Raw genomic sequence first — 144,179 nt, forward strand, 5'->3', positions numbered from 1 at the left:
GAGTGGAAAAAGAGACTCCTTGTTTACAATGTCCTTATTGTCCAAGTTTGGTGGCTGACTGGACTGTCCCCCTCGCCAGTAATCTATAAATCCAAAGGAAAGTGGAGAAAACATAAAATTTATTTTTCCACAATTTGAGGCATGAGCTTCCTTCGCATTTCAGAGCCCTACATTTCTGTGATGGGCTTTGATTCAATCCAGCCTGAATGAAAGACATTTCATCACCCCAGAATGCATTTCTTTATTTGCCTTGGATCTATGATTCTGTCAGTATTGAGAGAAAAGAAAAATCAATGCTGCACTATAAACCTCGGGCCGCCTCTGGCCAACGTGGTCAGCATGGTGTGAGCAAAGGAAATGGCAGGGGAAAAAATTGACCGCTCAGCAAGAGTGTGGCCAGTGACGGACACAGCTCAGGGCTAATAACAGCTTGCAATTACACATGGAAAGCCATAGCGTGTAGGGCATTCAGTGAGAGGGGGATGTAATACAATTTATTGAACCACTGGCTAGAGTTCTGCAGCTTCTTAATAAAAGAAGGAACGCTGGGCCTGTACTCCTTAAAACACAGACTTGTATGGTGCCGACAGGTGAAGGAGACTTGGAAAACTGGAAAGAGTAGTCCTAGCTGGAGAGCAATCAGAAGACTGTGGCCTATTTACACGTAAAATTGTCAATCTGACTTGGTGCACACATAGAGTTTTGGCATCTATTGATTCTGTCATTTCTTTATCTACCTGCATGAAAGTTCAGTTTAGAGATCTGGTCTCTAGTTATATCCAAAACCAAGTCAGTGATAATACGTTGAGCAAATACAGAAATGCTGAATGAATGTGTTTTGTGGTAAAACGTCCAGGGAACTCTCTATCCTCCATACCTAACTAGCAGCTTTGCTAATACAGTCTGCCCTGGTCATCCATTTTCCTCCTGCTCCAGTGAAGGGCCCCTTTCCTGCTGGTCTTTTACAAATAGTGATGCAGAGGAACAGAACTGAAAGTGATCAGCATGTTCTGACTAGCCTTTAGAGTCCTCTGAGCAAGTCAGAGGAAAATGCCTTTGAACACTGCGCCTGCCAATTCCTAGCTTGCTGAGCTTAGGTGGGTCTCATCTGTGTTGGGTATTGAATTTTCTAGCTGGAGTAGGAGTTCTCTGGGTGTGAAAAGATTCTCAGGGCTGGCTGCTGCTTGTTGGTTTTCCTACCTTTGCTGTACTGCAAACAACCCTGCCAATGTCCCCGACAATCTCTGTGTTAGTGTTCTTTTTTCTGGGGCTAATGCCGCAGATTTGCTTCCCCCCCAAAGCAGCTCTGCAGCTGCTGAAATGCCTGCAAGCACAGGGCTCTCCTGGTTCTCAGACTTCTCCACTTTTCTGTGAGTAGAAGTTGTTATGAACCAGCTAGAGCAAAGCCATACTAGCTAACCTAGATTTTTATGTAAATGACACTTGTGCATGCATGTTTCCAGGAGAGATTTTAGGCAAAAATTCTGAACAGATCTCAGGCCTTCTGCTGTAAGGCTGCATTTGTAAAAGGGGCCCTTGTCCAGGTAGCTCACACTTGTGATCCCAGGACTCTGGGAGGCTGAGGTGGGTGGATTGTTTGAGACTAGCCTGAGCCAGAGTGAGACAACTCCCCTATCCCCTACTAAAAAGAACAAAACTAGCCAGACATTGTGTCAGGCACCTATACTCCCAGCTCTTCTGGAGGCTGAGGCAGGAGGATTGCTTGAACCCAAGAGTTTGAGGTTGCTGTTAACTATAATACCATGGCACTCTATCCAGGGCGTAAGAGTGAGACTCTGTCTCAAAAAAAAAAAAAAAAAAAGGAGGCCCTTGTAGCCATGGAAGAAAGCATCTTTTAAACATTTTTGCTCTTGAGATGTAGAATTTCAATTGATGTCCAGTTCGGGAGGGACAGAATAGTGCTCCAGTAATTATGTGGGGAGGGCTTGGGTCCTTTAAGCTTGGCGGATGCGTCACTTGGTTGGCACCTTTACCCGAGGCAGGGTATTGGCTTGGGCACACAGCACAATGTCAGCTCTAGGGTGGAGGGCGAGCACCAGTGAGTTGGCAGAGAGCCATCTTTGAACTCCACATTTGCTCCGGGTGATTAAAGGCTGTATGAAATTAATGGAACCAAACTAGGTGACCTGTGAGCTCTCTGTCCCCCTCTCAGCAAAGTCGACTGTGGATGGGGAGAGGGAAGAAAGGAGGGAAATGGAGCTCTCCGTCCTGCTCCCATACAGTGGCAGGGCCAGATTCCTATCGTCCACTGACACACACAGCCCCTTCCAAGAGAAGCCAGACCCTTTCCTTGATTCTGTCCAGTGTCATCAGTCTCACCCACCCACACACTCTTCTTCTAATTTCTCTCTTCTCCGAGGCACAAGCTCGTGGGGGTGCACACACACGTGCACACACCCTCACACACAGCTGCTGACCTGGAGGTGTTAGCCACTCTGCAGCTGCTGTTGCTCTCACATTAATCTATAGGAATCAATGGACATTTCATTAGAGTAATCAAGTGTGGATGCATCCTGCATTTATATTCTGTCCCCCCACCCTACTGCTTTCACAGACTAATTGGTCCTACAGCCAAGAGTACATGGATATTTTTCCCTATAGATGAATGTCAAGAACGGTTTTTTACTGCTGGTTGAAATGCCTATCAATGCGGCGTCTGTATAAAAGCCTTCGCCCGTCAAAGCTGCAGAGCTGTTGATAATACATTACACCTCTTGGTTCTAATGCATCTCCCTTCCTCTTTTACACCTTTACTGCTCAACATGCGCCATTTACATTTGTCTCATTCGAAGAATTAACCAGCTCTGGGCTTCCTTTGTTTTAATGTTTGGCCCCAGAAATAATCCCCCCGCCCCCCTTTTTCTATCTGGTCAACTATTATAGGGCAGTTTATAGTAAGGAGCCAGAGACGGGAGTGGCATGGTGTTTGTTTGGGGAGCTCCGTCTTTCAGCTCTGTTTCTTCCCGCCCCACTAGTAAATACACTTTTTTCTTGCCAGAGTCATGAGCCAAGTGAAGGGCCCAGAGAACATCTTTGTTCTGAGTAGACTTTTTTGTGACTGTAGTTTGATAAAGTAAACAGACAAAAGAGGCTCTTGTTTCTCTCCTCTGTGAATGTGTGGCCAGGCATGGTAATGGCCAGAAGCTGATGGGAAAAGAAATGTCAACAGATGAAAGACCCTTGGCTTTAAAATATGAGCATGACTGGAGGCAGGGACTGAGTGGCTGTGGACTGGAAAGCCGGCTGCAGTCTCTGCTGCTCTCGGATGCCGATCCCATCCGAGTCTGCCTGTGGGATGGCAGGGAAAATCCCAGAGAAAGTTATAAGGGGCGTGTCCTCTGGGAGAAATCTGCAGGCTTTGCTGATGTCCAGAAAGTGGGGAGAGGCTGAATTAGCAAGTGCCACTTTTTCTGAAGCGTTAGCATGCCAGGGAATTGAAGAAAGGAATGTGGATGCTCAGATGACGAGCTGGGTTGTCCCTGGCAGTAAAGAAGAGGTCAGCGTCAGCTGCCGTCTTTACTGCTATGTAGGAAATCAGGAGTAGAAGAAAATATCAGAGGCTCAGGTTCTAGCCTTTGTTGCATTTCATCATTGTTCTTATTTAAGTCTGTTTTGTCTGCAAGGCAAATTTAGGGAACTTGGGAGGATGGTGACCTCCCCACTCTTGCTTTGATGCTTGGTGGTCACATGGCAGTTTCCAGTCATTTGAGTGTAAACCAAGGAGTTGGTGACTGACTCCCCTGCAGGGTGGAGTCAGGAGTCTCTGGGCCCAAGGCCTTATTTCATCACCTTCTTCATATGTGACCTTGGGTGAGTCATGGTGCCATCCTGAGTCTCTTTTTGAACTTCCATTTCTCAGGGACACAGCATTGCTAAGAGTAAAGATTATCAGGGCCTTCTATGAAAGCCACTTTAACCTACCACGTATTGCACCCAGCTTCCTTGGTGACAAAACAGGTTTCAAGCTTCCATTGGGGATGATGAGAATGTGCCTTCTGCTGACCCCTCCCCTAGAGCAGAGGTGCACTGAGCCATCTTGGTGGGAACTGGGTGACGTCAGCTCTCATCTGCAAAATGTGGGTGATGACGAACACCTTGTCTAGAGGAATGCTATGGAGATTAAATGAGACATTGGATCAAAGAGTGTCTAGCATGGCTGGCATATGGCACATGGTATACAAGTACCATACTGAGGCTCATTTGCAAAATGAGAATAATGTTTTTTTTTCTTTAGAGACAAAGTCTCACTTTATCGCCCTCTGTAGAGTGCTGTTACAGCAACCTCTAGCTCTTGGGCTTAGGCGATTTTCTTGCCTCAGCCTCCTGAGTAGCTGTGACTACAGGCTCCGGCCATAACGCCTGGCCATTTTTTTGTTGTAGTTTGGCCAGGGCTGGGTTCGAACCCACCACCCTTGGTATATGAGGCTGGCACCCTACTCACTGAGCCACAAGCGCTGACCCCAAAATGAGAATAATGTTAACATGCACCATTACGAGCAATGATCAGGGTTCAGAGATTCAGAATTGTTGTATGAAAGGAGAAATGCTGCACAAATATGAAGGGTTACAATTATGATTATAATATAAAGTTTCCCTTTGACAAACGTCTTTGTTGTATACCAAGTGACATATGTCATGCTAGACACTTTTTATCCACATGTTAGTCATCACCTTTTTGCAGGGACAAGGTGCTCTTCACCTTCTTGATCTACAACTTTGCACCTGGAGCCGGGGTGTGCTGGAGCAGGAGGTGCTGCTGATGGACCTGTGTGCATCCCCAGTCCAGGGTGGCGCCTCTGCAGGGCCCTCTGCTGTAGGAGAGGGGAAGGCCATCATGATTTAATGGAAGCGTGAAGCCTGCTTTGCTCCCAGGGAGGTTGGGTTTGATACACCATGGGTAAACATGGCTTTCATGGAAGGCCCTGCTGACCTTTCCTCTCAACGGTGCTGTGCCCCTGGGTAATGCAAGTTCAAGTCACTTTTTTTTTTTTGCAGCTAAATGTACCTTTCATTATAAAATTTTATAAAGAGATGACCTATGGGCAGAGAATATTTTATTTCTTTTTATTTTAGATTAATATGAGGGTCTGGACAATCAGGTTACATTGTCTGCATTTGTTAGGTGGAGTCCATGTCGCAGTTGTTCCCCTCACCCAGAACGAGCCGTCTACCCTTACATGGTGCCTATTAGGTGAGGGCACACCAATCCCTTCCCCCCAACCTGAGGTTAATTGTGCTTTTCTTTTGGGTGGGTGTGTATTTGTTCATCTACTGGTTTCATATTGGATACTTGCTTTTCCATTCTTGTGATTCTTTACTAAGGCGAATGTTTTCCAACTCTATTCAGGTTAATATAAAAGATGTAAAGTCTCCATCTTTTGATGGCTGAATAGTATTCCCTGGCGTACATACACCACAGTTTATTAATTCAAGTCGCTTTTTGTGGTGTTTTAGAATCCAGCCAGACTGTAACCTACACGTACTTTAAATTAAAAGCAGAGAGTGGTGTAAATGGCTAGGCTTGTGAGCTGGTGATGACCATGCACAGTTGAGACCAGAAGACTAGCAAGGATCCAGCAACTTTGATTTTGAAATTTTGACTCAAAAATGGCATTTTGGCTTGTTTTTAAAGTTGTTTGCTGTACTTTTAACTTATAGCATTTGTGGGCTCTACTGAGTCAGGGCTTTCTCAGAGCTTTTCATGAAGCAGCTGTAGCTGTCTGTCCATCAGAAGAGTGAGAGCAAGTGCCTCTCTGGAGATGGGTGTGTCTCAGGCTTTCTCCCGTGCTTTCTTTTGCTGTTCTCAGTTCTCTGAGGACCTGGGCCCAGACCTGAGAGCTAGGCACAAGGCTCCTCCTGCAGAGTCTGCAGGGTCTCCTGAAGATTCTCTTCCTACCTCCAGCAGGAGGCTGCATTGGCAGAAGTGGAGGACAGTATTTCCTCTCATTGATGCTTGGCTATTTGTGGGGTTGCAAAAGTGACAGTGAAGACTAAAACGTGACCCTCCGATGTGTATAGTCTCAAAGCCTGGGATACTCATGAATGCCACGAGCAGTCTTTGGGGGCCTATGTCCCAAGCTTTCTGACCTCAAGGCACTGGTAGTACCATCTAAGGAGCATTCTTGGGGGAAAAAACACCGAGCTGCCCCCCTGACAGTGTGGTGCACTAGCAACACAAAGGTTTGTGGAGTCCAGACAACTGGCGTGTGGATCACAGAGCCGGCAGTTCCGAGTGAGCCGTGTAATTTAGGGCAGATTACAGAACATACCAAAGCCTCAATTTATGCATAGGTAAAGTGAGAATTATAATTGTACCTATCTCACATGGTGTTGTGAAGATTGAGGAAGAGATTGTGTTAAGTAGTTCACACAGAATACTACCTTAGTATTTACTAAGGAAAGCTCTTAGAAAAGTTCTCAGCACACAATATGCAGTTCTTAACTATTAGGCACCTCCTTCCCTGTCCCCCAACATAAGATAATTAAAAAAATTCTTATAACTGTTTCCTCATGACCATTCCCCTCCAAAATCCTTATCATTTGCCTGAGAGAGCAACAGAAGACCATTTCTCATTTTCACTGACGTCTTCTGAGACAGGTTTCCCTCCCTACACCCTGTTGTAATGTCTGGGCAGCTGTGCATCTAACAATCTTCCTGCACTGTGTACATTACTGAGATAATTGCTTTGAGGGAAACTGGAGCCAGAGGAAGACTCTAGGAATTGCAAGGTGCTTGGACAAGAGAATTCCAAGGGGCTTTTCCTCTAGTTTTGCCAGCAAACATCATTGGGACTTGGCTGATTCCTGAGGGCTGTGGACTAATTTTCTTCAGGAATTGGACTGAAAGTTGCTATAAAATTCGCAGTGCAGTGTTTGGCCTGTTTTCCTGTGTGCACTTCCAGCAGCTCAAGTTAGTATGTGGCGATCCATTCATTCCCTAAGTCTTGAGCACCTATTGTCTGCTGTTATTTGGAAACAAAAATTCCAGTTTACATCCATAAATGTTGGGGAAGAGATGGAAATATAGGAAGACACTTTGAGGATAGGATGTGAGGGAGAAACTCCAGTTCTGGGGACTCTGCTTTGGTGGCAATGGGAATGGAGGCTGGAGAGGAATCAGGAAGGGGCTTTTGCAGGAAGGAATTCTGCAGAGGAGCCATTCTGCAGAGGCAGCAGAGAGGTGAAGAGGTAGGAGGGGAGCACGCCGACGTGCGTGCGAGTTGGGAAGCAGAGGGAATGGCGATGCTGAGAGCCAGGCTGTGTGAGCAGCGCCCTCTCCTATACTCACGGCCATACTGAGCGGACACAGCAATTGCTTCCCACATTGCATGTCTCCTCCGAGCCCTTCATCTTTGCTCCTTATAGTAACAAGCAAAGATGTCTTCTAAATGCTAGATCTATTCTTGGCAAGATCATGTGACGAATCCTTACAGCAGAAAGTGTGCCCCGCCCCCGCCTCTCCACATGCAGGCTCTGGAAAGGCTGGTGGTTTCCTAGTGCAGGCACCTGCCACCCTCTGCCTATGGCTGCAGGAATGTGTGTGGCTGCCACATGGGCGGGCCAGGAGGGCTGGGGCATTAACACCCTACTTGTGTAGCCCTCAGCCAATGAGTGATGGGTTTGGTGAGCAGATGTCCCAGCTTCTTACCTCCTATGGTGTTCCAACCCCAAGGAATTTTCTCACCCTCTCCTGGAAGTCCCCAGTGGGATGGAGAGCCAGTCATGCCCAGTGCAATCTGGGCTCACTAAGGCACTCTGTCTGCCATGCTTCCCTTCCCTGTCTCACTTCCACCATCCTCTACTGCTACGTCCTGTCTTCACCACCCAATAAAACACTTGCACTGCAGTCTTCCTCTCAGGATGTTTCTGGTAAGATCTAACAGGAGATAATCCTTATCTGCAAACTCTGTTCCTGAATCCTTCCATTCTTGTTTATTGACATTGTACCCTGACAGGCTTTGTGCTAAATACTGAGCCCCAGAGAGTTCCACTTTCTTCTTGTATGACCCCTCACCCGCACCATCTCCACCCCATAGGGCCCAGTAGAGAGACTGGCCATGGGAAGTGCTCAATAAATGCCTGCTGTATGAGAAGAGAGGAAGCACCTCTGTGAAAGGGCACTGCAGAGCTTCTGAATTCAGAATTGGGAATGAGGGTACTTCTGAATCAGTCTTTCTTGTGTTATTTTCTCACTGGATTGCCTTGAACATGGCACTTTGCATATGTGGATGCCATTTTTCTCACTGAAGAAAAAAGGGTAGGAGGGTTTGAATTACACGGTCTCCAAGGTTTCATGCAGCTGGGCATATAGACAGTCCCGGGACATAGACAGTCATCCCCAAACGCGTGTGTCCTTGTCTTCTCGAATAGGAATTTCAGTATTGTGCCTGTGGCTCTGGCTGAATTCAGATCATTTAGTTTGCACCAAAATCTATTACACCAAAGCTAGCAGAAAATGTAATCCAATAACGTTTGATTTGCAAACTGAATATTCATACGGCTTTGTTCTGTGCTGTTTTTCTGATCAGGATGGTGAACTGAAAATTCATGTAAGCTGAATGCATCCCTGGGAGCCTCCCATGCCAGGAAAGATGGAAACAAATCCCAGCTAAAACCCTGGTCATGTTTTTTATTCTTCGTCCCTAGCAAAGGTGATTGTGGAACAACGAGATGGATTGATGTCCCGGAAAGCAATGAGGGGGAGCGAGCCCAGCTTCACACATCACAGCCAGTGTCCTCCTCTCTGACCTGGAGGGCATCACCTCATGGTGCGCAGGGGGGCTCAGGCTTCACATCCATTAACTCCCTGGCTTCTCGTTTGAAACTGACAACCAGGTGACGTGGGCAACTGTCCACGTGGAGAGGACAGAGACCATCAACCGATTCCACATGGGCCACCAGACAGCACCTAGAGGTAATAACATCCTGTCAATAGTGACCTGGGTTGGATTCAAATCAGTGAGTTAGGGGTGAAAGGCGCTGGATTCTATCATGAAGTGCCCGTAGCTATCTAGGGGCTGAGAAACCATCCCTTTACCACAGTTAATGATAGAATCTGAAGAGTTGGTCTTGTTCTTTTCTTTATTTTTTCTTTTAAAATTTGAATACAACTTTGGAACAAGCTAGGAATGGATCCACCAGTAGAATGTGGTGGAGGAGATTGGTTAATATTCTTTAACTAAGTATATTAAGTCGTAATTCACACAACACACCTCCGAATTGTCTGCCTGCCTGCCTTCCTTTTTTCCTTTTTTTTCTTTCTTACTGTTCAGTTTTCTGAGCTAACTATAAGTATAGTTGGTTGAGTCATTTTTTTTTTTTTTTTGTATGAAGACTAAATTCATGACTTTCCAACCAGACAAAACTCTGTTTTCAGGGCCTTACTGTGGACTCAGTAAGTCAGGCTAACAGAAAAGATGGTGTGTCCAGATTAGGGCTCAAAGGTGTTCAACCCAAGCGAGGTGGGATAGATTCTAAACCTGTGGGGCTGGAAGAGAAGAAAACATTCACCACATCTGTTTGTTTTTACCATTAGCTAGAATGAAATGCGTGCTTTGCAAACAAAATGCTCACTAAAGGTCAGAGGGTCCATTTTTCTTCCACTAACACTTTTCTTTCTTCTCCCCTGCCCATTTGAATCTTAACCTGTGACTAACAACATGATCTTGGAAATAAATGAACAATTCAGCTAGGAGGCCTTGCAAATTAAGATAACATAACTATAAAAAACTGTGGTTCTCTAATCTTAAAGACCAGGATGGTGACAATATTTTAAACTATACATTATGGCTTTGTATCCCTTTGTCCTCAAACTGTCCAAACCCTTTAATCTGAGGATTTCAAAGCCTCTCTGAGACAGGCTTCCACTGCCTCTTGCAAGGTGCTGTGTTGGAAGTAGATGGTAATGAACATCCTCACTTTTCATTTGAATTTGGTGGAGCTGGGGGTTAAAGCTGGCTCTCACTCTCAGCTCTTTCATTCTCCTTATTTCTCCATGGCCATGTTTTCACAGGGCTCCAGGATCAAATATTATGCTCAAGATAAGTAAGCCCTTGGCACCGCTGTGCTGAAAAGGCTTCAGCCAAGAGGGAATGATTTTGGGGGCACAGCACAGAGCTGTTTAGGGATGGCAGAAAGGCTGATACAACCCTTCACCTGTCCACGACTGAGGCCTGAAATTCCACAAAGAGTTTCATGTCTTTAGCGTTGATCCCTATTAAAATGTAACTGAACCCAAGAGAACTGTTATTTGTTTAGTGTGGGTGAAGAGGACAGTGAGGATGGGGTGAGTGAAAGAACTCATCTGGACAGCAGCTAAGAGAGAGGGTAGAGGGTAGAAGCCCTGGAAGCCTCTTCAGCCTAAGAGAAATGTTACCTACTTTGTAATTTTGCCCAAGTAGACTTGAGGTCAATTGGCCTTACCTCCACGGGCTGGCACGCCAGTGTTGTATGGTTCTCAAACCACTGCATTAGTACTCCCAGAACATTCCTCTGGGCTTCTTTGTCCACTGAGTTAACCCCTAGTTAACAGAATAGTTTACGTATAAAATGCTTGGCCAAAAGTCAGCTCTCTCTGCAAGTAAGTAAAGATGTTGCAAAGAGCTGGAGGAAGATTGAATAGGGCACTTAGAAAAACCCTTGAAGGACAGAGAATGACTGTGAGTTTGGTGGAGACTAGAGAGAAGGTGTTTGTGGTTGGAAGCTGTTTGTAGATGGGGATTTGCTGAGGTCAGTTTGTGTAAGACAATCTTACAGTGGGGTGCATACCCCCAATCTCTGCCTAGCCTTCACTAACCCTCCCTTTCCCTCTTTATACAGTGTTCCCAAATTTGCAAACCGTACACATTCATTATCTAATTTTAGCTATGGAGCTTCCCTATAAAAATTTTTGGAGAGATTTAAGAAATAAATAAACATTCCTTCCCTTCTTGCTTTGTTCGCCCCACAAAGAAATCTATCTGTTCAGAGCCAAATGGATGTAATTAGGTGAAGAATCGCTTTCTCTCCATATCTGAGCAAATATGTTTTGCAGCGCACCAATTTCTCAAGGGCAGTGGGCTGGGACGGCCAGTGACTGCTGGGGGATGGATGCTGACCTTCAGGCCAGGCCGACTTTAATTTGCAGAACACTGCTGGTCCCAGGAGGCTCTTCAGGCCAGGCCACACAATCAACCCGAACCAACAGCCTGCTGCTGCCCAGCTGCCCCCACCACCCCGCAGGACATGAAGACATAGCTAACTAGACATTGCTGCAGCACAGACCTGAGAATTATGAATTGGGAAATTAAACACCATCAGAATTCAGCCCTTTATGCAGGAGTTAAGAAGCCTTGTTGTCTCCACGGTGTTTCTTTCCAGCTGCATTATTTAACAGGAGCATCTCTACAGATGCTGCTTCTACACTCCAAGTTTTGACTGCATACCCTGTGCTCGTTTCAAAAAAGGGATGCTTAAAGGCGACTTGACACTTACATCCGAATTAGTTAAATAGCCTGAGAAAGGAATGCTGCCTTAAAACAATGACGTTTATCTTGGGGTTGCAAAAGTTTTTGACCCAGAGACTCCTGCCATCTCTAGATGAAAAAGGAATGGGAATGTTTCCCAGCTGATCTGATTATTGCTGCTGTCTTAATGACCAGGTCTGGTGCCACACGATCAGTCCAGTTGATTGTTACAGAATACATTGAAATGATGAAAAAAAAAATAGCAGATTGACTGGGCAGGGGTGAATCCAGTGATGGCACCCAGACACTGCCTTGGGGGGTGTGGTTCCAGAGGGTGTAAGTCTACTTGCATGCAGAAAAGTGTGCAAGTTCTCATGTGAAAATTTTGTTCTCAACTCAGAAAAATAGAAGACAGAGCAATTGAAGACACTTAGAGCTTGTGGGCCACATAATGCTTAGATGACATAAATGTCAGGGAGAAAACACTGTAATTGTTGCTATTACATATGGACAATTAGATTAAATGTCAGTGAAATATTCAGTACTACACATTGTTAGATGGGAAGTGGAGGAAGGGAATCCTCTTGGATACATATAACATATAGAAAATGACCAGAGTGTAACTACACAGGATGAGCTGGCTGGCAAATGCAGCAAAAATGTTGATATCCTTCGCACACTAGCAGTTTGTACTTGCTTTGTGTAATGCTTATTTATTACGCTAACCCACTAACCCTCTCTTTGTCCCCAAAGTCCCCAAACTGTTTATGTGTCTGTCTTTCTGCTAGACACTCACATTCTTGGGGCCAAAAGGTATGTCTTCTTTTTTGTTTTTTAGAATGATTTCCAGGCACTCTTCCACAGATAACGTGGCCCTTGTAACAACCCTGTGAGATAGGTACCATTCTTAAGCCCATTACACAGATGAGGAAAATGAAGCACAGAGAGACTGGATAACTTGCTCAAGACCTCAGAGCTTGTTTGTGGTGGAGCCAAGATTCAGACTGTAGTGAGCAGTCTGGCTTGAGAGTGTTCTGAAACACTGCTGTCTTTGTATTCTCCGTCTTTATAACCTCTGTAAATAATATATGCTCAGTAAATGTTGTTGAGCGAAGGCATCTGCCAGGAAAGCTTAGCTTATGCCCTTCCAACCATAAAAATGAAGATAGCTGGCTCGGTGCCTGTGGCTCAAGCGGCTAAGGCGCCAGCCACATACACCTGAGCCTGGCGGGTTCGAATCCAGCCCAGGCCCGCCAAACAACAATGATGCTGCAACCAAAAAAAATAGCCAGGCATTGTGGTGGGTGCCTGTAGTCCTAGCTACTTGGGAGGTGGAGGCAGGAAAATTGCTTGAACCCAGGAGTTGGAGGTTACTGTGAGCTGTGATGCCACAGCACTCTACCTAGGGTGACAGCTTGAGGCGCTGTCTCAAAAAAAAAAAAAAAATGAAGATAGCTGACGAGTTGAGTGTCTGGTTTTCAGTTTCAGAGTATTCCTACCTTTAGGGTCATGTGGATGGTCATGGAGAGGCAGCATGACAATTCTTCTCTTAAGAGTAAGCTCATAACACTTGCCTTTCTACTAGAGGTGTTTAATAAATACTGCACAATCATGCTGTTTAATTTTCTCTTTCTTCTTGTTTTTCTTACTTTTTACTTCGCTTTTTAGATATTTTATGTGGCTAATAAAATATACACAATAAAATTAAAATAAGAATTAGAATTATCCCAAATATGAATAAAATAGACAATAAAGAGTAACTGAAAAAATGTAAACGTGCAGCTCTTAGAGGTCTTAGCATAAATGTCAAGTTTGCCTGCTAAATTTGACCCTGAGCTTCCTGGCAGCCAAAGACATGACTTACCATTTATGGTGGGGCGGGAGAAACATACTTGTTCTTCAGGGGAAACAAAACTTTTTTCTACTTTGTATCTCAAAGATTGTTTTCATCCTTGTCTACATAAAGAAATCATGGAGGGATTAAATAATGTCCTCAATGACTTAATGAAAGGAAAAAGTAATAGATTTCATAACCTTGTTTTCTGTAGTATGTATTTAAGTTAAAGGTAGAGGCCATAACATAATTAAGTGAAATTAATTCTGTGAAATGCTAAGAAGATGAGAAATGCAAATTTTAGATAGTGTGGTTGATGGAAGGATGCAGTCTTGGATAACGGGATTCCCAATGAGAGGCCTTATTATACAGTGGAGGTGGCACCATGCTAAAAGAGAAGTAAGCCCGGTGTCTTACAGTTGGACTAGTCCTCAAAGTTTTCTGGTTAGAAATTCACATTCACATTTACATTCACACAGGAGCCTGCTGTGCATGTGTTGTGAGCTGCTGATTAAGGAATAATTTATATACTTAAAGTTCAACTGAGTGTTTGGCAGATCTCCTTTCTTTCATGAACATTGGTCTAACCAAATGCTCATGTGACTAGGAAATCTTCTAATTATTTTTTCTCCAGTATATTATTGTTAACTATAGTCATTCCATAGTGCCACAGAACATCAGAACTTATTTGAATTATCTAATGTAAATCTAAAAAAATTTTTTTAATATGAGTACATAATAGTTGTATATATTTATAGGGTCCATATGATATATTAATACAGGCATACAATGTGTATTAACCAAATCAGAGTAATTGGGTTATCCATCACTTTAAACATTTATTATTTCTTTATGTTGGGAACATTCAAATTTTACTTTTTTAGTTATTTTAAAGTATACCATAACTTATTGTTGACGATAGTCATTTTGTTGTACTATTAAGTATTGTTCATTCTATCTAACTATCTAACTATATTTTTGCTCCCATGAATCACCCTCATTTTATGATCCCCCACTACTCTTTGCAGCCTCTGGTTATCATCATTCTATTCCCTGTCTCCATGAGATCTATTGTTTTAATACTTATCCCCCACCCAAGAGTGAGAACATGTGAGATTTGTCTTTCTGTGCTTGGCTTGTAATGTTCTTGAGTTCTGTTTGTGTTTAAAATGGAAGGATTTCATTCTTTTTTGTGGCCATGTAATATTCCATCATGTATATGTACCGTAATTTCTTTATTCATTTATCCATTGACGAACACTTAGGTTGATTTCAAATCTTGGCTATTGGGAATAATGCTGCAATAAACAGCACTGTGCAGACTTTTCAATGTACTTATTTCCCTTCTTTGGGGTATATACCAAGCAGTGGGATTACTGGGTCCTAAGACAGTTCTATTTTTAGTTTTTTGAGAACCTCCATGCACTAATTTATATTCCCACTAACAATGTATGAGGATTTCCATTTTTCCACATCCTTGCCAGCATTCGTTATTACCTGTTTTTTTGAAAAAAGCCATTTTAAATGGGGTGAGATAATATCTTACTGTAGTTTTGATTTGCATTTCTCTGATGACTAGTGATGTTGAGCATTTTTTTCTTACAACTGTTGGCCATTTGTTTGTCTTCTTTTGAGAAACACCTATTTGGATATTTTGCCCATTTTTAAATTGGATTATTTGATTTTTTCCTATTGAGTATTTGACCACATTCATTTCTGGATCATGATATATCTTCCCCAGATCTAGGGGCATGTATATATTGCTTTCCTAAGTACTTTGAAAGTCCTGTGTGAAATAGGATGAAACTTTGGGCTAATGACTCAGAATTTCCTGGAAGACATGTGTGTTTTCTATACACCTACGGAGGCAGAAATAGAGATCTCTCTGCAGAAAGTTGCTTGTCTCAGATGAGACAATTTCTCCTGTATTAACACATTTTAATATGTTAATATGTCTAATTAACATAGAGAATGGAGACATTGGTTAATTAAAACAATAATTAACTTTGTGGGTAATTATTCAAGCAAAAGCACAGTTAGTAAATGAATAATTACTTTTTTTCTGCTGTGGACATTAGCTGGCTATATTCTAAAGGACTAGATACTATCATAGTATTATAAAAGACATTCTTTTTCATAACAAATTTAAAGGAAAGAAACTTGCAACTCAGAGAGCCCAGGAAGGTAGAATAGAGTAATATATTTTACTAAGATTATTGAACCTGTATAGAAAGGGTGTAAAGACTGGAGTCATCAAAGTGGAATTGGAATCCAAGTGCCGGTATTTATTATCAGCATATTCTTGGACATGTTACTTAATCTTTCTGACTTTGCATCATCATCTATAAAGTTAGAATAATCTTGAGTGAAATCTGTGAGGGCTATATGAAATATGTGTGTAATGTGTTCAGTACAACAAATAACACATAGTAGGCTCTCCCTCCAAAACTGAAGGTGAGTGTCATTTCCCACGGCATATTTAAGAGGCATAATTAAATGTTCTTCTCACTGGAGGTAGGAGATAGCTCATTGTGGTTTTATAAAATATGGTACATGTATGCCAGGGAGTACTACTCAACCATGAAAAAATGTTGACCTAATACTTTTTTTTTTTCTTTCTTTTTTTTTTTGACTTTTTTTTTTATTTATTTTATTTTTATTTTTTTTTTATTGTTGGGGATTCATTGAGGGTACAATAAGCCAGGTTACACTGATTGCAATTGTTAGATAAAGTCCCTCTTGCAATCATGTCTTGCCCCCATAAAGTGTGACGCACACCAAGGCCCCACCCACCTCCCTCCTTCCCTCTTTCTGTTCGACCTAATACTTTTTGTAACAAGAATGGAGCTAGAGACCATTCTTCGAAGTGAAGTATCACAAGACTGGAAAAAGAAACACCGCATGGGCTCACTATTAAATTGAAACTGATCAACACTCATGTGCATACATGGGAGTAAAATTCTTTGGAAACTTAAGCTGGTGGGGGAGGAAGAAGGGAGGAGTAAATTCATATCTAACCATTACAATGTACACAGGGTGATGGCCACACTTACAGTTTTGACTCCAGCTATACAAAAAGCAATCCATGCAACCCAAACATTTGTACCCCTATAATATTCTGAAATTAAAAAACAAAAAATTAAAGACACGAGTATCTCCATCACTTGATCTATAGTGCATTAAATGTGCTGGCTGGCTATATAAAGAGAATCATATCTTTCATCTTAAAACACTTGATTAATGCTCACGGAGACATCTCATCTACCCAGATCATTGTCCTGGGAGCCCTGCTCCCGGGGCCTGTCCCAGTCCTGGTTGTCCTCTGCTGCTGGACTCACCCAGATTTCCTGGAAACTTGGCAGCCTGCGTGTATCTCTGTCCTCTTTCACTGCTGGAGACACCCTCCCCTCTGGCTCCTTTTGCTCACTTTCAGCAGCCTACCCGTTCTTCAGTTTTATCACTGCCCCTGACCATTCTACCTGTCTGAATTTCAACTTTCTTATCTGAGTGACTGGGCTGAGGTATGAAGGGGGCACCTTTGTGGGCTTTTGTCTCTTGTTTTAAGCACTAAACTAGGGAAGTTCACCTTCACTAATGTAGGGCTGGGGTGTCTGCAACCTGTTACATCTGCCTCACAGGGCCTTGCAAAATTGGTTTGGATTTTGAAAAATGGGTTTTCTTGCAAATCAGGTTCTTCTGGGAAGGTGGATAGTCAAAGAGGATCCTAAAAGATTTGTGCTGGAACTTCTCTTCACTTTTCTTCGCCCTTAACTTTATTCCAAAAGGCTGACCTCCATGGGCTGCCTCTGTCAGGGTCTCCTGCCCTGTGGCTTCTGGGTGAATCTGGCCGATGAAAGATCCCAGCAGGAGATGAGGGGGTGGGAGAGAAAGAGAAAGGTTTGAATATTATTACTCTGCTGCCTCTGTGTGGGGGCCATGGTTGACAGCCCTTGCTTTTCTCTATTAAAGAACATATATCCCCTATCAGGGGACATTCCAAAGCTGCAGTTATACCTCTTATTCTGGAAATGGTGTCCTCTCCTCAATCCTCCAGGCCTTGGTGTGTTAATGGTTTACTCATGTGTGATTCACCAGTCCCTGATGGCTTCCTGTAAGTTACCTACACCCTTATGTCACATAATTGTCCCCTCACTAAACTCTCTCGGTTATCCTGCTTTGACTGATAAGGTAGTGACTCTCTCAGCAAAGTCAGAGCATGTAGGTGCTCCAGACTGAAGGGACTTATGGATATTCTAAGGCAACTAAGAATGCAGAGTTGAGGGAAGGCTTGCATTGCTGTTAGCTAAACTTTGGCAGGCATAGTTTTGACTGTTAAAGTGAATCAGATGATGCTCAGAGCTTCTCAAACAGCTGGTTTGATGATTGAACTGCTTTAACCAGAGGTTGAGATCTTCTGAGAAAGCTGGCTTAACACCCCAGCTGTTCAATCTTAACTTTAGCAGAAGGAATAGGCCACAGTTAGTGGTGCTAATTTGCATTTGGAGGTCATCTAGGGAAACCTCTTCAGTGATTGAATTTAGCAAATACCATTCCTAGTGTTTGAGAGGGACAGTGGATTGTCCTCCACCAACAGGTTTATTTATGTTTTGAGGAAAGAAATTGTTGAGTTGGATTCCTAATTACTTTAATGATATTAAAAACATTTTAAAATTCATAAATGGAATCTAAAGGGTCTTTGGGGATGATAGTCCATATTTCCCCAGGATTAGTAGAAGTCTAGGTGTGGCTCTGCCAAAGTCTATCCAAATAGATCTATTTAAAGAAAATACTAATTTATTTTTTCAATTTTTTTATCTTTTGAATTTTATTTTTTTATACATTAATGCATTTATGGGGTGCTGATTTTATATACAATTCCAAATTGTATATAAAATTCCAAACTGGTTAAAGCAATGGTGAAGTTAGTTGTATCAATAGAATACAACTCCTGCAATAGAATGCGGGTAACTAAAGCCATTATTTGAGCAATTTAAGGAAAATATGACTTTGAGGAATTATTCAAAATTCTTTCAATAATTTTATTTAATTAAAATAATATTTTTTATTTGAATTAAAAATGTTTCATTCTAATAATAGAATGACTTATGATATTACAGCATGTCATAAGTAATTAGCTCCTTTGAAACTGGATTATGGGTATGACATTTATAACTTAACATTTCATCAGACTAGCCTACAAAAATGAAGATGGTGTCTGTACTAAATTGAAGTATGACGTATTCACTAATAGTTATTATGAATATGATATGATATGAATATGATCACTAATAGTTATTATGAATATGAACATGAATACATGTCTCAGGAATAATGCTTAAGCCCAATAATCCTGTGAAGTATTGTTTCCAGATTATAGAAAAAGACACTGGAACTCAAATGGAAAGTAACTTGTCTAAGGCCTCCCAGTTGTAAATGACACACAGACCCAGAACTGAGCCCAAGTCTGCCAAACTCAAGAGTGCCCATGCTCAACTACTGAACAACTTTTTCTGTAAGAAGAGGGCAAAAATCAACATCCAAATCCTCAGGGGAGAATACTTTTCCTCGAATCTATTTATGCTTCTCATCAAGATGTTTTTTTTTTTTTTATGAAGCATTCTCTAATTCATAGAGCATTTCAATGAAGATGACAGGAAGGAAGCTCGGATTTTCATCTGTAATATTTAATGTATTTTCAGCATTACTTTCATTCTGAAAATGAAAAATAATCTTTGAGAGAAAGAAGGGGAAAAAAATCAAGGGAAATTAAACACTTATTTTTTTTGCATCCAGGCATCAAGGCTCACTTAAAAATGCATTCTGATGTGAGAAACAAATTCAGTTGCATTCACGGCTCACAGGTGAGCTTATAGATTTATATTTTTATCTGTTCTCATTCATTGGCCACAACATCATGTCCATTCTAAAGGGTCAGCTATAGAACACCTTAGACTCTCAAGGCACGGGGTAAATTATGGTCTGTAGAATTTCCATTGCTGAGACTGATGCATAAATGAACCCATCACATGTAGCCTTGCCCTGTCTCATGTTACCAATGCGCAGGGAGAAAGCTATAGATGCCAGAGATGTGGTTGTCATGGAAACCAGCAGTTGCTCCTGCTGGTTTCAAGTCAATACAAAGTTTCTGTTAAAGTACCCACAATCCTGCAGGTGGAGATGTGATCATAAAGCCCCAGCTTCTCTCCCTGTCCCTCAAAATAAGGGTATCAATTTTTTCCCCTTGTTTACAACTTTCAGTAGAAAGAAAGCTGCCACAGATGCCCATGACCCCAGGGAATATGTCTATGTTTAAAACACATTTGGGAAGAAATGGTGTACATCTAAAGCCAATCCCGTGGCTAGCAGACAAAAACATTTTAAAAGAAGGATTCTAGAAGGGGCAATGGAAGAGACAGACTTTATTCCTTTTACATTTTGTAGACCCATCTTTGCCTTCAAAAAGGTATTCGTGAATGGAAAAGATGAACGTATTTGTAACCCGGGATCCTCTAAGAGGCTCTTCAGGGGCCTGGTTAGGAGCAAATGGATCTTGTCCCTTTCATATACTTGGACTTCTCTTGTTCTGTTGTGAGTGTGAGGGGCTGTGGTGAATGTACTAATAGCAAGAGGGCAAGGTTCCCAGAGACACAAGAAATAAGCTGCATCTTAATGCAAATACACTCAGGGCCGGCGCGACATCTAAAAAGCTACCTTGGATAATGCAAACCTTTCACAGAAGGTTTCTAGGGAAAATACACAATAGAAGAGGGACCATATTACTTGTTTTCTTTTAAAAATCCTCTTAAGAGTCTGTGATCGACGTCCATTTTAGTTCTGAAGTGGTTGGAGCCTTATGAAAGCAGGAAGGGCTGAGCAATGAGGCACCTGATCCTGGCCTGAGGCTGACCACCACTTTCTCTTGGTGTGGGACAAGTGGACAGCACCCTGTACTGGGAGGAAATGGAGATCTTTAGTTTGTGGTTCATGTCTGTTTCCTTGTGGCTGTGTCTAGACTGGCCTCTTTCCTTTAAAAAAACCCAAGAGTCTCCACTGGCTAATTTGACGTAAATGTGGTGATAGGCGTGTTTAATGGCAGAGTTGATATTCAAATGTGATATATTCTCAAAATGCTTCATGGCTGAGGGAAGGGCCATTTTCTTCCTCATTTTCATCTTCTCAGGACATGAATGGATAGTGGGAAATACAGGGTTGGGAGGAGTGAGCTGGGCTGTTGAGTCAATGTCGTCCTGAGGATTGGCTGTGTTTTGGGACTCTTCCTTAAACCTGTCTTCTCTTTTCTGTGGCCACTGTCACTATATGACCCAGGCCACCATCGTCTGGTATTGGGCTGCAATGATAACGCCCTAAGTCATCCCCCTTGATCCTACCACTTCCTCCAAATACTTCCCTTTATTGCAGTCAAAGCAAGGACACTGAAAGCTCACGAATCCCCTCTCCCTGCACTTAGGAGAAAGCGTGGAATCTTTACCTGATCCTCTAGGCCAGCGGTTCTCAACCTGTGGGTTGCGACCAACAGGAACTGTATTAAAGGGTCGTAGCATTAGGAAGGTTGAGAACCACTGCTCTAGGATGTCTACAGGCTTCTCAGCTCTCATGGCTTCTTGCTTTGTACCGTTCAGTTACTGAGGACTTCACTCTGCTTTTCACACAGGCCATTCCAGGACCTGAGGGCTCCCTCTATGTCGAATGGTCTTTTTCTCTTTTTAACACCCATCTTCTTTCTGGTCCCACTTCATCTTGTCAACTTCTACTCATCTTTTGTGGTTTAAATGACAAGTCCTTAAAAATTGCTCTCCAAGTCAGGGTGCATCTGGCTGAATGTCTACAGCATTTATTAATTTTCTCAGGCTCCCTGAAGCACAGCTGGAGCAACTAGTTTAAGGTCTGTCTTCCTCAGTAGACAGAAATCCTCTGAAGACAGGTATCATGCTTTGCTTCCCGTACCTGGAGAGATGCTCAGAAAGTATTTGCAGGTGGCACCCATAGTCGGCACCTCAGGGGGTAGGGTGCCGACCACGTACACCGTGGCAGGCGGGTTCGAACCTAGCCCCAGCCTGCTAAACAACAATGACAACAACAAACAACAACAACAATAAATAGCCAGGTGTTGTGGCAGCCACCTGTAGTCCCAGCTACTCAGGAGGCTGAGGCAAGAGAATCACTTAAGCCCAAGAGTTAGAGGTTGCTGTGAGCTGTGAAGCCACGACACTCTATGGAGGGTGACATAGTGAGACTCTGTCTCAAAAAAAAAAAAAAAAAGTATTTGCAGATTTTATGTCTGACTGACCATGAAGGCAACGTCTCTGTTGTTTTGTGCTGATCTGTGAATTAGCTACAAGATTGATCTTCTTACTCTGTCATTTTCTTACATTTTTTATTTGTAGATGGCCCCAGAACCCTACATTTCATTTCCTTTTTAAAAAATTCCAGAATATTATAGGGGTACAAATGTTCTTAGTTTTATGTATCAATTTTGTTATGCTGGAGTCAGGGTTGTAAGTGCACCCATCACCCTGATACTGTTCATTGCTCACATTGGGTGGGTTTTGCCCACCCCCACATCAACCCTCCCCTCTGCTTGATTTCCACTGAGTTTTACTCGCCTCTGTGCACATGTGTGCTCATTAGTTAGATCCAATTTAATGGTGAGTACATGTGTTTGCTTTTCCATTCTTTAGATACTTCATTTAGGATAAATGTCTCTAGTACCATCCAAATTTTTGGGAGAGGCCTTAATTTATTCTTCTTCTTGGCTTTGTAGTATTCCATAGTGTACATATACTATGTTTTATTAATACATTCATGTATTTATGGGTACGTGGATTGATTCTTGTGAATTGTCTGCAATAAACTCTTGGGTGCAGGTGTCTTTTTGATAAAATGACTTATTTTCCTTTGCATAAATATCTAGTAGTGGATTGCTGGATCAAAAGGTAGGCCTACTTTTAGTTCTTTGAGGAATCTCCCTCCTGCTTTCCATAGAGATTGTACTAATTTGCAGTCACACCAACAGAGAGGCAAGAAATCACAGACAACTCAAATAAACAGAAAAACATATCATGATCATGGACCAGTAGACTCAACATTGTTATAATGTCCACACTTCCCAAAGTGATTTACAGACTCAATGCAATCCCCACCAAAATACCAGCATCACATTTCACAGACCTGAATAAAATAATTCTGTGCTTTGTTGAGAACCAGAAAAGATCCCAAATAGCCAAAGCAAAAGGAACAAATCTGGAAGCATCACATTACCAGACTTCAAACTATACCACAAGGCTTTAGTAACCAAAACAGCATGATATTGGCACAGAAATGAAGACATAGACCACTGGAACAGAACAGAGAACCCAGATATAAAACCACCCACACACAGCCAACTGATCTTTGACAGAGCTGACAACAATATAAGTTGGGGGAAAAGAAGCCCTATTCAATAAATGTGCTGGGAAAATTGGATAGTCACACGCAGAAGAATGAAATAGCATTCATATCTCTCCTCATGCAGAAAAATTAATTCAAGATTAATGGATAAAAGACTTAAACGTAAGGCATTAAACCATGAAAATATTGGAAAAACTCTTACAGGTATCAGCCTAGACAAAGAATTCATGAAGATGACCCTGATGATAGTAAAAACAAAAATAAATATTTATAAATGGGACTTGAATAAGTTAAAAAGCTACTATGCAGCTAAGGGAATAATCAACTACTCAGCCATAAAAAAAAAAAAAAAGGTGAACTAGTACATTTGGTAATAACCTGGATGGAACTGGACACCATTCTTTAAGTGAAATATGTGGTACCATAAGAATGAAAAAACAAACCCTACATGTACTCACTATTAAATTGAAATTAATCAATTAACACTTATGTGCACATACGGAAATAACACTAATCAAAAATCAAGTAGGTGGAAGGGGGAAGATGGATTAGGCACATTCACACTTAACAAGTACAATGCACCTGTGTGGGTGATGGGCAAGCTTTATAACTTTGACCTAAATGATACAGAAGCAATTTCCATAACCAAAACATTACCCCCATAATATACTGAAATAAAATTAAAATGGGAAAAAATGTCCAAAAATAATAGATGCTGGAGAGGATGCAGAAAGAAAGAGGTCTTCTTTCTCTTGGCATATGTAGACTGTGATTTCTGGGCTTGCTTAGGGCACAATGATATCTATGGCAAATTTGATTTGAACCATCAAAAGAAATGGCTTTCAGATATGTTATCTTGCAATGTAGACGTCTTCGTCACCAGAAAGCTAGATAAAAAGCAAAATGACACAGTCAAACTTGCTTTTGGCCTAGTGTAAGAAAAAAATCCACTCCATTTAATTTACTGAATTTGTTCCTTTAAAAAAATCCATGAATTCAGACAATCCAGTTTGTGTGGACCCAGTGAGACAGGGATCAATATCTGGTTTCTGAGAGATGAGACTGTATATACTGTAGATTCAAAACTAAAAATCCATACAGTCAGCTACAATTCAAAGCAGCCACTGCAGGGCTGTAGGTCACAAAGAGAAGGGACATTCTATCTACACCAGTGTCCTAATTCCATGTTGGGATGAAAGCGGAAGAGAAGGTAGCCTACCCCAGCATTCTCTTGTGCCTGGGGAACTGAAGAAAAGAGAAGTTATCCACAAAACAGATTTTATTAATCCCAGCCAGAATATACTCATTTTAGACAAGTTGGAAAATACAGAAAGGTAGAGGAACAGAAAACAAAATGTTGTTATAAAGCTATCACCCAGAGGCCATTCCTGTAAAAATGTTGGCCTATGCTCCTATAATACTTTGAACGGGGTTTTGCACAACTGAATTTATACTAATTCATAGCACTGTTTTCCTTAATGATATAAAATAAGCATTTCCTTCTACAGTTAGTCAACCTGAGTTTTCATAGCTGTAAACATTTTATTGCTTAGGTGTGCCGTATTTTCTCAAGCATTCATTTTTTTTGGAACTTTGGGATGTGTCCAGTGTTTTTAATATCATAAATGAAACTGAAGTGAACACGTATGAACATACAAACATACATAGGCAATTTGTTTTGTGTCTACAACTCTGATTATTTCTGCCAGACAGATTTCTAGAACTACTATGACTGAGCCCAAAAGATGTAAACAATTTTTGAAGGTTCTTGGTGCGCACACACCGAAGGTACTCTCATTTGCATTCCATCACTTTTAAGAACAGCTTTTGATACTCTGTTTCCCTCTCCACAGCACATGTCCCTTTGTTGAAAATTGTTTGTCATCAAAGTTTTGTAATTTTCTTTCTATAGGCACATTTTCTTATTAATTTTTTCCCTATATGTATTCAGTATTTTCCTTGATTTGTGAATGGGATTGTCTTCCTTTTTATTTTCTGGTATCCTCTGTGTATTTATTTTGCTTTCCACTATGGACTATTTATTGGAAAAGGTTGGCAGAGAAGAAAAGGAGGCCCATAGAAATACGTGTCAGTGTATGACTTCTCTTTGGAAATTAAGGTGGGTCTTTCCTTCCCCAACACTAAGATGGCAGAAATCAGTGGATATTTCTTAGCAGAGGGTAGGGAGCCAACGGAGATGCTTGAAAAGGACAGATGAGTTTATGACCAACATTTCTTAGAAATTGACCCCCCACCCCCCCAAAAAAGTAGAAGTTGAGTGGCAAGAGGTTTAGCTATAGGGAAAAGGGAGACTGGAGGGAAGGATGGGTGCAAAGATAGATGAGGTTTGGGGGCAAGGTTGGTGAGGAAGTGTGTGCTGGTAACTCCAACCTCTGCAAAGTAGATTGGTGGCCGAGAGGGTGGAGGATATTTTGGAATTGAGAGTGAATGACCACCACAAACACTGTGACAGGGATATCACCAAGATTCCCTTCACATCAGCTTCCTGAAGCATAGATCAGACGAGAGCCTGCTCAGGGCTGTCCACTGCTGTGGGTCTAACCCCAAAGCCAGCTATAGCACACTTTATTTTAATGGAAACAGAACATGGAAGATTGAACACAAGCCTGAATTCAAATGCTACCAGACAGCTTATGGGAAACTAAAAAATTTATGAATGCTTTGAATTAGCAAGGGTTAGGTAAGTTGAGCATAATCTGAATTTGTTATTTTCCTTTTCTTTTGGGTTAATGGCAGGGAAAAGATACTTCTTGAATTTCTTCTCCCTGATCGTGGTTCTTTCTGAGCCTCACAAATATTTTAATAAGAAAATAACTGATCAGGGCGGTGCCTGTGGCTCAGTGGGCAGGGTGCTGGCCCCCTAGACCGAGGGTGGCAGGTTCAAACCCAGCCCCGGCCAAACTGCAACAACAAAATAGCCGGGTGTTATGGCAGGTGCCTGTAGTCCCAGCTACTCGGGAGGCTGAGGCAAGAGAATCGCCTAAGCCCAGGAGTTGGAGGTTGCTGTGAGCTGTGATGCCACAGCACTCTACCCAGGGATAAAGTAAGACTGTCTCTACAAAAAAAAAAAAAACAAACAAACAAAAAAAAAGAAAATAACTGATTAGTATAAAATGCTCTCATTGTCTGTGGTGAGTGCCAACATCCAGCACTTCAAAATTTAATCTGCACAATTCCTGGTAATGTTTTATTCATGCTTACCAGAGAGGTTATAAGGGCATTATTAATTGCATGATTTTTCATTTGTTCAAATATGTACACCCTGCTGTTTGGTTCTGACTTGGAGAACTTGTTGTTTCTTTCTGCCTTTCTTTTCTTTGTAATTTTTTTTTAGCCTTTCAGTTTGGGCTCTTGTCTAAGAATTTAAAATCTAGGGTCCATTAGTCGTCGTTCATCTGTAAGATGAATTCTATATTTCAACTATCGATTCCATTGTGGGTGAACATTTACCCGGTTTAGGTGAGCACTAGCTAGTGTCCTAAAGGTGACTTACATTATTCCTTCAACGAAGGATGAAGATGGAGGGAAATGTCTTCATTTGAACAGCTTGGAGGGAAAATGTTTCATATATTAAGGGCTGCTATATGTAATACATGTAGTTTTCTGATAAGTGAAATGAAAATAAGTCTTCTCCATGATATTGATCCAGTCGAATACATTTTGTAATTCTAACCCATTTGCCTTTGAATGATGCCTTCTGGGTTGTAGATATTTTTCAAACCAGGTACATTTTATGACTGGGAATAGCAAGTAGATATCGTTTTTTACAGTGTACTTGCCAGAAATTGTAAAAAAGTTGTTAAGGGAAGATGATTGTGGCTCCATTTTAGCCCTGAGAAGAACGTTAACAGCCTCTGTCCCTGGTAATATCTACACCTCAGGCTATCTCATACACAGGGATATGTATTGTTAGAGAGCTGTCTACTAACCAACCTCTTATTTTTTAATTGCCAAAACACTGGTTTTTGCTCAGTTCTTATCCTTTTCTCTATGCATTTTGCTTGAGGCCATTTTTTCCCATGTTACATAGTATCTGTGACATTGCACTATCCTAAATGTATCCTTCTCTCTTTTTTAAATTAAAACTGTTTTAAATTTTTACATATACATGCGTTTATTAGGTTTCCATTTTTTTGCTTTCACAAAAAAGGCTTAAATTTTAATAACAATAACAATGTTTAAAGTAAGGACTAGAAACAAAAACTTTGTAAAGAATGAATGAACATAAATACATTCAGAAAAGGAATCAGATAATTACTATATTGAAATATTAAGCAATATAATAATAATAATGCAAAAAAAGTAACATTCACATTGTCAAATAAGAGTATGTCTATTATAGAAGGCTTTGACTCTGAGATTTGTATGGAGTCAAAGTTAACTTCTTATTGAGTATGGAGTCATCAGTTAACTTCTTATTTTTTTTTTTAAGTCTCAAAAAATAGACAACTAATATTTATAAATAAAAGTAAAAGATAATTTCTACAGAAAAACAGATCATGCCAAATCTTATAGACAGTAGAAAAAGAAGAAATACTTCAAAATCATTCTACTTGATCAGGGTACACCTGATATTAAAATTGGAGAAAATATATTATTATAAAGGGGAAATTACAAACATATGTCACTTATAAATGAGGATGCAATATCCTAAAGGACATGTTAACAAGTTGAATATCCCTCTCTTTTTAATTGTTTCTTCTTTGCCTCCCTTGGTGGTTTCTTCTACTTATATTCCCTAAATGTGAGAATCCACCCCAAGGATCAGGGGTGTCTTCTGCCTTTTCCCTTTTTAATTCTCTGCCGTGGTGAGCTCCTTCATTCTCTCAACCTCTATCAACATCTTTATCTAGACCCTGGCTCAAGAGCTCTCCATCTATACCTCTTGGGAATTTCCACTTAGATTTTTCAATCAGATTTCAAACTTATCTAAAACCTGTTGCCTTCTACTCCCAACTGGTGTTCCTGCCTATGTTTCTCTTTCATTTACCATTCTTTTGCTCATTTAAACTTTGATCTTGCGGCCAACTTTGGCTTTTCCTTTTTTTATATCCTTTTCCCACACCTAACCAGTCACTATGTGTACTGATTCCACTTCCAGAAACTCTCCACAATCTCCACTGTCCTTTCACTCTCTACTCTAGCCACTTTTCAAAATGGGCTCTTCAGATCTCATATTCGGATTGTTAAAGTAACCATAATAAAATTTATTGAGATAAAAACTTTTTCTCACTGCTATAGGAGTTTTTCTTTCCCCCATAAGAAGATGAAAACCTAGTCTCTGTGTTCTCTGCCTCAGCAACTTGTGTGAAGGGGAGTGAATAGGCAAAAAGAGAAGTTTCCAGATAGTTTCCAACCAGGATATTGTTTACAAAAGCCTAAAATCATAGAGGAGCATTATTTTGTATCATTTCAGAGGTTTAAGGGAGATAGAGGAGAATGATGGGGATAGAAGTGGGCCAAGCTAAAGAGGAAGGATGTTCTTTTTTTTTTTTTTGGAGACAGAGTCTGAGTAGAGTGCTGTGGTATCACAGCTCACAGCAACCTCCAACTCCTGGGCTCCAGGGATTCTCCTTCCTCAGCCTCCCAAATGGCTGGGATTACAGGCACCTGCCACAATGCCTGACTACTTTTTGGTTGCAGCCATCATTGTTGTTTGGTAGGCCCGGGCAGGATTTGAACCCACCAGCTCAGGTGTATGTGGCTGGCGCCTTAGCCACTTGAACCACAGGCACTGAGCTAAGGGATGTTCTTTATAGAATTCCTTTGGGGGCAAGAAAGAGTATAAAGTTTAGAAAGTTCTGTATAGTCAGGAACATCCCTCTGCTTTCTTTCAGTGGAGTTACTGGGACTTTTGATGGGAGGGGCTGGGGTGATGGGTGGGTTAGACCTTAACAGCTATTGTTTTAGGATCAGTAGCCATCAAAAGGTTCCACTTCCTGGGTTGCCTGTCTTCCAGGAAGCCTGCAAGCTTGGAAAGTGGGCTCATTCATTGTGACAGGGTGGTCTGAAGCCTGGAGAGTCCTTTTGTAAATTCTTTGTATAGGGCATAGGGCACCCCAGAACTCTGGCTTTACTTTAGGGTGGGATATTGCATAGGATATAGGCTGAGCTGTTGTAAGAAGGAGACCCCCACACAGAGAGGCTCAAACAAGTTAGAAGTTTCTTTTTTCTCTCTCTCATAACAGTCTGGATGCAGGTTAATTGTTCACATATGGTAAGCAGCTGGTTTTGCACCACAAAGTCATCCAGAAATCTTTGTTTCTTCCATATTAATATCTTTCCATCTGCTAGAACAGGATTATTAAATCTTATATCATGACCCTCTTGGGCAATCTGGTGAGGTATGTGGACTCTGTCTTAGGAAAATGGACCCTTTAAAGATTTCAGGCCCAGCGTAAGGACCCTGTCCTGGAGTGTTGAACCCGGGTCACCTCCATGTGTGTTGCAGTCCTAATAGGGAAGTTCAGGGCAAGTAATCTTGTCTTTATGGAAGTGACATCGCACTCATCATTTCTTCTCACATTCTATTGGCTTGAATTTAGTCTTATGTTCATCCCTCACTTCAAGAGAAGTTGGGCAAGGGGGTCTGCAATTAGATGGCCATGACCCAGATAAAATTGAGAGGTTTCACTACTAAGCAGAAGAAGAAGAGAATAGAGAAATACTTTGTGCCCTCGACTGGAATGTAGGACTCCCAAAAGTAGGCCTGAATTTAATTTCTTACTAGTCAGGCTCAGAAGAGATTGTGAGACTTAAAGAGGATTTTTGTGAGGATTAGCTACAGTGTGGTTGGTAAAGAGTAAATGCTCAATAAAAATTAACTGAAGCTGACTTGCATGTGACCAGGGTCTGTGAGAGGCATAATAAACCATGGGAGATAATATATTGGATTTCCTGTGATAAGAAGGGATCAAAGAGATTTGTTTAAAGTAATTAATTCATTTTTTAATTCAACAAATATTTACTGAGATTGGATTATATGCCAGACACTGTTTTAGTTGGTGGAGAAAAAACTGTGAACAATAACGCGTATTACGTCCTTGGTCTCAAGAGTCCTTCATTCTACTCAGAGGAAATAACAATAAACAACCAAATCATATGCAAAGAGACAATGGATATAAAAAGACATGAGGTAAAGTTTATGTTGGAAATGCTTTGGTAGGCAGACTTCTAAGAGGCTCCCCAGGGTTCCTTGTCCCTGGTCACACCCCGTGTGTAGTCACACCCTGCTCCCCCCGAATGTGAAAGGGACCTGTAACCATAATGAGAGGCCCTTCCTATGATTAGCTTGTGCTACATGGCAAAGGTAAAAAGATTTTTTTTTTATATAATTTTATTTATTTTATTTTATTATTATTTTTTTTATTGTTGGGGATTCATTGAGGGTACAATAAGCCAGGTTACTCTGATTGCAATTGTTAGGTAAAGTCCCTCTTGCAATCATGTCTTGCCCCCATAAAGTGTGACACACACCAAGGCCCCACCCCCCTCCCTCTGTCCCTCTTTCTGCTTCCCCCCCCCATAAAAAGGTAAAAAGATTTTGAAGATGTAAGTAAGGCCTCGAATCTGTTGATTTTTAGTTAATCAGAAGGGAGATTATCCTGGATAAGTTTGACTTAATCAGGTAGAATCCCATGAAAGAGAAACTGGACCCTTCTTGAGGCTAGAGAGAAATTCTCCTGCTGGCCTTGGAGAAGTAAATAGCCATATTGTAAATGGCCTATGGAAGGAAACACCTTTCAAGTACCTGAGAGCAAACTCCGAGAGCTGAAAGCAGCCCTAGCAAGAAAATAGGGATCACAGTCATAGAGCCACAGGAGAAGAATTCCTTGAAAAACATGAATGAGTGTAGAAGTGGATTCTTCTCCATTCAAGCCTTCTGATGAGAATGCACATAGCTGACACCTTGATCACACCCTTGAGAGACCTTGAGCAGAGAACCCAGCTAACCTGGGCTGATGCAGAAACTGAGCAAATAATCGCGAGCTGTTTTAAGGCATTGAGTTTCTGGTAATTTATTATACAGCATAGAAAAGTAACACACATACTATTTTAAATAGGGTGGTCAGGAAAGGCTTCTCTGATAAGGAGTTTAAGTTTCAGAGATGTGAAGTGAGGAGACTATCACAAGGATGACTAGGGGTGGAGCAGAGGAGTGATCATTCTTGTGGGTATGCAAAATAGCCCAGGGATGGGCAACACTGGAGAAGGAGGCACCAGGTAAATTGAGAGGAAAAGGATACTTTGACAAAGGTGTGGTGGAGGAGGGCATCAGATTATGGACTTATTTAAAAGGTAGAACCAACAAACTTTGCTAAGGGATTTGATTCTGAATGTGAGAGGAACAGCATTCAAATGAAAGCTCCAGAATGCAGCCCATTTACTGTGATGGGAAGACTGGGGGTAGGGGTGGATCATTGTGGGGAGAAGCAGTCCCAAGGGAGAAGTCAAGAGTTTGGCTGTGGATATGTAAAACTTGAGATGCCATCCAGGTGAATTTGGCAAGGGGGCAGTTGTGTAACAAGTCTGTAGTTGTTCAGGGTGGAGTTAAAAATAGAAAATATCAGCATATACACGCTATTTAAACCATAAGACTGGAAGAGTTAACCAAAGATAGAAAAATAATAGAATATTGGGTCTGAAAGTTACCTTAATAGATTGTCATTTTATACCTAAAGAAACCCCAGTGCAAAGAGGTAAAATGGTATTAGGCACATACCTAAGAGCACAGGAGTAGTTATTAGCAGAGCTTAACTAAAACCCAGGGGTTTTGATTTCCCAGCTCAGAAAAAAAATTTTTTTCCCAAAGATCACAGGTTTCTTTTCTTTTGCTTGCCTGGAGTATTTCCTACACCTGAGAAAGAGCCTTACAAAATCAACAAGGCTCAGCTTTTTTTCCTTGCAGGGGGTTGGGAGTTTCAGGTATAGACTTCTGAGACTTTCCCCTTTCCTTGGGTGTCACCCCACTAGGTACTGATACGATTTGATGGCTGTGGGAGGCCAGGGCTATGTAACAAATGAAATGTATACTGTGATGTCTGTAAACTTCGCCCCATCAGATTAATAATGGAAAGCCTCCCATCAAAGACTTCCTTGTGCTCAATAGCCTGTAGCACATTTGGACTCATCAATAGATGTTCAACAATATTACAACTTGCTTAAATCTTGGTGAAGTAGTGTTATGTACTATTGCTATTGACTTGCCTTTTCTAATTACCACCTAAAGGTGACGGATGAGATAGCTCTAATGGCCTCATTCTTGGAGAGTGTGTGGCTTTGAGTCTCAACTCATTGTATCTTAGCTGTTCTGAGGGACGAGAGCCCCACTGGTGGAAGGTGGTCATCTTGAGCAAGGCCACCATGTGGGGGCCCCGGTGATGTTTGAGATCTTTTACAGGGGTACCTGTGTGACTGTTTTGAAGCTAGAAGTTTTAGAATCTGTGTGAGGATGTGCAGCATGGTCATTGCAGGAATTCTAAGGCACACAGAACTAGCTGCAGCCAGCTTCTGAAGCAGTCCACAGCCTAAGTCAGCAGAAAGCATAGCTTTCTTCATTGCCCCACCCTCCACCCTGGGAACTCAACAAAATTTCTATTTTTTTTTTTTTGAGACAGAGTCTCACTCTGTTGCCCTGGGTAGAACATCTTGGCATCATAGCTCACAGCAACTTCAAACTCTTGGGCTCAAGTGATTCTCTTGCTTTAGCCTCCCAAGTAGCTGGGACTACAGTGGCTGCCACAATGCCCAGCTAGTTATTCTAATTTTAGTAGAGATGGGGGTCTCACTTTTCTCAGGCTGGTCTTGAACTCCTGAGCTTGGGCAATCCACCTGCCCTGGCCTCCCAGACTGCTGGGATTACAGGCATGAGCCAGCATGCCTGGCCTTAATTTCTATTTTAAGCCTTTATTTTCCTGGGTTGGCAGAAACATAATCCCCCTTCCCTTTCTTATAATGGAGTGTAAATTTGGACGGGGGCATGTTTTGTGACCCAGGCATGGTGGGGATGCCCATGGACTCTGACATCTCTCCACACATTTATCTCCTGAGCTATCCATTTCTTTTTACATCTGGTCCTCTGACATTGGTTCCCACATGGGTGCCTATGAGACTTTCCTTTTTCCTTTTGTGGCTTCTATAAACCTACTGGCTCTCTGCTACTCTTGTGCATGGTCATTATTCCACTCCTTTTTTGCTGTCCAGGAACATGGAGATATTTTTGGGACATCTAAGATGTTGGCTGCCTAGAATCACTGTATATCCTGCCCTTTCTTCTCCCCGAGCTCTGCCAAGGCCCTGGTTTCTAATAAGGATCAACATTAAATTTTATCACTTTGGAAGCTGCCTCAGTTTTTATCCCACCTCTCTCCAACATTTTTTTTTTTCAAGTCTGGAGTTCTCGTCAATTCTCTAAAAGCTTAGTCTTCAGTTCAGAGCTACAAAGACCCCTTTTTATACAATTCACTCTGAAACAATAACCATAGAGAAGTCTAGTTGCTGGATTTTGTGGAAGGAGTGATGGAATAAGAAATGGAAAAATGCCAGGAGATGGGGAAGTGATCTGCTAATATAAAAGCAATCATACCGAGACAGGATACTACTGGATGCTAGACTTCCTTGTCCTCTTCCAGGTCCCTGAGCAGCATTCTGATAATTGGATACCAGTTCCTGTCCATGATGGTAGAGGTTATGGTCAGTCACTTAGAAGTAGACCAAAGTATTTGAAGAAGATAATGCCTCTTGAGAATCCTTCCTAATTCTTTCATTGTATATTTGTAATTTGGTAATAATTGAACAGACAAGGAATAGCTCTTTCTTCTGAATTCCCATCATGCCTTATTTTCTTTTACCTTAAAGTTCTTGATGAGTAAGAATTGTTCTCATTTGTCTCTGTGTATCTAGCATAATGTATGCTACCTAATAGGTACTCAACGCAAATGCGTGTTATGTAATAGGTACTCAACACATTTTTTATGGTCAATTACTATGATACCAAGAAAAGAAAACTCAGAAATGAAGTTCATTGACATAAAAGGTTATGATTTTCTTCGTCATTCATTTATTTTATTTACTTTTTTATTCATTAAATATTTATGGAAAATCTATGATGTTTCAAGATCTGTGCTAGATCCTCAAGACAAAGAGTCAGTAAGACACATCCAGTCTTTCAGGGTTTCAATATGTAGAATTGACCTATGTGTTAACTGACTTGATTAGCTGCCTACGATACCATAGTTTAATAAGTATCTTACAGATCCTGGAGTTGTTTCTAATCATTAATCATTGCAAATAATGCTGAAATGAAGAACCACATGAAACATCACTTAATACAAGTGCATATATGTCTGTAGGATAACTTGCTGAATTGTCCCCTGGACTACTCTAATCAGTAATATGTGAGAATTCGTATATACTTTTAAATGTCCCAATCTTGGTTTCTGTTAGCCATTATTCTAGGATCTTTCTTAATCTGTTTATCCTAAGATTCAGGGTCATCTTTCCCCTCCATTTGCAATTTACCAGAAACCTGAAATTCTATGAAGTGAGCCACCATTTTCCAAAGTGTGTTCTGTGGAATAGTAGTTCTTCAAGATGTTACAGAGTCCTGTGGTCATATAAGTACCACACACCATGTCTGCTTCTGGTAGAGTTGCAGCGCAATAAAGACACTTGTCTTATTGCATTTAATCCTATTATTCCCCACATTTATTTGGACATAACTTACAAAATACTTATTAACATCTCTTATAATATGAATACACACATACATGTGCATATACACTTAGGTGTACGCACACATCCACACTTTGAGAAACCTTGGAAGGTTAATACTTACTCAAAACCTTTAGATGTTTTCAGAAAGCACTCTCATTTAAAAAAATTCCCCTAAACCCAGCACTATAAAAAAAGTCAAAACATTTATGAAAAAGTTGAATTTAAACACCCAGACTACCTGAAATTTACTACTGAATTACTTGAGCAATTATTTGTGTAATCATGGGTGTAGCTCCAAATGTCATCATTTTAAATCTGCTTGAATCCAAGTACATTTCCACCAAAGTTTAGCTTTTATTAGCTTCACCTTTTGTGTTTGCCTTTATAGGGTTAAGCCCTATTATTTCCCATGATGACTCTCTTGTTATTTGCCCTTTTCATAGATGCTGGCTTTCTAGGTTATGTGAAACTTAGGTTTAAGTTGATGTTGATTCCACCTTTACTTAAAAAATTATCCCCCCCCCCAAAATTATCCCACTCTTATGTACAATAAAATAAATTTGCCCAGTTTCTATTGTCAACTGTTTTTCCATCCAGATAGCCATCCTCCACTTTATCTATCAACACAGTTATTGAACATGGATGCTAGCCATTGAGCTAGCCAAAATGCCACAGGAGACGTAAAGGTGAATATACATATCTTCTGACCTACTTCCATTGGCATTTTAGCTAAGAAAGTGAATCTGTCTGGATGAAGGGAGTAGGGCTGCTGCATGGGGCCACACAGAGAGTGCCTGTGTGACTCCAGGAGGAATCTGCTACTTAGTTATGCTGTATGGTAGTTGCCTATAAGTCATGACACACACAGGCCCTGCACTAGGGGTTGGGCTAGGGCACCATTTTAGCACCTCTCTGCTGGGGTTTTTGGCCTTGCTCTAGAAAATCATTTGCTAATGGAGTTAGAATGGGAGACATACATGGTTTCTGGTATGAATAATAGAATAAAAAAGTGACCACCTCAGATCCTAAATATTAAAATAATAAGAAGAAACTATTATGAATAAATTTATAGCAAAACATTTGAAAATTTAGTTGAAATGGACATAGTCTCAAAGAAATGCTATTTATCAAATAGACATAAGAAGAAAGAGAAAATCTGAATAATATATATATGTATTTTTTAGACAAGTTTCACTATGTTGCCCTCAGTAGAGTGTCGTGGTGTCACAGCTCACAGCAACCTCAAACTCTTGGGCAATTCTCTTGCCTCAGCCTCCCAAGTAGCTGGGACTATAGGCGCTCACCACAATGGCTATTTTCTTTTGTTGTTGTTGTTGGCCTGGGCTGGATTCGGACTCGCCAGCTCTGGTGTATGTGGCTGGTACCCTAGCCTCTGAGCTACAGGCACCAAGAAAGTCTGAATAACCTATTAACTATTAAGAAAATTGAATTCATAATTAAAGCTTTCCCCACAAAGAACACTCCAGATCTGATCAGAAATTCTATCAAACATTCAGGAAAAAAAATGGCTCCGATCTTACCCAAAAGAAAGAAAGTTCCATATACCTTTTATAAGTCAAGTATAAAACCTATTTCACAGATTCAGAGAAGTGTGAAAAAGACCTCATCAAAATGTTACAAATCAAATCCATCAACTTATAAAAAGAACCGAAAGTTTGCTTTAACATTTGAAAACAATGTAATTAACTTAGAATAAATGATAAAAAGTCTGACCATTTCAATAGGTTCAGAAACTGCATCCAATAAAATTTAATATTGGCTCATAATAAGAACTTTTTAGCAAATTGGAAATAGATAAAGATTTTCCTAATATGATAAAGGATATCTATAATAAATCTGTACTTAATGGTTGATGCTTTTCCTTTAAGATTAGATGTAATAATAAAGATCCTCAGTGTCACCATTCCTCTTCAACATTCTATTAGAAATGCTATTTAGTGCAAAAAGCCAGAAGAAACAAGGAAAGGGGGTATAAATATTGGTAAGGGAGAGACAAAGTTGTTATTCAAACATGACTTTTAGGAGAAAATCCAAAAGAAACTACAGATACATTATTATGATTAACAAATGACTTTGGCAAGGTCACTAGCTAAAAGGTAAAAATTGAAAAATTAATTGTATGTCTATATGTCTGTAATATCAGCTAGAATATGGATAAAAATATATCATTTAAAATAGCATAAAATATTAAATATCTAGGAACAAATGTAAGAAATAATGGAGACATCTATGGAGAAAACTACAAAGCATAACATAAAAATTAGAAATAAGATATAAATAAGTGGAATACAAACTATGTACATAGATTTGAAGATTTAATATAATAAAGATGTTAATTCTGCAAAAATTGATCTTTTTAATTTAATCTCATAAAAATTCCCATCTCTATAAAAAAAGCTCATTTTTTTGGTGGAAATAAGTTGATCCTAAAATTTATATGAGGCTGGCGCAGTGGCTCTTGCCTGTTAATACTAGCACTTTAGGAGGCCAAGGTGGAATGAATGCTTGAGCCCAGGAGTTCAAGACCAGCCTGGGCAAAATAGCAAGAACTCATTGCTATAAAAAATGAAAAAAATTAGTTAGGTGTGGTGGCATGTGCCTGTAGTCCCAGCTACTCGGGAAGGTAATTGAAGGTTGCTGTGAGCTATGATTGTTCCACTGCACTTCAGCTGGGCAACAAAGCAAGACCCTGTCTAAAAGTAATAATAATGATAAAAATTATATGAAAATTTAAAAGGTCACAAATACTCCAGGCACCCTTGAAAAAGTACATGTCTGATGACAATGTGGTGTAAGCAAAGAAGAGTGGAATGTAATAGAAAGGTCAGAAACAGATCTCATATACATGAATGTTAAGTGTGCGACAGAGGTGGCACTGCTGAACAGTCGGGAAAGCTCAATCTTATCAGTAAATTATGCTGGACGAATGGATTAAAAACACGGAAAAAGGAAAATGACCCCTTTATCACACCATACCCCAAAATCAATTACAAGAAGGTATGGACATGAGAGGTTATATTCCAGACCTGTAGTCCCCAACCTTTTAGGCACCAAGGGTGGTTTCATGGAAGACCATTTTCCCACACACCACAGGGCAGGAGGATGGTTTCAGGATGATTTGAGCGTATTGATTGCATCTTCACCTCAGATCCTCAGGCCTTGGAGTCTCAGAGGGAGCACATGACTTAGATCCCTTGCATGTGTGGTTTACAGTAGGGTTCAATTCTCTTTTGTTAGAAAGTGCTTTGACTATATTTTACTCTGTGCCCATATAATTTTATTAATGTTATAACAATTTCATCTCTTTAATGAAACTTACCATAATTCCTTCTATAATCTTATGCTTTTTTTTCACTTATAGCCTTTACCAGATTCCCACATATTCCATGTCCAATTGGTTTCAAACAAATTCTCGCCATTCTATTTTTATTTGCTTGTTCATTTATTTATTCATTTTCATTTCAAAAAATTTATGGGATACAAGTGTTTTTGTTACATGGGTGAATTGTGTTATGTTGAAGTCAGGGCCTTCAGTGTACCTGTCACTGGAATAGTGTGCATTTTACCCAGTGGATATATTTTTTTTTTTTTGTAGAGACAGAGTCTCACTGTACCGCCCTCGGATAGAGTGCCGTGGCATCACACGGCTCACAGCAACCTCTAACTCTTGGGCTTACGCGATTCTCTTGCCTCAGCCTCCCGAGCAGCTGGGACTACAGGCGCCCGCCACAACGCCTGGCTATTTTTTTGTTGCAGTTTGGTCGGGGCTGGGTTTGAACCCACCACCCTCGGCATATGGAGCCAACACCCTACTCACTGAGCCACAGGCGCCGCCCATCAGTGGATATATTTTTATCCCTCACCCCTTCCCACCTTTTCCCCTGTTTGTTTCCAGTGTCCATTACATTTCTTTATGGCATATATATCCCTTGGTTAGCTCTTACTTAGACGTGAGAATATGTGGTATTTGTTTTTATTTTTTTCCCTTTTTTTTTTTTTATTGTTGGGGATTCATTGAGGGTACAATAAGCCAGGTTACACTGATTGCAATTGTTAGGTAAAGTCCCTCTTGCAATCATGTCTTGCCCCCATAAAGTGTGACACACACCAAGGCCCCACCCACCTCCCTCCTTCCCTCTTTCTGTTCCCCCCCCCATAACCATAACTGTCATTAATTGTCCTCATATCAAAATTGAGTACATAGGATTCATGCTTCTCCATTCTTGTGATGCTTTACTAAGAATAATGTCTTCCACTTCCATCCAGGTTAATACGAAGGATGTAAAGTCTCCATTTTTTTTTAAATGGCTGAATAGTATTCCATGGTATACATATACCACAGCTTGTTAATCCGTTCCTGGGTTGGTGGGCATTTAGGCTGTTTCCACATTTTGGCGATTGTAAATTGAGCTGCAATAAACAGTCTAGTACAAGTGTCCTTATGATAAAAGGATTTTTTTTCCTTCTGGGTAGATGCCCAGTAATGGGATTGCAGGATCAAATGGGAGGTCTAGCTTGAGTGCCTTGAGGTTTCTCCATACTTCCTTCCAGAAAGGTTGTACTAGCTTGCAGTCCCACCAGCAGTGTAAAAGTGTTCCCTTCTCTCCACATCCACGCCAGCATCTGCAGTTTTGAGATTTTGTGATGTGGTCCATTCTCACTGGGGTAACACGAAATCTCAGGGTTGTTTTGATTTGCATTTCTCTAATATAGAGAGATGATGAACATTTTTTCATGTGTTTGTTAGCCATTCGTCTGTCATCTTTAGAGAAAGTTCTATTCATGTCTCTTGCCCATTGATATATGGGATTGTTGGCTTTTTTCATGTGGATTAATTTGAGTTCTCTATAGATCCTAGTTATCAAGCTTTTGTCTGATTGAAAATATGCAAATATCCTTTCCCATTGTGTAGGTTGTCTCTTTGCTTTGGTTATTGTCTCCTTAGCTGTACAGAAGCTTTTCAGTTTAATGAAGTCCCATTTGTTTATTTTTGTTGTTGTTGCAATTGCCATGGCAGTCTTCTTCATGAAGTCTTTCCCCAGGCCAATATCTTCCAGTGTTTTTCCTATGCTTTCTTGGAGGATTTTTATTGTTTCATGCCTTAAGTTTAAGTCCTTTATCCATCTTGAATCAATTTTTGTGAGTGGGGAAAGGTGTGGGTCCAGTTTCAGTCTTTTACATGTAGACATCCAGTTCTCCCAACACCATTTATTGAATAGGGAGTCTTTCCCCCAAGGTATGTTCTTGTTTGGTTTATCAAAGATTAGGTGGTTGTAAAATGTTAGTTTCATTTCTTGGTTTTCAATTCGATTCCAAGTGTCTATGTCTCTGTTTTTGTACCAGTACCATGCTGTCTTGAGCACAATGGCTTTGTAGTACAGACTAAAATCCGGTATGCTGATGCCCCCAGCTTTATTTTTGTTACAGAGAACTGCCTTAGCTATACGGGTTTTTTTCCGGTTCCATACAAAACGCAGAATCATTTTTTCCAAATCTTGAAAGTACGATGTTGGTATTTTGATAGGAATGGCATTGAATAGGTAGATTGCTTTGGGAAGTATAGACATTTTAACAATGTTGATTCTTCCCATCCATGAGCATGGTATGTTCTTCCATTTGTTAATATCCTCTGCTATTTCCTTTCTGAGGATTTCATAGTTTTCTTTATAGAGGTCCTTCACCTCCTTCGTTAGGTATATTCCTAGGTATTTCTTTTTCTTTGAGACTATGGTGAAGGGAGTTGTGTCCTTAATTAGTTTCTCATCTTGACTGTTATTGGTGTACACAAAGGCTACTGGCTTGTGGACATTGATTTTATATCCTGAAACATTACTGTATTTTTTGATGACTTCTAGGAGTCTTGTGGTTGAGTCTTTGGGGTTCTCTAAGTATAAGATCATGTCGTCAGCAAAGAGGGAGAGTTTGACCTCCTCTGCTCCCATTTGGATTCCCTTGATTTCCTTGTCTTGCCTAATTGTATTGGCTAGAACTTCCAGCACTATGTTGAATAGTAAAGGTGACAGAGGACAACCTTGTCTGGTTCCAGTTCTAAGAGGAAAAGCTTTCAGTTTTACTCCATTCAGTAAAATATTGGCTGTGGGTTTGTCATAGATAGCTTCAATCAGTTTTAGAAATGTGCCACCTATGCCTATACTCTTCAGTGTTCTAATTAGAAAAGGATGCTGGATTTTAGCAAATGCTTTTTCTGCATCTATTGAGAGGATCATGTGATCTTTATTTTTGCCTCTGTTAATATGGTGGATAATGTTTATAGACTTGCGTATGTTAAACCAGCCTTGCATTCCTGGGATGAAGCCTACTTGGTCATGATGAATGACTTTTTTGATGATAAGCTGTAATCTGTTGGCTAGGATTTTGTTGAGAATTTTTGCGTCTATGTTCATGAGTGAGATTGGTCTGAAATTCTCCTTTTTGTTTGGGTCTTTTCCTGGTTTTGGTATCAGGGTGTGTTTGCTTCATAGAATGTGTTGGGGAAGATTCCTTCTTCCTCAATTTTTTGGAATAATTTCTGCAGTACAGGAATAAGCTCTTCCTTGAAGGTTTGATAGAATTCTGGAGTGAAGCCATCTGGACCAGGGCATTTTTTGGTTGGAAGATTTTTTATTGTTTCTTTGATCTCAGTGCTTGAAATTGGTCTGTTCAGGAACTCTATTTCTTCCTGGCTGAGTCTAGGGAGAGGGTATGATTCCAAATATTTATCCATTTCCTTCACATTGTCAAATTTCTGGGCATAGAGTTTCTGGTAGTATTCAGAGATGATCTCTTGTATCTCTGTGGGATCAGTTGTTATTTCCCCTTTATCATTTCTGATTGAGGTTACTAGAGATTTAACTTTTCTATTCCTCGTTAGTCTGGCCAATGGTTTATCTATTTTATTTACTTTTTCAAAAAACCAACTCCTTGTTTCATTTATTTTCTGAATGATTCTTTTGTTTTCAATTTCATTGATCTCTGATTTGATTTTGGATATTTCTTTTCTTCTACTGAGTTTAGGCTTAGATTGTTCTTCTTTTTCCAATTCCATAAGATCTCTTGTGAGATTGTTGATGTGCTCTCTTTCTGTTTTTCGAATGTAGGCATCTAAAGCGATGAATTTTCCTCTCAAAACTGCTTTTGCAGTATCCCACAGGTTTTGGTAGCTTGTGTCTTCATTGTTGTTATGCTCAAGGAAGTTAATGATTTCCTGTTTTATTTCTTCCTTCACCCATCTGTTATTCAACAGAAGATTATTTAGTTTCCATGCCTTTGGGTGGAGTCGAGCATTTTTGTTAGAGTTGAGTTCCACCTTTAGTGCCTTATGGTCTGAGAAGATACAAGGTAAAATTTCAATCCTTTTGATTCTGTTGATAATTGTTTTGTGTCCCAGGATATGATCAATTTTGGAGAATGTTCCATGGGGTGATGAGAAGAATGTATATTCTTTATCTTTGGGATGGAGTGTTCTGTATGCGTCTATCAAGCACAGTTGTTCTAGGGTCTCATTTAAGTCTCTTATATCCTTGTTTAGTTTCTGTTTAGAGGATCTGTCAAGCTCTGTAAGAGGAGTGTTAAGGTCCCCTGTTATTATGGTATTATCAGATATCATATTGCTCAGACTGAGTAAGGTCTGTTTCAAGAATCTGGGAGCATTTAAATTGGGTGCATAGATATTTAGAATTGAAATGTCTTGTTGTTGTATTTTTCCCTTGACCAATATAAAGTGACCATCTTTGTCTTTTTTGACTTTAGTTGCTTTAAATCCACATGTATCTGAAAATAAGATTGCAACTCCTCTTTTCTTCTGAATTCCATTTGCCTGAAAAATTGTCTTCCAACCCTTGACTCGGAGCTTTAATTTGTCTTTTGAAGCCAGGTGTGTTTCTTGCAGACAGCAAATGGATGGCTTGTGTTTTTTAATCCAGTCAACCAATCTATGTCTCTTCAGTGGGGAATTCAAGCCATTAACATTTATTGAGATAATTGATAAGTGTGGTAGTATTCTATTCGTCTTATTTTGTGAGAGTCCATTGCTTAGTTTTGTCTTTTGCATCAGTGTGGAGGTTTGGTTCTGTCCTTTAATTTGTGAGTTCTTACTTTGCTGCTGATCCATTGTGGTGGTCAGTGTGCAGAACAGGTTGAAGTATTTCCTGTAGAGCTGGTCTTGTTGTGGCGAATTTCCTCAAAGTTTGTATATCCGTAAATGATTTGATTTCTCCGTCAATTTTGAAGCTTAGCTTAGCAGGGTACAGAATTCTGGGCTGGAAATTGTTCTGTTTAAGTAGATTAAAGGTAGATGACCATTGTCTTCTTGCTTGGAAAGTGTCATTAGAGAAGTCTGCGGTTACTCTGATGGATTTGCCACTGCAGGTCAACTGGAGCTTACTCCTGGCAGCTTGCAGAATCTTTTCTTTTGTCTTGACTTTGGACAGGTTCATCACAATGTGTCTTGGAGAAGCTCGGTTAGAGTTGAGGCGACCTGGGGTCCGATAGCCCTCTGAAAGCAGTGTGTCAGAATCTTTGGTGATATTTGGGAAATTTTCTTTTATAATATTCTCTAGTATGGCTTCCATTCCTCTGGGGCATTCTTCTTCCCCTTCTGGAATTCCTATAACTCGTATGTTGGAAGGCTTCATAAAGTCCCATAATTCTGACAGTGAACGTTCTGCTTTCTCTCTCTTCTTTTCTGCCTCTTTTACTATCTGAGTTATTTCAAAAACTTTGTCTTCTACCTCTGAAATTCTTTCTTCTGCATGGTCTAACCTGTTGCTGATACTTTCCATTGCCTCTTTAAGTTCCCTGATTGACTGTTTCATTTCCTTCAGCTCTGCTATATCCTTTTTATATTCTTCATATCGTTCATCTCTGATTTAATTCTGTTTTTGTATTTCCTTTTGGTTATTTTCCACTTTATTAGCAGTTTCCTTCATTGTTTCCATCATTTCTTTCATTGTTTTCAACATGTGTATTCTAAATTCCCTTTCTGTCATTCCTAACATTTCTGTATAGGTGGGATCCTCTGCAGTAGCTACCTCATGTTCCCTTGGTGGGGTTGTTCTGGACTGGTTCTTCATGTTGCCTGGAGTTTTCTGCTGATTCTTCCTCATGGATGATTTCTTTTATCTGTTTCCTTGCCCTAATTTTCCTTTCACTTCCTCTTGCTCTTTAAGTCTTGTGCCTGTGGACTAAGGGTTACAGGACCAGAAGGGTGAGAAGGTTTAAGAGCAAAAAAGGGATGAAAGAAAGGAGAACTGAGTGATAAGGACAAAAAAAGAAAAATAGAGATAGGAGAGGGTGTGGGTAAAGGGAATATTGACAAAAAGAAGAGAGGCAGCGAAAGAGGGAGACAGAGCAATATAGGTGTACAGTAGGGTACTTTGATACAATCTTAAAAAAAAAAAACCACCTTCTGGGGGTGCCCAGTTGGGTGGTTCCTTTGAGGTCAGCAGCTCTTTGCTAACCTGATCAGACACAGTACCCCACCTCCACCAAGTAGGGAGGAAAGACAAAAATGCTATAAATCAAACCAAAACAAGCAAACAGAAAACTTTACGGGATAAAATTGGCTGGAAAAACCAAATAATAGCGGTAGAAACACTAACAAAAATGAAGTTCTGATTATTGAAATAGGCAGCAATGGGAAATTATAATTAAACTAGAAAAATTGAGAAAGAAAAAGGATCTGTATGGAAAATGTTGAACTTAAAAACAAAACAACAATCCACAACATGAAAATAAACAAAAAAAACAACCAAACAAAAAAAAAAGAAACAAAACAAAAAACACAACCAAAAACAAAGCAGTATGTTATTGAGTATTGTCTGGGCAACATGTGGTCTTCTGGGGTATGAGATGTTAATCACAGTTCTGATACGACTGGAGGCTGCTAGTTTCTCAATCCCCTGCAGGTAGACACCCTAAATCTCTCTTCAGCCCACTTAAAAGGCACTTTGAACTTGTTCACATACTGAGCAGAAGCTTTCTCAGGGAAGTGCTTGTTGCTGGAATCACTGCTGAAGTGGCTATCCACTTACCCTGTGTGTCAAAACTGGTCTCCCTCTGCCCCCGAGGGTTAGGGCTGCAAGGCGGCTCAGACCCCGCCCTTAGGCTACTTGGTCGCTGGGTTACCAGCTCCCACCCAATTCCAGCTCTGCGACCCTGAGGGCGGAGCTTGCCGGGGCAGATTGCTCACAATGTCTGCCTGTGACCCAGAGCCAAAGACTATTAGCTCTGTCTGGCTCAGCGGCTCAGATTGGGGCCCTAGACAAAGGCCAAAGTTCTCTGCACTCCCGCTCAGGCTCTCCCCAAGGCAGTTCAGCTGAGTGCCAAGTCCAAAGACACCAAAACAGTTCACAGGTAAAGCCTTTCTGGTTTTCAGTCTCGCTGCTACTGAACTTACAGTTGCGGGCGGGTTTAGACGGATTGAACACACGCGACCACTTGCCGGTTTTCCACTGTTTTAGTCCTCCTCTGGGGGTCCAGAAGTCTCTCGCTGACTCCCTGTATCCTCTCAGGGGTGATGGTAGGCAGATCCCACCAGCCAGAGATGCCTGGAGTCCTATATCCCCAGATTCACGGTGCCCAGTTGCAAGGAAGCTGTTACTCGGTTGCCATCTTGCTCCGCCTCCTGGTATTTGTTTTTTTATTCCCGAGATACTTCACTTAGGATAATGGGCTCCAGTTCATCCAAGTTGTTGTAAAAGATATTATTTCGTTCCTTTTTATGGCTGAGTAGTACTCCACGGTTTGTATATGTGTGTGTGTATATATATGTGTGTGTGTGCATGTGTACATACATATATATACACACACATATATACACATATATATATATGTACATACACACACACATACTACATTTTCTTTACCTACTCATCAGTTGATGAGCACTTAGGTTGGTTTCACATCTTTGCAATGTAAATTTTTCTGCAGTAAACACTTGTCCTTATAAAATGACTTGTTTTCCTTTGGGTAGATACTCAGCAGTGGAATTTCTGGATAAGCCTAGTTTCAGTTCTTTGAGGAATTTTCACTTATTGCCTTCCATAGCCATTGTACTCATTTACATTTCCAAAAACAGTGCATAAACAACCATACCAACATCTACTTATTTTTGACTTTTCAAAAATAGCAGTTCTGACAGGGGTAAGGGGGTATCACATTGTGGTTTTTACTCTCATTTCCAATATTAGTGATGTTGAGCATTTTATCATACATTTATTGGTCACTTGTCTATCTTCTTTTGAAAAAATTTGTTGATGTCTTTCATTTCCTTATTTTTAAATTTTGATTTAATTAACTTATTTTTTAATTTCAGATGAATATGAGAGTACAAACGACTAGGTGACGATGTTTGTGTTTGTTGGGTAAGGTCCCTGTTGTAGTTGTGCCTCTCACCCAGGAGGAGCACTGTATACCCTTACATTGTGCCCAGTACATGTGAGAAGACCATTCCCCTTCCTCCTCCCACTCCCACTCAATTTAACTTGAATTAAATTGAGTTTTTCTTTTGTGGGGGTGTGTATTAGTTCATCTACTTTTGCCTGCTTTTTTTTTTTAATTGGGACATATATTTTTAAATATAAAATTGGGACATGTATTTTTTTGTTGGAAAGAGGAAAAGGTAACAAATTCATAATGTCAGAAACAAAAATCCATCATTATGGTTTCTGTAGGAAATGAACCTACCAACTTTTTGGTCTTAGGACCTCTTTATGCTTAAATATATATATTTTTTTATTCAATCATAGCTGTGTACATTAATGTGATCATGAGGTTCCATACACTGGTTTTATAGACCTTTTGACACAGTTTCATCACACTCGTTAACATAGCCTTCCTGGCATTTTCTTAGTTATTGTGTTAAGACATTTACATTCTACATTTACTAAGTTTCACATATACCCTTGTAAGATGCACCGCTGGTGTAATCCCACCAATCACCCTCCCTCTGCCCCCCTTCTCCCTCCCTTCCCTCCCTCTCCCCCTTCCCCCTATTCTTGGGTTATAACTGGGTTATAGCTTTCATGTGAAAGCCATAAATTAGTTTCATAGTAGGGCTGAGTACATTGGATACTTTTTCTTCCATTCTTGAGATACTTTACTAAGAAGAATATGTTCCAGCTCCATCCATGTAAACATGAAAGAGGTAAAGTCTCCATCTTTCTTTAAGGCTGCATAATATTCCATGATGTACATATACCACAATTTATTAATCCATTCATGGATTGATGGGTACTTGGGCTTTTTCCATGACTTAGCAATTATGAATAGGGCTGCAATAAACATTCTGGTACAAATATCTTTGTTATAATGTGATTTTTGGTCTTCTGGGTATATGCCTAGTAGAGGAATTATAGGATTGGATGGCAGATCTATTTTTACATCTCTAAGTGTTCTCCAAACATCTTTCCAAAAGGAATGTATTAGTTTGCATTCCCACCAGCTGTGTAGAAGTGTTCCCTTTTCTCCACATCCACGCCAACATCTCTGGTCTTGGGATTTTGTGATATACGCTAATCTTACTGGAGTTAGATGATATCTCAAAGTAGTTTTGATTTGCATTTCCCTGATGATTAAAGATGATGAGCATTTTTTCATATGTCTGTAGGCCATGCGCCTGTCTTCTTCAGAGAAATTTCTCTTCAAGTCCCTTGCCCAGCCTGCGATGGGATCACTTGTTCTTTTCTTGCTTATATGTTTGAGTTCTCTGTGGATTCTGGTTATTAAACCTTTGTCGGAGACATAACCTACAAATATCTTCTCCCATTCTGAGGGCTATTTGCTTGCTTTACTTACTGTGTTCTTGGCTGTGCAGAAGCTTTTTAGTTTGATCAGGTCCCAGTAGTGTATTTTTGAAGCTGCTTCAATTGCTCAGGGGGGTCCTCCTCATAAAATACTTGCCTGGATTTTGCCTGCTTTTTGATATATATATATTTTTTTTCTTGTTTGTGTGAGCTCTTTGTAGATTCTGGGTATTAGCCCTTTGTCAGATGCATAATTTGTGAATATTTTCTTTCATTTTGTAGGCTGTCTGCTTACTCTGTTGATCATGTCTTTTGCTGTCAGAAGCTTTTTATTTAATTAAGTCCCATGTACTTATTTTCATTGTTTTTCTGTTTCCTGTTGGGGTCTTCTGCATGTGCTACTACTCAACCTTCCCAGGACCGTGTATTGAACATGGTGGCCTTTCCTGGTGTATGTGTTTGTCTGTTTTGTCAAAAATTAGGTGGCCATTCTTTTTTAAAGTAGTACTTGGATATTGCCTCCTCTCTGTATCCCCATTGCCATTGATTCAAGCATTCTGGATCTTTAGCCTGAAATGGGTTAACATCCTCATGGGATTTTGCTCAATCATTTACCATTCATTCGATTTTTTGCTCCATGTTTGTTGAGCACTTACTGTGAACAAGATCTTGGGTGAACAATGACAGGTAAAACGTGGTCCTTCTACTCAGGCACTTTTTGCCTATTGAGGAAAAAGAAACATGAAAACATAAAATTACATCACAATATGATAAATGCTTTATCAGAGACGTATTAAGATGTTATGGGAGCCCAAAGCAGGGACTGAAGAATTTTGGATGGAAATCCAGGGAAGTGTTCTCAGAGAAGGTAATGTTTGAATGGAATCTGTGAGAAGAAAGAGTTTTTCTTCTTTTTTTTTTTTTGGCCAGGGCTAGGTTTGAACCCACCACCTCCGGCATATGGGATCAGCGCCCTACTCCTTGAGCCACAGGGGCCACCCAGAAGAAAGAGTTTTTCACTTGATGGCAAGAAGAAGGGCAATTCAGGGAGAAGAAATAACCTGAGTAAACTCAGGGAGATGAGTTTACTTCCCTTTCCCATCTGTGGTTTCCAGCACACAGTCCTCAAGTCATTTTTTATAATGAGAAAGTGAATATGCAATGTGCTGCTAAAACCTTTAGGGACCCTTTAGTTTCTTTGTAATAGAAAACAAATTACTTGATTTCAAAGCCTTCTTTCCAGTTTTCCTTCTCAGAACTGGGATTTGGAATTATTAGGCTAATTTGGCTAAGCTGAAAATTCATTTCCTAGAAACCCCTTCATGTCTGGTTCCTAGTTAGAGTTGTTCAAGGGAAGAACTTGAATGAGATTTGGAAGGTACGTGGGAGCAGCAGTTGCTAATCTTGGAAGTTGGTCCTGGTCAGATACAGAACCGGACCAGTTCCAGCTGGTCCTTGCTTGCCTCCACTCAGCATCTAGCTCATCTTCCCATTTGCTGCCCTGCTGACTAGTCGTGGCCTCAGCCGCTGCAAGACTCTTCATCGTGCATGTGCAGTGCTGGTGGCTCTGAGGGGACAGCGACTTTCTCTAGTTTGCCTACAAGCTCCTCCTTTGTGGTTTCACTCTGGTAGTTAGATGAATTGATTTCCAGATTTTGCTGCAAACTCTGACTTGTCCTCCTTTGCCAGGGCACTAGGAGGGCTAGTTAATGACTTTTCCTTTGACCCCAGGCAATCACTTCCCCAGATCCTCCCACATTTGTGTATAGTCTAATCCTAAAATAACCCTGATCACACTGGAAGGTTTCTTGAATAGCTCATAAACTTTGAGTAAAATACTCCCTTCCTCTGCTCCCCATCTTTAATATGGCAAACTCTTGTGTTTTTCAAGGTTCATATGTTTTCCATTGTTAAAACTTCTAGAACTTGGGTGGCGTCTGTGGCTCAGTGGGCAGGGCGCTGGCCCCATATGCCAAGGGTGACGGGTTCAAACCCGGCCCCGGCCAAACTGCAACAAAAAAATAGCCGGGCGTTGTGGCGGGCGCCTGTAGTCCCAGCTGCTTGGGAGGCTGAGACAAGAGAATCGCCCAAGAGTTAGAGGTTGCTGTGAGCCGTGTGACGCCACGGCACTCTACCCGAGGGCGGTACAGTGAGACTCTGTCTCTACAAAACAAAACAAAAAAAACTTCTAGAACCTTCCTCCTTGCCAGTCTTGCACATTGATTCTAAGATACTTTGAATGCTATACTTCCCACTTTTACAACAATTTGGTGTTTGCTGAACCATCCTCATTATTATATTTAAGGTAAAGGAACAACATATTTTGCTCTCTTTCCTGTCGTTCCCTGTTCTTTGACCTCCTGTCTCATGTAGTGCTGTGAACAGCTCCAGTAATTGATTTGAGCTTATTGACTTGCATATGTATCAGTTGCTTCCAAATCCACAAGGATTTGAAAGGCCTCAGTTAGGAGGATTCATAGTTGAGAATTGGTTGATGTTATAGGTAAAAAGTTGGGAAAATGAGGAAGTGGATGGACACACAAAAATATTTTTAACTATTTTATGAGATGAAAATAAAGTACAGTAGATAGAATGTTTGCAAGCTGACGACCCAAGGACTGTAATAATCTGGTGAACCTATGGAGGTGGTCAAAATAAAGAACTAGACAAACGGCACTGATATGTACATGTTTGGTCTATGAAAATTAGGTTAACTTAAGGAGGTGGTCAATGTAGGGAGGTGGCCAACTACGGTGGGTCTACTACGGTGTTTACTACAGTAGACCCACCGTAGTAAAATGAACACACTAAACAAAGAGAACATCAATGATGTGTATTAGTCGATTACAAAAATTATGTGACAGTTATTTGCCACTCCTTGGTACTCAAAACTATTTTCTGATTCCCTCAATGATTATTTTAACACTTTAAAAAATGGATTCATTTGTCTCCTCTTTTTTCCATATAACGTGCATGTTGAAAAAGGCTTCCCTTTGCGTCTTCTCCACGTTAAAGTGTTTAGTGCCTTTTCTGATGGCATAAAGTTGCTCCCTCTCATCTCCCATATCCTACTCATATTCCAAAATGCAAAGTAAATGCAAAGGCGAAAGAAACAAAAGCTAAAAAATAAGCAAACCCCAAACCTTTGGGGAGATTTTACTTAATGTTTTCACTCTGACTGTGTAGGTATTTCCCACTCCCTATCCCTAATACACACCAATTTAGAAACTTTCTCTGCTCATCAGCTTCATGCCAGAGCACACTCAGCTTCCATACTCACACCTCTGTTTCCTGCCTTCCAACAGGCACATGAGAGCAGTTCTGAGGCCAGGTTTTACCTTCTTTTTACATCCTAAGAGAGAGAGAGAACATTGCAAAAACTCCAGCCCATGTTCTGCTGTCTATTTTGCTCCTTTTCCCATTCCCTACACCACTTTCTCTTTTTCTAATTATCCCCAATTGGAGGGACTTATAAATCTCCTACACTATAACTGAAAGTGAAATTCTCCCAGTTGCTGAGAAGCTGTACAGGAGCAAATCCACAGGTACTGAATTCTGTATAAAGTGGGAGCTCACAGCTGGGGAGGGGGATCCTCCATATTCCATTTTAATATTCTTGGGTTCACAGGTTTGCCTCTGTAAAAAAAGAAAAAAATTAATAGTAGTTTCTTATAAAGTCTTCTGGAACCCCTCTTAGAAAAGTGGAGATTATTTACCATAATTATTTTATTTCAGGGACTTTTGGGTAGTTCTTGATAATTACCCTGATTGGCTGAGGGAGACTATTGCTAAGAAACCAATCAAATTTCTTCATATTTAAGAACTTGGCCAAGTAAAGATAGCTCACTTGGATTTCATGATAACCAGAAGCTGAAATGGTCAGGCATTAGATTTGGAGTGTTTCAACAACTGCCTGGGATGGCCCATTGATTGCCCATTCATTGTGACAGCCCAGAGCCCCATGATTGACCAGAGCCTGGTTAACTCAGTTGACCTGGATACTCAGGGCCCGATGATTGCTCCCTGAACCCTAAGGGAAGCTTGGACTGTCAAGGACCAGTCACATGCCTGCTTTGTTTACAGAATTGTCATTGTCAGTGATGAAAACTCATAGTCCACCTTTGCTCTTTACTGGTATCAGGCAGAACAAAAAAAACAAAAACAGAAAGAAAAACAAACCCCCACAACATTTATGAAAATTGGTTCTATGAAAAAAATGCTTTATCATATCTACCCTGATGAGTGCAATAAAGTAAAAATAATTCTAATGCTGTTTACACAGCTGGGTTTATTTGTTTGGCAGGTAATTTAAAGATGCTCTAAAGCACCAGTTATCAATCTGGTGCCCCCCAGTACCAGCGGTGGTGTGGCATGGAAAGTTATTAGAAATGCAAAGTCCTGGGCCCCATCACATTGAATTAAAACCTAGGAGTGGGGACAAGCAACCTGGGTTTTAAGGAGCCTTCCAAGAGATCCTGATGCATGCTCGAGATGAGAACCATTACTCTTAACTCAGTATCTGGGTTTTTATTCAGACAGCGATGCCTGGGATCTTAATTCTGTCTGCTCTCTTCTCTCTTTCCTTCCAGTCTTCCAGTCAGGAGAGTCACTTCTCTCATTCCTTAGTCCCTCAAGGTCCTCTGAAACTTCTGCTCCTGGATCCTGAGTGTGCTGCCTAATGCTGGGAACACCCTAACTTAGTCAGAACTTAGCAATTAAACCAGAGCTTCCCTCCTGGCTTTGTGAAGCAGCACTGCTAACCTTCTGGGCTGGACCAAGGAGCTGACACTTTGTCCTTCTCTCTCTGAAGCATTCTACTGTCAAGAAAGCAAACTATTATTGTCTTTGTGTTTCCTGGCATCATACTGGACAGGTAAGGGTCGATCTTCTCAAAGTACGTACAACAGCAACCTGGCAATTTTAAGCCTTTGATTGTGGAAGAAAATTTTCATTTGCTTTCTGTATGGGTCTGGGGTCCTAAAGTTCACAACAAACCTAGAATCGTAAGAGACTCATTGCACTGAAGGAACTGTGGCCATCTTCTATTCTATATGTGAAATTTAGGGGCTCAGGAAAATGTCTGCTTGCAAAGCTGCCTAAACACTGTATCAGCTCTTCATTCAAAGGCTTTGGTATGGATAGGGGGAGGCTAAAGATAATAGACTTATTGGTCCTAGCCAATGAAGTTTACTGATACCAGATGTATCTAAGAAAAACACATTGGTATGTTTTTTTTTCCTTCACTAGAACTGCCCTCAATAAAATGTGGGTGTCATTTGAAAAGGGCATCATTTCCAATGAATTCTGCAAGTGTCACATGGTATTGATTGATTAGTCCTGTTGTCAGCATGACTGGGGCCAGCGTGGAGTTGCCTGTGATCCAATTTTCAAAGCTCACAGACACTTTTGTTCCCTGGCAAATAGCATCAGCAAGTGGCCAGCCAGAGGGGACCAGAGGGATGGGAGTGGGGTACAGGAATAGTCTGGCAGAAAGGTGGCAAAAATGAATGATTTTGTATCCTGATCAGCTTGTCTAACCAGTAAACGTTGAAAGCTGCAAGTATCATGCCTCAGGTGCCCTGAATAGTTAGGAGTTTGATTTATTTTCTTTAGTAAGCAACATTAAGCCACGAATAAGTCAAAGCAGCTCTAATCAATGAGAAACACCAACAAGAACATTTGTGAAATAATTTTAAGATACCATTAGTGTCCAATTTGTGTTTGCTTTTGCGCCTAGGTTGATATCATAATACAGAAATGGGAGGGAGGCATCCAGCCCAACTAACTCTATTTCCTTTATGATATTAGCAATAGTTCTGTTTAGTATAGGAGGGCCTTAAAATGAGAAATATATGGTGAAGGCAAGTGACTTCCAAGTGTGCCAGTTGCTTGCTCTAAGATTCCATGTATGAATGGAGGCATGGGTGATGGATGGATGTGAATAAATAGGTCTACCTTGACCTGTATCATAAAGAGGTTGCCTAAGTGGCCATAGGCAAGGTACGATCTCTTTATAGGCTCTTGTTTTTCTGTTTTTGAAGTGAGGGGCTAGACGAAATAATTTCTAAGGTCCATTCAAGCTCTGATATTGTATTTTTTTCTCATGGGTTTTGCTAAGGAGTAGCATGATTGAGGCAGCAGGGTGGGGGATTGGTTTGAGTTGGGTGGAGGTGGATGAGTGCTTTCTGCTTTTTGAGCAAATAGTGTGAATTCCAGACTCCTTGATGAGAAAAATGTTGCTTACGAGTTTGCAGCTGGATGGGTCAACTCCAAGGCTCCTCCTGGACCTTCTTCCTACCAACTCTGGATTGTCTTGAACCTCAGCACCAGACTACAACCCTGATGGCCAGAGGAGTGAACAAAAAGTACTCATAGGAAGTACAGCCACCTCCCTTCTGAACTGAGGGTCTCAAGGGACTTTGTGTCTTCTTAGTACCCCCACCTAGTGGGGATGATGGAAATGTATTTCGTCCTTCTTTTGCAAAAGAAAACAGCCTGCTCTGAAATATCTACTCTAATTCTCATATGCTCTTTTGGTGGTGTAAGGATGCCACATTCTTGGCCCATTTCATCCTCTCTCTTGGACTGATAGTCACACCCTTTCTTCAGTCTGCCAGCCTATGCCCAATCATGGGTGGCTGACTATATTTTTACACAGCAAGGCCTCATAGGGCTACTGAAAAGTCACATGCAGTGCTGAACTGAAGGTACCAGATGCTGCGTAACATTTGGTTATCATTTCTAGTGGGCTGAAAACTCCTCAGAGACCAGGATTGTGCCTGTTCTTCTTTCTAGGCCTTTAGCTTAGCACATTTTGGGAGCTTGATCAATATTGGCTGAATGGAGGAATTGGGTCAAGGTATTTGTCATTTATTAGAGCAGTGTTTTTCTTTTTTCTTTTTTTTTTTTTTTTATTGTTGGGGATTCATTGAGGGTACAATAAGTCAGTTACACTGATTGCAATTGTTAGGTAAAGTCCCTCTTGCAATCATGTCTTGCCCCCATAAAGTGTGACACACACTAAGGCCCCACCCTCCTCCCTCCATCCCTCTTTCTGCTTCCCCCCCCCATAAACTTAATTGTCATTAATTGTCCTCATATCAAGATTGAGTACATAGGATTCATGCTTCTCCATTCTTGTGATGCTTTACTAAGAATAATGTCTTCCACTTCCATCCAGGTTAATACGAAGGATGTAAAGTCTCCATTTTTTTTTTTTTTCTTTTTTTTTTATTGTTGGGGATTCATTGAGGGTACAATAAGCCAGTTACACTGATTGCAATTGTTAGGTAAAGTCCCTCTTGCAATCATGTCTTGCCCCCATAAAGTGTGACACACACTAAGGCCCCACCCCCCTCCCTCCCTCTCTCTTTCTGCTTCCCCCCCCATAACCTTAATTGTCATTAATTGTCCTCATATCAAGATTGAGTACATAGGATTCATGCTTCTCCATTCTTGTGATGCTTTACTAAGAATAATGTCTTCCACTTCCATCCAGGTTAATACGAAGGATGTAAAGTCTCCATTTTTTTTTAATGGCTGAATAGTATTCCATGGTATACATATACCACAGCTTGTTAATCCATTCCTGGGTTGGTGGGCATTTAGGCTGTTTCCACATTTTGGCAATGGTAAATTGAGCTGCCATAAACAGTCTAGTACAAGTGTCCTTATGATAAAAGGATTTTTTTCCTTCTGGGTAGATGCCCAGTAATGGGATTGCAGGATCGAATGGGAGGTCTAGGTTGAGTGCTTTGAGGTTTCTCCATACTTCCTTCCAGAAAGGTTGTACTAGTTTGCAGTCCCACCAGCAGTGTAAAAGTGTTCCCTTCTCTCCACATCCACGCCAGCATCTGCAGTTTTGAGATTTTGTGATGTGGGCCATTCTCACTGGGGTTAGATGATATCTCAGGGTTGTTTTGATTTGCATTTCTCTAATATATAGAGATGATGAACATTTTTTCATATGTTTGTTAGCCATTCGTCTGTCATCTTTAGAGAAAGTTCTATTCATGTCTCTTGCCCATTGATATAAGGGATTGTTGGCTTTTTTCATGTGGATTAATTTGAGTTCTCTATAGATCCTGGTTATCAAGCTTTTGTCTGATTGAAAATATGCAAATATCCTTTCCCATTGTGTAGGTTGTCTCTTTGCTTTGGTTATTGTGTCCTTAGCTGTACAGAAGCTTTTCAGTTTAATGAAGTCCCATTTGTTTATTTTTGATGTTGTTGCAATTGCCATGGCAGTCTTCTTCATGAAGTCTTCCCCCAGGCCAATATCTTCCAGTGTTTTTCCTATGCTTTCTTTGAGGATTTTTATTGTTTCATGCCTTAAATTTAAGTCCTTTATCCATCTTGAATCAATTTTTGTGAGTGGGGAAAGGTGTGGGTCCAGTTTCAGTCTTTTACATGTAGACATCCAGTTCTCCCAACACCATTTATTGAATAGGGAGTCTTTCCCCCAAGGTAAGTTCTTGTTTGGTTTATCAAAGATTAGGTGGTTGTAAGATGTTAGTTTCATTTCTTGGTGTTCAATTCGATTCCAAGTGTCTATGTCTCTGTTTTTGTGCCAGTACCATGCTGTCTTGAGCACTATGGCTTTGTAGTACAGACTAAAATCTGGTATGCTGACGCCCCCACCTTTATTTTTGTTACTAAGAACTGCCTTAGCTATACGGGGTTTTTTCCGGTTCCATACAAAACGCAGAGTCATTTTTTCCAAATCTTGAAAGTACGATGTAGGTACTTTGATAGGAATGGCATTGAATAGGTAGATAGCTTTGGGAAGTATAGACATTTTAACAATGTTGATTCTTCCCATCCATGAGCATGGTATGTTCTTCCATTTGTTAATATCCTCTGCTATTTCCTTTCTGAGGATTTCATAGTTTTCTTTATAGAGGTCCTTCACCTCCTTCGTTAGGTATATTCCTAGGTATTTCATTTTCTTTGAAACTATGGTGAAGGGAGTTGTGTCCTTAATTAGCTTCTCATCTTGACTGTTATTGGTGTATACAAAGGCTACTGACTTGTGGACATTGATTTTATATCCTGAAACATTACTGTATTTTTGGATGACTTCTAGGAGTCTTGTGGTTGAGTCTTTGGGGTTCTCTAAGTATAAGATCATGTCGTCAGCAAAGAGGGAGAGTTTGACCTCCTCTGCTCCCATTTGGATTCCCTTTATTTCCTTGTCTTGCCTAATTGTATTGGCTAGAACTTCCAGCACTACGTTGAATAGTAAAGGTGACAGAGGACAACCTTGTCTGGTTCCAGTTCTAAGAGGAAAAGCTTTGAGTTTTACTCCATTCAGTAAAATATTGGCTGTGGGTTTGTCATAGATAGCTTCAATCAGTTTTAGAAATGTGCCACCTATGCCTATACTCTTCAGAGTTCTGATTAGAAAAGGATGCTGGATTTTATCAAATGCTTTTTCTGCATCTATTGAGAGGATCATGTGATCTTTATTTTTGCCTCTGTTAATATGGTGGATAACGTTTATAGACTTGCGTATGTTAAACCAGCCTTGCATCCCTGGGATGAAGCCTACTTGATCATGATGAATGACTTTTTTGATGATAAGCTGTAATCTATTGGCTAGGATTTTGTTGAGAATTTTTGCGTCTATGTTCATGAGTGAGATTGGTCTGAAATTCTCCTTTTTGTTTGGGTCTTTTCCTGGTTTTGGTATCAGGGTGATGTTTGCTTCATAGAATGTGTTGGGGAAGATTCCTTCTTCCTCAGTTTTTTGGAATAATTTCTGCAGTACAGGAATAAGCTCTTCCTTGAAGGTTTGATAGAATTCTGGAGTGAAGCCATCTGGACCAGGGCATTTTTTGGTTGGAAGCTTTTTTATTGTTTCTTTGATCTCAGTGCTTGAAATTGGTCTGTTCAGGAGGTCTATTTCTTCCTGGCTAAGTCTAGGGAGAGGGTGTGATTCCAAATATTGATCCATTTCCTTCACATTGTCAAATTTCTGGGCATAGAGTTTCTGGTAGTATTCAGAGATGATCTCTTGTATCTCTGTGGGATCAGTTGTTATTTCCCCTTTATCATTTCTGATTGAGGTTATTAGAGATTTTACTTTTCTATTTCTAGTTAGTCTGGCTAATGGTTTATCTATTTTATTTATTATTTCAAAAAACCAACTCCTTGTTTCATTAATTTTCTGAATGATTCTTTTGTTTTCAATTTCATTGATCTCTGATTTGATTTTGGATATTTCTTTTCTTCTACTGAGTTTAGGCTTAGATTGTTCTTCTTTTTCCAATTCCATAAGATCTCTTGTGAGATTGTTGACGTGCTCTCTTTCTGTTTTTCGAATGTAGGCATCTAAAGCGATGAATTTTCCTCTCAAAACTGCTTTTGCAGTATCTCACAGGTTTTGGTAGCTTGTGTCTTCATTGTTGTTATGCTCAAGGAAGTTAATGATTTCCTGTTTTATTTCTTCCTTCACCCATCTGTTATTCAACAGAAGATTGTTTAATTTCCATGCCTTTGGGTGGGCTTGAGCATTTTTGTTAGAGTTGAGTTCCACCTTTAGTGCCTTATGGTCTGAAAAGATACAAGGTAAAATTTCAATTCTTCTGATTCTGTTGATATTTGTTTTGTGTCCCAGGATATGATCAATTTTGGAGAATGTTCCATGGGGTGATGAGAAGAATGTATATTCTTTATCTTTGGGGTGGAGTGTTCTATATGCATCTATCAAGCATAGTTGTTCTAGGGTCTCATTTAAATCTCTTACATCTTTGTTTAATTTCTGTTTAGAGGATCTGTCCAGCTCTGTAAGAGGTGTGTTAAAGTCCCCTGTTATGATGGTATTATCAGATATCATATTGCTCAGACTGAGTAAGGTCTGCTTCAGGAATCTGGGAGCATTTAAATTGGGTGCATAAATATTTAGAATTGAAATGTCTTCTTGTTGTAGTTTTCCCTTGACCAATATAAAGTGACCATCTTTGTCTTTTTTGACTTTAGTTGCTTTAAATCCACATGTATCTGAAAATAAGATTGCAACTCCTCTTTTCTTCTGAATTCCGTTTGCCTGAAAAATTGTCTTCCAACCCTTGACTCGGAGCTTTAATTTGTCTTTTGAGGCCAGGTGTGTTTCTTGCAGACAGCAAATGGATGGCTTGTGTTTTTTAATCCAGTCAGCCAATCTATGTCTCTTCAGTGGGGAATTCAAGCCATTAACATTTATTGAGATAATTGATAAGTGTGGTAGTATTCTATTTGTCTTATTTGGTGAGAGTCCATTGCTTAATTTTATCTTTTGCATCAGTGTGGAGGTTAGGTTTTGTCCTTTGATTTCTGAGTTCTTACTTTGTTGCTGATCCATTGTGGCGGTCAGTGTGCAGAACAGGTTGAAGTATTTCCTGTAGAGCTGGTCTTGTTGTGGCAAATTTCCTCAATGTTTGTATATCCGTAAATGATTTGATTTCTCCGTCAATTCTGAAGCTTAGCTTAGCAGGGTACAGAATTCTGGGCTGAAAATTGTTCTGTTTAAGTAGATTAAAGGTAGATGACCATTGTCTTCTTGCTTGGAAAGTTTCATTAGAGAAGTCTGTGGTCACTCTGATGGATTTGCCCCTGTAGGTCAACTGGCGCTTACTCCTGGCAGCTTGCAGAATCTTTTCTTTTGTCTTGACTTTGGACAGGTTCATCACAATGTGTCTTGGAGAAGCTCGGTTAGAGTTGAGGCGACCTGGGGTCCGATATCCCTCTGAAAGCAGTGTGTCAGACTCTTTGGTGATGTTTGGGAAATTTTCTTTTATAATATTCTCTAGTATGGCTTCCATTCCTCTGGGGCATTCTTCTTCCCCTTCTGGAATTCCTATAACTCGTATGTTGGAACGCTTCATAAAGTCCCATAATTCTGACAGTGAACGTTCTGCTTTCTCTCTCTTCTTTTCTGCCTCTTTTACTGTCTGAGTTATCTCAAAAACTTTGTCTTCTACCTCTGAAATTCTTTCTTCTGCATGGTCTAACCTGTTGCTGATACTTTCCATTGTATCTTTAAGTTCCCTAATTGACTGTTTCAGTTCCTTCAGGTCTGCTATATCCTTTTTATATTCTTCATATCGTTCATCTCTTATTTGATTCTGTTTTTGGATTTCCTTTTGGTTATTTTCCACTTTATTAGCAATTTCCTTCATTGTTTCCATCATTTCTTTCATTGTTTTCAACATGTGTATTCTAAATTCCCTTTCTGTCATTCCTAACATTTCTATACTGGTGGAATCATCTGCAGTAGCTACCTCATGGTCCCTTGGTGGGGTTGTTCTAGACTGGTTCTTCATGTTGCCTGGAGTTTTCTGCTGATTCTTCCTCATGAGTGATTTCTTTTATCTGTTTCCTTGCCCTAATTTTCCTTTCACTTCCTCTTGCTCTTTAAGTTCTTATGCCTGTGGACTAAGGGTTATAGGACCAGAAGGGTGAGAAGGTTGAAGAGCAAAAAAAGGGGATGAAAGAAAGGAGGACCGAGTGATAAGAAAAAAAGAAAGATAGAGAAAGGAGAGGGGGTGGGTATAAGGAATATTGACAAAAAGAAGAGAGGCACAGAAAGAGGGAGACAGGGCAATATAGGTGTACAGTAGGGTACTTTGACACAACCTTAAAAAACCCCACCTTCTGGGGGTGCCCAGTTGCGTGGTTCCCTTGAGGTCAGCAGCTCTTTGCTAACCTGATCAGACACAGTACCCCACCTCCACCAAGTAGAGAGGAAAGACAAAAATGCTATAAATCAAACCAAAAGAAGCAAACAGAAAACTTTACGGGGATAAAATTGGGTGAAAAACCAAATTATATCGGTAGAAACACCAGCAAAAATGAAGTTGAAGTTATTAAAAAAGGCAGCAATGGGAAATTATAGTTAAACTAGGAAAATTGAGAAAGAAAAAGGGATCTGTGTGGAAAAGATTGAAATTAAAAAAACAAAAGAACATCAGCAACGTCAAAATAAACAAACAAAAAAAACAACCAAACCAAAAAAAAAAAAAAAAAGAAGAAAAAAATACACAACCAAAAACAAAGCAGTTTGTATATGTTATTGAATATTGTCTGGGCAACACGTGGTCTTCTGGGGTATGAGATGTTAGTCACAGTTCTGATACGACTGGAGGCTGCTGATTTCTCAAACCCCAGCAGGTAGACACCCTAAATCTCTCTTCAGCCTACTTAAAAGGCACTTTGAACTTGTAAACTTGCTGAGCAGAAGCTTTCCCAGCTTTCTCGCTGGAATCGCTGCTGAAGTGGCTATGCACTTACTCAGTGTGCCAAAACCGATCTCACTCTGCCCCTGAGGGTTAGGGCTGCAAGGCGGCTCAGACCCCACCCTTAGGCTACTTGGTTGCTGGGTTACCAGCTCCCACCCATTTCTAGCTCTGCGACCCTGAGGGCAGAGCTTGCCGGGGCCGATCACTGACAATGGATCCGTGTGACCCACCGCCAAACATTATCAGCTCCGTCTGGCTCAGCGGCTCAGACTGGGGCCCTAGACAACGGCCAAAGTTCTCCGCACTCCCGCTCAGGCCTTCCCCAAGGCAGTTCAACTCAGTGCCAAGTCCAAGGACATCAAAACAGTTCACAGGTAAGGCTTTTCTTGTTTGCAGTCTCGCTGCTACTGAACTTACAGTTGTGGGCGGGTTTAGACGGATTGAACACACGCGACCACTTGCCAGCTTTCCACTGTCTTAGTCCTCCTCTTGGGGTCCAGAAGTCTCTCGCTGACTCCCTGTATTTTCATAGGAGTGATGATAGGCAGTTCCCACCAGCCAGAGATGCCTGGAGTCCTATCTCCCCAGACTCACGGTACCCAGATGCAAGGAAGCTGTTACTCGGCTGCCATCTTGCTCCGCCTCCTAGAGCAGTGTTTTTCAACCATTATTTTTTTTTAAATCTCACAGCATACTGGAACCTATAGCTAAACTTCTATGGTATGCTTAAATTATGTTGATCCAAAAAAAGAGTAAAAAAATAAAAAAGAATATAGTTACTGTGCTTTGAACTTCTTTTGAAAATAATTTAATTAATGATCTTTAAGAAGTTTCGTGGCCAGCTGAGTAATAGCTTCCCTGCAACAGGGCATGGTGAGTCTGGGGAGATAAGACTCCAGGCATTTCTGGCTGGTGGGATCTGACTATAATCATCCCTTTGAGGATACAGTGAGTCAGCAAGGGACTTCTGGACCCCAAGAGGAGGACAAAAACAGTGGAAAACTGGCAAGTGGTTGCGTGTGTCCGATTGACCTAATCCTGCCGGCAGCCGTAAGTACAAGCAGCAATGAGACTGCAAATCGGAAAGGCCTTACCTGTGAACTGTTTTGGTGTTTTTGGACTTGGCACTCAGTTGAACTGCCTTGGGGAGAGCTTGAGCAGGAGTGCAGAGAACTTTGAGCATTGTCTAGGGCCCCAGATTGAGCCCCTGAGCCAGATGGAGCTAATAGTGTTCGACTGTGGGCCACAGGGAGCCACGGTGAGAGAACTGCCCGGGCAATCTCTGCCCTCAGGGTCGAAGAGCAAAGATTGGGTAGTAACCTAGTGACTGAGCAGCCTAAAGGCAGGGACTGAGCTGCCTTACACCCTTAACTCTCAAGGGCAGAGTGAGACCGGCTTTGGCATAATGGAGCCTCGGGCTGTTGCCCTGGGTAGAGTGCTGTGGCGTCACAGCTCATAGTAACCTCAAACTCCTGGGCTTGGCGCTACCCGGACCTCCATAAGAGCTGAGCCACAACCCCTGACCTGTGACCTGCGCCCACCGGGCCTCCGCATGCCCTGAACTGCGGGAGCCATACAACCTTGAGTCCTCTCTCCTGTAGCCTCCCTGCCTCCACACAGGCCCACTCATCTGGCCAGGGACTCTGGTAGCCGTATACCCTCTGGAGCCCTCCCTGCCTCTGCACAGAGCCCTTCTCCTGGCCAGAGACTCCTGGAGACTTGGGCTCTCTGTGCCAAAGTCACTGGGTGCCGGGCACTCCCAACTCCCTGCGCACTACCTCCTGCCCTCTTGCTGGATCCAGGTGTGTCACACTCCAGAGCTGCTTCCACAACCAGAACTCCCTGGCGGGGGCAGCCTCACAGGAACTACACAGGGCCACTCCCTACAAAGATCCAGCAACAATAGAGTGATCCCACTGGGGTCTAAACTTGGAGAGATACCTCCCCAACTCTAAGGAAGGCCAGAGGCAATGGTAAAAAACAATCATGAGGCAAAATCAACAGAAAAACTCTGGCAATATGAATAATCAGAGTAGATCAACTCCCCCAAGGATCAATGGGGCAGACACAGCACAAGATCCCATGCCCAAACAAATACCTGAGATGTCAGAAATCAAATTCAGAATCTGGATAGCAAATAAGATCTAATTAGAATTCAAAGCAGTAACCCAAAAGATACCTCAAGAATTCAACGAATTCAAAGACCAAATGACCAAAGATTTTGACACATTGAGACAAGAAGTTGCAGCCCGCAAAGATCTGAGAAACACAGTAAAATCCCTCAGTAACAGAATGGAGCAAGCAGAAGAAAGGATTTCTGACATTGAAGACAAAGCTTTTGAACGCTCCCAAACTCTCAAAGAGGAAGATAAATGGAGTGCAAAAACAGATCACTCTCTCAGAGAGCTCTGGGATAATTAGAAGAAAACTAATATTCGTATTATAGGGATCCCCAAAAGTGACAAAGTGGCTTCACAAGGCACAGAGTCTCTTCTCCATGAGATTATGAAGGAGAACTTTCTAGACATGCCAAGAGATTCAGAAATTCAGATAGCAGACAGTTTCAGAACTTCAGCACAACTCAACCCAAATAAGATATCCCCCAGACACATCATAATCAATTTCATTAAAGTTAATATGAAGGAGAAAATTCTGAAAGCAGCCAGACAAAAGAAAGCCATCACCTACAAGGACAAGAATATTAGAATAACTGCAGATCTCTCTGCTGAAACCTTTCAAGCTAGAAGAGGATGGTCATCGACTTTTAATCTCCTAAAAGAAAATAACTTTCAACCCAGGATCCTGTACCCAGCTAAACTGAGTTTCATTTATGATAGAGAAATTAAATACTTCAATGACATTCACATGTTGAAGAAATTTGCCATAACTAAATCAGCTCTCCAGGATATTCTCAGACCTATCCTCCATAAAGACCAGCGTAATCCTCCACCACAAAATAAACCCACCAGAAAATTTTGATCAAATTCCAACTTCCATAGTCGCAAAAGTATTAAAAATGTCCACCGGACTCTCGAAAGGCTTATCAATATTCTCGATTAATGTGAATGGTTTAAATTGTCCTCTAAAGAGGCACAGGTTGGCTGACTGGATACAAAAACTCAAGCCAGGTATCCGCTGCATATAAGAATCTCATCTTACATTAAAAGACCAATATAGACTCAAGGTGAAGTGATGGTCATCTATACTCCAGGCAAATGGAAAGCAGAAAAAAGCAGGCGTTGCAATCCTATTTGCAGACACAATAGGCTTTAAACCAACTGAAATAAGGAAGGATAAGGATGGACACTTCATATTTGTTAAAGGTAATACTCAATATGATGAGATTTCAATTATTAATATTTATGCACCCAACAAGAATGCACCTCAATTTATAAGAAAAACTCTAACAGACATGAGCAACTTGATTTCTTCCAGTTCCATAGTAGTTGGAGATTTTAACACCCCTTTAGCAGTGCTGGATAGATCCTCCTAAAAGAAGATAAGCAAAGAAATTTTAGATTTAACTTAACCATTCAACACCTGGACGTAACAGACATCCACAGAACATTTCATCCCAACAAAACTGAATACACGTTCTTCTCATCAGCCATGGAACATACTCCAAAATCGACCACATCCTAGGCCACAATTCTGACCTCAGCAAATTTAAAAAAATAGAAATTATTTCTTGCATCGTCTCAGACCATCATGGGATAAAAGTTGAACTCAATAACAACAGGAACCTGCATACCCATACAAAAACATGGAAGCTAAACAACCTTATGCTGAAGGATAGATGGGTTATAGATGAGATTAAGAAGGAAATCACCAAATTTTTGGAACAAAACAACAATCAAGACACAATTTACCAGAACCTCTGGGATACTGCAAAGGCCATCCTAAGAAGGAAATTTATAGCACTGCAAGTCTTCCTCAAGAAAATGAAAAGAGAGGAAGTTAAAAACTTAATGGGACATCTCAAGCAACTGAAGAAGGAATAACACTCCAACCCCAAACCCAGCAAAAGAAAAGAAATAACCAAAATCAGAGCAGAATTAAATGAAAGTGAAAACAAAAGAATTATACAGCAGATCAATAAATCCAAAAGTTGGTTTTTTGAAAAGATCAATAAAATAGATAAACCTTTGTCCAACCTAACCAGGTAATATCTCTAATTTCATCAATCAGAAATAGTAACGAAATAACAACAGACCCTTCAGAAATTCAAAAAATCCTTAACGAATACTACAAGAAAATCTACTCTCAGAAATATGAAAATCGACCAATACTTGGAAGTACCTCACCTACCAAGGCTTAGCCAGAATGAAGGGGAAATGCTGAACAGGCCTATATTAGTTCTGAAATAGCATCAACTATACAAAATCTCCCTGAAAAGAAAAGCCTAGGACCAGATGACTTTATGTCAGAATTCTACCAAACCTTTAAAGAATAACTAGTACCTATATTACTAAACCTCTTCCTAGAAAAAGAAGGAATATTACCCAACACATTCTGTGACGTAAACAACACCTTGATCTCCAAACCAGGGAAAGACCCAACAAGAAAAGAAAATTATAGACCAATATCACTAATGAATATTGATGCTAAAATACTTAATAAGATCCTAACAAACAGAATCCAACAACACATCAAAAAAATTATACACCACGACCAAGTGGGATTTATCCCAGTGTCTCAAGGCTGGTTCAATATATGTAAATCTATAAGTGTGATTCAGCACATAAACAAACTAAGAAATAAGGACCATATCATTCTTTCAATTGATGCAGAAAAATCTTTTGATAATATCCAGCATCGCTTCATGATCAGAACACTTAAGAAAATTGGTATAGAAAGGACATTCTTTAAATCAATAAAGACCATCTACAGCAAACCCACAGCTAATATCGTATTGAATGGAGTTAAATTGAAATCATTTCCCCTTAGATCAAGAACCAGGCCAGGTTGCCCATTGTCTCCATTGCTCTTTAACATTGTAATGGAAGTTTTAGCCATTGCAATTAGGGAAGAAAAGGTGATCAAGGGTATCCACATAGGGTCAGAAGAGATCAAACTTTCACTCTTCGCAGATGATATGATCGTATATCTGGAAAACACTAGGGATTCTACTACAAAACTTTTAGAAGTGATCAAGGAATACAGCAATGTCTCAGGCTACAAAATCAACACCCATAAATCTGTAGCCTTTATATTTACCAACAATAGCCAAGCGAAAAAATAGTCAAGGACTTTATTCCTTTCATGGTAGTGCCAAAGAAGATGAAATATTTGGGAGTATACCTAACAAAGGACGTGAAAGATCTTTACAAAGAGAAGTATGAAACTTTAAGAAAAGAAATAGCTGAAGATGTTAACAAATGGAAAAACATACCATGCTCATGGCTGGGAAGAATCAACATTGTTAAAATGTCTGTACTACACAAAGCAATATATAATTTTTATGCAATTCCTATTAAAGCTCCATTGTCATATTTTAGAGATCTTGAAAAAATAATACTTAATTTTAAATGGAATCAGAAAAAACCTCGAATAGCCAAAACATTACTCAGCCATAAAAACAAAGCAGGAGGAATCATGCTACCAGACCTGAGACTGTACTATAAATCAATAATGATGAAAACAGCATGGTATTGGCACAAAAACAGAGAAGTAGATGTCTGGAACAGAATAGAGAACCAAGAGATGAACTCAGCTACTTACCATTATTTGATCCTTGACAAGCCAATTAAAAACATTCAGTGGGGAAAAGATTCCCTATTTAACAAATGGTGCTGGGTGAACTGGCTGGCAACCTGTAAAAGATTGAAACTGGACCCACACCTTTCACCATTAACTAAGATAGACTCTCACTGGATAAAAGATTTAAACTTAAGACATGAAAGTATAAAAATACTTGAAGAAAGTGCATGGAAAACTCTTGAAGGAATTGGCCTGGGTGAATATTTTCTGAGGAGGACTCCCCAGGCAGTTGAAGCAGTATCAAAAATACATTTCTGGGACCTGATCAAACTAAAAAGGTTCTGCACGGCCAAGAACATAGTAAGTAAAGCAAGCAAACAGCCCTCAGAATGGGAGAAAATATTTGCAGGTTGTACCTCTGATAAAGGTTTAATAACCAGAATTCACAGAGAACTCAAACGTATTAGCAAGAAAAGAACAAGTGATCCCATCTCAGGGTGGGCAAGGGACTTGAAGAGAAACTTCTCTAAAGAAGACAGAGTCACGATCTACAAACACATGTAAAAAAGCTCATCATCCTTAATCATCAGAGAAATGCAATTCAAAACTACTTTGAGATATCACCTAACCCCAGTAAGAGTAGCCCACATAACAAAATCCCAAAACCAGAGATGTTGGCGTGGATGTGGAGGAAAGGGCACACTTCTACACTGCTGGTGGGAATGCACACTAATATGTTCCTTCTGGAAGGATGTATGGAGAATACTTAGAGATCTAAAAATAGACCTGCCATTCTATCCTATAATTCCTTTACTAGGTTTATACCCAGAAGACCAAAAATCACAGTATAACAAAGACATCTGTACCAGAATGTTTATTGTAGCTGAATTCATAATTGCTAATTCATGGAAGAAGCCCAAGTGCCCACCGACCCACGAATGGACTAGCAAATTGTGGTACATGTATGCCATGGAATGTTATGCAGCCTTAAAGGAAGATGGAGACTTTACCTCTTTCATGTTTACATGAATGGAGCTGGAACATATTCTTCTTAGCAAAGTATCTCAGGAATGGAGGAAAAAGTATCCAGTGTACTCAGCCCTATTATGAAGCTAAACTATAGCTTTCACATGAAGGCTATAACCCAACTATAGCACAAGACTATGAGGAAAGGGCCAAGGAAGGGGAAGGGAGGGGGGAGGTGAGGGTGGTGGGAGGGTAATGCATGGGGCCACACCTACGGTGCATCTTAGAATGGGTACAGGTGAAACCTACTAAAGGCAGAATACAAATGTTTTCATACAATAACTAAGAAAATGCCATGAAGGCTATGTTGAACAGTTTGATGAGAATATTTCAGATTGTACATGCAACCAGCACATTTTACCCCTTGATTGCACTAATGTACACAGCTATGATTTAACAATTAAAAAAAAAAGAAGTTTCGTGGCACATCTAAGATCCTTTCACGGCACTGGTTGGAATGTCACTGTCTTAGAGAGTAGGCTCAGTTCTCTACGTCTGCTCCTTTTCAGTAAGGTAAACTTAAAATTCTAACTGTTCATTATATGTTTGGAAGACATCCCAAATTATTTAAAAGCCAAGTTATTCTACTTTTCCAAAAGTAGCACAGGGATAAGGATTGATATTCATTTTTTGGTAAAGTCATTTAGACTTCTGACCATTTTTGTGGGCAATGTTATTCATGTGATACTTGAATCTGACGACCGTGACTTCACATCATAGGTGATTCCCAGGTAGCAAATTCTGCCCAACTGTTGACTTGACATTTTTAAAAGCATGCCTAGCTTTGACCTTTGTTCTGTCTGGGACACATGGGCTTAGAGTTCAGTCTTGTTTGTTCTTGAAACTGAATACACAGATCTAGGCAGGTCAATGGACTGGCTTAGCATGGCGCCCCTGCTGCACCCCTTTGCAGGCCCGTGCTATTGGCCAGAATTTCCTTGAGAAGGAGTGAGCTCACCGTCAGCTTAGACAATCATCCTGCCATAGGGGTGAGTGACATCTGCACTGGCATCATTCTGGATGACTGAACTGAAGGACTACTTTTCAAAGTAGCTACTGCAACCAGAAGGAGAAGTGAAAAAAAAAAAATCATATAATTATTATTTTAGAGGGAGGAGTGAGAGCTGAAACTGAATCATGTCAGGTATTTTTCCATTTATCCAATGGTTCATCAATATTTTTAATGTTTTATGAATTAAAAATGATTTTATATGATTGAATTAAAAAATACTAAAATGCAAAGAAGTTCAATGTTTTTTTTTTTTTTCTTTTCCCAATTAGTCCCAGTCCTGGATCTAGAATCCAAATGCTAACTAAAAGCTCCTTTTACCACCCCGTATAATCTCTGTATATCTAGTAATTCCTGTCCTATTGTTTGTTTTCCTGCTGTCTGCTGCTGAAAAGCTTTCCACTGCTTATGGGAAAAAATTCCAACTGCTTTTAAAACCACTTTGCTAAAGCAAGTAGCTCAATTCCCTACATCTTCTCCATAGATGATATTTCAGTAGAAAAGAAAAATACTAAATGTTTATTACATGTTTGAAAGCCATCCCAAATTATTTCAAAGGCAAGTTATTCTATTTTTCCAAATTTTTTGTTTAAATTATGCACATATGTCAAAAGAACATTTGGGTAGGAGAAAAAATGACTATAGTATAATCTCACAATTCTGAACTGACATTATTACAAGCATTTATAGAATGTATTTTTAGCATATTTTCTCTATGTTCATTTTCTTGCATTTACTTATATTAACATTGTTGATAATATTTGGAGGTTCCCTCCACTTAATATTATAGTAGAGAAATTTCTCTTTTTTGCATATTATTTATAGCTATTTATGTTTTATAATAGCTCATGATATCGAGTGAATATGCTATAAGTTAATCATGCCATAGTTTTGAAATTTAGATTTTTTCCTTCTTTTTGTGTGTTATTTTCACGTACCACTGCCATGCGCCTATTTAAGCATAAACATTTTTTATTATTTAAAATCATTTCTTTAGATAAAAAGGATACATACATATGTATACATATAGCCTACATTTTAGAGGCTACTGATATATGCTGTTTTATTATTTCTCAAAATGGTCTTACCTGTTCATACTGCCTGCAGGATGTTTATTCCACCAATTTTATGAATTGTCACTAAATTTATTTTTTGTGAGTTGATAGATAAAAAAATGGTAAGCTGTTTTAGTTTGCATTTTTAAATTTTGCTATTAATGGTCTTTCCTTACTTTGATTACTACTGGAATCTTCAGGCCAATTAGTTTTTTTTTAAAGATTAAATACAGGTAATTAAAAAACACTTAAAAATCTGCAACACAATTACATGATAACATCAGCAGCCAGTAACACAGGAAACTAGCTTATACCAGTCAAGTTAGCCCCTTGGACACTTAGTAGCTACAAGTAGAACCTAAAAGGGATTTCAGAGGGGGGATTAAAACAGGGCTATGTAGCCACAGGGGGTGACATCTCTCTATACACTTAGAAGAATTTCTAGAACACCGAGACTGGATAACAGGCATTTGAGGCAGCCTTGACCTCCTTGTTTGCCTATTTGGGAAATTTTGCTCTTGGGAGCACAGTTGATTTGAAGAGAAACAAATTATTAATTTTTGAGAAAATGTATTTGTGAATAAAATGTGACCTGGGTATCCAGTGTCCAGATCAATGCAATATTTTACTCATAGCAGAGCCCAGTCATTGTTCCATCTAATTACTATAAGGAGATAAATGATTCCTTTCTCTGAAAACTCCAAAGGTAGAGAAGATCTGTGGGATCCAGAGGTGTGATTTGTAGATCCGTCTGAGATGGCTTAGAAGTAATTACTGCTAAGCGTAGCCGTGTGGTCTGCTTCTAAGACACACTAACTGTTGTTCCAGTGATCCCATTGTTGCACCGTATACCCGGTAGATGTGCAGTTGTTTATAAGGATTTTGTGCTTTTTGTTTCTTCCTTGAAGGAAGGGATTTGCTTTATAGGTACTTTTCTTAACCTTGCTCTGAAGATTAAAAAGCTTAAGGACCACACAGATTTCATGGCTTCTGAATGCTCATTCATGAAATTCCAGTAAGACAAGTGTGCTGAAAAAAAGAAGGTTTTTCTAAAAGAGAAGCCAGTGCAATCAGAATGACTTGAATTGAATTATAAATGATTCAAAGCAATCAAACATTGCTTATTCAAAAGTAGAGGTTGAGGAGAAACTCTCATTTTTGTAAATAAGGTACTCTCCTCCTGTAATAGGATGTGACAGCAGAAAGACAATGGTAGAAAAAGAGTATTTGTGAATTATCCCACCTCCTTTCCCTCTGCTCGTGTACGTTGGGTCGAAGAAATATCTTAACGGTAAGAGAAATGAGTGACTCGGTAACTAAATAACAGTGGGCCAGGCACAGATTTTCAGAGTTTGGGACAAAATGAAAATCAAAGGAAAGGGAGAAAAGAGAAGCAGACCCAGCCAACTCATGGGAGCTGGGCACGTTCAAGACAGTAAGCTGGGCTCCTGCGCGCTCTAATTCCTGCTGCACCCCAGACTGCTAACACGCTTTGGATAAAACGGAGAAAAGAAAGGAGGGAAAAAATCCATGTGGGACGCTGTGAGAGCACACTGAGTCTGTTCTGAGCTCCACAGGCAGACACCAATCAATAAATCAATGGGGAGTGTTCACTGGCTGTAAAATGGGTAGAGAACCAGGGTCAAGCTGCTGCAAGATGGATGGACGGTGGGCTTACTGTTTGCAGAAAGGCCAGAGGTGACCATCACCGTGTGATGAGGTCAGCGGCCGAAGCCTAGCAGCCCTGAGCAGCTCTGAGTCAATGCTTGAGGATCCAGGTATAGCTTAAAACAGTCCCAGAGCGACTCACAGGGACGTCTCCCCCGGCCGTGCACCTCCTGGCAGGGCCCGCGGTCTGCGATGCAGAGCCTGGCCGCTGCCTCCCCTGCCCTGCTGTGCCCTGTCATTGAAGTAGAGGCTACAGGAGACTGAATCAGAAATTACTAGATGCCCTCGTGGTAGGAAGCATCGATTGGAAAGGGCAGGGATTTTCTGCACAACAGTTGGATTTTTCCTTTTCTATAAAGGGGGTTTAACGTAATACAGACGGAGCTTTCACTGCACAGCACTGTAGGTTAACCCTTGCTTTCGTGGACTTAACCTAAGGCTGCTACACGGGGGGCTGAGATCGGCCTCTCTGAAATTCAGAGGAGCGCTTTCTGTTTGAAGGGCTTTCAGGTCAGGCCAGGCTGGCTGTGCAGGGGTGGCTGCTGCTGCCCTCCTGGCCGGCGGGCGGCTGTGTGGGAGCCGTGGGTGGTTTCTCTTCAGCCTGTGCTCTCGGCCGGCGTCCAGCAAGCTGCAGCGGGGCTGGGCTTCCACACACAGAGGGGGCCAGCCTGACTCCTGAGTCCTGCTAACGTGGGCAGGGATGGTGTCCCTGTCCTGTCTGTGACCCCCAACTTATTCTCAGTTTTGAGGAGACAATGCTTCTAACCTCTTGCAGTCGAGACCAAGTTCTCACTTTGGGTTCCAACACTGCACAATCAACCTCCTGCTTGGTTATCAGAATGCGGCTCTGTCCAGAAGATGCAAATTGTAAGTGGTATTTCCACTTATCATTCAGACAATTTACCATTATCTGGACATAGGCGCAGTGTACGCGTCTTATTCGCTTCTTTCTTTTATTTGACATCCGACTACCTGCCCTTCCTCTCGCTGGCCCCTGGGCAAAGAAACCAGTGCGGTCCTAGCCCCGGAAGAATTAAAGGCTCCCCAAAATGATTTACAAAATTTTGTTTCTAATGTCTAGAAGCCCTTATTCTTTTGGTCTTTAAGGTTTTTTTAATAAAAATTTTTGGATGGGCAGAAAAGAATTTTTGAGAATAGACAGAAAAATAAATATAATTTTTGAGAATAGACAGAAAAACAGAAAAATAAATGAAGGCTGTGCGATGTAGTGGGAAAGGCATTGTAGATGAATTCATTCATTCCTTCGTTAGGTTATCCTGAAAATGTTTATGGACTGTTTTGTGCCTGGAAAGCTACTGATACTGGATAGCCTGGTGAAGAGCAGACGTTCAGTGTGTAGTCCTACAAACAAATGTACAAAGGTGCAGAGAGCTGCCAGGGTGAGGAGGCGGAGGATCTAATTTAGGTAAGGGTGGAGGTCGGAGAAGCTTTATGTTGAAAACTGACAGAGCAGGAGTCTCAGCAGGTGAAACAAGGACACAGGCTGGGACCCTAACCCTGGTCCTGTCACCACCAGACGTGTGACCACAGGCAAGACCCCTGTCTTTCTGGGCCTGTGCCTCTCTGTCTGTCAATTGAGGGGGTTGGACTAAATAAATTATAAAAACCCTTTGGTTCTGAAGTATTGTGATTCTTTAAAGGATCTATCTGCATGAAAACTAAGGCCATCAGAGAAATAGCCATCTAAGGAATGACTTGGATTATTTCCAGAAGAATGTAGAATTGTGGATGTTTGCTATACAATCTCAGCAAAATCTGTCTTATCTCAAACATTTAGGTAGTGCTATTTACCATGGCTCTTTATTTTGGTCTCCAAATGATGTTCTGAGTCCTGGTTTGAACAATTTCTGGGGCTATTTAGAGAGATTATGGTAGATTAGATTATGTGATTCAGATAAGAGGTTTGATTACCACACTCTGAATTCTGGCAAAAAAAAAAAAAAAGGATAAAGGAGGCAATAGTCTGCCTTTAGAAACTCTGACAGTATCTACAGTATACTAGGTAGGAGAGGGAGGGAAAGATGAATCAGACTTGGGTTCTGTCCTCATTTTTTCTAATAAATTTAGAAAAAAGTTGCATTTAAAAATGTAAGGTAGGGCTTGGTGGCTCACAGTTATAATCCCAGGGCTTGGGGAGGATTGAGATTGAAGCTTGAGATTGTTTGGACCCAGGAGTTTGAGACCAGCCTGGGCAGCACAGCGAGAACCCATCTCTACAAAATATAAAAATACTGGCTAGGTGCGGTGGTGCACACCTGTAGTCCCAGCAAATGGTGAGGCTGAGGTGGGAGGATCACATGAGCCCAGGAGTTCGAATATCATTCCACTGCACTCCAGCCTGGATGATGGAGCCAGACAGACGCTGTCTTTAAAAAAAATTTAAAAAATTGTAAGTATTTGATCTATGTGTGCCAAATACAGAGCTGATCCACATTCAGATTTACATAAAGATATTAAAGTCTTGTTGCCTCATTTCATCCTGTAATGGTTACCTGTGTCCACTTACTTCCTTTTTAGATGGAGACATACTTGTTCAAGATCAGACCTTGATATAGGTCTTGGTCTGTTCTTTTGGCAGGAAATGTCAGTTTGCATCTCTAATGAAAATCCTGGTCTCCTGGTCTTAAAAAAAGATCTTGTAGATTGAGACAATTATTCTACATTGGTCACGCAGAGCAGGAAGGTGGGAGCTCTCAAGTGGAGAGTGAACATTTGTGAGGAGCTGCTGGAAAAATGCCATTTTGAAACCCTATTTATCTCTCCTGCTTTTCTCCAATCCCAGCCGACACAAGGTGTCACAAACTCCAAATAACTCCTAGTCACAACCAATATTAAGGATGGTGACCTAGAAACCTACAGTCTCCACGATATGATATCAGGAGGTCTACACCAGGACCTCTTGAGAAGGGTGATAAATGGAGTCACCTTGAAGCATGTCCCCACTGGCTTTGTGGGAGCTGGTGGTGTGTCTGGGAAGCTCTTTAAACATTGCCTCCTTTTAATCTGAGCTGTCCTTGATGCCAGGTGTATTGCTAGAGTTATTCTCTCAAACACAGGCTTTTTGATCAATTTCTCTTTTTAGTTGTAGCTGATTCAGAAACTGTGTGTAGGTCTATATCGAGGTAACCTGAGTGGTGCAGATGCCCCTGGCAAAAAGTTGCCTGAATTATCATGTAATTGTCTAGAAAGTCCTCACCTTTTGGCCTTACTAAATCTTCCTTCTTGCAATCCCCTTAGAATGGCCTAGTGCTTCAGAATTTGGGTTCTGGCTCTCCAGAGACTTGGGTTCAGATTCTGTTTCTCTACTTGTTAACCCTGGGGTCTTGAATAAGATGATTTTAATCTTTCTAAATTTCAACTTCCTTATACAGAAAATGGATTGCTGTAAGAATTTAATAAGATAATGCTTTTTCTTCCTTCCTTTCTTTTTTTCTTTTTATTTTTTTTTAAAGGTAATGCTTTTAAAGATCCTGGTAAATAGAAAACCTCAAGAGATGTAACTCTTGTTATTAATAATAATAATGGCAATTTAAGTTTAATATAGCATTATTGCAGATGAAATGATCCTATTTATAGAAAACTTGAAAGACTCTGCAAGAAACTGTTAGAATAAATGAATTTAGTAGAGTTGTAGGATACAAAATCAACATATAGAAATCAGTTGTGTTTCTATACCCTAACAACCAACCATTTGAAAAGGAATTTAAGAAAGCAGTCATTTTTACAATAGCATCAAAAAGAATAAAATACCTAGGAATAAACCTAACCAAGGAGGTGAAAGACTTGTACATTTGTACAATATGTTGGTAAAAGAAATGAATAAATAAATAAATGAGAAAACATTCCATGCTCATAGGTTGGAAGAATTAATATTGCTAAAATGTTCATATCCAAAGTGATTTTCAGATTCAAAGCCATCCCCATCAAAATCCCAATGATACTTTTTACAGAAATAGAAAAACAACTTAAAATAAATATGGAATAACAAAAGACTCAGAATAGCCAAAGCAATTTTGAGAAAGAGGAATAAGGGTGGAGCCAGGACACTTCCTGATTTCAAAATATATTTCAAGGCTTTAGTAATTAAAATGGTATGGTACTACCATAAAGACAGACCTGTAGACCTAAGGAAAAGAACAGAGAGGCCAGTGTAATAGTAAAACCAGGCATATACTGATCTTTTGCAAGAATGACAAGAATATATAATGAGGAAAGGATAGTCTCTTCACTTTATACATTTCTGGATAAACTGGATATCCACATACAGAGAAATGAATTAGGACCCCCACGTTATACCACAGACAAAACTTAAAGTGGGTTCAAGACATAAATGTAAGACCCAAATCTGTAAAACTCCTGCAGGAAAACATAGAAGAAAATCTTCTCGACAGTGGTTTGGGCAATGATTTCTTGGACATGGCACCAAAACCCCAATGAAAAGCAAAAAAGGCAATGAAAGCAAAATGGACAAATAGGGCATTAAACTAAAAACCTTCTGTACAGCAAAGAAAAACAATCAACAAAATGAAAAGGCAACCTATAAAATGGGAGAAAATATCTGTAAACCACATATCTAATAAGGGAGAATTTAAAAAATATGTAAGGATCTCTTTCTTCTTCTCCTTTTTCTTTTTGAGACATACTCTCTCTGTGTTGCCCGGGCTAGAATGCTGTAGTGCCAGCCTAGGTCACAGCAATCTCAAACTCTTGGGCTAAAGTGATCCTTCTGGTTTAGTCTCTAAGTAGCTGAGACTATTGGCATCCATCACAATGCCCAGGCTAATTTTTCTATTTTTAGTAAAGATGGGATCTTGCTCTTGCTCAGGCTGGTCTCTAACTGCTGAGCTTAAGTGATCCTCCTGCCTTGGCCTCCCAGAGTATTAGGATTACAGGTATAAGCCACCATGCTTGGCCTATAAGGAACTCTTTCAACTTAATGGCAAAACAAGCAAAAACAAACAAACAAACAAACCCAATTAAGAAATGGCCAAAGGATCTGAGTGGACATTTCTGCAAAGAAGACATACAATGGACAACTGGTATATGAAAAGAAACTCAGAGAAATGCAATTCAAAACTACAATGAGATATCACTCAAACCAGTTATGATGGTCATTATCAAAAAACCAAAAGATAATGAGTGTTGGCAAGGACGTGGAGAAAAGGGCACCCTTGTTCGCTGGTGTTGGGAATGTAAAATGCTACAGCAACTGTGGAAAACAATACGGAGGTTCCTAAAAATCCTACAAATAGAACTACCATATAACCTAGCAAACCCACTTGTGGGTATATCTAAAAGAACTTAAAATAAGATCTTGAAGAGATATATGCATAACATGTCCATTGCAGAATTATTCACAATAGCCAAGATATGGAAAAAAAACCCAAGTGTCAATCAATCCAGATAAAGAAAATGTGGTATACAAATACAATGGAATATTATTCAGCCTTAAAAAGAAGGTAATCTTGCTATTTGCAATAATGTGGACAAACCTTGAGGATAATATGCTAAACAAAATAAATCTGTGTTATCCCACTTATGTGAGCTAACGTAATCAAACTCACAGAAGCAAAGAATAGAATGGTGGCTTCCAGGAGCAGGAAGAAGGGGGAAATGGAGATTTATTTAATAGGTGTAAAGCGGAAGTGGAGAACCTGCCAGGTTAAGACCACATGTGACCTTCTAGACCTTAAGTGTGGCCTCTTGACTGAATCCAAATTTTACAGAAAAAAAAAATCCTTTTATTTTTATTAATACATTTTTGTCTTATATATTTTTATTTCCTTTTTAAAATGAATGTATTTAAATACCAATGGATAAAACGAGTTTCAATGAAATATTTCTCCCAGATTGACTGGCACAATTAGAACATTAGTTAAGTTATAAGGGCTAAAATGATCACTGCTATGCTCAAGATTTAGTTCTAACATCCTGTGGTTGACTGGTGCCACTACTGCACAGGGCTGGTTGGAGAGAGTTTATATTATAGGGGTTGAGTATGGCAGTCTGTTATCAGCTTTTCACAAAGGCACACTATTTCTCTTTGAAGTGGAATTTGTGAATAGTTGCACAGCTCTATAGTATTTGTTAATTCTGTCTGCTTAACAGCGTATATGTCAAGAAGACCAAGAGAACTCTGAAGGAGGAAAACAGATTTTCTAAATGAGGATTGGGAATTGCATAATTATCTTGTTTCTGCTAAAGATAAGATGATTTGCTTGCTTTTGCTTATACTGCAATATCAGCCTTAAAGAAATTCAATGTTCATCAACATTATAACACACATAAGGAAAAATTAGGAGAGGCAGGAAAGTTTGTATTGCAGAAATAAAAGCAAAGGTAATCTTTTAGGCAGCAATAAGAATGGAAATGATGACACTAAAAGAAACTTATAAAGTAGTATCTCACATATTTCAGAGAAAGGGAAGCCATTCAGAGGTGTAGAAATTGCAAAGTAATGCATCATGAAAGCTATAAGATGCTTAGACCAAGATAACATTTCAAAGTGTGAACAGCTGCCTCTTTTCAGGAGAATCACTCATCAGTGGCATGAATTAGCCTTCAACTTAGCAGAACAACTTCATGCAATACTTCAAAAAGGAAATATATGTTATTCAATTTCTTTGGATGGAACAACTGATACTTCTGACTCGACACAGACTTTATACTTCATTTGGGGCATAACAGAAGATATCCTTTGCCACAAATAGTTACTCACTTGGGGCACTCTTGTGAACAGAAGATGGGGAATAGATATCTTCAACATCTTTCAAGATAAATGTTGTGAAGTTGGACTGAATTTGGTAAATTTAGTGAGTGTATGTAGAGATGGTGCACCTTCCATGACAGGAAAACATGAAGGGTTCCTTGTATGGATAAATAAAGTAGTAACAGATCCAGATGCTTTTATTTCTTTTCATTGTATCTTGCATTGGCAAAATCTCTGTGCTAAAGCTACTATTTTAAGTGACACTTTGCAACGAGTTATAGATATTGATAACTATATTCATGTAAATGCAACACAGCATCATCAGGTTCATAACATGCTAAATTGGAATGATGAGGTGTTCAATGTGAATTTACTGTGTCATTCTGAAGTGCGTTGACTATTTCAGGAACAGGTGTTAGCCAAAATTTTATCTCTGAGAGAACAGATAGGTACATTTTCAGAAGAACAGAATCAGCAAATGTGAATTATTGAAAGAAGATTTCTATAGGAATGCAGCATTTTTGTATGATATGTCAAATTAAAATGACCTGAATATTTCTTTGCAAAGTAAAACCAAGTCTATATATGAGATGTGGCAACCTTCCCACCTAAGCATTTTGAGAAAAGCTGTCTTTTTTCAGAACTTTTTTTCTTGAAAAGAAATTTTGGATGAACATTTTTGCCAGTAAGCAAAGGTCACTGATGAGCAGAATGATATATGTGAATCATTTGAAGAATATGTTATAGACCTATTAGTTGGAGAATACAACAAAAGGTTCACTGACTTTGAGAATCATGACATCAGACTCAAATTAGCATTTCAGCCTCACCTTGTTGATATCACCAAGCTACCTGAAGAAATACAGATGGAACTGATTGAGCTCTCAGTAGGTAACATTTAAAAGTCATTTTTTAAAGCATTTTATTTTATTTTTTTTTATTAAATCATAGCTGTGTACATTAATGCGATCATGGGGCACCATACACTGGTTTTATAGACCGTTTGACACATTTTCATCACACTGGTTAACATAGCCTTCCTGGCATTTTCTTAGTTATTGTGTTAAGACATTTATATTCTACATTTACTAAGTTTCACATGTACCCTTGTAAGATGCATCGCAGGTGTAATCCCACCAATCACCCTCCCTTCGCCCCCCTCCATCCTCCCTCCCCTCTCTTTCCCCTTTCCCCCATTCTTAGGTTATAACTGGGTTACAGCTTTCATGTGAAAGCCATAAATTAGTTTCATAGTAGGGCTGAGTACATTGGATACTTTTTCTTCCATTCTTGTGATACTTTACTAAAAAGAATATGTTCCAGCTCCATCCATGTAAACATGAAAGAGTAAAGTCTCCATCTTTCTTTAAGGCTGCATAATATTCCATGGTGTACATATACCACAATTTATTAATCCATTCGTGGATTGATGGGCGCTTGGGCTTTTTCCATGACTTAGCAATTATGAATAGGGCTGCAATAAACATTCTGGTACAAATATCTTTGTTATGATGTGATTTTTGGTGTTCTGGGTCTATACCTAGTAGCGGAATTATAGGATTGAATGGCAGATCTATTTTTAGATCTCTAAGTTTTCTAAAATTCATTTCTTGATGCTAAGAAAGATCCAATAGAACTATAGAAAAATAAAGTAGAATACCCACACTTTCAACAACATACCCCAAAAAATGCTTTCTTGCTTTTCAGCCACTTACGGCTGTCATCTCCATTCTCTTACCTAAACCAAAGCAAGACACGTTTAAGGTCACAAGTGACTGATACCCATTCAGAGGATCAACTGAAGGTGGGAGCTCCTTTTTGCAACCAAATATTCAAATGCTTTCCAACACAAAGCAGACAGAACAAAGCCATTAAAAGGTTAGTTAACTTTAAAATTAACAAGTAGTTTAAATCTGTTGAAATTATTAGGTACATGGTAGTTATTTTTACAAAATAATGTACATTATTATGTATATGTGATCGAAATTTCTTGAATGCATTCTTATTTGATTACAGCTAAATAAATGCACCCTTTCAACATGAAAAAGTTTCCTACCCATGAGTATAAAGATCGAGTTCTGCCACATGAATTAACAAGATAGTACAGGCACTTCAATATTTGTTTTCCTTTTCTTTTCTTTTCTTTTCTTTCTTTCTTTCTTTTTTTTTTTTTTTGAGACAGAGTCTCACTTTGTCACCCTTGGTAGAGTGCCATGGCATCACAGCTCAAAGCAACCTCAAACTCTTGGGCTTAAGCAATTCTCTTGCCTCATCCTCCTAAGTAGTTGGAACTTACAGGTGCCCACTACAATGCCCAGTTATACTTTTTAGAGACAAGTTCTCGCTCTGGCTCATGCTGGTCTTGAACCAGTGGGCTCAGGCAATCCACTTGCCTCGGTCTCCCAGGTCTGGGATTACAGATGTGAGCCACTGCACCCTATCAAAATTCGTTTTCTTTTCACAACCACTTAACAGTCTTTTCACAAACAATCGCACACAAAAGAACACAAGGAAATTTTGGGGAGTGTTGGATATGTCTATTACCTTGTTTTACTTTGATTTGGTGATAATATTGGCATTTGCACATGTTCAAACTCATCAAATTTTACACATTAAAATGTGCAAGCCTTTGTATATCAATTATAACTCAAGAAGCTAGATAAAAAAGAAAATTAAAGGCTCTCTTTTTCTCATAACTGAGACATAAACCCTATGTGTACATTTTAGAGAATTTTTTCTTGTGATTTTGTGCATTTTCATGTGTGACAGAAATGGGATCAAATTATTCCTTTGGTTAAGTATTCTTTTACAACAGCATTATTTCATGATCTCTGTCATTAAATATCGCTTGCAGATCAAAAAAGGAAAAATGTTGGACAGAGCATCTAGTCTAACCTTAGCTCTCGGATCTGAGGTCTGAGGAATCTGAGATCTGAGAATCTCACTTGTCCCACTTGTCCCTTCTCAGACCACTCACAGACACAGGATGATGAAACTGAAGGACTCTCTTGTCCTCAGCCTCTGTCATTAGGCCCCTTAGATTTGTGGCTCACTCCAGTGCCTTCTTTTACATCATCATTTTGTATCAGCTTTCCTGGTTAGTGTATTTCTCCTCCCTCTTGGGGCCCAGCATAGTCTGTGCTTACAGACTAGTTTCTCTTGAGGCTCCTGGGAAGTACAGGTGATAAACTCTAAGAAGTGATGCTTCATTTCACAGGAGACTTCTGCCCTCCTCAGTATGATGAGCAGCTCTCCAAAAGCATCCCCTTAACCATTTTCTTGAGGACTGATTTCTCCCATGGTCCTCTTGAGGACACTGTTACCCTCAAACACCAAAGGTTACTTTTGGAGTTTGAAAGCAAGTGTGACTTCTTGTCAATTAGCCCCTTCAACTTCACCCAGGCCTTGGGTCCCCTTGTGTTTGGCCGACTCAGCCCTCTCTTGTGTTCTGAACCTATCATGACCTTCTATTGCTTGTCAAGTGTTTCCCAGTTTTGGTCCCTCCTGACTAAGGAACCTGGGCTCCAGGGCATTAGGACAGGTTGCTGAGTCCTGTGAGCCTGACCACACCCATATGTAGCTATCTGCCCTTTTATCATCTTCTGTTTCTCTGAGTGTCTTTCACACTAGTGTTTCAGATTCATTATTTTTCATTCAATCCTCAGCCCCTCCTTAAAAGGCAGGAGACCTCCATAACATCTAAGTGGAATCATATAGTATTTGTCTTTTTGTGACTGGGTTATTTCACTGAGAATAATATCCTCTAGGCTCACTCATGTTGTAGCATATGGGAGAATTTCCATTTTTTTCTAAGGCTGGACAATATCCCATTTTATGTATGCACCATATTTTCTTTATCCATTAATCTATTGATTGACACTGGGTTGCTTCCGTATCTTGGCAATCATGAATAGTGTTGCAGTGGACACAGATATGCAATATCTCTTTGAGATCCTATTTTCGATTCTTTTGGATATTTGTTTAGAAGTTGAATTATTGGATTATAATGGTAATTCTATTTTCAATTTTTTTATTGTTAAATCATAGCTGTGTACATTAGTGCAATCAAGGGGTACGATGTGCTGGTTTCATATACAATCTAAAATATTCTTATCAAACTGTTCAACGTAGCCTTCATGGCATTTTCTTAGTTATTGTATGTAGACATTTGTATTTTGCATTTAGTAAGTTTCGCCTGTACCCATTCTAAGATGCACTGTAGGTGTGGCCCCACCCATTACCCTCCGTCCACCCTAACCTCCCCCCTCCCTTCCCCTTCCTTGGCCCTTTCCCCATATTCTTGTGCTATAGTTGGGTTATAGCCTTCATGTGAAAGCTATACATTAATTTCATAGTAGGGCTGAGTATACTGGATACTTTTTATTCCATTCCTGAGATACTTTGCTAAGAAGAATATGTTCCAGCTCCATCCATGTAAACATGAAAGAGGTAAAGTCCCCATTTTTCTTTAAGGCTGCATAATATTCCATGGTATACATGTATCACAATTTGCTAGTCCAATCGTGGATCGATGGGCACTTGGGCTTCTTCCATGACTTAGCAATTGTGAATTGGGCTGCAATAAACATTCTGGTATGGATGTCTTTGTTATATTGTGATTTTTGGTCTTCTGGGTATAAACCTAGTAAAGGAATTATAGGATCGAATGGCAGGTCTACTTTTAGGTCTCTAAGTATTCTCCATACATCCTTCCAGAAGGAACATATTAGTGTGCATTCCCACCAGCAGTGTAGAAGTGTGCCCTTTCCTCCACATCCATGCCAACATCTCTGGTTTTGGGATTTTGTTATGTGGGCTACTCTTACTGGGGTTAGGTGATATCTCAAAGTAGTTTTGATTTTCATTTCTGATGATTAAGGATGATGAACTTTTTTTCATGTGTTTGTAGATCATGACTCTGTCTTCTTTAGAGAAGTTTCTCTTCAAGTCCCTTGCCCACCCTGAGATGGGATCATTTGTTCTTTTCTTGCTAATACGTTTGAGTTCTCTGTGCATTCTGGTTATTAAACCTTTATCGGAGGTATAACCTGCAAATATTTTCTCCCATTCTGAAGGCTGTCTGCTTGCTTTACTTACTATGTTCTTGGCTGTGCAGAAGCTTTTTAGTTCTATCAGGTCCCAGTAGTGTATTTTTGATAGTGCTTCAATTGCCTGGGGAGTCCTCCTCATAAAATATTCACCCAGGCTGATTCCTTTTAGAGTTTTCCCTGCACTTTCTTCAGGTATTTTTATACTTTCATGTCTTCAGTTTAAATCTTTAATCCAGTGAGAGTCTATCTTAGTTAATGGTGAAAGGTGTGGGTCCAGTTTCAGTCTTTTACATATTGCCAGCCAGTTCACCCAGTACCATTTGTTAAATAGGGAATCTTTTCCCCACTGAATATTTTTAATTGGCTTGTCAAAGATCAAATAATGGTAAGTAGCTGAGTTCATCTCCTGGTTCTCTATTCTGTTCCAGACATCTACTTCTCTGTTTTTCTGCCAGTACCATGCTGTTTTGATCACTATCGATTTATAGTACAGTCTCAGGTCTGGTAGTGTGATTCTGCCTGCTGTGTTTTTATTGCTGAGTAATGTTTTGGCTATTCGAGATTTTTTCTGATTCCATATAAAATGAAGTATTATTTTTTCAAGATCTCTAAAATATGACAATGGAGCTTTAATAGGAATTGCATTAAAATTATATATTGCTTTGGGTAGTATAGACATTTTAACAATGTTGATTCTTCCCAGCCATGAGCATGGTATGTTTTTCCATTTGTTAACATCTTCAGCTATTTCTTTTCTTAAAGTTTCATAATTCTCTTTGTAGAGATCTTTCACGTCCTTTGTTAGGTATACTCCCAAATATTTCATCTTCTTTGGCACTACTGTGAAAGGAATAGAGTCCTTGACTGTTTTTTTGGCTTGGTTATTGTTGGTGTATATAAAGGCTACAGATTTATGGGTGTTGATTTTGTAGCCTGAGACATTGCTGTATTCCTTGATCACTTCTAAAGTTTTGTAGTTGAATCCCTAGTGTTTTCCAGATATACGATCATATCAACTGCGAAGAGTGAAAGTTTGATCTCTTCTGACCCTATGTGGATACCCTTGATAGCCTTTTCTTCCCTAATTGAAATGGTTCAAAATTCCATTACAATGTTAAAGAGCAATGGAGACAATGGGCAACCTTGCCTGGTTCCTGATCTAAGTGGAAATGATTTCAATTTAACGCCATTCAATATGATATTGGCTGTGTGTTTGCTGTAGATCGCCTCTGTTAGTTTAAGAAATGTCCCTTCTATACCAATTTTCTTAAGTGTTCTGATCATGAAGGGATGCTGGATATTATCCAAAGGTTTTTCTGCATCAATTGAGAGAATCATATGGTCTTTATTTTTTAGTTTGTTTATGTGCTGAATTACACTTATAGATTTACGTATATTGAACCAGCCTTGAGACCTCGATAAATCCCACTTGGTCATAGTGTATAATTTTTTTGATGTGTTGTTGGATTCTGTTCGTTAGGATCTTATTGGATGTTTTTCATCAATATAGACCAATATTAGTGATATTGGTCTATAATTTTCTTTTCTTATTGGGTCTTTCCCTGGTTTGGGATCAAGGTGATGTTTGCTTCATAGAATGTGTTGGGTAATATTCCTTCTTTTTCTATATTTTGGAAGAGGTTTAGTAATATAGGTACTAGTTCTTCTTGAAAGGTTTGGTAGAATTCTGACGTAAAGGCATCTGGTCCTGGGCTTTTCTTTTTAGGGAGATTTTGTATAGTTGATTTTGTTTCAGACCTTGATGTAGGCCTATTCAACATTTCCGCTTTGTTCTGGCTAAGTCTTGGTAGGTGGCGTACTTCCAGGTGTTGGTCGATTTCTTTCAGATTTTCGTATTTCTGAGAGTTGAGTTTCTTGTAGTATTCGTTAAGGATTTTTTGAATTTCTGAGGAGTCTGTTGTTATTTCATCATTACCATTTCTGAGTGATGAAATTAGAAATTTTACTCTTTTTCTCCTGGTTAGGTTGGCCAAAGGTTTATCAATTTTATTGATCTTTTCAAAAAACCAACTTTTGGATTTATTGATCTGTTGTATAATTCTTTTGTTTTCAGTTTCATTTAATTCAGCTCTGATTTTTGTTATTTCTTTTCTTCTACTGGGTTTGGGGTTGGAATGTTCTTCCCTCTCCAGTTGCTTGAGATGTCCCATTAAGTTATTAACTTCCTCTCTTTCTGTTTTCTTTTTTTTTAATTTTTTTATTTTCTATTAAATCATACATTGATATGATCATGGGGCATCATTCACTAGCTTCACAGACTGTTTGACACACTTTGATCACACTGGTTAACATAGCTTTCCTGGCCTTCTCTCAGTTACTGTGCCAAGACACTTACATTCCACATTTACCAAGTTTCACATATACCCTTGTAAGATGCACCGCTGGTGTAATCCCACCAATCCCCTTCCCTTTACTCACCTTCCCCCTCCTCTCCCTTTCCCCCTTCCCCCTTTTCTTAGGTTGTAACTGGGTTATAGCTTTCATGTGAAAGCCATAAATTAGTTTCATAGTAGGGCTGAGTACATTGGGTACTTTTTCTTCCATTCTTGAGATACTTTCCTAAGAAGAATATGTTCCAGCTCCATCCATGGAAACATGAAAGAGGTAATGTCTCCATCTTTCTTTAAGGCTGCATAATATTCCATGGTGTACATATACCACAATTTATTAATCCATTCATGGATCGATGGGCACTTGGGCTTCTTCCATGACTTAGCAATTATGAATAGGGCTGCAATAAACATTCTGGTACAAATATCTTTGTTATGATGTGATTTTTGGTCTTCTGGGTATATGCCCAGTAGAGGGATTACAGGATTGAATGGCAGATCTATTTTTAGATCTCTAAGTGTTCTCCATATCTCTTTCCGAAAGGAATGTATTAATTTGCATTCCCACCAGCAGTGCAAAAGTGTTCCCTTTTCTCCACATCCACGCCAACATCTCTGGTCTTGGGATTTTGTGATATAGGCTAGTCTCACTGGAGTTAGATGATATCTCAAAGTAGTTTTGATTTGCATTTCTCTGATGATTAAAGATGATGAGCATTTTTTCATAGGTCTGAAGGCCGTGTGCCTGTCTTCTTCAGAGAAGTTTCTCTTCAAATCCCTTGCCCAGCCTGTGATGGGATCCCTTGTTCTTTTCTTGCTAATGTGTTTGAGTTCTCTGTGGATTCTGGTTATTAAACCTTTGTCGGAGACATAACCTGCAAATATCTTCTCCCATTCTGAGGGCTGTTTCCTTGCTTTACTTACTGTGTTCTTGGCTGTGCAGAAGCTTTTTAGTTTGATCAAGTCCCAGTAGTGTATTTTTGAAGCTGGTTCAATTGCCCCGGGGTCCTTCTCATAAAATACTTGCCCAGACCGATTTCTTCAAGGGTTTTCCCTGCACTGTCCTCTAGTATTTTTATAGTTTTATGTCTTAAGTTTAAATCTTTAATCCAGTGAGAGTCTATCTTAGTTAATGGTGAAAGGTGTGGGTACAGTTTCAGTCTTCTGCAGGTTGCCAGCCAGTTCACCCAGCACCATTTGTTAAATAGGGAATCTTTTCCCCACTAAATGTTTTTAATTGGCTTGTCAAAGATTTCTTTCTGTTTTCTTGAAGAAGGCTTGCAATGGTATAAATTTCCCTCTTAGGATTTCCTTTGCAGTATCCCAGAGGTTCTGGTAATTTGTGTCTTCATTGTAGTTTTGTTCCAAAAATTTGGTGATTTCCTTCTTAATCTTGTCTATAACCCATCTATCCTTCAGCATAAGGTTGTTTAGCTTCCATGTTTTTGTATGGGTATGCAGATTCCTGTTATTATTGAGTTCAACTTTTATTCCATGATGGTCTGAGAAGATGCAAGGAATAATATCTGTTTTTTTAAAATTTGCTGAGGTTAGAATTGTGGCCTAGGATGTGGTGAATTTTAGAGTACGTTCTGTGGGCTGATGAGAAGAATGTATATTCAGTTTTGTTGGGATGAAATGTTCTGTAGATGTCTGTTTCATTTAGAAGTTGAATGATTTAGTTTAAGTCTAAAATTTCTTTGCTTAGCTTCTTTTTGTAGGATCTATCCAGCACTGCTAACGGGGTGTTAAAATCTTCAACTACTATGGAACTGGAGGAAATCAAGTTGCTCATTTCTGTTAGAGTTTCTGTTATAAATTGAGGTGTGTTCTGGTTGGGTGCATAAATATTAATAATTGAAATCTCATCATATTGAATATTACCTTTGACAAATATGAAGTGTCCATCCTTATCCTTCCTTATTTCGGTTGGTTTAAAGCATATTGCATCTGCGAATCGCTATTTTCAATTTTTTGAGGGCTGTATGTATAGATTTCCATGGCTGTTAAACCATTTTACACTCCTCAAAACATGTAGAAGGGTTCCAATTTCTTGGAAACTTCACCACTTGTGTCTGAAACCTCATCACTTATTTTCTGTTTTTTTGATAGTGGCCTTTCTAACGGACTTAAAGTGATATCTCACTGTGGTTTTGACTTGCATTTTTTCTGATGAATAGTGCTTTTGAATATCTTTTCATATGCTTCTTGGCCATTTGTTTCTCTTATTTAAAGAAATGTCTGCTTAAGTCTTTGCCATTAGATTGGGTGCAGTGGCTCAGGTTTGTAATCCTAACACTCTGGAGGCCCAGGTGGATGGATTACCTGAGTTGAGGAGTTCTAGACCACCCCAAACAAGAGTTAGACCCCATCCCTACCAAAAAAAGAAAAACTAGCCAGGCCTTGAGGTGGGCACCTGTAGTCTGCTGAGGACTTGGGAGGCTGAGGCAAGAGAATTGCTTGAACTTAAGAGTTTGAGGTTGCTGTGAGGTATGACACCATGGCATTTACCAAGAGCAACAAAGTGACACTGACTCAAACAAAAGTCTTTGCCATTAATTGTTCATTTAAAACTTTTTAATTGATGCATGATAGTTGTACATATTTATGGGGTGCATGTGATATGCATGTGATATTTTGATACCAGCATGTGATGTGTAATGATAGGATCAGAGTAATTAGGACATCTGTCACCTCAAATATTTAATATTTCTTTGTGCTGGAAAAATTTCAAATTTTCTTTCATAGCTCTTTGGAAATATACAATGATTTATTTTTAACTATAGTTGTCCTTTTGTGCTATTACACAATAAAACGTAGTCCGTCTATTTAACTGTATTTTATACCCATTAACCAATCTCTCTTCATCTGTCTCTTCCCATTACTCTTCCCAGCCTTTGGTAATCATCATTCTATTCACTATATCCATGAGATCATTTTTTTTAGCTCCTGCATTACTTGAGAATATGCGATATTTGTCTTTCTGTATCTGGCTCCATTCAACTAATGCAATGTCCTCTAGTTGTATCAGTGTTGCTGCAAATGAAAGGATTTTATACTTTTTAATGACTGGAAAATATTCCATTTTGTGTATATGCCACAATTTTCTTTAAAATTCATCTGTTGATGGACATTTAGGTTGATTCCACGTTGGCTATTGTGAATAGTGCTGCAATAAACACAGGAGTGCAGATATCTCTTTGATTTCTTGATTTCCTTCTTTTGGGATATATCCCAAGCTGGGAGATTGCTGGATCATGTTTTCTCCCTATGTTCATCGATTGGAAGACTAGATACTAATAAATGTCCATACTACCCAGAGTTATCTACAGAGTCAGTGCAAGCCCTATCAAAACCTCAATAATTTGTTTTTGCAGAAATAGAAAAAAAATCCTAAAAATAAATGGAATTTCAAAAGACTCTGAATAGCCAAAATTCTTAAGAAAGAAAAACAAAGCTGAAGACCTCACATTCCCTAATTTTAGAACATTATTACAGAGCTATAATAGTTGAATAGTTCAAGTTATATAGTTCAGCTATATAATAGCTGAATAGTTTTGTACTTACAAAGGCAAAGAAATAAACCCTCACATAAAACGATCAAATCATCTTTGACAAAGACACCAAGATTACACAATGAAGAAAGAATATTTTGTTAAATAAATGGTGTTAGAAAAGCAGATGATAAATGAATATTGTTTCCTTTGTGCACAGAAGTTGTTAAGTTTGATGTGGTCTATTTGTCTATTCTTGCTTTTGTTGGTTGAACTTTTGCTGTCAAATCCCAAATATCATTGCCAAGACCTATTTTATGAAGATTTTCCCCTATGTTTTCTTCTTGGAGTGTCATAGCTTCAGGTGTTCAGATCTTTAATCCATTTTCAGTTAAATTTTGTGTATGATGTTAATTCTTGTTTAAGAGTTTTTCAGAATTTTCTAGGGAAGCCAGCTGGTGTTGGCTTTTCTTTGTTAAGAGGTTTTAAAATCAATATCCTTACTAGCTATAGGTCTGTTCAGACTTTCTTTCTTTTTTTTTTGTTTTTGAGACAGAGTCTCACTTTGTCACCCTCGGTAGAGTGCCATGGCATCACACAGCTCACAGCAACTTCCAACTCCTGGGCTTAAGCAATTCTCTTGCCTCAGCCTCCCGAGTAGCTGGGACTACAGGCACCGGCCACAATGCCCGGCTATATTTTTTTGTTGCAGTTTGTCTGGGGCCGGATTTGAACCTGCCACCCTCGGTATATGGGGCAGGCGCCCTACTCACTGATTCACAGGCACCACCCCTGTCCAGACTTTTTAATAATGTATCCATTTCTTGTAGGCTACCCAATTTGTTGGTGTATAATTTTTCATGGTAATCTGTTATGAGCCTTTATATACTTGTAGCATCACTTGTATAGTTTCTTATTTCATTTCCAATTTTTGTTATTTGAAGTTTCTGTCATTTTTTTCCAGGTGGTTTAGCTTAGACTTTGTCACTATTGTTGGTCTCTTCAAAAACCCAACTCTTAGTTTTGTTAATTTTTATATTTTTCTAATCTGTATTTTATTTATTTCTGCTCTAATCTTTATTATTTCCTTCCTTATGCTAATTTTGGGTTATTTTTTCTTTTCCTACTTACTTGAGGTGTAAATACATCGTCTCTTTAATGATAGCAGAGTATTGTATCACAGGAATGTAACAAAATTTACTTATCATTTTTTTTTTATTGATTTAGAGCATTTCTGTAAATGCTAAATATATGGCCAACCATGGTTTCATAAATGACTTTTCTGAACAAATAAAACAAATTTTATTTTCTTGGCAAACATGCTGGGATCTGGGCTCTGGAGAATGGCTCATCCAACTCTTCCTGGGATGGTTGCTGTCTCTGGTTCTGATTGGTTGGTGGTTTTGAAGTTGTGCGTTAGCCACCTAGGCATCTGTGGGAGAGTAAATAGAATCTCAGCCACTCAAAATGTTCTGTTATGCTTCATGAAAGGCAGCATTGAATAGCACGGCAGAAAGCACATACTGCTTTGAGTGGGAAAGTAGAAAGAGCTGAGACAGAATTTATAGGGCTCTTTCCTCCCCTCCTTTCTTCCCCTTTTTTACCTTTTTAAATAGTGAAGGGACAGTGGTTCCTCTCACTTCTTCACAAGCAGAGATCTTCCCTCAAGCAAGTGAGATGGAAATGTGGCATAATGCCCATGAAAAGTCGCATTAGCCATTGTGCATTGAGTACCCACCACATTCCAGGCATGATACTGGCACACTGGTGAATGAGGCCTGAGCTCCACTCTCCAAGACCTTGCAATCTTGTAATGGTTGAATAAATAGAAATGAAATGCCAAGTGGACCACCAATATCATAAGGGAAGGTACAAAGGCATGTAAACTTTAGGGGCAGAGATTGTTTCCTACACAATAAATTAAGGAAACTTCATAAAGGAAGTGAGAATTTAGCTAGGCTTGAAAGATTGGGGGGGAATGGCATTCCACACAGTAAAATCAAAGACACAGAAGGAGGAAAATGAGTTGGGGGAAATGGTATGTTTAAAGACTGTGAAGAAGAATCTAAAGAGTCAGGTTAGTAGATCATATGTTACGGTGTGTGGCAGAGGTGGTTAGCTAGCCACCCAAACTTCTTGCTCCCCTGCTCTCCTTTCATAATAGGTGATCATTCCTGGAGAGTGGCAGGCAAATTAAAGACTACGTATCTCAGCTCCTTTCACCTGCATCTAGATGGGACCACGTTACTAGTTCTCACCTATGGAATGTGAGTAGACATGACAGATATGTCCCTTCCCAGGTTGAGATGTTTAAGAATCAAGTAGGCTGGGAAGCTACACGTTGGACAGCAGAGTTCTCAGCATCCCAGGGCCCCGAGTGAATGCACAGAGCACAGCACCCATCTGTGCTCTCTCCTCTGACATGGACCTGTGCTGGATGATAGATGATCAAGAAACACGCTTCGGCAATGTTAACCCACTGAAACTTGCCTGGTCTACATCACAAAAGACAAGACCTATAATATAAAGACCTAATGAAGGTGAGAGTATGGAGAGTGTGGTTTGGAGCTGGTTCGACCCAGCTATTTAAGATCAACAGGGATGAGGAGAAGTGCTCCTATTCTCACATAATATTGAGGATGCACACTGATACACAGACAATTTGATGGCTCACTCTGAAGAAGTTTTTTATTTTTTTGTGAAACAGAGTCTCACCCTGTTGCCCTGGATAGAGTGCTGTGCTGTCATAGCTCACAGCAACATCAAACTCCAAGGCTCAAGTGATCCTCTTGTCTCAGCTTCCTAATTAGGTGGGACTTATAGGTGCCTGCCACAGTGCCTGGCTAGTTTTTTTATTTTTAGTAGAGACAGGATCTTGCTCTTGCTCAAGCTGGTCTCGAACTCCTGAGTTCAGGCAATCTGTCTGCCTTGCTCTTCCTCCCAGAGTGATAGGATTACAGGCATGAGCCACCATGACCAGCCACCCTGAATTAGTTTTATAGCCAGAGCTAGAAAATAAAAAGGAAGCTGTTTTTTATTTTTTTTCTTTTTCCTTCTTCATGGTTAGAAAGTGTTAATGCTATCAGTGTACCCTGGCTTATTGTACCCTCAATGAATCCCCAACAATAAAAAAAAAAAAAAAAAAGAAAGTGTTAATGCTAGGACTTTTAGTTCACATAGCCTTTCCACACATGACTTTTTTCATCTTCTGCATAGCCCTGTGAGGTAATGTTATTTGCATTTTATTGATTTGGGCTCAGAGAGATTTACTGAGTTGCCCAAGGCCACGGAGCTCCAGGATTCAAACCCAGGTTTTCTGAATGCTAGGCTTGTGGCACCCTGTGTGCATCTATAAACTCTCCTTTTCTGTAAAAATGAAATACACTGAAGAACCCTATTCCAGCCAGTTTCTCCCTTGAAATGATGAAAAGGAAGGCTGAAGGTATTCCCACCTCAGACCACAGTGGTCAGTGAATGCCTTTGCAGCAGGTAGGAGCCTCAGTTCATAATTACAGGCATGAAAGAAAATGTCCACTTCTTAATTTTCCTTAACTTAGATGAAATCAGACTCAGAATCTCCATTTGAATTTCTGGGAAATTCAGCCTTCATTATGACCTGAGCCTCTTCTCAAAATTTTTGAATAACCCAAGGTCTTATATCTAGCCCACCCTTGTTGCCCCTGAGCCTCTCAGTGGGCAAGCCTTGGTGTCAGATGACACAGTAATTCAGTGCCATATTTAAGGTATCCATCTTTGTGGTTTTACCTCCTTAAATGTACCTTCAAGACCATGGAGATCCTGCTACCTTTTGGGGATGCTCCCCAACAGGGCATGGGCCTCTGTTTTCTCCTTTCAGCATCACTCCTAGAGGGAAATCTCTCCCTCTTCTTGGTCACCCTGAAAGGCTCAGTGCATTATCACTTCGATGAGTTCAGGATTTTGCCATAGAAGGGAAGAGCCACTGTTGTTCTGCATTTAGGGATTTCGCAAAAGTCCCCGAGGCAAGCATGCTGCCCTGAACATGGAGCCATGAACAGATAAGGTAAGCACAGTCAACATAATAACTTAGTAACTTAACAGTGACATCCATATGGACTTCTAGTGAGTGGACTTTTCCTCTGGAAGGAGTTTCTGCCAGATGGGTATTGGAAAGTTAGCTTTCAGGCTCTCTGCTGGGACCAAGGCTCTCCCAGGAACACACCCTTCTCAGGCTGAAAGAGGGCATATAGTAGGGCAGGATGCAGCTCTGTTTGAAGCTGGGAGTTGGGCAGTCATCTGCATCCCAGAGCTTAAATAGCAATGCAGTGCATTTCCTGAATGTTCTCAGGGCCTGTGATGAGAACTGGGAGGCTGACCAAAGAAGACAAAAAATCTGTTTTCAAGGCTGACCATCTGGCACAGGGTTTCTCAGTGTTAGCACTAATATCATTTTAGGTTGGATAATTTTTTGTTGTGGATACTACCCTGCACGTTGTAGAACGTTTAGCATTATGCTGGGTCTCTACTCACTAGATACTAGCAGCTCTATGCCTCCTACCCCCAGTTTTAACAAACAGAAACGTCTCCAAATATTGCCAAATATGCCCCGAGAGGCAAAATCTCCTGGGCTGAGAGGCACTTGATCTAGTGGGAAAGACAGAGCTCTATATTTAAAAATAAGCAATTTTAAGAGTATAAAAAGGACAAAAATGGCTGTGTCAAGGTAGAGATGTTGTACAGAGGAAAGAGTAATTCTTTCTGCGTTAGAGGTGATTCATAGCAGGCTTCACAAAGGCAGTTACACTGGAGAATGTTTTGAAGAATGAATGGATGTTCCATAGGAGAGTACAGAAGAGTAGTCAATTTGATAGAAGTGCATACATGGGCAGACATGGGACAAAGTCTGGTGAAAATCTCAGTGATGCTAGAGAATAAAATATCTGAGATGAGGCAGGAGATGAAGTTGCAGAGGCACACAGAGGCTAGGACACACTCACACATGCCTTGTGTAAGAAGGGAATGCTATAGACAAGTCTGAATGCTGAGGAGGTAGCAGGTGGAGGGGTGGGCAGCATTCCAGGCAGAGGGAATACATGCTGGAGCACAGAGGAGGCACACAGCAGCCTCCCCAGGGGAGACTGTCCTGCTAAGACCATGCCCATATACCTCTGGCTTAAAAAGGTCTGGAATAAAGAATTTGGTAATCAAATTTTTGAAGAATCATCTTATGACAGCTTGAGGAATGACAATGCTATATCTCAGATACCAAATTGGCTTACTTCAGCATCGGCTTTAGTCCAAGTTGACTATCATTGCCTTGGAAATATATTTACTCAACAAATATGGATCCACCCCCTCCTTTGTCAGGCTGTGGTTCAGGTAGTAGAGATATAGAGGTAAATCTGGAGTCTAGCAGGACAACTTCTGATAATGGTAAGTGTTATGTAGGAGAGAAAACAAAATGATAAAGAGTGAGTGAGGGGCAGTGGAGAGAGGGGTCTCCCTGAGGAATGATGTTTGAGCTGAGGCCTGAGAGATGCCTAGATGCTGGTCTGTGCGTACTGCATTATAGGCAGTGGCCACACAGCTACCAAGGCCCTCAGGCCATGAAAAGAAATCTGGATTTTATTCCAGTCCTGTGAGAAGCATTGGAAGATTTAAGGAAAACAGACTAAAGGCTAGACTTGGAGCATCAACTTCTTGTATCAGTCTCTATCTCTCAGGAATTTAGCACTTAACTGGAGCAGCAAAACTAGATTTAGCCAGCTAAATCAATTTTGCTAAGAAAAGATCAGCCTCCTTTGGAAATAGAATGCTTTGAGCATTGTTGTGGCCAGTGTCTCCCCACAGTTAAAACATTCCAGGATTCACATGTACACCCCATTCTACTTGTAAATGATGGAATCACAGAATATCTAGTCAGCTATAAAGGGCCATTCTGGTTTTTCACACTGTTGGTAACTTCCAACTGCACATACTGGATTTTTGTGATGGGTCTTTTGGCAGTAACTTGACATGTTTCGTTAGTTAATTCAAGGAGCCATTATACTTCCTTGGGCATGGTGAAAACTCTGAACATCATAATTACCCATGGATTTCAATCCCTAGTGCTTTAATAATCAACCATCATGATAAGTATGATCAGGGAATTTGAAAAAGAGAGAGCCTGTGTCCAAAGTCCTCTGTGCAATTTGAAAAGAGAAGTGGGCAAATGGGTAAAGCAAAGCATGGCATTTTTTTGACAGTCATTTAGGGAAATGTGTGAAATATGGCAATTCAATATTGAAAAATGAGCACAGAAAATTCTAAGGAAATAAGGCTTCCTGGGTGACATATATTACACTCTTGGTTTTGGCATTCCAGCTGCTTATGAAATACATACAGAATGTACTTACTTATAATGTACTTATGATGTGCTTATAATGCATTGATCCTTCACTGTGCAAGTGCAAGTATTCCTTAATGAGGGGACCTATTGGGAATTTATTCATGAACTGTATCCACATAAATATCCAAGAATTAAAGATGCTTAATAAATATATCATAACTAATGACTTTGCAAATTAAAAATGACTTTCATGCTCATTTGAATATGGCAGAAAGGTTTGTGAACTAAAGACTCCATCAAGTGTAATTTTCTGGTTATTCCAACTACTAGAGATGGTGAATCTGATCAGCTCCTTTCTACCTGGGTGGTGGTACCATCCCCTCAATGAGTGAGGGAGTGATGTAGACATCACAATCAGAAAGAGTTGAGTTTGCACCCTGGCTTTACCACTTAACTGTTGGGGCCTCAGGCAATTATTTTATCTCCCTAAGGCTGTTTCTTTTTCTTCTGTTATTTGGGGATAATACACTTTTGTTGGAAATTTGTTCTGAGGATAAACAAAGTCATATTGGTAAAAATGCAAAGCACAGAGAGCATGGCACATAGTAAATGCTCAGGAAAGAGAAGCAAGTGTTCCATGATTTTTACTAACCAAAACATAGAAGTACATTGTTCCTAATACAAAACCGTGAGTAGGTCACAGTATACTGAGAGTCAGCAAGGGTAGCAATAGTCTGTGAAGGTTTCTACCATGTGGGTAAATAGAAGCCAAGTGTACAAGACTAGTCATGGGATTTTATGGAAGAATCCCAAGGAAATAGACTGTCCAGATTTCTTCACCCAGACAGAATGATTGCCATTAGAGAATTTATGTTGATCTTTACAACAAAGTAACTTATTAACAGTGTAAAATATTGGCCAATTAAATAGCTATTGAATGAATTCTTTGACTGCCAAAACATATCATGCCAAACTGGCAATCTTTTTTACTGAATTGACTGATTTTTTGTGGTTAAATTGGCTGGCATCACATAGGTGTAGTCATCAGCCTGGGAATAAATATATATATATGTATATATATATTCATATATATATGAAATGTGTATTTAAACTTCTGGTAGAAAAAAATAAAGAATTGTAATAAAATGACAGTCATTAAATTCACTCTAAAGGGTTATCAAATAACAGGAGAGGCATTGGTATTATGGGGAAAAAAAGAGAATAAAATGCATTCATAAGTAAAATAGGTTGCTTTTATTCCAACTATCAGTCTGTTGGATTTGTATAGATCTTTGAATCCCATCAATCTATTTACCAATTGTTATTGCTAAATAATTGAAAATGTTAATTGATTGGTAAGACTGTTCTCTACATTCAGGATTATCTTGTATTAAAAAAAGAAAACAAAATTGCTGGATAATTTTTGCTTATTTTAATCAGTGTTCCATGTTTCTGTTTATTCAATATAGAAAAAAATGTGAAATAATTTTTGGAAATATAGCAGGCTTGGGTCTATGTACAAAAATAAATTACTGCTTAAGGGGCTAGAAGACAAGGTGATATTACGTGTTTAATTTGCTCAGTTATGAAAGGACCTCGAGGGTATTGGGTTATGAAAAACAATGGTTATTTTGAGAGAAAATGGAGCCAAATTGGGGATTTTAAACACTTTCTGATGTGTTTGGTGTTGGATGCGATCTCCGGCTTGGGTGGGGGAAGGGGCCTCTGCAGTTCCCTTGCTCACTCTGTCCACTTTGGAGAAATGCTCTTTGCTCTGACGCTGTTCTGAACACGGGCATTTCTCTAGATTGCTTTCTTGGAAATGGCAACGGAAAATGGTAGCAATAATAGGTTTTAAGGTGCTTGGCGGTGAATCATGCCATTTTATAAATTCATCTCCTTACACTTTATTTCCTTGCTGTGAGATAATTTAGACGAATGTCAGCAAGGGAAAAAGAAAGTGATTGGTGATTCCACCTCACCTAATAAAGCAAATTCCTAATTTTCTGTCTTTTATCTTTTGCCATTCTTTTGTGCTCCTCTTTGGCCTTGTCAAAACATATCGTTCAGTTAGAGACTAAAAATATTTTCTCATCGATTGGGGTTATTGATTTTTTTTAATCTGTACTTTGGCTTGAAGAGCGCGGGTGAAGGGTGAAAGTTCACCAGCTTAGTCTGCCGTTTTATCTGGACAGCAAAAGAATGTATTGGCAGCAGATTTGATTTACCTTGTTGGTCAGTTGTAGACACTTCAGCCATGGAAGACAACCCTCCAGCATGTCTTGCCACTAATGTCTTTTTTTTTTTTTTATACCTAGGAACTCTTGAAAGATCCACCTTCTTATTAATTTTATCTCTCTCTTTCCAAGGCAAGGTTTTTAAAAAAGAAAATTTAATTTTTCTCCAAATCAGGGTTCTAGGAGAAGTTGTGATCTTTCTGGACTCATGGTAAATGAACAGAATTGCCTTCATCTGCTGGAGTTTGGCCCCTCTGCCCTTTAATAGTCTGGGATCACGTCCATCCACACCGTCATAGCAAAATCAGATGTGACTAGATTGTATTCACTGAGCTCTTCCTGTCTCCCTTAGTACAGCTGGTCAGACACATTTGCTCAGGGCACTGTTCAAGTCCTCATCTGAGTGGCAATATAGGACCTACAGCTTTCTCCCAAGCTTTAGGAGTGTAGAAGGTGACACCATAGCGATTGTCAGAGAGGAAATGGTGCCATGACTGGTGCTCTGGAGACACACTTTGTAGATTAGAATCACAGCTTTAGCACTTGCCAGCCGTGTGAACCTGGGCAAGTTATTTAATCTCTTCAAGCTTTAGTTTTCTCATCTGTAAAATGGGGATAGAAATTGTATCTTATTCCATCAACTGGTTGTAGAATCACACAAATAAATACATGGAAAAGTCCTAGGAAAAGGGCTGGCATACAGGAAATTCTCAGCAAATGCCAGCTATTGCTGTGAATATAGACAAGGAAGGTAAGAATTGGAGGAGGGAGTGGTTAAGAAACAGAGAGAAATTCACACAGAAGGAAGAACCAACCCTCAACATGAGGGATTGGGGGTCTTGTGCCACGCAGTTGGCCTCCTGACTGCTGGCACGATTCTGATCACGGCCTTAGCCACTTTTTTGTCCTTACTGTATTGCATGTGAGGCATGGGGGTGAAACCTGAGTCTGGTGAGAGGTGAGGCTGCTCAGCTCACCTGTGCTCTGTGAAGAATCAGTCTTCATTCTCTTTCCCCGCTCTGCTTATAAGCTTAGCCCCAACCAGAACCTGGACCATTACTCTACCTTATACAAACGTACTTAACACCCTCATAGGACTTACCATGAGGACATCAACCCTGTTGTTCCAACTCTGTGCAACATGGTGGATCTACAACTCATTCTACACTCCGGCGCCTTCAGTTCTGATGTCTGGACTTGGTTCTTCTGAGATCTGCCTCTGAATTCACTTTTTGGCTCCTTCTGGGACCAAAATGCCTCCTAATGCCTCCTAATGCTGTGACCCTTTAATACACTTCCTCATGTGGTGGTGACCCCCAATCATAAAATTATTTTCATTGCTATTTCATAACTGTAATTTTGCTACTGTTATGAATCATAATGTAAATATCCGATATGCAGGATGTATTTTCATTGTTACACAGGAATCACGACCCTCAGGTTGAGAACCGCTGCTCTATACTTTTCCCAGAGTACAAGTCTCCTGCAGAGAGAGAGTTATACAATAGTTCAAGAACTTTTATATACCTAGAGTATACAATAGTTCAAGAACTTTTATGTACCTAGGATCACCTCAGGAGAACCTAATTTAGCAGTGCTGGGAATGCATTTTTAACAATCTTCTCAGGAGACTTGGATGCAGGTGGTTTCAGTTCACAGTTTGTGAAGCATTAATGTAGTAGAAAGAACATGGGTTCTGAACAGACTTGGGTTTGAATTTGCTTATCTGCTACATTTATATGGGCTAATAATTTAATCTCTCTAAGCCTCAACTATAAAATGGAGCAATGAACCAACAATATATCTAACATTCTTAGCTCAGTGCCTGACATCTAATACATGCTCCAGTCCCCTTCTCTGATTCCATTCATCTTCTTGGACTCCAGAGAATTTTATACTCTGTTGGAATTAATTCGTCTTGACTCCTCCCTCCCCAGCCATGCATGTTGTTGATTTTCTGCCTGAACTGCAGCTACTCTTCCTATGCTCTTATAAGCAGTTCCCTGTGTAGAGAGGTTGATCTTATTCCTACAAGCCTTTGCTCTTTCTCTTTAGTTGTATGCCCTAAATGGCATACACGTGATGCTCCCACATCTGAGTGAGTTCTTTGCACAGCTTTGCAGAATAGGGTTTCTCTTGCCTTTCCATGGCCAGTAGAATTTTGGGTATGGTAAATGGAAAACCATACCCAAGGTATGGCAGCTAAGGTATCTCTTTTCTCAACTTCCTATTTGTTTCCCAGTGTTAGCATTTTCTTGCCTGCTATATCTGCCTCTCAGTTAAGCATCCAGATGCTTCTGTGATCTGCCTGGTGGAGGAAAAAAATCAGGTGACTATGGAAAGTTAGCAGATGTATCAGCCTGTAATAATGGGTCCACAGAGTCTTTTTGATTTTACTTTTGGTTTGAAAATCTGGCCAATGGGTAAAGGGTACGTTTCATGTGGAACTTGAGGCACTAAATTCAACTGATTCCAGAACAGATGTTCAACTTCATCTCTTTACTGAAACACATAATCAGTTCCCCTGTAGGGAAATGCCATATCAGCAGTATGGTCAATTCAGTCCAAATGGTAGTTTTTGGTAAACACAGTCTTAGCTTTAATAGACCTAAAGACCTTCTGGTGAAAAATAATAAGAGGAGTACTTGCCTTATAAGCTGATCCCCATGTGGGAATGTTGTCAACATGTCAACTAGGGAAGAAAGTAAAAGACACGAAGCAAAGGCTTGGAGGAATAAGGTCAACACCACTAAAACAGGAACAAACGGTCCACTTGCAAAAGCCTAATGGCAAACTAGAAAAATGTCCTGGAAACATGTTTACTATAAAAGGATATGCTGTTGTTTTATATTAGCAAGGGGGAGAGTAATCTCAATAGGTCATTGGATTTAAGGACCACCTTAACCCTAGTTTCATGTCATCTTGAGATCCTTAACTAATTACATCTGCCAAGACCCTATTTCCAAATAAGGTCACTTTGTGAAGTTCTGGAGGGACATGGACTTTGGGGAGATGCTATTTGATCCATCCTAGAACACATGGCTGTTAGACTTCTTACAGCTCCAGAATGTGATGAAAACCCAGTCTGGGCAGTAAGAGACTATCCCTTCCTGCCTCTGTTCCATGCTACTGAGAGAGTCTTAGGAGCAGGCAGGGGCTTACATGAAGTGCCTTACATGGTAAGCACTCAGCAAATGTTTTCCAAAAGAGTAAACTAGGGATGGCAGGTCAGGACCACTGGAAGGACACACGGATAAAGCCATTCTCAGAAGAGTCCATTTTGATACCAACATATTAAAAAAGGATGAGCTGAGTCATGGAGCAGGCAGAGAATTGGTCCAATTGGTGAAAATCACAACCTGTTTTGTCGACTAGCAGTAGTTGGGAAGAACACTCAGAATGAATAAATTAATTCACTGATTTTTAACCCTTTGAAAATAAGAGAGAGATTCACCTACCTTGAGTGGTTTAAGGCTATAGTCACAAAGTGACAAATAGTCGCATAAAAACAGAAGCATTCAGTCTATTTGGGTATGGACCCTCTTACTGGTCCCAGAAAATTGACCTATTTTATTGCATCCTTTTTACAACCAATTTCAGGTGGCTGAATTGAGTGTATTTTTCATTCTGACTTGTTGACTTCTGGCCCATTAGAGCAGCCAATCCAATTAGGCAAGGCTTTCTCTTGCTTTGCCTTCTGTCAGAGCGTCCAATTGGCTCACAGCTCCTGCTAAGTGACAGGCCTTCCACAACTGTGCCCTGTCTTTCTTAGAGAGATCTTATCTCCTGTTCTCTCTTTAAAATGCCTGTTTTTTTTTTTTTTTTTCTGATTATATTTACGCTTATATTTTAGGGTGATTCCCTTTCAAATCCTTGAGTTTGGATGTTTGCGTTTAAACTGAGGCTAAGTATTGAGTTAACTGGGTCATCAGGGTGGATATTTTGACATAGTCTTTAGATCACCAACTGCGGGAAATTGAATAATGGCACCCCAAAGATATACCCATTTGAATCCCTGGAAACTGTGAATATTAACTTATATTGCAAAAAAAGACTGCAGATGTAATTAGCCTAAGAATCCTGAGGTGAGATTATCCAGGAGGACCTGGATAATCTCATGCAAAAGGGAGATTTTCGCATAGACGCACACAAGAAAAAGCCATGCCGAAGAAGCAGAGGGAAGAAGAGTCAGAAAGAAGATGCTAGGTCCCGGGCTTGGAAGATAGAGGAAGGAGCCATGAGCCAAGGCATGCAGCTCCAGCAGGTGGAAAAGTGGGAAAATAGTTACTCCCAAGACTCTCGGATGGTCAACACCTTGGTTTTGGCCCAGTGCTTGTGGCCGCCAGAACAAGAGAATAAATTCAGTTGCATTAAATTTATGGTCATTCATTACATCAGTCACAAGAAACTAAAAGACTATTCAAGACCAAAATTCCTGCTAGGACTAAATTCCTGGTTCTGAAAAATGTACTGTGCGATGGGTTGATACCTGTTACGCTATTCTTCAAGTGTTGGTTTATCCTTGTATTTTCAAGGATAATTTTTAATGTGGTATTTTGCTGTCTAAAGGTATTTGATGAAATTTGCTGCATTAAAATGATAGCCTTAATAAAACTGCCTGTGGAAAATAAACAGTTTCTTTTTTTTTAAATTTCAGGTTCATGTGAGGGTACGAACAACCAGGTCACAAGATTTGAGTTTGTTAGGTAGAGTCCCTCTTATAGTTGTGTCCCATACCCAAAAGGTGTACCATTCACCCCTACATCATGCCCATTAAGTCCCCCTCCTGACCTATCCCTCCACGATACAGTTTCCTTGATCCTTTTTATATCAAGGTCACCTAGCCTTAAATTTCCCTGTTGACCTTCATTTTCACTTATCTATATGGACAACACATTGCTTACCTGCTCTTGAAATTCTCTCATTCTTTGGAACTTAGGTAGCCAATGTGTGGTTCTAGTCTGAAAGCTAGCCTGCAAGAGCCAGTGTTTCAGTTTGTGTCTGCAGGCAGGATGTTGAGACATCCCAGCTCAAGGTAGCCAGGCGGCAGCCACTCCATCCTACTTGTGGGAGGATCACCCTGTGCGTTCTACTCAGGGCTTCAACTGATTGCTCAAGGCCCCCCACACCAGAGAGCAATCTGTCTACCAATTCAAATGCTGATCACATCCAGAAACACCCGGAATACGATTTGACTAAATATCTGGGCCCTATTCAATTTAAAGTCTCAAAATTGTACCAAATTTCCTACCCTTAGATGTCTGTAATTCCTTCAGTGGTATTGCCATTGCTCCAGGTCAAAATCATGAGGTGTCATTGAATCTGCCCATTCTCTTTACTTTTCATAGACAAAACCCAATTCTCCTGATTCTTTTTTAAAAGTTTTTCTCACAGTGTGCCTATCCTACTTTCCTTCCCATTACTCCTGCCTGCATGGTAATCCCAGCCCACAGTCCCTGGCTCTGTGGCTTCAACCTATCAGATTCCATTTCACAGATACCGCCTCTGTGCTAACTTTGGAGGCAAACAAAGGGCTTAGCACAGAGGAATATATATATATATATATTATTTTTTTTTTTTTACATATATATAAAATCTCATTTGCTTACAAAATCCTTTCAATCAGATATTATACCCCATATTTTGCACATGAAAAACTGAGGTTTAGAGAAGTTAATGAGGTGAAGATGTTCAAGGTTCCCTAGCTGGGAAGTAGCTGAGTGAGGATTAAAATTCAAGCCTATCTGAGTCTCCAGCATGCAATCTTAAAACAAACAAACAAACAACCCTTTTAGGCCCTCCCTGAACTTTTTTCTTCCTCCTAGTGTTTCTACTTGGACCCATTCCAAGTTCCAGTCTTTTCTATAATCACTAAAATCTGGAAATGTGACATTTGTCAGTTTCTTTCCCTTCTTAAAAGGCTCCCCTCTGCACGGAGAAATTCATTCCATTCAGGGTTTCTGTAAAGACTCCTCATCCCTTCTGCCTCTGTACTGGGCCTGACTTGAGTTTTGCCCATGCTTCCGTCCCTCGGCTTACTCTCCCTTCTATCTGGTGTCGTCTTCCTCGTCTCTCCGGGTGGATGCTTTTCAGAGCGTCCTTCCTCATCCAGTCCATATGTCTCCCACCTGGAAAAATACCACAGGACCTCCACACTTTTCTTTTCCCCTCTTTGATGAGCATGTAACTCATTTTGTTAAAGTTACTTAGCTGCCAGCCTGATCTCCCTGCTAGAATAGACAAGATGAGACAATTAAGTTCGTGAATTCATCCTAGAAAAAGTGCTACATACCTAATTCATGAATATCACTATGGCACCTCTGAGGTGCTCCCCTGGGGAAGCTACGCCAGTGCCTAGAACACCCTTTAAAGCAATTTTGGAGTTCTCTTTCTAGAATGGCCATCACAGCTGTCATCATACCAGGCCTGACAATTAAGTTTGTGAACTCATCCTAGTAAAAGTGCTATATTCTTCGTTGCTGAATATCCTCATGATCGCCTTCGAAGTACACCCTTTGGCTATCTGGTGACCATAGTGATATTCAGCAATGAGATAGGTAGTTCTTTTTTTAGGATGCATTCATGAACTTAATTGTCTGGTGTCCTATGTTTTCTTCTGACAGTTGAGAAGTATGAGTTTGACAAGGACAGTGGTGGCATCCTGCTCATCCCCAGACTATATCCACAGATCTCTTCTCTCCTTGAATACTAAATCAGTCACCCCCTGTATTTCTGGGGGTGTTTGCAATTGACAGCGCTCAGCTGTGTCCCTCTTGTTGACTTCTAGCTGAAGAGAGCAGCCCACATCCATTATGTAAGGGTGCAAAGATCTGGCTACTGGCTTCAATATGGACAACTCTGAAGGGCCACCCTAGCTCCAGAGCTCCCCAGGGGATTGACTGCATCCTGTGTTGTCACTGCCTTCCTCCTCCTTTGCCCAATGTGCTCCCTTTTCCCCTCACATGAGTGGATCTGGACAGCACTTCCAGTACACTGACTGCACTCAGATCTTCACTTCCCCTGATCTCCCAGGGAACCCAACTGAGACAGGAGGTCCATACCTGGCTGCCAGCAGTATCTGAGCTGGGTGGGCAGAAAGTGTCTGGGGGTTTACAGTTCTGGGCGGAAACTTTTTCTTATTCTCCTCTGCTTTCACTACAGCACACTTGCCTCACCTCTGACAAATCTGGCTTTTCTTTGCTTCACTTTTCTACCAACTAAACCTCTTAGTGGAATAAGAAAGGGCTCGTTGCTTGGCTGCTTGGGAAAGATCCAGGGAATCTGAATTCCTCTTCTAATGACATTCATCCACGTGTTGTGTTCGGCCCCTTCTCCCCTTTCCCTTATGGCCCCAGGAGCCTCCAATTCCTGTGCCCTCCTGGGATGCTACTGGGGGAACTCGCTTAGTTCTTATTCTTCCCTGTAGGTATTTAAGTTGTCACAATTTTCACCTCTGTTGCTTTCTCCAACTATTTTCCAACTTCCAAAAACTTGTTTCTCTCTTCCATTTGTTGTTCTCTTCTCCCCATTTTCTTTGCACTTGAAGGTTTGTCCTTTTTATGTTCTTTTACTCTTCTTTTGGTGGAATTTCTGGAGGGACCAAGGTTGTCCACAATCTGCCAATACTTCCACACCAGGATCTTGGGAGGGTCATGTTTTGTTGCTAGGTTTGGAGCATTTTGATTTTAGTTTAAAAGTAAGGCCACAGCTTCTTAAACATATATGGCATTTTATTTGAAAATATATCCTCATTTATTACAGGACATATTTAGATGCTATGCAGAGTGCTGGGTTAAATTCAACATCTTTTCAGACACTGGAATGATGGGAAAGCATCATTAACCTCCTTCTCATCCAGATACACACAGGCTCAGGACCCCAGGTAGGGACTGAGACTTCTCTTCCGTCATTCTAAGCATCCAGAGATTTGATCAGTCACCCAGATGTTTTGTCTGAATGTCAAGAACAAAAGCTCCAAGTATCTGAATGTTTGGTGCTATGTTGACAATGTATCTGTATGACTGCCTGAATTTCTCTGACTTAATTTTAATGTTTGACCTCATGGAGATGCAGCCAAAGCTGAGCCGCTGTAGCTGTATCACTGGATGTATCAATTACAGCAGGATCTGAGAGTTGTGAATTAAAGATCCTGCTTTTTTATCAGGCTGTGTCTGATGCCCACAGTCACATTTGGGTGCATATTTCAGGAACATAAAGAGTGTTTTTGAAAAGATAAGGGCTAATTTCTGAAGAGTGGTCAATGTGTACTGGAGGTGGTCAGAAGGGCTGCAGCCTGCCAATCAAAATCTACCAGCAATGTCATTCAAGGTCAGAGACCCAGTGAACTGCCAATCAGAGTCAACAGGGCTGTTCATATTCCCTTGTCAGTGTTGGAAAGAGGTCATTGTCTCTGTGGTGTGGCCATTGTGTGAGCAGTGAGAGTATGTCAGTGGTCAGAAGCACATTCTGCTGTGTACCCCGCTGGCAAATTCAGGATGCTTGCCTAAGTTTTTTCTATCCTATAAGGATAGAAGGTAGGGTAGTGGAAAAAGCCAAACAGTATTTTAAAAAAACAAGTTATGGATTCTGAATTTTAAAAGCAAACATGGTAGCTCATTTAATACATCACCTTGTTTATTATTCACTTAGCATTTCTGTCAAAAAGAAAGGATAATATAAATAAAAATTGAAAATATAATTTTAGCTATCTGAAAGATATACTGCTTTTAAACATTTTTATACTTGGTATTTGGTTTGTTTTCTAGTCTTAACTCAGCTAAGTTATTATTTCAGCTAATTATTATCTCGTTTAATTTTCACCAATACAGATAAGCTTTACATTTATGGAAAATAATGGCAGTTTTGAAGATGTGCTAATGTCACAGAATAAAGCTTAGAAAATTTCAGTTTCAGGGTCCTGAAGACAAAGGCAACAGAAACATTACAGTCTATATTACTAGAGAGTCTTGATGGATTTTTCAAAACTGAACACTCTCTCGAGATAAAGGGGTAATTGATCATCATCAAGAATATTTGCCATTCAAAGTTATTTCAGTAGCAGCAAATACTGGGGTGGGTGGATGTTGAAAGTTCAATCAGACCATGTCTCCTTGATGGTAAAAGCACCAAATGAGTCATGCTCTGGGTGTTTTACTTATCCATAGTAAAATTTACAGATATTTCTGTATATCCACATGCTTATCATTATAAATAGAGACTATTTGACTAAAATTGTCACAATTCATCTGGGCACCATATAGATATAAACGCAAGAAACTGCTTTAGTTGTGTTGTTATTATTATTATTGAGATAGAGACTCTGTCACCCTGGGTACAGTGCTGTGGCATCATAGTTCACAGCAATCTCAAACTCTTGGGCTCAAGCCATCCTCTTGCCTTAGCCTCCCACATAGCAGGGACTATAGGCACCCTCCCACGTAGCTGGGGCTACAGGCACCCTCTACAATGCCTGGCTATTTTTAGAGATGGGGGTCTTCTCTTGAACTCCTCTGAGCTCAGGCAATCCATCCACCTCAGCCTTCCAGGGTGCTAGGATTACAGGTGTAAGCCATTGTGCCTGGCCTGCTTTAGTTATATTATTATTTAACTATGATATACGATTTAATGAAATTGAATTCTTTTAAAATTGTATTAGCCATAGAATTTTAAAAGTCTGCAGAAATAAAAGACTAAATACAAAGTAAAGGGCATGTACATTAGGTGTGAAAACTAGTAGAAATTTTTTAAGTTCATAGGAAAATGAATGGGAAATGCACATTTAGAGTGGGCTTATGTGGCCTGGGGCCTCAGAGTTGGAAAGGCCTTTGGGAGTCAAGCTTCTATTGTGGGCGGTGGCACCCACGGACTTGTGGCCGGGCACAGAGAGTTAATTGCACAGCCAACTCCTGGATCTACCTCTGAGTCCTGGCCTTCTTCTCTACCAGGGCTGTGGGAACACAATCTCTTTTTCTAATGCACCTGGAAAAGCTTATGGTAGAGGTGAATTTTCCGAAGCTCCCCAAGAGGTGAAAAAAAAAAAAGCATTTAGGAAAAGAAGGGAAACTGGATGGACCTGGTAAGAAAATGCTCAGCAGCAGCTTGGGCCTAGCAGATGAAGGGAGCACCGGATGGTTTACACGGGAGAACCAGGGACCCAGGGCTGCAGAAAGGTGTGGCAAGAAGAGTTGCTCAGAATTATTCAGTGAAGCAAAGCATTCTCTTTAAAATGAGCTGTCCCTGCTCTAAATTTTGGATTAGAGATATTCTTGATCATCAGCAGTAGTATCTTTTTAAGGTGAGTCGGTGTTTTGAGGGCGACAGAATCTAGAAAAAGAAAATACCTGATTCCCCCTGCAAGCCTGGGCTGGCTTGCTGGGTAGAAGCCTGTGGGAGTGAGATGTGTGGGCAAGGGGATACAGGTCATATTTTCCTTCCCTTTCTCTGATGTCCTGATCAACACCCCTAGGCTGAGAGGAAAGATTAAAATCTGTGAAAACAAAAGAGGAGTGATTCAAGCGTGACTGGTTTCTTTCACAGACGTGAAGGCTCTGGCCACGAGGCACAAGGCAGCCAATTTTCAGCTCTGACAGCTGCAGAGGTCATCAGCTTCCTAGCAGCACCCCTTAATTCCTCTGGGGCCAGGGTGTCCTTTGAACTCAGTGGTTGTTACACTTCCAAAGCTAAGCTGAGAGCCTGAGAGCGAGAAAAACCTGCAAACTTTGCTGGCCCCTGAGTACTCAATTACCCAGCTATTAGGACCTTAGGGTAAAGACAGAGGATTCTCTTATTTTCTGTAACCCACAAACTAGTGGTTGCTCCCAGATGACATATTTATACATATGTACACACATGCACACACACACACACGCATATGTATAGACTCATGAGATTAAAAAAGGAAGGCATGCTGAGCCTGCTTAGGCTTCTAGTGACAGCAGGACTTTTGGGAAAGCCTAATACCCTAGTTCAAAGGGTGTTTACAATAAGAGTGAGCATCGTTGAACTGGGAGGCATTGTGTGTGGGAGAATTTTACAATAAGAGTGAGCATCGTTGAACTGGGAGGCATTGTGTTATGGCTGGATGAAGGCGAAGAGGCTGAGAGATACAGGTAGACTTTTAGTTTCAGTTCCTGGGAATGCAACTGGTCTGACGGTTTTGGAGCTTCGCCTCCAGTGGGTGAGAGAGGAGAGGTGGCCTTTCTGTTCCATATCTAAGCCACTTGGCATGGTAGGCAAGTGCCCGGGCCTGGAAAGTCTGTCAGTGGGAGCTCCCAGCAGAGTTGGCATGGTGGATAAGGAAGGCACTTGGGAATCTTCATTAGGATAGAGGATGGCCCACTATTTTAAAATTGTATGCCGAAAAACAGTACATTACATTAGCCATGAACTATGACTGGTGAATAACATATGAGGGATGTTTAAGATGATCAAAAGACAAAGCCTGGCACATTTAAATTAATTTGAATTAGGATTTCAAGATCCTTAATCTGCTGAGATTAATTTGGCTTAAGTGGTAGGCAGTTCGAGCAAGAGATATGAAACAAAATTGTCCAAACTTTTAATTTTTTCCCTTTTCCATTTTAATTAATTATGCATATTTAGCTGTGATACAAGATGCAATTTAATTCTTAGCCTATACACAAGATACATCCTGGACTCACTGACAATGGATGAGAGGCAAAGAAATCTCACCCGTATGGACCTTGCCCTCATGGTCCAGGAGTGCTGAGCTTCATTCCATTCTCTGTCCTCTCTGTGTCTGTTGAGGGGATGAAATATAGTAAATGGCACATCACAAAAGCCACCCATGTCACACTCCTCCTTAGGCGGGATGAGGGTGCCCTTTGCAGGGAGGCTGCTATTTCTGAGCCCACAGTTCCTCCCTCCCATGTATTCTCTTGTCTATTCTGAGGCTGTGGCCCTGCTGTTCATCACAGGCTGTCATCTGAAACTTACCTTTGCCTTTGGATTATGGAATAGCAGAGGATTCAGCAGGTGTTAGCGGTCAGGGATCCTGCCTGGAGCCCGTGAACGCCAGCAGTTAAGTCAGGGCAGTATAACTTGTGTGGAGAAGGCCCAATGGCAAAAAGACTTAAGTGAGCAGAGGCAGTTGGTGCAGGGATGGGGGTGACTGTGAGAGGCCAGGGTTTGAGTAGGGCCGAGACAGCAGATTGAACACGCCCAAGGCAGAGACATCCCTTCTGGATTAGGCCTGGAAACAACCCAGTCAGCCTAGTACTCTGGACAGCTCCCAGGGGTGGGTCTCCTGGAAGCTTCCTCTGCAGCACCATCCTCCTAATTGTTACAGGCTTTATGCCAGATTTGTTTATATAAGACAAGGGCTTGTCTTTAGAGAGTTACTGTCATTGAGAGCTCCATCATAGAAGAAAAGGGCCACAACTTCTCGATTGACAGAGCTATCCAATTTGTTTGCCTAGTCATCCAGCCAATCATTCATTAAATTATTCAGCAAAATTATGAAATCCTGCTACGTACCAGGCCTTCTCCCGGCTGCAAAAGACATAACAATGAATGAAATAGAGCCTTTGTACAGGAGCTAGCTATTACTGGGGAAGGCAGACACCCTAAAGAAAGAAAGAAAAAATCCATATGGAGAGGGAAGTTACAGAGACGTATGTAATAAATTGTGGGAACAAATGGAAGTCACAGCTGAGAGTCATGGAGGGCTTCCTGGAGGGGGTGATGCCTGAGGGGTGTGTCTTACACAAGGAGAGGGATTCAGGCTTAGAGAGGAAGGGAATGTAGTAGGGAGGGAAGGCGGAGGGAAGGCGGACCGGGGAGACAACCTAAGCAGAGGCAAACGACAGCACGTAAGGTGTCCTGGAAGCAAGAGTCACAAGATATACAGGGTTAAGTCACCTCATCTTGGCAGTAGGGAAAATCTGTTTTTATCATTCCAGTGGCCAGGCTCCTGGTAGCCCCACTGCAGAGAAGGAATGGGATTTCAGCTAGACTAGGGCTGGGGACCTGCAGCCTTCGAGCCACATGCGGCCTTCTGGATCCTTGAATGTGGCCTTTGAATTGAATCCAAATTTTACCAAAAAATTATCTCTTTATGAAAAGGTAATTGGTTGAGGGGCTGCACTTGGGAGCCTGGAGGGCTACATGTGACCTCGATAGACTGTAGAAGGTTTTCTGACGGGGGTGAAAAACGGAAAGACAGACTCTATAGGGAAAATACAAGAATAAAACAAAAATTCAGAGAAAATAAGGTAAAAGGATGGTGAGCAGTATATTGGGCTGGAGTGGAAGGAAGGCTTGTTTAGTGCTTCAGAGGTACAGAAAACCAGAAAGGTGAGATGGCACCAGATGACTGTGGGCCACAAGGGCTGGACAGTGTTGAGAACACTAATGAAAACCAATTGCTGTGCTGTCCAAGCCAACCACCTAATTTGTGGTCATATTATTGCTACTTAGATGTTTCTTTCCTTCTTCTCCATCATACCACCAGGTTCATTTGTTCGTTTCTTAATTCGCTCATCCATTAATTTACTTAAGTGTCTGTGGAGCACAATTTTCATCAGAGAACAAATATCTTATCTCTTGCCAGGGAGATAACCTGAACTTCTGTTCTATTCATCTGTTTTCTTTCTTTTTAAAAAGTAGCATTTATCTTATTTTGAGAATTTATTCTTATGCAAAATTCTGTGAGAGGCTTTTTTTACCTTATTCATTAGCATTAGGGCAGGTCAAATTTGAGACCATGGGTTGGACAGAGCTGTAGGTCTTTTCTCTCTGCAGCTTCTCATGTTGCCTCAACCCAGCCCCCATTAGTTGGCCAGCTGTTTAGGCCAATAGTATCGCATACAAGGGCTCTGTCTGGATTCTGTCTGTGCCATTACTGGCTCTGTGATCTTGGCCATCACTGAGCATCAGTTTCTAATCTGACCTTATGAGATCATGATGAGACTTAAGTGCCATAATATACGTTAATGCTTAACTCATTTAATCAGCATACAGTAAATGCTCAGTAAACAGCGGCTATTTATATTATTATCAAAACGGGCCATTGAGCGCAATTATAGAACAGAACCTAGAGAAACACTTGAGATGACTGGGTGGAGGAAGATCCAGGATGAGAAACCACAAACAAGTTCCTCTGACTCCCAGTCCTGAGCTTTCCATAATCTGTACCATTTCCTGCAGACTCATCCATGACAAGATTTCATTAGTGATGTGGGAAAACCTCCTCTGTTCTAGGGCAGGTGTGTATTTACCACAGCAAAAGGCAGATAATTAACCCAGTCCTCAAAATTAAAGAGGAAGTACAATGAAAATGAACCATTGAAAAGGTCCATAAGTGATACATACTTCTTCAAGAGGGTGTCACTGAAAAGCTCCATAATGGTGCTAGTGATTCCACAATTGTCACAATAGGGGATGGAGGAACACTTGAAAACCACTGCTTCTCAGTCAGGGAAGATAAAGAAATGTTCTCCAGTGTTTTCATGTTCTCTCCCCTCTCCCACTGTCTATTTGTCCATCTATCATCTGTCTCCAATCCCCAGATAGGTTCTCCCACATGACTACCACATACTTTTTTGTAAGGTTAACTGGCCCGGGAAACAGCCATTTGAGTTTCTTAGCTACATTTCCAGTTGTTTTCTAGGTAAACTCAGTCCCTTGATCTTGAACCAATACACTTGGTGGAAGTGACCTTTCTCCTCTCTCCTGACCCCAGAGCTTAAGTGTCTATCCCTCACTTAATATTAACTACCTGACCTGGTGGATTTTCCTCAAGACAGCAATGTTTTATCTTTCTAACAAGATTCCAAGCTCTTGAAGAGTGCACACCCTGCCTTCTTTGTCTCACCAACATTGCCTGACCCACTGTACCATGTATGCTGGGGCTCACCTGTACGTTTAGTTTAGGGCAGGATGCTTAATCGTTTGTGCCATAGAGACAGGACCAAAGGTGCCCCAAGGAAAACCACAAAGGTGTTGATTGCATTATATCTTTGTTCACCAGCCATCCCTGGAGGACATCTTCTTTCCTGAAATAGATGTGTTCATCCCATTTGTGGGGGGTTTGTTGATCCAGTGAGGAATGTGCTCATTTCCTCTCCATTTGTCCTACGAAGCAGTCGGATCACACTTCCAGTAATGTCCCATGATAACACGCAATGAAGTTCACCTTTTAACTGATGAAAAAGATCCCGTTAAATTCATCCCGTTAAAAAGATCCCACAAAGGAGTGGAGTAATAATTATGGAAAGTTCAGGAATCAGCAATGGTGTATGTGTGTAGTGGGAGAAGCAGCTACCGGGGAGACCAGAAAAGGGGACCTTCCTGCAACTTCTGAATTTATACCTGTAAGTGACACTTCCTCTGGCAAGATACTCAGAAATCTTTCCCTCTTGGATTGTGTTTTTGCCTACCTTTGATACCCTCATTCCTATTGTGTAAGAAACACAATAAAGTTTCTAGACTTTCTGCTAACTTAGGAATTGAACGGGAAACAGGGTGGAATCTTTCTTTAGTATCTGTCACTATTTTTTCTTTCCTGGGATACTAAAGAAAGACTCCAGCCTTTGCTTCCCATTCAGTTCCCTTCCTTCGACAGCCGCCTTCAGCTTCTGACTGGTTCTTTCCGGGATCAGGATGTTTCTTGGGGCAGGTTGAGGAGCGGTCGATTAGGTTTCAGGTAGTAGCTGGCACAGCACCCTGAGCATAGTCAGTTTATTTTAGAGCTTGAGTTATTTTGTTACTGACTCTGGGCCCTGCCTTCTGGAGGGAGTTCACGATCTCTATTCACAGACTTGACATTTCCCTGCCCTTTCCCTCATTTCTAGCTCTTCTTTCTGTCATTCGTAACTCTGATTCCAGAGTAACCTACTGTGTTCGGGTTTTTATTCTTGCTCACTTTGCAGTGACATCTTTTATTTTGATCTATAGAATCATCTATCTTTAAAAGATTTCTCTAGTACCCCCTGCCTCTTCTGTGAAATGCAATTCTCCCGACCACCTCCCTCCCTGTCTCCCGTCAGTCTTCTCACAAAGTCCCTCTCAGGGCTCTGTCAGGAGACTTTTGCATTTACCTGACTAGTGACCACATTTTCACCTTACCAGATCCTTCTCATCCGTTCTCTCTCAGTGGCAACCATGCTCCTGTCATTCTGAATTATTTGAGGTTTCCTGGAAATACCATGCCCTTTTATGCGTGTGGACAGGCTGTCTGTCTGCCTGACATTCCTTTGAGCTCTCCGTTCTTCCTTTCTTCTGCAGACATAACTTCTCTGCTCACCTGCTCCCACCGGGGCGTTGCATATCTCTCTGAATTTCTTGGCAACCTGCAAGTCTTAGATGATTGTCTCCTTGTGTTGTTTTGACCCTCTCCTTAAAATCATACCATTTCCTTCACCCATAGTTCCTGGTAGAATATATCTCAACTAATACGTACGGCATATTTTAATTATTTATGTGCCTCTCTGTATATAGAGCAAAGACCTTGTCTTCTTCAACTCTGTATCTAGAAGCCTGGCCCATTCATTCACACATGAATGAATGAATGAATGCACATATGCATGGATAAACTGAGGTAGTGCACCAGCTAAACTTGGCTATCTGAATAGCTTCTTAGCGATGGAGAGAAAATTGTAAGGCAGAAGGAAGGCTTGAGTCCTGGCTTATCTCTCATTTAGTCCATGAGAGTTTTTCTTCAGGGCAAGAAGAAAAAGAATCCCTGGCTTTCCAAAAGCAGACAGTTTGGTAAAAAATGGATTAGTTGAAAACACATTTGGACAAAGTAGCAAATTGGTTAAAAATGACCATGTGGAGAAAATATTAAAACTTTAATTCTTGAGGTTTTACATGTTTTTGTGCATCATTGTACGTAATGTTGCAATTCTGTTCTTTGCAACAAAAACAGCTCATCTGAAGTTGGGGTTGAGAGTAAGTGCCATGTAGGGGAAATTGTCCTAAGAGTAAAAGCTGACAGGGTTTGGTGACCAATTTTATCATTATTGATTATTTTCAGAAGGTAGGGCTACAGGAAGAGAGAGGGCCACCACCTTTTACAACAAAGCACTTACCAATAAATCTGGGACCTGTGGTCTCAAACAAATCAGAGCCTGAATTTCTAGCAAAATTAATGCAGCAAAAGACTGAAGAAATGATCAGAAGTTATAACAGCCAGAAGTAACATGAAATGGAAAATACATCACAAGAAATTAAAAAAATGAATATGGTTCAGAGCAACCACGATTGAACACTGCAGGAGTTGCCTTCGTTTCTCTGCCTTAACATGTATTTGTTCTTTTTAGATTAATGGTTTCCATGCAGGGAAGAAATGGCCTGGGATCAGTGTTTCATCTTTGGAACCACAGGTGTTGCTCTGTATATTCAGTTTACAACCTTGGTGGGAGGGGAGGGGAGTGAAAAACAAAATCTAACCAAGAGAACAGCAACCGCAGACCAGAATGAACTTTGCCAACATTTCCTTCCTTGTCACTCCCAAACGATCAGATACATAATGACATGATAATAAGCACAGAGTTATACTGTCTATGTGGAATGTCTATTTTAAAATAAGAGTGAGGACCTGAGTGTATGTGTGCTCATGCACGTGAAAAAGAATTGAAAAATTAATGTGACTAATCTACTCATGTTATGCATATTAAGTAACCTACAGAATTCACCTCATTGAAGGAGGCCATTAGTTTTGAGGAATGTAGATTAATAAGCTTCCTTGCCTAAAATATGAGCTTTAATATTTGTGCAAATCATAGAGTCAAAAGAAAAAATCGATGGGCTATTGACTACTGGGGATGATCACATTCATTCTGCCCTTTGTGGTTGGTGAAATCCATGCTGCAGTTACAGAGACAGGCTGGCAGCAAAGACATCCTCAGTCGGGCTTTCAGCTCCACATTAATCCAAAACTCCCCATTTTAATGCAGATATAGATTGCCAAGAGTCAATAGCTGACTACTTGAATTGTGAAGGAGCAGCTCCATGCAGCACTGGCAAGCCTACGCTTATAGTATTTGGGAATTTCAAAGCTTTGCTGTGTGAACTGCTTGGGGGGAGATGTGGTCCTGCTGATGCCATTGAAAAGATCTGTCTTTGGGATCTAAAACACAGATTATAGCAAATTCAGGGTGGGTGAGTCATAGAATCATAGGACTAGGGAGCTGGAAAGGACTTCAGAAGTCACCCAGTCCAGTTCCTTCCTTAAAGATGAGGAAATTGAGGTCCTTAGAGGTTAACTAACTTGCACGTGGTTACTCAGCTACCCTGTTTTCCCGAAAATAAGACATCCTCCGAAAATAAGACCTACTTGCTGGAGAGATAAGACGTCCCCTGAAAATAAGACCTAGCGCATCTTTGGGAGCACACCTTATTTTCGGGGAAACAGGGTAGTCAGCAGAAGACTCTATACCAAGAAACAAGGTATGTCCTCCTGGGCTTTCTAGTACTCTACATAGCTTATGAAAAATCATAATTTGCTTCATTTACTAAATCACACACTTGTGCCCGTGCAGTAGATACATCACTGAATAGATTTTATGTAATTCATTTCTAGTATTCAATGACCCATGAAATGGGGCAGTGAGGGGCTCTTTCTCATCACTGAAAGAATGTATGTAGGGGTGCCAACACAAAAAATAAAACGAAGTGTTATAACATTATATAACAAGATTAAAAAAAAGTATTTTGTAAGTGGTAAAGCACTATATTTATGTTAGGGTTAAGGGTAATTTTAAAGTATGCCTTTGTGGTAGCAGTTTTCTAATTCATGCAGAATTTACCTAATTACTGATATCGAATCAGACAGTAAACACATTGTGGATAAGGATCAGTGTTTCATGTTTTTATTATCATTTTATTATTTTCAGCACATAGTAGATACTCAACAACTATTTTCCATTTGTTGAATGTTGTACGTCTAAATCCATATAATAAGCTCTTGGACGTGAAATCTGATCTGTGGTTCCATCCCATCAACATCACTGGGCTTCTTTTTAGAAATGCAGAATTTGGGGCCCTGCCCCAGATCTATGGACACAGACCCTGCATTTTAACAAGTCCTCCAGGTGCTTTGCAATCTCATAAACATTTGAAAAGCCTTGCAATCAGCTGTGTTGAACCAAGTTTCTAATCATCCAAATCTTATTACAGTGAATTTGGTATAGTCTACACATGGGTAGCTACAAAGACTTTTCAAAATTATCCCTTAATGGCCCTGAAAACATCCACAAAAGTAGCAAGTTGCTTTTGCCGGGAGAGGACTGAGGAAAGAGTGGGTTTGCCTCGGCTCTCTCATGCCCCACTAGGGCACAGGTTCAGACAGAATGGTATCATTGCAATAATTATTTCACTCTCTTTCTAACTCTTTTGAATTAAATTCACTTATGATGAGATGCTGTTGTTCTTGGAAAACAATGTCTTTTAAGTAGGGTGCCATGCTTCTTAGTATTAGGACCTGAGTACATTTTGCCAGTTTAACCAAGTTCCGTTACAACTGGTCATGCAGAATTCAGGGTTTTCACTCAGTTAGGCTGCACTTTACTGGAGTCTTATGTCTGTAAACATCTTGATTCAATTGGGATTTTGAAACAGAGTGATGGGGCATGAATCACCAGTCTCTCACAGCACCCTTAATACCAGGAGGCTTTGTGAGTTATTTATGGCTTGGGCAGCTCCCTGGATGCCACACACATCTCAAAGGAGGCAGAAAAAGGCCTTGGCCCGTGGAGCTCCGGCTCTGAGTCCCGTACTCCTGTCTGTACCTGTGGGACATAAGCTGATGCCTGAATGACCAGACCTGGGCTCTGGCCAAGCACTTTATCACCAAATTTTGCTTTCTTCTCTTACACAGTGACTGAGGCCCAGCAAAGAGTGGAAAAGAAGAAAACCCAATTAGGCCAAGGCTGAACTCAGATTTCTAGGGAGTGAGTGTTGCCCTGCCCTCTTCTTGCCCTGGGTTGTCTCACTCTCTCCTGTCTTGGCTTTGGAACCTTGACTGAAATTCTTTGAGAAGGCAGATATGTCATTGATGGAGCTGGGGTGGCCTGTCTCAGTGAAGAGATGGTCAGAATACAGCCATTTAAAAGCAGCAGCCAGCTTACTCTTATAAGCTTTCAAATGAACTCCACAACTCTCTGGGCTACCATGGGGAGAAGTGAGTTTTCCCTGCAGAGAAAGCTCTGGAAGGATTGATCAGCAATAAAACGGGTTCCCCAGGGGCATGTTGATCTCTGCAGCTGCAGCCCTTACTTTTTGTCCCTGCCCTGCCCCTCCATCCCTGCCCCTCTCTCTGCTGGGCCTCAGTCGCTGTGTAAAGTCTCAGCTCTTGTCTGTGCTTCTCACACCTGCCTCTTTCGTTCTCCAATAAAAGAACCTGTGTGTTCTGGGCCGAGCATGCTCAGTAAGCCACAGGCAGGTTGTAATTGTGAGGTGGTGGCTATAGCAGTACCTCTCCACGGTGTTTCCATTATTTATATGAGAGTAAATCACTAGATCAGCAAACAGATCCGCTGGAAACCTCTTGCTTTAGAACAGAACGGATCAGTTCAAACTGAATGTTTACTGAGATGTATTGCCAGGCAGCTTAGTTTGGCTGTGAAGAAAGCTGCTCCCGTTCCCACTGGTGCTGATCAGTTCATCTTCACGGCTTGCTTTTAGACACCAGCATACATCCAAAAAAAAAAAAAAAAGGATAAGAATTGTAGTTGGCCTATGCTGCGCTGGCTTTTAGCCAACCACAACTTTGTAAGTGATAGCTTGTTTTAGGGAAACGATTTTCCCCCAGCAGAATTTGTACTTTTTTTTTTTTTTTGTTTGAAGCAAAAGCAATGCTATGTAATGACACAGCCACAATTAACTTTTTTGGTTAAGGTTCCCATAAACAAGATCAATATCAATGCCATTACTTATCAATTTTCCACATACTACTCTTGTAAAATTATGGTTAAAAGCAAGCTGTTTAAGATGCAGATATGAGTCTGTTGCTTAACTCCTCTAATCTCAAATTTTCATGATAATGGCCTAAGAAATCTAGAAATGGCCAGGGGATGGGGCAGGTTGCTAATACCAGAATTGGAAGGAAGGGAAAGGCTGGAATCATGGAAGAGTTTCTTTGAGCCATGCTGGTATTACTGGGTTAAGGGGAAGGATGATTAATCTGCAGTTGTCTGGGAAATAATTGGAAGAGACCCTCTAGTAGGTCGCCACTGGAACACATATCTCAGAGTGGCAGAGGCTGCAGGTGAAGGGGAGCTTGGGCTGTTGTTTTAAAATCTTGTTCCTAAGAGCATCTTGGGGAAAGGCAGGGTGTCCTGGAGTCCAAACAGATTGGGGATAGTGTGAACAGTAATTTGAACATCCAGCTCTATTTGGCCCTGCTGAGCTGGGGAACAAGCAGGGGCACTTCTTGAGGGGTCTAATGAGGGAAGATACGCCAGGGGAGGGTAGAGATCCTCTAACGACTACCTTCAAGCTGCCCAGAAAAACAGTTTTTGACATACTGGTATCTCTCTCTCTCTCAGACTGCTGATCTAATGGAGTAAAATTACAGGATTTTTAAAGTTTTCCCCATTTCCATACCTGGGCCTGAAACATGCAAACAGAAGCTACATTGTCTTTGCCAGAATCCAATTCAACTCCTACTTTTAGACAAACATGTATTTTTGTGTCTTAAGCATGAACAAATTGAGGAAATTTTTTTGTAACCCCGGAAAGATCTAGTAATGTAATGTCTAACACTTAAGAAGCACTAACTGGGTGCCAAGAACTTGACATAACCTGACTCTTTTAATTCTCATGACACCCTAAAATCGGGGATTACATGCACATTTTCATTTAAGTAAGGCCCTCTGAGGTTAAAAACTTCTGTAAGTAGCAGAAGGGAAGTCTGAGCCCATTTCCAATTCCAAAGCTCAACTTCTCAACCAATATCTGATAGAGAGCAGAGCAATTATCCCTTCAATAAACATAGAGAACAGAAAAAGGAGAGAAAATTTTAAAAAATTGCTATTTTCTACTAAGAAAGAAATTTAACAAAGATATTTTCAAAATTAGAATAATACCAATCCAGGGAATATTGCTTTAAGATTATAAAAACAGAAATGGCCAAATGAAAATACAAAGAAGATATGAACGGCAGATTATTATTAAAAAAACAAAATAGCAAGTGAAGATGAACAGAGCTCAATAAATTTTCCAGGAATTCATGAAAGAATATAGTAATGTACTAAATATAGCAGGAACAGAGAATAGATAAAGACATGGAAAATGAACCCCAGAGTTTCGATATGGATATAATCAGAAGGGAACAGAACAGGTGGAGGAGATGTCATAAAAAATAATGAAAGAAAATTTAGCTATACTGAAAAAAATGTATCTGCACTGAAAAAATGACATGAATGTTTTGAGGAAGTGTGCTTTGTAAATACCAGACAAAATTCATAAAAAGAACCACTTTGAGGTATACTCTGGCTAAGATTTTTAGCTTGCAAGAAATGCAATGTTTCTATAAAAGCCAAGGAATTATAAACAGGCTATCTAATAAGGAAAGTCTGGAATCAGTTCCCCCTCCCTTAAAGAAAATAAAGCAATGCCTACTGAGATTTGAGTGAAAAAGACAATGATTCTGTACCTAGCCATGATCTTATTCACATAGGAAGACAATGGAAAGACATTTTCAGGTGCCCAAGTTCTCAAAAGTATGGGGACCTTGCAATCATTTGATATAAGCCCTTGAAAAACACCTGAGCTGAATTTTCAAAAGAAAAGAAAAATATAAAGAACTAAAGAGATGTGATATATAAAAAAGCATCATTCAGTGAAATCTGTAAAATTTGGCATTGTTCATATGAATTTTATTCACGTTTATAAAAATTAGTGAAAATAGCAGAAATAATTCTCTAAATTTGCACCATCCAGTGGGACTTTCTAAGGTCTGAACATTGTCTGGCAGGGTATATGGTATCCATATGGGATTGTTGAGCCCTTAAAATGTGGCCAGTATAAGTCAGAAACTGACTTTTTAATTGTATTTAACATAAATTCAAATACCTCTGTGTAGCTTGTGGCTACCTTGTTGTACAGTGCGTCTCTAGAAACAGGCATACTTATATAATATAAAAATTGAGCATAACAAGTGTGAGGGGAGTGTATAGGTCTGTTCCCAAAGTAGCAACAATAGCCACCATTGATAAAGTCCTCATTCTGTGTTGAGTTTGTGCCTCAACACACACACATTGTGTGTATTCTACTGTAGTGGGTGATCTAGCAGAGGTTTCATTGTGTGTGTGTGTGAGTGAAGGTGTTAATTAATGTTAATTAATTAGTGCGTATTAATTTTAATTTTAATTTAAGTTTATTTATTTATTTTTTTAGAAATAGAGCCTCACTTTATTGCCCTTGGTAGAGTGCTGTGGTGTCACAGCTCAGCAACCTCCAACTCCTGGGATTAAGCGATTGTCTTGCCTCAGTCTCCCAGGTAGCTGGGACTACAGGCGCCAGCTAGAATGCCTGGCTGTTTTTTTGTTGCAGTTTGGCTGGGGCCAGGTTCGAACCCGCCACCCTTGATATATGGGGCCAGTGCCCTACCCATTGAGCCACAGGGGCTGCCCATGTATATTAATTTTTAATTGAGAGATGTTTCTAGATTGTTGGAATAGGCAAGAATGAAATACGTCTTAAAGTTGGTCTTTCTTGTTTTGAGAAGACTCATTTATGTGGTCCTTTTTTTAGTGAAGTAACTTTAGGGCAAGTAAGGCCTTATCATCATGGAAGAAGGTTTATTTGACTTTTGGAGGTTTGCGTGGTTTAAAAGCAATCTATTTTATCTCTATTTTGATGGATGGGAAAATTCTAAGGTTTATGCAGAAATGTAAAACCTCAGTAATAGCCATAGTGAATTTGAAAAAGTGGATAATTTCATTTTTTTTTTTTTGAGATAGAGCCTCGAGCTGTCACCCTAGGTAGAGTACTGTGGCATCACAGCTCACAGCAACCTCCAGCTCCTGGGCTTAAGCGTTTCTCTTGCCTCAGCCTCCCAAGTAGCTGGGACTACAGGTGCCCACTACAATGCCTGGCTATTTTTTGGTTATAGTTATCATTGTTGTGTGGCAGGCCCAGGCTGGATTTGAACCTGCCAGCTCTGGTGGAAGTGGCTGGAGCCTTACCCACTTGAGCTATAGGGGCCTAGCCAAAAAAAAGTGGATAATTTGTAGGCCTTTCACTTGCCAATTTCTAAACTTACTCTACTGCTATAGTTATCAAGGTAGAGTGGTATTCAGATGAGGGTAGATATAGATCAATGGAATAGATTGTAAGTCCAGAAATAATTATATTTATTTTAATTACAAAATATTAAGAGGGTATAGATATTTTTGTTACATGGAGACCTTGTGTAATGCTTAAGTCAGGGCTTTTGGTGTGTCTGTCATCAGAATAGTGTTCGTTGTCCCCAACAGGTAAGTTTTTATCTTGCATGTTCCTGCCCATCCTCCCCCTCTTCCTGGTTTCTGAAACCTTTTATATCTTTTTGTGCTCATGGGTACCCATTGTTCAGTTCCCACTTATTAGTGATAACATATGGTGTTTAGTTTTCCATTCCTGAGAAACTTCACTTAGGGTAACTGTCCAGTTCCATTCATATTACTATTGCTGCAAATAACATTATTTCATTCTTTATACTCCGTGGTATAAATATACCACATTTTCTTAATCCTCTTGTGATCTGATGGACTCTTAGGTTGGTTTTACATCTTTGCGATTGTGAATTATGCTGAGAGAAATATTTGAGTGTAGGTGTCTTTTTAATAAAATGAGTTGTTTTCCTTTGGATAGGTATCCAGCAGGGGCATAGCTGAATCGAATAGTATGTATACATGTACATTTATCTAAGGAATCTTCATACTGTTTGGCATAGAGGTTGTATTAATTTGCAGTACCACCAACAGTGGATTAAGTGTTCCTTTCTCTCCGTGTCCATGCCAGCATCTATCATTTTTGTTGTTGTTTGTTTGTTTTTTACTTTTTAATAATGGCTATTCTGGTTAGGAATAAGGTAATATCTCATTGTAGTTTTAATTTGCATTTCCCTGATTAATGATGTTGAACATTTTTTCATCTGTTTGTAGGCCGTTTGTCTATCTTCTTTTGAAAAACTTCTGTTCATGTCTTTCCCCACTTTTTAATAAGGTTGCTTGTTTTTCTCTTGCTGATTTGTTTGAGTTATTTGCAGATTCTGGATATTAGTCCTTTGTCAGATGTATATTCTGCAAACATTTTTTCTCATCCTGTAGGCGTTTATTCAGTCGGTTGATTATTTCCTTTGCCATGCAGAAACCTTTTAATTTAATTATATCTGATTTATTTATTTTTGTTGCTGCTGAATTTGCCTTGGGGGTCTTACTCACAAATTCCTTGCCTTGGCCAATGTCTAGAAGAGTTTTTCCTATATTTTCTTCTAGAATTTTTATGGTTTCATGCCTTACATCTAAATCTTTTATCCATCTTGAATTAATTTTTGCATATGATGAGAGACAGAGGTTCTGTTGCCTTCTTCTGCATGTGGCTATCCAATTTTCCCAGTACCATTTACTGAACAGGGCTTCTTTTTCCCAGTGTATGTTGTTGTTTGCTTTGTTGAAGATCAGCTGATCATTAGCTATGTAGCTTTGTTTCTGGGTTCTCTATTCTGTTCTATTGGTCCACCATGACCATGCTGTTTTTGTTACTATAGCCTTATGGTATAATTTCAAATTAGGTAAAGTGATGCCTCCAGATTTGTTCTTATTGTTTAGGATTTCTTTGGGTAGTCAGGTCTTTTTGGTTTGAAAGGAATCTTAGGACTTTTTGCAATGTCTGTGACTTAAGACATTGGTATTTTGATGGAAATTACATTGAATGTGTAAATAACTGGGCAATATGGACATTTTAATGAAGGTGATTCTGTCAATCTGTAAGAGAAAGAGAAAGGTATGTTTTTTTATTTGTTTGTGTCATTAGTGATTTCTTTCACTAGTGTTTTACAGTTCTCCTTATAGAGATCTTTCACCTCTTTGGTGAAGTATATTCCCAGGTGTTTATTTTCTTTGTAGCTATTGTGAATTGTATTGAGTCTTCATTTGACTCTTGACTGTTATTAGTATAAGGTATAGAAATACTACTGATTTGTTTTCATTGATTTTGTAACCTGAGAATTTGTGGAATTTATTAAGTCCAGGGATCTTTTGGTTGAGTCTTTAGAAATTTCTGGAAACAAGATCATATCATCAGCAAACAGATATAGCTTGACTTCTTTTCAGACTGGGATGCCCTTTATTTCCCTCTCTTGCCTGATTGGTCTGGCAAGGATTTCAAATACTATTTTGATTAGAAGTGGTGACAGTGGACACCTTTGTCTTGCTGCAGCTCTTAGGAAGAATGCTTTCTACTTTTTTTCCTTCAATATAATGTTGACTATGGGTTTGTCATATATGGACTTTTAAATTTTGCAGTATGTTCCTTTTATGACTAGTTTGTCGAATATTTTTTATCAAGAAAGGGTATTGGATTTTATCAAACTTTTTTGTATCTATTGAGATGATACTATGGTCTTTGTTTTTGCTTTTGTTTATATGGTGAATCATATTTGTTGATTTGCATATGTTGAACCATCCTTGCATCCTTGGGACGAAACCTTGGTCATGGTAAATTATTTCTCTGATTGATGTGTTGTTGAATTTGGTTTGCTAGTATTTCTTTGAATATTTTTGCATCTATGTTCATAAGGGATATTGATCTGTAGTTTTTTTGGTTTGTTGTGTCCTTTCCTGCCTTTGATATTAAGGCTTCATAGAATAAGTTAGGGAGGAGTCTACCCTTCTTCTTGATGTTATGGAATAATTTCTGTATGATAAGTAGAATTTCTTCTTGTAGATTTGGTAGAATTTGGCTGTGAATCTATCTGGTTCAGGGATTTTTTTTTTGTAGGGAAATTTACTTACTGATTTCATCTCCCTCCTTCTATTGATTTGTTTAAAATTTCTGTTTCTTCCTGATTTAAGCTTGGGAGGCAGTGCATTTTTGGGAATTAGTCTGTTTCCTCTAGGTTTTGTAGTTTGTTTGTGTAGAGGTTTCTATAATGTTCACAGATGATTTTTTGTATTTCCATGGTATCAGTTGTAATATTTCCTTTTTCATTTCTGATTGAGACTATTTAAGTCCTTTCTCTTCCATTTTTTTATTAATGTGGCTAGTGGTCTATCAATTTTATCTTTCCAAAGAACAAACTTTTTGTTTCAATGATCTTTTGCTTTTTTTTCATTCCATTTCATTTCATTCTGCTCTGAGCTTTGTTATTTCTTTTCCTCTGCTGGCTTTGAGTTTGGTTTGTTCTTTTTCTAGTCCTTTGAGATGTGACATTAGATTGTTAATTTGTTATCTTTCTGTCTTTTTGATTAAGGCATTTTAGCCTTAATAGCCTTTAAGGCTTCATAGCCTTAAAGGCTATGAATTTTCCCCTTTTCTTTGTCCTATAGATTTTGAAAGCACGTGTCCACTTTGTCATTTGGTTCAAGCAATCTTTTTTATTTCCACCTTAATTTCATCATTGACCCAAAAAATCATTCAGTTACAGGTTGTTTAAATTCCATTATTTTGTGTAGTTTTTTAAAAAAAACTTTATTCAAATTAATATGAAGGTACAATATTTAGGTTCCATTGTTCTCACTTCCAGGGTAAAGTTCCATTTGTAGAAGAGCTCCTTACCCAGGGGGTATATTATACACCCTCACAATGTTTACATTAGGTGAGATCCCGCCTCATTCCCTCCCTCCTTCTGCCATATCTCCTCTTATTTTGTGTAGTTTTGAATGTTTCTTTTGGAAAATTGATTTCTAATTATTTCCATTCTGGTCTCTGATATTATATATCAGATGATTTATAATATAATTTGAATTTTTTTTTAATTTGCTGAGACTTGTTTTGTGGCCTAATATATGATCAATCTTGGAGAATATTCCATGTGCTGATGACAAGAATATATATTCAATAGTTTCTGGGTAAAATGTTCTGTAAATGTCTGTTATGTCCATTTGTTCTTGAGTCTCATTTAAGTTCAGTGTTTATTTATTCATTTTCCACTTTGATTACCTGTCTAGTTCTGTCAGTGGGCTGTTGAAGTCCCCAGAAATTAAGATGCTACTATTTATTTCTTTATGTAGATCTTGTATAATTTACTTTATAAATTTGGACTCTCCTGTGTTAGGTACATATATATTTAGGATTGTTATTTTTTCTTGTTCAATTTCTCCCTTTACAATTATATAATGACTATCTTTGTATTTTTTTTAACCATCTTGATTTAAAGTTTATTTTATCTGATATGAGAATAGCTATGCTTGCTCACTTTTGGTTTCCATTTATCTAGAATATTTTTTCTATCCCTTCACTTTGTATCTCCGTGGGTCCTTGGGAGTTAGATGTGTTTCCTAAAGACAACATATATTTAGGTTGTGTTTTTTCATCCACTCAGTCAGTCTGCCTTTTAAGTGGGGGCATTTAGACCATTCATGTCGAATGCTGGTATTGATATGTGAGATGCTTTCTGTTCATCATGGTGAATGATACTTTATTGTTTTGTTTTCCCTCTTGTGCTATTTTTTATAAGAGCTGTGGGTTTTAACTTGTGGGCATTTTTACACCTGTGGCTATCTATCATGTTCCATGTAAATGCACTGTTGAGCATTTCCTGTTGGGCCAGTACAGTAATGACAAATCCCCTTAGTGTTTGCTTGTCTGGAAAAGTCTTTTTTTTCATTATTTAGGAAATTTATGTTTTAAGTATACAAAATTCTTGGCTGAGAGTTATTCTGTTTAAGGAGATTAAAAATGAAGCCCCAATTCCTTCTGGTTTGTAAGGTTTCTGCTGACAAGTGTGCTGTTAGTCTCGTGGATTTTCCTTTTTAGGTTAGCTGTTGCTTTAATCTTGCAGCTTGTAGAACTTTCTCCTTCACCTTGGTGTTGTCCAGGTTGATGGCTATGTTTCTTAGAGATGTCCTATTTGCTATGAATCTTCCCAGAGTTTGATGACCATCTATCTCTGATGGTCAGATAGGTAGATACATGACTATCTATCAGGATATCTGAATCTCTGGCAATACCAAGGAAGTTCTTTTAAATAATTCCCTTGAATAGGATTTCTTATTTGCTTTTCCATCTTTTTCTTCTGGGATATCTATAATGGCTTGTTTCTCATAGTCCCTTTTTTATGAGTGATCGGTCATTCTTCTTTTTTTTTTTTCCCCTCTGTGTTTTAACTGACTAGATTAGTTTGAAAACCTTGTCTCCAAGCTCTGAGATTCTTGCCATCTGGTTCGTTGTGCAAGTATAGCCAGTTGTTCAAGTTTTCTACTGTATTTTATAATCCTCTAAATGACTCTTTCATTTCTTTAAGGTCTGTTACATCCTGTTTTATATTGTCTGTCTCTTTAGTGAGTTTTTCATATTTTTTGTTCATGTCCTAAAAATATTTTTTGTTTGTTTCTTTGTTTTGGTTTTTATTATTTTTTTTTTTTATTAAATCATAACTGTATACATTGACCATTTGACACATTTTCATCACAATGGTTAACATAGCCTTCCTGGCATTATCTCAGTTACTGTGCCGAAACATTTACATTCTACATTTACCAAGTTTTGCAAATACCCCTGTAAGATGCACCACAGGTATGATCCCACCGATCCCCCTCCCTCTACCCACCACCCCCCTCCCTCCCCTCCCTTTCCCATTTCCCCCTATTGTTAGGTTGTAACTGGGTTATAGCTTTCATGTGAGAGCCCCAAATTAGTTTCATAGTAGGGCTGTGTACATTGGGTACTTTCTCTTCCATTCTTGAGATACTTTACTAAGAAGAATATGTTCCAGCTCCATCCATGTAAATATGAAAGAGGTAAAGTCTCCATCTTTCTTTAAGGCTGCATAATATTCCATGGTGTACATATACCACAATTTATTAATCCATTCGTGGATTGATGGGCACTTGGGCTTGTTCCATGACTTAGCAATTATGAATTGGGCTGCAATAAATATTCTGGTACAAATATCTTTGTTATGTTGTGATCTCTGGTCTTCTGGGTATATGCCCAGCAGAGGAATTACAGGATTGAATGGCAGATCTATTTTCAAATCTCTGAGTGTTCTCCATATATCTTTCCAAAAGGAATGTATTAATTTGCATTCCCACCAGCAGTGTAGAAGTGTTCCCTTTTCTCCACATCCACGCCAACATCTCTGGTCTTGAGATTTTGTGATATAGGCTAGTCTCACTGGAGTTAGATGATATCTCAAAGTAGTTTTGATTTGCATTTCTCTGATGATTAAAGATGATGAGCATTTTTTCATATGTCTGAAGGCCGTGTGCCTGTCTTCTTCAGAGAAGTTTCTCTTCAAATCCCTTGCCCAGCCTGCGATGGGATCCCTTGTTTTTTTCTTGCTGATGCGTTTGAGTTCTCTGTGGATTCTGGTTATTAAACCTTTGTCAGAGATATACCCTGCAAATATCTTCTCCCATTCTGAGGGCTGTTTGTTTGCTTTACTTACTGTGTTCTTGGCTGTGCAGAAGCTTTTTAGTTTGATCAAGTCCCAGTAGTGTATTTTTGAAGCTGCTTCAATTGCCCGGGGGGTTCTCCTCATAAAATACTTGCCCAGACCAATTTCTTCAAGGGTTTTCCCTGCACTCTCCTCTAGTATTTTTATAGTTTCATGTCTTAAGTTTAAATCTTTAATCCAATGAGAGTCTATCTTAGTTAATGATGAAAGGTGTGGGTCCAATTTCAGTCTTCTGCAGGTTGCCAGCCAGTTCACCCAGCACCATTTGTTAAATAGGGAATCTTTTCCCCACTGGATGTTTTTAATTGGCTTGTCAAAGATCAAATAGCGGTAAGTAGCTGGATTCATCTCTTGGTTCTCTATTCTGTTCCAGATATCTACTTCTCTGTTTTTGTGCCAGTACCATGCTGTTTTCATCACTATCAATTTGTAGTAAAGTCTGAGGTCTGGTAGTGTGATTCCTCCTGTTTTGTTTTTATTTCTGAGTAATATCTTGGCTATTTGAGTTTTTTTCTGATTCCATATAAAACGAAGTATTGTTTTTTCAAGATCTTTAAAATATGACAGTGGAGCTTTAATAGGGAGTGCATTGAAATTATGTATTGCTTTGGGTAGTATGGACATTTTGATAACGTTGATTCTTCCCAGCCATGAGCATGGTATGTTTTTCCATTTGTTAACATTTTCAGCTATTTCTTTTCTTAGAGTTTCATAGTTCTCTTTATAGAGATCTTTCACGTCTTTTGTTAGGTAAATTCCCAAATATTTCATCTTCTGTGGCACTACTGTCAATGGGATAGAGTCCTTAACTGCTTTTTCAACTTGACTGTTGTTGGTGTATATAAAGGCTACCGATTTATGAATGTTGATTTTGTAACCTGAGACGCTACTGTATTCCTTGATCACTTCTAGGAGTTTTGTAGTAGAGTCCCTAGTGTTTTCCAGATACACAATCATATCATCTGCGAAGTGCAAAAGTTTGATCTCTTCTGACCCTATATGGATACCCTTGATCGCCTTTTCTTCCCTAATTGCGGTGGCTAAAACTTCCATTACAATGTTGAAAAGCAATGGAGACAATGGGCAGCCTTGTCTGGTTTCTGATCTGAGTGGAAATGATTCCAATTTAACTCCATTCAATATGACATTGGCTTTGGGTTTGCTGTAGATGGCCTCTATCAGTTTAAGAAAAGTCCCTTCTAGACCAATTTTCTTGAGTGTTCTGATCATGAAGGGATGCTGGATATTATCAAAAGCTTTTTCTGCATCAATTGAGAGAATCATATGGTCTTTGTTTTTTAATTTGTTTATGTGCTGAATTACATTTATAGATTTACGTATATTGAACCAGCCTTGAGATCCTGGGATAAAACCAACTTGGTCATGATGTATGATTTGTTTGATATGTTGCTGGATTCTGTTTGTTAGGATCTTGTTGAATATTTTTGCATCTATATTCATTAGTGATATTGGTCTGTAATTTTCTTTTCTTGTTCGGTCTTTTCCTGGTTTGGGGATCAGGGTGATGTTTGCTTCATAGAACGTGTTGGGTAGTCTTCCTTCTTTTTCTACCTTTTGGAACAGGTTGAGTAATATAGGTACTAATTCCTCTTTAAAGGTTTGGTAGAATTCTGATGTAAAACCATCTGGTCCCAGGCTTTTCTTTTTAGGGAGGTTTTGTATAGTTGATGCTATTTCTGAACTTGATATGGGTCTGTTCAACATTTCCACTTGATTCTGGCTAAGTCTTGGAAGGTGGCATGCTTCTAAGTATCGGTCAATTTCCTTCAGATTTTCATATTTCTGAGAATAAAGTTTCTTGTAATATTCATTAAGGATTTTTTGGATTTCTGACAAGTCTGTTGTTATTTCGTCTTTGTTGTTTCTGATTGATGATATTAGAGATTTTATTCTTTTTTTTCTGATTAGGTTGGCCAGAGGTTTATCTATTTTGTTGACCTTTTCAAAAAACCAGCTTTTTGATTTATTGATCTGTTGTATTATTCTTTTGTTTTCAATTTCATTTAATTCTGCTCTAATTTTGGTTATTTCTTTTCTTCTACTGGGTTTTGGGTTGGAATATTCTTCCTTTTCCAGTTGCTTGAGATGTCCCATTAAGTTGTTAACTTCCTCTCTTTCCGTTCTCTTGAGGAAGGCTTGCAGTGCTATAAATTTCCCTCTTAGAACTGCCTTTGCAGTGTCCCAGAGGTTCTGATAGTTTGTGTCTTAATTGTCATTTTGTTCCAAAAAATTGGCGATTTCTTTCTTTTCTTTTCTTTTCTTTTTTTTTTAATAGAGACAGAGTCTCACTTTATAGCCCTTGGTAGAGTGCCATGGCATCACACAGCTCACAGCAACCTCCAACTCCTGGGCTTCAGCGATTTTCTTGCCTCAGCCTCCTGAGTAGCTGGGACTACAAGCGCCCGCCACAAACCCAGCTATTTTTTGGTTGCAGTTAAGCCAGGGCTGGGTTTGAACCTGCCACCCTCGGTATATGGGGCCAGCGCCTTACCGAATGAGCCACAGGCGCTGCCTGGCGATTTCTTTCTTAATCTCATCTCTGACCCAGCTATCATTCAGCATAAGGTTATTTAACTTCCATGTTTTTGTGTGAGTATTCAGATTCCTGTTGTTACTCAATTCAAGATTTATTCCATGATGGTCCAAGAAGATGCAAGGAATAATTTCTATTCCTTTAAATTTACTGAGGTTAGACTTGTGACCTAAAATGTGGTAAATATGGAGTAAGTTCCATGGGCTGATGAGAAGTATGTGTATTCAGTTTTGTTGGGATGAAATGTTCTGTAGATGTCTGCTAAATCTAAATATTGGATGGTTAGGTGTAAATCTCAGATTTTTTGCTCAGCTTCTTGCTGGAGGATCGATCCAACACTGCCAAAGGAGTGTTGAAATCTCCGACGATTATGGAGCTGGAGGAAATCAAGTTACTCATGTCTGTTAGAGTTTCTCTTATAAATTGAGGTGCATTCTGGTTGGGTGCATAGATATTAATAATTGAGATCTCATCATATTGAGTATTACCCTTAACAAATATGAAGTGACCATTCTTGTCCTTCCTTACTTTTGATGGTTTAAAGCCTACTGTATCTGCAAATTAAATTGCAATACCTGCTTTTTTTCTGATTACCATTTGCCATTTGAAATATGGATGACCATCCTTTCACCCTGAGTCTGTATTTGTCTTTTAAGTTAAGATGTGACTCTTGTATGCAACAAATATCTGGCTTGAGTTTTTGTATCCAGTTAGCTAACCTATGCCTCTTTAGAGGACAGTTTAAGCCATTCACATTGATGGAGAGTATTGATAAGTCTGGTGGAATTTTGGGTATTGAGTTTTTCAAAGGTCCAGTGGACATTTTTAATCCTTTCGCCAGTGTGGAAGTTGGAGTTTGATCCGAAGTTTCTGAGTGAGTTTACTTTTGTGGTATAGAATTCGGTTGGTCATTGTGGAGGATAGGTCTGAGAATATCCTGAAGAGCTGGTTTACTTATGGCAAATTTTTTCAACATATGAATGTCATTGAAGTATTTAATTTCTCCATCATAAATGAAACTCAGTTTAGCTGGATACAAGATCCTGGTTTGAAAGTTATTTTGCTTTAGGAGATTAAAAGTTGATGACCACCCTCTTCTGGCTTGAAAACTTTCAGCGGAGAGATCTGCAGTTATTCTAATATTCTTTCCTTTGTATGTAATAGTTTTCTTTCGTCGGGCTGCCTTGAGAATCTTCTCTTTCATGTTAACTTTAGTGAAGCTAATTATGATATGCCTGAGGGATGACTTATTGGGGTTGAATCATGCTGGGGTTCTGAAGCTGTCTGCTATCTGAATTTCAGATTCTCTAGGCCTGTCTGGAAAATTTTCTTTCATAATTTCATGCAGAAGGGCCTCTGTGCCCTTCGAGGCCACTTCATCATTCTCCGAAATCCCAATTATTCGTATATTGCTTTTCTTCGAATTATCTGAGAGTTCTCTGAGTGAGTGATCCATTTTTCCTCTCCATTTCTCTTCCTCTTTGAGAGATTGGGAGCGTTCGAAGACTTTATCTTCAATGTCAGAAATCCTTTCTTCTGCTTGCTCCATTCTGTTGCTGAGGGATTCTACTGTATTTTTCATATCTTTGAGGTCTGTAAATTCTTGCTTCAGTGTGTCTAAGTCTTTGGTGGTTTTGTCTTTAAATTCGTTAAATTCTTGAGACAACTTTTGAATTTCTCCTCGAATTTCTAATTCCATTTTATTAATCTTGTCTGCAATCCAAATTCTGAATTTGATTTCTGACATCTCACCCAATTGTTTATGAATGGGATCTTTAATCACATCTGCCGTATCTTTTCTGGGGGGTTGATCTATTCTGGTTATTCGTGTTACCAGAGTTTTTCTGCTGATTCCACCCCATGGTTATTTTATTCCCTTTGATTTTTCCCCTGGGGCTTTATCGAGGGCCTGTACAGGGTTGTGGCCTGAGAAACTGGGGCCCTGTCTTGTGTGGTGGGGCTAAGTGGTTCTGTCTTGTTTTCAGCTGGTTTCTGTTCCATCCTATTGTAACGTTTACTCTGGCTTGAAGTTTCAGCTGTGTGGAAAAACCAGCAATTAAGTCACCCCGCCCGCCCACCTCTGGCACCAGTTGGAAAAGGAAAATCAAACCTTCCTACAACCGCGTACCCAGGGCACCGCCTGAAAAGTCCTCAGTCTATTAGTTCAGTTCAAAAGGTCCAAATCGATTGTCTCAATTGGCACCAGTCTCAGGTGGGAGAGTTCAAGAGGTCTCTGGGAACTGGATCACAGGGGTCTGGTGACTCCTCTGATATGGCTTACTCCAGTGCTGCGTGGAGTCAGGAGGAGCCACCTAGCAAATAGATCAGTCTGGGAAGGTTGATGTCTCCTTCCCCACTTTGCCCCTCCATCGGACCCAGTCACTGGTATCTCTGCAGATGGCTAACCCAGTTGCCTGTAGTGAACAGATACTCCAGGGGTTTGCACCTGCCTGAATTGCCAAGAAGTCTGCCAGGTCCCTGCAGTCTGCCGCTATCTAGCAGGAGGAGATGGGGTCTGACATCTTTGAGTGCTTGATTCAGGTGGTGGGAAGGAGGTGTTCACTCAGGCTTAGCCCCGTCCCTGACTGATGTTGCTAACAGAACAGAACAGACAACTTTGCAGGGTTCTGTCTCTGTTTCTGCTAAAATCGCCTACAGAAGACGGGCTGTTCTGAGTTCAAACGTCTTTGCTGCTGGAGGTTTGTGTCCGATTACCTCTCTGTGTTGGCCCTGCCCTGGAAGCTTCCCGGGTGTGTGAGCAGCGTCAGGCAAATCCTTTGCTCACTGGTGGCCTCCTCTGGTTGCCCAGGGAGACAGGGGGTGTGGCTTCAGAATATCCAGAAGTGAGCCATTTTGCTGTTAAAGAAAAAACGGCTATTGATTTGCCTCCAGGAACTGCTGCTCTGGTGTGGGCACCCAGCTGACCCTTTTCTCCTCTGTCTCGTGCCCCAGAGTCAGCACTGAGCAGCCGCAGTTTATGCTCTGCCCACACCCCTTGAGAGATCTCCCAAGAATCCAGACTCCTGGGGGGCAGGCCCCCAGACCCCCAAGTGAGAGTGAGGGGAAGCTAGAGTTCATTCCGTTTTATGCCTGGCTGTATTGTTGCCCGGGGAGGGCTGCTGCACCGCACCACAGGGAAGTGCTGCCAAGGCGTGACTCTCCCTCAGCCGAGTGCCCTCTCCTCCAGTGCCCTCTCCTCACTCGCGTGTCTCAGAGTCAGCGCTGACCAGTCACGGCTCGGGCACTGTGAACTCCCCTCGAGAAATCACCCAAGGATCCGAACTCCTGAGGGACAGGCCCCCAGACCCCGAGTGAGAGTGGGGGGGAGTGCTGAGAGCTCAGCGGGGAAGCTAGAGCTTCATTCAGTTTTATGCCTGGCCGTATTGATGCACGGGGAGGGCTGCTGCACCGCACTGCAGGGAAGTGCTGCCAAGGTGTGCCTCCCCCTCAGCCCGGTGCCCTCTCCACACTCGCGTGCCTCAGAGTCAGCGCTGACCAGTTGCAGCTTGGGGACTATCCACTCCCCTTGAGAAATCACCCAAGAATCCGAACTCCTGGGGGACAGGCCTCCAGACCTGAGTGAGCGGGAGGGGAGTGTTGGGGATTCAGGGTTGCCGGCAAAGGATTTTTAAAGTTTTATACGGTTTTATGCCTGGCAGGAGAATGCCATGGCTCCCTAGTAGGGGAGGTAGGTCCAGTTTTTAGAAGGTCTCTCCCGTGGAGTGTAGTGGGAGGGCCTTTAATTTCTGCCTGTTTGTTTAATTGTGGGGCTCTTGAGCCGGTCTCATGGGGGAGGGGGACTCCCATCCGCTTGGTGGTGGATTTTGTACCTTTTGTTTGCGTCCTTGTGATCACAGCTTGCCTCAGCGGTGTTGATGTGCATTCTTCAAACTTCTCTCTTGGTGCAGCTCAAATCCACCAGGATACTTACTAAATTCCTGTCCCTTAACTCTCCTTCTGGACGGGAGCCTCTGTTGAAAGCTGGCTTCAGTCCGCCATCTTGTCTGTCCCCCTTTGTTTTGGTTTTTAATCATTGTTTCAATTCTAACCATCTTATTGGCAATCCATATTCTTAATTTCATTTCTGAAATTTTGACAATTTTCTTTTTGTTGGGGTCCATTGCTATGGACCTATTTGTGATCCTTTGGGGGTGTTGAACTGCTTGCTTTTCATGTTGCTGGAATTCTTTTTTTGTTGTTTTCTCATTTGCTTTCTCTTCTTCAACTCAGGGCCAATAGGTTTGTGGCACACTTGTTGTCTTTTGCTGGGAACTCTGCTATTTGGTGAGAAGGGGGAGAAATCCCTAGATAGTGCTTTTGTGTCCCATTCCAGAGGCTTGACCTGGAAGGAGTGGGGCAGATGAACTGAGAGTTGCTAATACAGCTGTTCTTCTGTGTCATTCTGTTCCCCTCTGGTTGTCACAGTCCACACCAGTGCTAGAGAATATTCATTCAGATTGGTGGGTTGGGTCCCAGGCCACTGTTGAAAACTTGTGCAGGGGACTGGGGAAGGCCCTCTCCACAGAAGCAGGTAGTATGACCTCGACTGGTACCTGAGTGGATTGTAAGACCTTAACAGGCACCTGGATGCATCATAGGATCACAACCAATGGCGGGGCAAGTCGTGGGACCATCACAGGTTTCTGGGCATATTGCAAGACTTCCGTGAAGGATGAGGCAGTCATGGGAACTTGGCAGTTGCCTGTGTGAATCATAGGACCTCAATGGGAGCCTGTGAAGGATGTGGGTATTTGGCAGACGCTTGGACGTGTTGGAGGTCTTGGCTAGTGTCTGAGCACATTTCAAGACCACAGCCAGCAGGTGAGTGTATAGTATAAATGAGCTTTAGGGGCTGAGCCACCCATGGCTGAGAGGGCTGGCAAGATATTTGGCACCCCACTGGGTATTTACAGTGGATGGAGCTGTCAGCCCAGGTCTGACTGTAGCAGCAGTGATTGTGGTGCTACTCAGGTGGCAACGGTAGCACCATGGAGATGGCAGGGTGGCAAGAGCAGATGCTGAGGGATAGTAGGTGCTTAGATTTCTGAGAGGTGGCCAGAAGGAGTGTTTGGGGGAGTACATGACACCAGTCATGGTGTGTATGAGGGCACCTATCCTCCCTCCTGCCTAAATCACATGGAAGGTATAATGCAGAGGGGCTGCAGTGGAGCTGACCCCTCTGCAGGCTGGGCGCTCTGGGGCTGAGAGTACAGATGGTGTTTGTTGCAGTGACATGGGACCAGAATTTGGAGAGACTCCACTGTGCCTGCTCTGGTGCAATGCTGTTGTACTGTCTCCAAGAATCCTCCTGATCAGTTCTGAGGCTTTCTGTGGTGAGGGAGTGGAGGGCACAAATTTTATTCAGTCCTCTAAGAGAGTATGGAGTCCCAGGCATCTTTCCCCTAACTCTTCCTACATGTGGATGCTTTCCCTAGGTATCTTCTGATCTTGCTGACTGGATCATCCTGCCTCTCTCTCTTTTGCTTTGGCTGACTGTAGTTACTTCTCTGATGATTCATGATGCTCTCTTCAAGACAGTTTATCCATGGGTGAACCTCTACCCACAACTTGATCCTCTTCTTGAGAGTGGCAAGTGCAGGCTGCTTCTTTTCTGTCCCTGTGGCTCCTAGTTTTTTTCCCAAAGGTGTGTACTCTGTCCAACAAATGGTGCTGGGACAATGGGATAGTTGAACTTAGACCCTCACCTTGTTTATACTATATATTTTGAATATAAAATTATTCAAAATTGATTAAAGACTTAAGGTAAGAGTTAAAACAATAAAACCTGTGGAAGAAAAGATAGAAGAAAAAAATCCTTGAAATCTAGAGATAGGGAAATATTTCTTATATTACACTAAAAGTACTATCCACAGAAGAAAATATTCATAAATTGAACCTCATTAAATTAAAAACTTTGGTTCTTCCAAGACACTATTAGCAACATGAAACAATGAGCAATAAAATGGGGGAACATACCCAATAATAAATAGATTTGTATCAGGAATTTATAATCATAAGAGAATGAGTAACTTAAAAATGGAAAAAAGATGTGGACAGACATTTCACCAAAGAAAATGCATGAATGACTAGTAAGCACATGAAAAGAGGCTCGACACCTTTAATCATTGGGGAAGTGGTTCATACTCACTAGAAAGCCTATCCTAATTAAGAGAATAACCAATATTTGTGAGGATGAGAAATAAGAATCTTCATACATTCTCAGTGGGAATGTAAAATGGTGCATCCATTGTGGTAATAGTTTGCATTTGTGGTAAGCTAAGCATTTTTTTTTTTTACAAAGTTAAATATAAAACTCTCATATGACTCAATAATTTCATTTCTAGGTATATACTCAAGATAAATGAAAACATTTGTCCACACAAAGACTTGCATAAGAATATTCATAGCAGTAATCCTAGCACTCTGGAAGGCTGAGGCAGGTGGATCACTTGAGCTCACAAGTTCAACCTGAGCCAGATTGAGACCTCATCTCTAAAAATAGACAGGTGTTGTGGCAGGCACCTATAGTCTGAGCTGCTTGGGAGGCTGAGGCAAGAGAATCACTTGAGCCCAAGAGTTTGAGGTTGCTGTGAGCTGCGACACTACGGCACCCTACTGAGGGTGACAAAGTGAGATTGTCTCAAAAAAAAAAAAAAATTCTTAGTAGCATTACTGATAAAAACCCCAAACTGGAAACAACCTGTGTCCATCAATCTTGTCGACATTGCCCAGGTGCCTATAACTCATATTTAGAGTTTTCAACTCAAATTCAGAGTACACAAACAGTATTGATTTTAGGTCTGTTACTGCAGCTGTGTATTTTTGGGTAAATTACTTAATTTAAGTTTCAGTGTCTCCATTTGCAAAATGGGGATAGTAAAATAATCCAATTTATTATTATTGTGAAGATTAAAAATAGCAAATCCCCAGAAAGCCCTAAGAGTAGTTGTTGACACACAGTATTTCCCTAATAGTTGTTAGTAGCTGTTGTATTTCTGGAGTATAAGGAGCCTGGAGCACTAGGTTCTAGGCACTAGCTCTCGGCTTCCTTGGGGGAACCGCTTCTTTTTCCTGGGTTGTAGTTTTGTCTTTGAAAAATGAAAAGAATAAAGTAAATAATCTCAAAGAACTCTCCTGAATATATCACTCTATGAGTTTGTGATAGGAGAGTTAGTCCAGTTAGCTGATTCAAGGAAATTCAGATTGGAAAATGATTGTGATTTAAATTATCCTGATTGTGTTTATTACCACAATATTGGCAGCCAAGAATAGTTGTTTCCTCCTATTTATTTTGACAGCACAAACTTGACCTAAAACATGAATTCATCTTCCTATGTTTCTTTTATTTTTGTGGTAACCACCATTGTTTTTTTTAAACCTGTTCATTTCATGTTCTGATTTTCTGAATTAGGATGAAATTTTGTTACTGTAAACCTGTCTCTTTCCAATATGGGTTACAACAGAATTCACCACTTTAAACAATCCCCAATTGGAATAAGAAGATCCTCATAAACCCTGCCTTCTTAGAGTGTGTACATGGGACCTCATTCTGTAGATTTTCATTACTTCATGTTGTGATTTTTTTTTTATTATTAGTTTTTAAAAAAAACAGGGAGAGGAAAAGAAAATTGTTATCATCCCCTTAGGCATTTCTTAGCTATAGGAATGGAAGCTTAACTATTGGTGGAGACTCCATGGGAATTTGAAATACTTTTAGTTTTATCCAAACTACCTTCTATCGAAAAAAAAAATAACCTTTGCCACTGATTTAATAATAGTTATTCAACTCAATTATGTAAACACTTGGCACTTTTGATTCTTCTAGAGTGTTACTGAATTTTAAAAATGCCCTTTAGCATAAAGGATAAAATTTATCCTGTCTGCCAATCTAGAAGCTTAATATAATATGAAGGTAAGAAATGTTGAAAAAATCTTTTACTTTGAGATATGTAGGCAATCTAATTTGCATCTTTAGTTAGTAATTGCTTGTAATTGTGTAAAATAATGAATTTAGCTAAAGTCAAGTCTGCTAAGATAATGTATACCTTGGCCACTGTACTTGATATTTGTAAAATTGTCTATATGTTGTTTTTAAGCGATATCTCACTCTGTAGGAGTGAATGAGAACATTCCACTGTAGTTACCTGCCACCAGGTGATCTGTGGCATTTGTGTTCTTTGAACTAAAACAGACTACATCCTTAAAGTTCAGATAAAGAGAAGCAAGGCCAAGGTACATGATTCATTCATCTGCACAATTTTCCCTGTAGAAATGCTAATTTTAAGTTGATAAATAGATGCAGAATCATTGCATACATAAGAGTTATAAAAATACAGACTTTTTTGTATAAATTCAACCTTAGTCATTTCCTCACAGTTAAAAGCAATATTGTCTTAGGTAGTTTCCTCCATTTCTGAAAGAAGGCCAATCCACTTTGTTCCTAGTGGCCAGAAATGCCTTTCATTCCTTTCTCTTGAGTTTGAAGACTCAAATTGTCTTAATTTATATTTCATAAACCTTGGCATTGGTGAATATTTGGGGAAGAGAAATTATGTGTAGTTTGGCTGTCTTTTTCTTCTTTTTTAAATTTTTTGATTTTTAAAAAAATTCAGAATATTATGGAGGTACAAATATTTTGGTTACATGAATTCCTTTTATAGTTTGAGTCAAAGTTGTAACTGTGCCCATCACCTAGATAGTATGAATTGTACACCATAGGTGTGATTTTACCCTTGTTGTATAATCTGAATTCCTTTTGAAAAAATCTTCCTTGTTATTTTTAATTGGCAAGTAAAAATTGTATGTGTTTACCATGTGTGACGTAGTATTTTGATATATGTATATATTGAGGAATGGTTAAATCAAACTATTGAATATACACATTATCTCATATTTTATGGTGATAACACAATCTACTCTCGTAGAAATTTTCAAATGTATAATATATTGCTATTAGTGTAGTCATTATGATGTGCAATAAATCTCTTAAACTTATTTCTCCTGTCTAAGTGAAATTTTGTATTGTTTTTTATTATATATAAATCTTTTATTGTTAAATCATAGCAGTGTACATTAGTGCAATCAAGGGGTACAATGTGCTGGTTTCATATACAATCTGAAATAATCTCATCAAACTGTTCAACATAGCCTTCATGGCATTTTCTTAATTATTGTATATAGAAATTTGTATTCTACATTTAGTAAGTTTCACCTGTACCCATTCTAAGATGCACCTTAGGTGTGGCCCCACCCATTACCCTCTCTCCACCGTAACCTCCCCCCTTCCCCTTCTTTGGCCCTTTTCCCATATTCTTGTGCTATAGTTGGGTTATAGCCTTCATGTGAAAGCTATAAATTAGCTTCATAGTAGGGCTGAGTACATTGGATACTTTTTCTACCATTTGTGAGGAACTTTGCAAAGAAGAATATGTTCCAGCTCCATCCATGTAAACATGAAAGAGGTAAAGTCTCCATCTTCCTTTAAGGCTGCATAGTATTCCATGGTATAAATGCACCACAATTTGCTAGTCCACTCATGGGTCGATGGACACTTGGGCTTCTTGCATGACTTAGCAATTGTGAATTGGGCTGCAATAAACATTCTGGTACAAATATCTTTGTTATGATGTGATTTTTGGTCTTCTGGGTATATGCCTAGTAAAGGAATTATAGGATTGAATGGCAGGTCTATTTTTAGGTCTCTAAGTATTCTCCAAACATCCTTCCAGAAGGAATGTATTAGTGGGCATTCCCACCAGCAGTGTAGAAGTGTGCCCTTTCCTCCACATCCACACCAACGTCTCTGGTTTTGGGATTCTGTGATGTGGGCTACTCTTACTGGGGTTAGGTGATATCTCAAAGTAGTTTTGATTTGCATTTCTCTGATGATTAAAGATGATGAGCTTTTTTTCATGGGTTTGAAGATCATGCATCTGTCTTTTTTAGAGAAGTTTCTCTTCAAGTCCCTTGCCCACCCTGAGATGGGATCTCTTGTTCTTTTCTTGCTAATACGTTTGAGTTCTCTGTGGATTCTGGTTATTAAACCTTTATCAGAGGTATAACCTGCAAATATTTTCTCCCATTCTGAGGGATGTCTGCTTGCTTTATTTACTATGTTCTTGGCTATGCAGAAGCTTTTTAGTTTGATTAGGTCCCAGTAATGTTTTTTTTTTTTTTATTGTTGGGGATTCATTGAGGGTACAATAAGCCAGGTTACACTGATTGCATTTGTTAGGTATTTTTGATACTGCTTCAATTGCCTGGGGAGTCCTCCTCATAAAATATTCACCCAGGCCGATTCCCTCCAGAGTTTTCCCTGCACTTTCTTCAAGTATTTTTATAGTTTCATGTCTTAAGTTTAAATCTATTATCCAGTTAGAGTCTATCTTAGTTAATGGTGAAAGGTGTGGGTCCAGTTTCAGTCTTTCACAGATCACCAGCCAGTTCTCTCAGAACCATTTGTTAAATAGGGAATCTTTTCCCCACTGAATGTTTTTTTTTTTTTTATTGTTAAATCATAGCTGTGTACATTAGTGCAATCGCCTGTACCCATTCTAAGATGCACCATGGATGTGGCCCCAGCCATAACCCTCCCTCCACCAAAACCTCCCCCCTCCTTTCCCCTTCCTTGGCCTTTTCCCCATAGTCTTGTGCTATAGTTGGGTTATAGCCTTCATGTGAAAGCTATAAATTAGCTTCATAGTAGGGCTGAGTACATTGGGTACTTTTTCTTCCATTCCTGAGATACTTTGCTAAGAAGAATATGTTCCAGCTCCATCCATGTAAACATGAAAGAGGTAAAGTCTCCATCTTTCCTTAAGGCTGCATAGTATTCCATGGTATACATGTACCACAATTTGCTAGTCCATTCGTGGGTCAATGGGCACTTGGGCTTCTTGCATGACTTAGCAATTGTGAATTGGGCTGCAATAAACATTCTGGTACAGATGTCTTTGTTATATTGTGACTTTTGGTCTTCTGGGTATAAACCTAGTAAAGGAATTATAGGATCGAATGGCAGGTCTATTTTTAGGTCTCTAAGTATTCTCCAAACATCCTTCCAGAAGGAACGTATTAGTGGGCATTCCCACCAGCAGTGTAGAAGTGTGCCCTTTTCTCCACATCCATGCCAACATTTCTGGTTTTGAGACTTTGTTATGTGGGCTTTTCTTACTGGGGTTAGGTGATATCTCAGAGTAGTTTTGATTTGCATTTCTCTGATGATTAAGGATGATGAGCTTTTTTTCATGTGTTTGTAGATCTTGCGTCGGTCTTCTTTAGAGAAGTTTCTCTTCAAGTCCCTTGCCCACCCTGAGTGGGGTCACGTGTTCTTTTCCTGTTAATATGTTTGAGTTCTCTGTGGATTCTGGTTATTAGACCTTTATCAGAGGTATAACCTGCAAATATTTTCTCCCATTCTGAGGGCTGTCTGCTTGCTTTACTTACTATATTCTTGGCTGTGCAGAAGCTTTTTAGTTTGATCAGGTCCCAGTAATGTATTTTAGAAGCTGCTTCAATTGCCTGGGGAGTCCTCCTCAGAAAATATTCACCCAGGCCAATTCCTTCAAGAGTTTTCCCTGCACTTTCTTCAAGTATTTTTATAGTTTCATGTCTTAAGTTTAAATCTTTTATCCAGTGAGAGTCTATCTTAGTTAATGGTGAAAGGTGTGGGTCCAGTTTCAATCTTCTACAGGTTGCCAGGCAGTTCACCCAGCACCATTTGTTAAATAGGGAATCTTTTCCCCACTGAATGTTTTTAATTGGCTTGTCAAAGGTCAAATAATGGTAAGTAGCTGGATCCATCTCTTGGTTCTGTATTCTGTTCCAGACATCTACTTCTCTGCTTTTGTGCCAGTACCATGCTGTTTTGATCACTATGGATTTATAGTACAGTCTCAGGTCTTGTAGCATGATTCCTCCTGCTTTGTTTTTATTGCTCAGTAATGTTTTGGCTATTCGAAGTTTTTTCTGATTCCATATAAAACAAAGTATTATTTTTTCAAGATCTTTAAAGTATGGCAATGGAGCTTTAATAGGAATTGCATTAAAATTATAAATTGCTTTGGGCAGTATGGACATTTTAACAATGTTGATTCTTCCCAGCCATGAGCATGGTATGTTTTTCCATCTGTTAACATCTTCGGCTATTTCTTTTCTTAGAGTTTCATAGTTCCCTTTGTAGAGATCTTTCACGTCCTTTGTTAGGTATACTCCCAAATATTTCATCTTCTTTGGCACTACTGTGAAAGGAATAGAGTCCTTGACTGTTTGTTCAGCTTGGTTATTGTTGGTATATATAAAGGCTACAGATTTATGGGTGTTGATTTTGTAGTCTGAGACATTGCTGTATTCCTTGATCACTTCTAAAAGTTTTGTAGTAGAATCCCTAGTGTTTTCCAGGTATACGATCATATCACCTGAGAAGAGTGAATGTTTGATCTCTTCTGACCCTATGTGGATACCCTTGATCGCCTTTTCTTCCCTAATTGCAATGGCTAAAACTTCCATTATAATGTTAAAGAGCAATGGAGACAATGGGCAACCTTGCCTGGTTCCTGATCTAAGTGGAAATGATTTCAATTTAGCTCCATTCAATACGATATTGGCTGTGGGTTTGCTGTAGATGGCCTCTATTACTTTAAGAAATGTCCCTTCTATACCAATTTTCTCAAGTGCTCTGATCATGAAGAGATGCTGGATATTATCAAAAGCTTTTTCTGCATCAATTTAGAGAATCATATGGTCTTTATTTTTAAGTTTGTTTATGTGTTGAATTACATTTATAGATTTACATATATTGAACCAGCCTTGAGACCCTGGGATAAATCCGACTTGGTCATGGTGTATAATTTTTTTGATGTGTTGCTGGATTCTGTTTGTTAGGATCTTATTGAGTATTTTAGCGTCTATATTCATTAGTGATATTGGTCTATAATTTTCTTTTCTTGTTGGGTCTTTCCCTGGTTTGGGAATCAGTGTGATGTTTGCTTTGTAGAATGTGCTGGGTAATATTCCTTCTTTTTCTATATTTTGGAGAGGTTTAGTAGTATAGGTACTAGTTCTTCTTTAAATGTTTGGTAGAATTCTGATGTAAAGCCATCTGGTCCTGGGCTTTTCTTTTTAGGGAGATTTTGTATAGTTGATGCTATTTCAGAACTTGATATAGGCCTGTTCAACATTTCCACTTCGTTCTGGCTAAGTCTTGGTAGGTGGCGTGCTTCCAGGTATTGGTTGATTTCTTTCAGATTTTCATATTTGTGAGAGTAGAGTTTCTTGTAGTATTCGTTAAGGATTTTTTGACTTTCTGAGGGGTCTGTTGTTATTTCATCATTACCATTTCTGATTGATGAAATTAGAGATTTTACTCTTTTTTTCCTGGTTAGGTTGGCCAAAGGTTTATCAATTTTATTGATCTTTTCAAAAAACCAGCTTTTGGATTTATTGATTTGTTGTATAATTCTTTTGTTTTCAATTTCATTTAATTCTGCTCTGATTTTGGTTATTTCTTTTCTTTTGCTGTATTTGGTGTTGAAGTGTTCTTCTTTCTCTAGTTGCTTGAGATGTTCCATTAAGTTATTGACTTCTTCTCTTTCCGTTTTCTTGAGGAAGGATTGCAGTGCTATAAATTTCCCTCTTTGGACTGCCTTTGGAGTATCCCAGCGGTTCTGGTAATTTGTGTCTTGATTGTTGTTTTGTTCCAAAAATATGGTGATTTCCTTCTTAATCTCATCTATAACCCATGTATCCTTCAGCATAAGATTGTTTAGCTTCCATGTTTTTGCATGCGTATGCAGGTTCCTGTTGTTATTTAGTTCAACTTTTATTCTATGATGGTCTGAGAAGATGCAAGGAATAATTTCTATTTTTTAAAATTTTCTGAGGTTAGATTTGTGGCCTGGGATGTGGTTGATTTTGGAGTATGTTCCGTGGGCTGATGAGAAGAATATGTATTCAGTTTTTTTGGGATGAAATGTTCTGTAGATTTCTGTTAAGTCCAGATGTTCAA

This window comes from Nycticebus coucang, chromosome 6, assembly GCF_027406575.1.
Source record: "Nycticebus coucang isolate mNycCou1 chromosome 6, mNycCou1.pri, whole genome shotgun sequence".
NCBI classification, from domain to species: domain Eukaryota; kingdom Metazoa; phylum Chordata; class Mammalia; order Primates; family Lorisidae; genus Nycticebus; species Nycticebus coucang.